This window comes from Corylus avellana, chromosome 3 (genome assembly GCF_965113065.1).
Source record: "Corylus avellana chromosome 3, dhCorAvel1.hap1.2, whole genome shotgun sequence".
In the NCBI taxonomy this organism is placed as follows: Eukaryota; Viridiplantae; Streptophyta; class Magnoliopsida; order Fagales; family Betulaceae; genus Corylus; species Corylus avellana.
The window spans coordinates 4,101,539-4,235,834 of NC_142492.1; the positions used below are offsets into that span (position 1 = coordinate 4,101,539).

The 134,296-nt window shown below is 34.9% G+C and overlaps 13 protein-coding genes, 3 non-coding genes and 3 pseudogenes across 22 annotated transcripts; 11 read left to right on the forward strand and 8 right to left on the reverse strand.

Annotated features, from left to right (window-relative positions):
- Positions 1-2,935: 2,935 nt before the first annotated feature.
- Positions 2,936-5,525, forward strand: LOC132175450 (uncharacterized). 3 transcript variants are annotated; one of them, XR_015911750.1, is made up of 5 exons: positions 2,936-3,055; positions 3,868-4,111; positions 4,647-4,723; positions 4,889-4,952; positions 5,302-5,525. XR_015911750.1 is itself a non-coding variant. In XM_088514804.1 (4 exons), exons 2-3 carry the CDS (start codon positions 3,935-3,937, stop codon positions 4,701-4,703), a joined length of 234 nt encoding a protein of 77 aa, XP_088370930.1. In that variant the 5' UTR covers positions 2,938-3,055; positions 3,868-3,934; the 3' UTR covers positions 4,704-4,723; positions 5,302-5,525. The 3 variants fall into 3 exon arrangements, 2 of the variants coding, with proteins under 2 accessions (XP_088370930.1, XP_088370931.1); XM_088514804.1 differs by lacking the exon at positions 4,889-4,952 and having other exon boundaries at positions 2,938-3,055; XM_088514805.1 differs by lacking the exon at positions 4,889-4,952 and having other exon boundaries at positions 2,938-3,055; positions 3,871-4,111.
- A 792-nt stretch (positions 5,526-6,317) lies between these two features.
- On the forward strand, positions 6,318-15,176 carry LOC132176211 (uncharacterized). Its single transcript, XR_015911657.1, has 7 exons — positions 6,318-6,644; positions 7,624-7,930; positions 8,327-8,405; positions 10,202-10,544; positions 12,112-12,435; positions 13,436-13,705; positions 14,401-15,176. It is a non-coding gene; the product is annotated as an uncharacterized LOC132176211 (transcript).
- A 1,162-nt stretch (positions 15,177-16,338) lies between these two features.
- Positions 16,339-21,680, forward strand: LOC132175463 (putative disease resistance protein At4g27220). The gene is made up of 2 exons (XM_059587416.2): positions 16,339-16,555; positions 18,520-21,680. Exon 2 carries the CDS (start codon positions 18,522-18,524, stop codon positions 21,477-21,479), a length of 2,958 nt encoding a protein of 985 aa, XP_059443399.2. The 5' UTR covers positions 16,339-16,555; positions 18,520-18,521; the 3' UTR covers positions 21,480-21,680.
- A 2,815-nt stretch (positions 21,681-24,495) lies between these two features.
- Positions 24,496-24,963, forward strand: LOC132174501 (SKP1-like protein 11 pseudogene; annotated as a pseudogene).
- Positions 24,964-28,206: 3,243 nt separating this feature from the next.
- On the forward strand, positions 28,207-28,697 carry LOC132174500 (SKP1-like protein 1 pseudogene; annotated as a pseudogene).
- Positions 28,698-29,986: 1,289 nt separating this feature from the next.
- LOC148586704 (uncharacterized) lies at positions 29,987-31,823 on the forward strand. The gene is made up of 2 exons (XM_059588939.2): positions 29,987-30,275; positions 31,303-31,823. Exons 1-2 carry the CDS (start codon positions 30,125-30,127, stop codon positions 31,596-31,598), a joined length of 447 nt encoding a protein of 148 aa, XP_059444922.2. The 5' UTR covers positions 29,987-30,124; the 3' UTR covers positions 31,599-31,823.
- A 93-nt stretch (positions 31,824-31,916) lies between these two features.
- Positions 31,917-34,563, forward strand: LOC132176670 (uncharacterized). The gene is made up of 4 exons (XM_059588940.2): positions 31,917-32,638; positions 32,954-33,030; positions 33,665-33,754; positions 34,312-34,563. The coding sequence occupies exons 1-4, from the start codon at positions 32,515-32,517 to the stop codon at positions 34,342-34,344; spliced, it is 324 nt and encodes a 107-aa protein (XP_059444923.2). The 5' UTR covers positions 31,917-32,514; the 3' UTR covers positions 34,345-34,563.
- Positions 34,564-35,667: 1,104 nt separating this feature from the next.
- LOC132176707 (uncharacterized) lies at positions 35,668-39,234 on the reverse strand. Of its 4 annotated transcripts, none has more exons than XM_059588990.2 (7): positions 38,746-39,234; positions 38,088-38,165; positions 37,118-37,152; positions 36,943-36,998; positions 36,316-36,411; positions 36,029-36,110; positions 35,668-35,880 (listed from the first exon to the last, which is right to left on the reverse strand). In XM_059588990.2, the coding sequence occupies exons 1-6, from the start codon at positions 39,154-39,156 to the stop codon at positions 36,052-36,054; spliced, it is 735 nt and encodes a 244-aa protein (XP_059444973.2). In that variant the 5' UTR covers positions 39,157-39,234; the 3' UTR covers positions 35,668-35,880; positions 36,029-36,051. The 4 variants fall into 4 exon arrangements, with proteins under 4 accessions (XP_059444973.2, XP_059444971.2, XP_059444972.2 ...); XM_059588988.2 differs by having other exon boundaries at positions 35,668-35,907; XM_059588989.2 differs by having other exon boundaries at positions 35,668-35,911.
- Positions 39,235-42,383: 3,149 nt separating this feature from the next.
- LOC132175940 (uncharacterized) lies at positions 42,384-45,167 on the reverse strand (annotated as a pseudogene). The gene is made up of 4 exons (XR_015911754.1): positions 44,917-45,167; positions 43,636-43,926; positions 43,405-43,511; positions 42,384-42,489 (listed from the first exon to the last, which is right to left on the reverse strand). The product of XR_015911754.1 is annotated as an uncharacterized LOC132175940 (transcript).
- A 122-nt stretch (positions 45,168-45,289) lies between these two features.
- Positions 45,290-45,362, forward strand: TRNAF-GAA (transfer RNA phenylalanine (anticodon GAA)). Its single transcript has one exon. It is a non-coding gene; the product is annotated as a tRNA-Phe (tRNA).
- Positions 45,363-46,442: 1,080 nt separating this feature from the next.
- On the reverse strand, positions 46,443-54,074 carry LOC132174869 (uncharacterized). Its single transcript, XM_059586595.2, has 12 exons — positions 53,862-54,074; positions 53,003-53,116; positions 50,866-50,976; positions 50,727-50,789; positions 50,494-50,607; positions 50,269-50,418; positions 49,693-49,770; positions 49,404-49,625; positions 49,234-49,320; positions 48,788-48,907; positions 47,607-47,699; positions 46,443-47,133 (listed from the first exon to the last, which is right to left on the reverse strand). Exons 1-12 carry the CDS (start codon positions 54,015-54,017, stop codon positions 47,074-47,076), a joined length of 1,368 nt encoding a protein of 455 aa, XP_059442578.2. The 5' UTR covers positions 54,018-54,074; the 3' UTR covers positions 46,443-47,073.
- A 3,685-nt stretch (positions 54,075-57,759) lies between these two features.
- Positions 57,760-61,108, reverse strand: LDL2 (LSD1-like2). Its single transcript, XM_059588294.2, has 3 exons — positions 60,991-61,108; positions 58,994-60,781; positions 57,760-58,853 (listed from the first exon to the last, which is right to left on the reverse strand). The coding sequence occupies exons 2-3, from the start codon at positions 60,525-60,527 to the stop codon at positions 58,135-58,137; spliced, it is 2,253 nt and encodes a 750-aa protein (XP_059444277.2). The 5' UTR covers positions 60,528-60,781; positions 60,991-61,108; the 3' UTR covers positions 57,760-58,134.
- Positions 61,109-67,074: 5,966 nt separating this feature from the next.
- On the forward strand, positions 67,075-67,784 carry LOC132176050 (uncharacterized). Its single transcript, XM_059588162.2, has 2 exons — positions 67,075-67,330; positions 67,456-67,784. Exons 1-2 carry the CDS (start codon positions 67,225-67,227, stop codon positions 67,626-67,628), a joined length of 279 nt encoding a protein of 92 aa, XP_059444145.2. The 5' UTR covers positions 67,075-67,224; the 3' UTR covers positions 67,629-67,784.
- A 7,310-nt stretch (positions 67,785-75,094) lies between these two features.
- On the reverse strand, positions 75,095-81,505 carry RUS1 (root UVB sensitive-like protein (Protein of unknown function, DUF647)). The gene is made up of 7 exons (XM_059586785.2): positions 81,226-81,505; positions 79,088-80,505; positions 78,934-78,990; positions 78,484-78,682; positions 77,784-77,899; positions 75,987-76,163; positions 75,095-75,612 (listed from the first exon to the last, which is right to left on the reverse strand). Exons 2-7 carry the CDS (start codon positions 80,150-80,152, stop codon positions 75,328-75,330), a joined length of 1,899 nt encoding a protein of 632 aa, XP_059442768.2. The 5' UTR covers positions 80,153-80,505; positions 81,226-81,505; the 3' UTR covers positions 75,095-75,327.
- Positions 81,506-88,859: 7,354 nt separating this feature from the next.
- On the forward strand, positions 88,860-89,984 carry LOC132174496 (uncharacterized). Its single transcript, XM_059586145.2, has 2 exons — positions 88,860-89,100; positions 89,185-89,984. The coding sequence occupies exons 1-2, from the start codon at positions 88,860-88,862 to the stop codon at positions 89,982-89,984; spliced, it is 1,041 nt and encodes a 346-aa protein (XP_059442128.2).
- Positions 89,985-92,871: 2,887 nt separating this feature from the next.
- On the forward strand, positions 92,872-94,702 carry LOC132173394 (Late embryogenesis abundant (LEA) protein-like protein). The gene is made up of 2 exons (XM_059584891.2): positions 92,872-93,103; positions 93,912-94,702. The coding sequence occupies exons 1-2, from the start codon at positions 92,872-92,874 to the stop codon at positions 94,700-94,702; spliced, it is 1,023 nt and encodes a 340-aa protein (XP_059440874.2).
- Positions 94,703-96,971: 2,269 nt separating this feature from the next.
- On the reverse strand, positions 96,972-98,468 carry LOC132176136 (uncharacterized). Its single transcript, XR_015911766.1, has 3 exons — positions 98,404-98,468; positions 97,823-97,890; positions 96,972-96,987 (listed from the first exon to the last, which is right to left on the reverse strand). It is a non-coding gene; the product is annotated as an uncharacterized LOC132176136 (transcript).
- A 971-nt stretch (positions 98,469-99,439) lies between these two features.
- On the reverse strand, positions 99,440-103,057 carry THE1 (protein kinase family protein). The gene has a single exon (XM_059586316.2). The coding sequence runs from the start codon at positions 102,346-102,348 to the stop codon at positions 99,817-99,819; it is 2,532 nt and encodes an 843-aa protein (XP_059442299.2). The 5' UTR covers positions 102,349-103,057; the 3' UTR covers positions 99,440-99,816.
- Positions 103,058-115,622: 12,565 nt separating this feature from the next.
- On the reverse strand, positions 115,623-116,232 carry LOC148586705 (uncharacterized). Its single transcript, XM_088514846.1, has one exon. It carries the CDS (start codon positions 115,928-115,930, stop codon positions 115,724-115,726), a length of 207 nt encoding a protein of 68 aa, XP_088370972.1. The 5' UTR covers positions 115,931-116,232; the 3' UTR covers positions 115,623-115,723.
- Positions 116,233-134,296: the final 18,064 nt, after the last annotated feature.

Sequence of the window (134,296 nt, forward strand, 5' to 3'; positions counted from 1 at the left end):
TAAACATAAGCTCCAAACTCATCTTAAATACTACTCCTTCTCATATATATGATAGCTTGGGCACTTAATAAATATTTAATATTGGTTTTTGAAATTAAAGATTTAAAAAATTCTAAAAAATTTTCATCACCTACTAGAGCTAATTATCACACAAACTACATCTTAATTTGGGAGAATCAAGATTTAATAATATTTGTAAGAATAGAAACGCTTTTCTGCATTCTAACGCCTATTTTGCCTACATTTTTATTGAGTTGGCATGCTTCATTTATCTTTAATTAAATAAATAAATAAATCAATGGCCGATAAAACATGCTGATTTAGCGAAAATGTAGACGAGATAGATTCTAAAAATGCAAAACTGCATTTCTGTTTGTAAGAAATATAGCAATTATTATTATTATTATTTTAAAAGGTAAAATGGCAAATTTGAATTGCTGTTGAGCAGGAGCTTTACAGCAGAATAGGTCATAGGCTCATTAGTTTGATGGATGAAAACAATAAAAAGTGGAGGAATTATAGTGGGAATCTATCTATCCACTTAATAAGAAGTGGATGGCAAAAAGGTATTGGGGGTGCCCATGTGATGTCCACATGGCTTGATAGTTCATCCTCTTGTTCGTATCTTCGGCCAAGCATATATCAAAGATTTTTTTTTTTTTTTTTTCTTTGAGAGTAAGATTTAATGGGTATAAGTCTCACGTTGAAAATATGTTACGCGTGTGAGTAGTTAATATTTTTTTTAAAGTGATTACATACACATTCCTGTTATAGAAATCTCAATGTCTGATTACCGTAAACTATATTGGTTACCATTGATGTCCTAGTGCGGCTCTCAGCTGGTATGTGCTATTATAGTCACGCTCAAATAAAATAATTACAATTAGTCTTTCTTGCCTACCATTTTAATTAGAAATATATATAAATAGTTGAGCCTTAAATACCAACATACCATATTATGATCTCTCAGAATCTCTAACAAGTGTATTAGAGTCCATGGTGGAGTATCGTATGCTGCGGTGGGCTGAGTGGTCTAGATATAGACAAGAGCAAACTAGAGTCCATGGAGTAGGGACAAAATTGCATGACATGGGCAAACTCATATAACACACAAGTGTGCCATTTGAATAGTTTTCTAATGTGTACGTCAATCTCTCTACAGTAGTGATAATAGAGACACCGGCGTGAGTGAATAGTCACCCACGCCGGTTTATTTTATAATATTAAATTTTTTAATATTACTGTTCATAGATTTTTTTTAATAATATTTGATATTATAATAAACCGGCGTGAGTGACTATTCACTCACGCCGGCGTCTCTATTATCACTACTGATCTCACTAATAAGTTGTATGAGAGTTAATGATAGTGTGTAGTATGGTACATTGGCTTGTGCACAGACAAGGATCCTTGGCATAGGCACAAATGAGAGTTCTTGGAATATGGACAAAGGTATATGATATGAGCAACCTTAATTTTTTTTTTTTTTTTCGACATGTCCACGCAAGGAAAGGGGGAGAAGGGGTTCAAACTAGTGACCTCCGCTTCATGAGACGTGGTTCACAGCCGATTGAGCTACTTCTTAGGGACAATAAACTTAAAACTTATGCTTTTGAGTTAAGTAAAATTTTACCTTACTATATATTAGGCTCCCACCGAAAAACTTTTGGACGGTATCAATATATATGTATAACAATACAAAAAAGCAGAGGAAGCAATCAAGAGAGAACCCCACTACTTGTAAATCACTTGTGTTGAGAAGTCTTCATCATTCGATTATTATTTATGTATTCTCTTCGTTGTTTGTTTTTATCATACACTAAAATAAAAAATAAAATAAAAAAGACTTTGCTAATCAAGTTTATATCATTGGTTTGACAGCATCATTGGGGCTAATCATATATTCTATACAAGCAAAGCAATGCTGTACAACTTGATTCTCCTTTCCAAATTTCACACGTCTTTCAACTAACACGACTAGACAACCTTTTTTCTTTTCGTTTTGAAAACATATATATTGTCCTATTGTCTTGTTTTTTATTTTGAAAGGGTCCTATTGTCTCGTTATTTAGTCAAAAGAGAAACGCTAGCAACATATTGTCCTATTGTCTTGAATTATTGCTAGTTAATTCAATTATATAATGACCAATTACCATGCAGTTATGAGTCGCTGTGGAAGGTGAAATACTAAATTCAGCTCACCCTCCAGTTTCAATTGCAAGTCTTCAAATTGAGGTACAATTAAGTTGATCATATCAAATCATGTGTCATATTTTCTCTTGTATATTCGTCTAATTCCTTTTCTATTGTATTTTATATATATATATAGATGGAGCCATAAATTATTATGGACAAGGGTCACGAGCCAAAATATTTTGCTGTTAGGGGCCAATACCTGAGTACCTTATAAATTTTATATGTTGTTTTCCACGTAATAATCTCATGAACGTGTCACGTGTGCTTCAACTTCAATTAAGCTAATTTTAATATTCGTTAGTTTTCATGTAGGATTTTTATAAAAATGTGCTTCAACTTCAAGTAAAGTGGTGTTTGGGTCAGCTGTTTGTTGGGCTGGTAAGAGTGTGAGCTTCCATTTCACATATCAATCAATTTTTATTATTATTTAAATAAAAAAAATTCACAACAAAACCTTTTACCAATCGGCCCTTGATTTTAAAAATGAAATATGCTACGCTTATAAATAAATGTTACAAAAAAACTTTTATAACATGATGTGGCACAATATGATTGGGTTTCTCAAAAGTTAAATTTATTTTATTTCCAATCATATTGTGCTACTTCATGTTGTAAAATTTTTTTGTAAAATTTGTTTGTAACCGTAGTATTCCTCTTAAAAAATAGAGCAAAAGATTTGACCAAGCAAGACGCTGCGTTTTGTTCCGTAATACTTGTGAAAAATGAAAACGGGGGAGTTTTAAGAGAAACCGCGAAGGTGGCTGGTGCCTGATGGCGTTGGACTGCTTCTGTTTGTCTAGAGCTCTCTAATCGTCTCCTCCAAATATTCGTTGTCGTAGGGCTTTCGACGTCGCGACTTGTATGTTTCTCTTTCTCCCTCTCACTTTGTTTCTTCGTAGAGTTATTCGCCTAACTCCATCTTTTTATGGCATTCAATACTCTGTTTGGTGTCCAAGAATTTCGAGGAAGAGTGACGAAATTGAAAATTTTTGAATCACTTTTTGCGGAACAAGAAAATTCCAACTCAATTCTAATAAACCCGATGCCACTATCGTTTGAGGAAAATTTTTATATAAATTTTTATCTGTTTTTTCTTTATTTTCCATTGTTTTCGCACCAACCAAACCGTGGATTAGGGTTTACATGTCTCTAGAGTTTTAAGGAATGAATTGATTTTATTGTTGGTTTTACTGGCTTATTTAGAGTAACTTTGAAGGCAATATTTGATGGGAAAGTCTACTCGAGGCTTTGCCTTCAGGTGGAACAAGTTTATTTCTAGTGGATGTATCTGCATACCAAGGCTCTGCACACTCCATTTTGAGAATATTGATATACCAAGGCTTTGCTTGTAGAGAGCATTGGAGGACTGTGTCAAGCATTTGATGCTTGTGTTATTTGCAGACATTACGCGCACATCTCATTTGTGTTGTTAATATCACACTTAGTTGTCAAATCTGCTAGCTTTAATTCAAAATCAATGGTACAAATGAGAGTTTTGTTGAAGAGATGTTCAAATATAGTTTTCCTTTATGGATGCGGATGATGCGCTTTTTAGTTTCTTTATTTATTGTGGTCATACTTGGTCAAATTTTGCACTTTGTTCTGCCTTGTTTGTTTGTTTAAGTTGGGTGTACTCTCAACTGTGGTAAGTTGTTTTGTTGTACTGTTTAGTAGGTCTAGTCGAGAAGTGGATTAGTGAGATCATTTTAGGGGCAGCGTTGCTCTTTACCAGAAGACCATGGACAGTAGAGTTAGCACTCAGCCTAAAACCCAACAGAAGCAAACTGGGTATGAAGAGAAGAAGGCTGCAGTTGATGAAGAAATGAATAGAATGAAGCGACTTCCTGTGAACAGCACTTATGCTACTCATCGCTTGCGGGTCCTAAATAAAATATTGCAACTTATGTCCATTCAGGTTTGTGACATTGGACCTACATTTGTCATCTAAATCATACATTATAATTATTGCCACAGATGTTAGGTACTAAAACTGCTGCTACTTATTGTGTGGATATGGATTGAAGTACATAAGTCCAAAAGGATGTCTTTGGACAAGCGAGTGCAGCCTGACTCATGTTTTGTTATTGCTCGAATGGTAATTAAGATTCAGTTACCTAAAATAAAGATAATTACGAGTCTGGAAAAAGGAAATATTTTAGGAAAAAATAGGGACGTCGTGATCCATTATTGTTATTGACCTGTATGTCAATTTCTTTCCACATATAGAAATGTGGAAAGAGGGTAGATGCACCTTTTAGGTCTTTAAAGACCGTAGGACTATGAGTGATTTTGGGTTTCTACCATACAATTTTAGTGTTACATGACCATTTGTTTGATGAAATATAAGTTTGCTTAATATACATTTTCAACTTCTGTGTATGGTATTATTATTATTTTTTTGTTTGAATATAAAGCTACATGTTATATGTATCTATGCCTTTTTATGTCAGAGAACTGCAGCACAGGATGCGGAGTTGGAGTTGCTTTTCGCTGGGCTGTCTCTGTGAACCAACCTGTGTAGGCACTGGTTAGTTTCAGTTGAATTGATCTTTTGGAATAAGTTTAAGTTTGTATTTTCCTTTGCATTATATATGATTTCTGTACCTATTAGTGTCCAGCATCTAGCAATTTTAACTTGCTTTGCAAAAGAGACCTCTCTTAGACTAACAATCTTGTTGCACTTGTCTATAAGGTGCGAGCCTTTGCCCGTTAAAAATGATTCTCTTGGACTCATGTCTTCATGGGGCTTGTCCAAGGTAGAGAACAGTTGCTCATTGTCAAATTTACGTTGTTTCATTTCTGGGAAACACGATATGTTTTATAGAGAGAAATTTTATATTTCATTTTCCAGTTGGGATGGATAAAGGTTTATACTGGCTGCCTCCACCTTGATGGAGTGGCTATGTAGCAGCACTAATGAAAGAAATTTAAATTCAATGATAGTTGTTTTCAGTGAATAAGTTGTGCCGTGTACATTTCAGTCATACTTCATCTTTTTGATGCAAAATCTGGTGAAAATACTTGGTCTTCGCTGAAATATTTGTAAAACATTGCTTTTGCAGATATAGTGACTGTGATTGATCTGATTTGTGGTTTTTATTGCAGAATGTCAGATCTTGGATTCTCTATACCTGGAAAAAAACCGTGGTGTATGCCTTTTAAACAATTTACGGAAGGTGGTGCATGTCTGGCACGCTGATGTTGGTGTTTGTGTATATCTTTTGTAGCTATGCCTGAGGACGTGCTCTGCACGTATGTATGGGTTGATAATACGGGAACAAGTATGCTAATATATTACACCTTTTTGCCTTTTTCATTTGAACAATTTACTCACTTGCGCACGATTAAATCTTTTTTCATGAGTAAAAATAAATTGATCGTTTTAAACCGTTCGATTAAATTTTAGTGAGGTGGTTGGTTTTAGACCGCAAATGGGAGAGATGTACATTTGAGGTGAGTCGCCAGACTCGCTACCAAAGACTCAAATGTGCCAATTCAGAAAATCTTACACAAATTCATGGATTATTGTGTATAAATGAATGGTATATACCATATTTTTATCTCATAATTATTTTATGGTGTTGATGTGGTAATTTTAATTAATTATTAATTTTTGTTTAAGAAAGACTATTATAAGGATTGATTGGTACCATCACATTAACATTGCAAAATAATTATAAGATAAAAATGTATTTTTTAAAGTTGCTCTCTTATGAATGAGTTTAACAATTTAATTTAGGAAAATACTAGGTATTCTTCAAGTGTTCTTCTGGTATTCTTTCATTTGCGATGTGACTTTTAAAATTACTGTTAAATTTGAGATTATTATTATTGATTTTTAATTTATTAATGATTTTAAAAATTATATCATAGTTGTGTGGACATAAAAAAAAAAATACTAAAAGAACACCTAATATTTTTCTAAAATTTATTTTATGCATTATATTTTGAAAATAATTTGGAACGTCTGCCGCGCTGAACTGACCGTAAGTCACCGTACGGTTGTTATTGTCTCGGTCATTGGTCAATGGTCAATGATTGTGGGTCCATTGGACAAAGGTCTCGGCACCTAATCCCTCAAAGCATGAGCGTATATTGTAAAAAAAACCAGAAGTTGCCATCTTGCCTTGCTTTTCCAATATTTGAGAGAGATCAAAAGAGAGAGAGAGAGAGAGAAATGGGGGTTTGGGATTACATTTGTTCAACAGGTGACTCACTGAAACGGAACACACCTGATCTGACGGCCGTTAAGGGTTGGTGCTCGAGCTCTTATGGTTCCGGCTTGGCTGCCGTTACCATGATCGACAACGTTAGGATCAAGGCCACCCAGACGCTGAGCCAGCACATGTCGGACGAGGAAACCATGTCCAAGTTCCGCCTGGTCGCAGCCGATTTGGCCAAAAACGCTGCCGTTTATGGCTGCCAGGAGGGTCTCAAGATCATCCCAGGTCTGTTACTCCACCTCTTTTGGATTGGGCGTTAAATTGCTTTTTTCTCCACTATTTCTCTGGAGAACGGGAAGCTTAATTAAAGGAACTAGCTGTAGATTTATGATCACCCTACTTTTTTGAAAAAAAAAAAAAAAAATACGAGACCATATACATATTAAAAGGGACAAAAATTCTATTTTAATAGACGATGCCAACTCGTAGAATAATTTATTTAAATAAAAGGTGATTTGATGGAATTAAATTTTGAACTCAGTATTTTTAGCTATGATACAATGTTAAACTAATACATATTTTAAAAACTTAAGCTTATAAAAAGAAATAAATTTAATTACTTAATTATTACTTTAACAAGTTTAGTGGATAGTTTATACAAAATCATCTCCAAAGTCTTGGCGAATAGGCTAAATTAAATCGGTTTTGGAGAAGATTATTTTAAGGGAAAAATACATTTTAGCCACTGAACTATATATCTACTTATTTGCACTTTGACTTTCAATGTTTAAAAAGCGACACTTGACCCCCCAAACTTTCAAATTGTTGCAATTCAACCATTTTGGCTTTTTTTTTTAAAAAAAAAAAAAAAACTAAGGGTAATTTTTAAATTTTAAATTTTTATTTTTTAACTTAGGATGGGGACATTTTGGAAAAAAGAAAAAGTCAGAATGGTCGAATTGTAACAATTTGAAAGTTAATGGGATCAAGTGTCACTTTTTAAATATTGAAGGTCAAAGTACAAATAGGTAGACAGTTTAGGGGGGACAGAATATATTTTTCCTTTATTTTAAATTCATGGGAGGGAGACAATTTTGGACTCAGTTTTAGTTGATAATGGGTGCTTAGATAGTCGGATTAGATATGGAGATAATGTCCTATGCAAATATGGAACTCTAAAATGTCTTAAAAATGCATTGATGATGGAATATTTTGGTAGCTTAATTGGTTTTCACTTCTCTTGTACTTTCTGCTGTATTTGCAGGGGGAACATTGGTTTATGAGACTGTCTCGCGATCAATTCGTGGTGAAAAGAAGTTTGAGCGTAATTGTGAAGTGGAGATGAAGGCATTGCAAGCCAGGGTAGCCAAACTGGAGGAAGAAGTCATTAAGAAGAAGTCTGAAGGTGATCTTGAGAGAGCAGATCAGAAGCATCATCAGCCTTGCGCAGATTTGAAGTCAAACGCTTATAAGAAACCTGAAGATGTGATAAGAGCTTTTATGAAGAAGGAATTCATATTCTTGGATGATCTGATGGTTCCTGAGGTTGGAAGAACTAGGAAGAACCCTAAGTAGATATTTAGATAACGTGGGTGGAGTGATGAAATGGTCAATTACTAGCAAGCCATGAGATTTCCTGGTATATATATGTTTCGTGTGTCTGACATTTTTCTATGTTGTGTAATGATATGGCATGTAATTATGGAGCAATTCAAGATGAACAGAAGGTAGTCAGGAAAGGAGGGCATTTGAAAAGGAGAAATATTATGAGTATTAAATATAGGAAAATATCAAAATAATTAATTTAGAAAAATGTTACTAGTACCAATGAATAAACTTTTTTTTTGAAAACTCATAAGATTTCATTGAATCATCATAGAGTGAGAGCAAATTGCTCCACCCTAATAATATCAGCAATACAATCGGGCGGTATTCCTATCCATGTTTTCGTTATTTCTTGACTGGAGGCTAATTTGGCTAGCCTATGGGCTGCCTTATTTGTCTCACGTCTGCCATGCCCCATTTTCCATTGAGGGAAACCCTGAAGTACAATCCGAATATGCTCCACCAAATGTCCCACTTTGCTCCAAATGGGCTCCGACGCTAGCACCGAGTCCTCAATTAGTTTAGCATCGCCTTCCACGTGTAGGGCCTAAGGCTCCAATTGGCGACAGAAATTGAGCGCCTCTAAAGCCGCCATCGCCTCTGCAACAATTGGGACACAGCAACCCGCTCGACTGATACATTGGGCTGCCTACATCACCCCCAGTGATCTCGAATGACTATAAACTATCACATCATCATTTTAATAAAAGATTTGATATTCATAGCATTTCTCGTACATAAAACAATAGTAATAACATATCAATATGAAGAAATGGTTTCTCTTTTCTTATATTAAAAAATTCCTTCTCCTTTTTAGAAAAGATAAATGTTGCAATTTTTTATAATGTTCTCCTTGTATTTTCTTTGATCTTACGTGGATATTGTTTTTTGAAAGAAATATGAGAGAGTGGAGTAAATTTTTTTTTTTTTCTTCTTCTGTATCTTTATAAAACAATAGTCATGTAAGATGAGATGGTAGCATTACTCGAAAAGAGAATATCACTTTTATAAATATAACGCCCCTCGGGCAAATCGTGCTATTAATCCCCTGCATTTTCAGCTCCACACGTGCTTGGCTCTTACCCCCTTCAAGAGTCGAGACCCATCAAGTCTTTAAGACGCTCCTAATCCTCCCCATCTATTTGAAATTGGCATATATGCTCATAATCAAGAAATAATTAGCAGAGTTAAATGGTTCTAACTGAAATTGTTTCTTTGCTCCAATCTCCGCCCTACTCAATGTTTTTATGGATTCGGCAGGATCCGAGAAGAGCGACCCAAATGAAATTCGATGGGCATATTTCGTGGATGTCTTTCCAAAGCTATGGAGTATGTGGATTTTTTTTTCTTTTTTCAATGATTTAAAAACGAACAATTTAATTTTTTAAGTTAAGTTTTATATGTTTATATTTAATATATTTATATTTTTTTTTTAAGAGCGACATATATCATTATTTTATTGGTGCTGATGTGACATATTAATAGAATCCGTCAAGTGTTTAGACGAAATTTGAGTGTATAGACTAAATTATTATTTTAACTTACCCCAAAGTGAATTATTTTTATACCACAATGAGCGAATCATTTAGGTCAACTATATAAATTGATTTTACATTTATCCCTATTTTTATTTCATAATGTTAACGTCACAGTTTCAGCTTTAACCAACTTTTAAATATATTTTTTTTAACAAGGCCATTTTAAGACTCGATCGAAACTATCGTATTAACATTACAAAATAATTATCAAATATATATATATATATAACAATTTTATTTTTTTATGGACATAATTCTTCTTCAAACTGAGTTGGAGAAACTTCTTTCAACTCAGTATATAAAAATGACATGTATTTTTTTTTTTTTGATATGTCCACACAAGAGGTGGATGAGGGATTCGAACTAGTGACCTCTGTTTCATAAGACGTGTTTTTTTTTAATAACATGTGAACTGCATATGTTTTTTAATAGCAGAGATAAAATTGGAATAAATAATATATTAAAAACTCATGCACATCTCACATATTATTAAAAAAATGACACATGTTATTTTTAATATATTATTTATTCCTACTATTAATAAACACGTACATCTCACGTGTTTATGTATCATTTTTATAGACCGAGTTGAAGGAAGTTTCTTAAACCAGTTTGTAAGAAAACTCGTCCTTTTTTTATTTTTATTATGCATTATATTTTGAAAATAATTCGGAACGTCCAATCTTTCTTTTGGACGAGTCGGCACCTTTTCCAAAGCATGGGAATACATCCCTCGCATGTACGTATATCACCGTTGCCGATCCCTTGCTTTTCCTTTCGAGAGAGATCAGAGTGAGAGAGAGAGAGAGGGAGATGGGGATTTGGGGTTTCATTTGCTCAACAGGTGACTCACTTAAGGGCGGGTGCTCGAGCGCTTATGGTTTGGGCTCGGCTGCCGTTACCAAGATCAACAACGGTAGGATCAACGCCACCCAGAAGCTGTCGGACGAGGAAACCCGGGCCAAGATTGCCCCGATTGCAGTCGATCTGGCCAAAAACGCCGCCATTTATGTCTGCCAGGATGGTCTCAAGAGCATCCCAGGTCCTATTACTCGCATTTCACACTCCACCTCTTTTGTTTTCTTCTAAACTCACCAATGTTTACAAGTATTATTATTTTATCTTGGGAATAATCAGAGCATTGCTTTACGGATTGGCCATTAAATTGCATTTTTCTCCACTATATATTTCTCTGGAGAACGTAGGGGAAAGGAACAAGTTGTTGATTTTATTAGCACCCTATGCGTATAATTTTCACTGTACAAAATTTGCTCTTAAACTCAACAAGATTTATTTATTTTTTTGGTGGTGTGACTTTTCAACCCTCAATTTACTCATGCCCCATGTTTTTAGTTCTTACTTAATCTTCTCAAATTACCACCCTAATGACAATTTACTCCCAAATTATCAATTGCGACAATGTATTATCCAAACTACTAAAACAATGATAATGTACCCAAAATTTTAACAAAATGATAAAATTATCCTTACTAAAATAAAAATAAAAATACTAAAATTTAATTTAATTTTTTTTTCAAAATTTTTAGGATATTTTTGTCTTATTGAAAATTTTATAAGGGTAATTTCGTCATTTTGTTAGTATTGAGGTACATTCTCATTGTTTTGGTAGTTTGGAGGATAAATTGTCGTAATTGATAGTTTGAGGGGTATATTGTTAATGGGGCGGTAGTTTCACAGGGTTATGTGAACTTTACCCATCTTTCTTTATTTTCTCTTTAAGAAAAATTTATATAGTGTGATAGTGTAATTTGGGCCGTGGCAGATATAAAGGGGGCTGCCTCTACAAACTCTTCAAAAAAAAAAAAAAAAATTCTACCCAATTAGTTTTTTTTATTTTTTTGAAAAAGTCTAAATACTCCCTTAAACTACCATCCGGCAACGTTCTTCTAAAACTATCAAAATATTGTCAATATTTTTCCCAATGATAAAATTAACCTTAGTAAAATAAAAACAAAAAAAATACTAAATCTTCTAAAAAAGACTTAAAAGCTAAAAATAAAAAAATAAAATTCAAGGGAAATTTATTTTTATTGGAAGAAAATTAAAAAAAATTCGATTTCTTTTATAAAAATTGAAAATTTTAGTTTCTTGAGCTGCAGGTTTTCATTACAATCAATATTTTGATGCATGTACTTTAATCTTTCATTAAGTTCATTATTGGGTTATGGAGCTCACTTTCAATCTGTTTGGTATTAGTTGGGTTGTTGGTGAATTGGGGAGGTCCGGTGGGGCGTGGTAACATTTTGGAAGTTTGGATGTTGGCTTTATTGTGTTTAATGTGATGTATTTGGAGAGAGCGAAGTGCTTAGATTGAGCTTTGAAGATATAGAGACTTCGATGGAAGAGTGGAAAATGATTCTGTTTAACGTACGTACGTTTTATACATGTGGACATCAGTGCATCATAGCATTTTTTTTTCTTCCTCTTTCTAGTTTTTTCTTGGACTTTGTTTGACTTTTTCTCTCGATTTGAAGGTTTCTCTTTAATATTTTTTGTGGGCTAGGTTTGTGCTCTTCCGTGCTTTTAATATCGTTATTGGTTTCCCCTTCTTGTACAATGGTCATTATTGGTTTGTAGTGTATGTGCAGGTGGAACATTGATTAATGAGACTGTCTGGCGATCATTTGGTGGTGAAAAGAAGTTTGAGAGTCATGGAGTAGTGGAGATGAAGACATTGCAAGCCAGGGTAGCCAAACTGGAGGAAGAAGCCATTAAGAAGAAGTCTGAAGGTGATCTTGAGAGAGCAGAGAAGCATCATCAGCCTTTTGCAGATTTGAAGTCAAACGCTTATAAGAAACCTGAAGATGTGATAAGAGTTTTCATGATGAAGGAATTCATGGGCAGGCAGTTCTTGGATGATCTGATGGTTCCTGACTATCCTGAGGTTAGAGGAACTAGGAAGAACCGTAAGTAGATATATATTTATATAACATGGGTGGAGACGGAGTGATGATGAAATGGTTACTAGCTAGCCATGAGATTTCCTGGTATATATATGTTTCGTATGTCTGACATTTTCCTATGTTGTGTAATGATATGGCATGTAATATATTATGGAGCCCATAACAACCATCAAAAGGGATGCCCGCATCTCACTGTGTAATCATCGTATGGCATGTAATCGTTACTAATATCCATGTATGCATGCATGTAATCGTTTCTATGCTACTGAACTTTAGTTTTTCAGTGGATTTATAATCAATAATTAGGCCATAATGCTAAGGGTCCGATATATTGCGATTTCAATAAGTGCAATTTAAAAAATTTGCGCTTTTTTCAAGTAAACACCTCGTAGCCTGTTTATAGAAATTGCAAATTTTATTTTTTTTCGTATTTTAAATTAAGTACTTTTTAAATTGCAATGTTAACGTCTTATGTTTTGCGATATATTTTAAAAAAGCAGATTATTCTAACGAAATCGCAATTCGAAACACACCCTAAAATAGCTAGCAGATAAAATTTTTAAACTTTTGTCACATTGCAACATATTCTAGAGCACTAATTTCCAATTGTATAATAATATGTACATTTTCGAATGTGTATGGAACTAAAAAATCTTCTATACAGCTAGCTCATCTATGCATTATTTTAATACAAATTATTTGTCTCTCATCTCTTTGCCCTTCACTGAGAATTATATTGAAAGTTTGTTAAAAAGTTGAGAATATATAGGAACTTAAAGAAAGAATTTTTAATTGATACGAAAAAGATAATAAAAGTTATTATAAAATGTATTTAAATAGGAAAATAAAAAGTAACTTTAATTCTTTAAAATTAAAAGAAAACTCTTTTTTTTTTTTTTTTTTTTTTTTTTGTAAGGAAATTAAAAGAAAACTGGAGAACCGCCGGTCCACCCCTACGTATATCGTATAAGAAAACCAAGAGTTGCCATCTTGCTTTTCCATTTGAGAGATAGAGTAAAGTTTTTTTTCCCCAAGCAGCTTTTCCTTTTGGGAGAGATCAGAGAGAGAGAGATGGGGATTTGGGACTGGTGCTCGAGCTCTTATGGTTTTGGCTTGGCTGCTGTTACCACGATCAACAACGTTAGGATGAACGCCACCCAGACGCTATTCCAGTCACTGTCGGACGAGGAAACCCAGTCCAGGTTCGCCCAGGAAGCAGCCGATTTGGCCAAAACCGCCGCCGTTTATGGCTGCGAGGAGGTTCTCAAGTTCATCCCAGGTCTTTTGTTTGTCTTCTACTTTTGGTTTGAGTACAATCAATATTTGGATGCAATATAATCTTTCATTAACTTCATTATTTAGTTCACACTTCACACAGTGCACTAAGGGTTTGTTTGTTGCGTGTTTGAGGAGCAAAAAGTACGTTCAAAGAAAAAGGTATCAATTTGATAAAAAAAAAAAACTTAAAAAACTTAAAAAATACCCAAATGCACTTTTGGCAAAAATTTAAATAAAATTTTTGCCAAAAAAAAACGTTTTTTAACTTAAAATCTGTATTTCTTAAACCCAATCCAAACATACTCTGCCCTACTTGTTATGGAAAGGCCTAGCTAACCATTTTGAAGGTTTCTCCTTTTCAATTCTTTCTTATCTGAATCGATAGATGCATCCTGTGTACCCTGGTAATGTCGTTTGCAAATCTGAAACTCTAGAATGTTTAAGACCCTCTTGTGCTTCACACAATTTTGATTTTTAGACTACAGTTTTAAGTCTTAAATCTAAAATTTTGCCAAACTCGAAACTGGGTTTTGGAAAATTGATTCTATTTTTTAAGACCCGTTTGGTTCGGCTTAACAAATCTACATTTAATGGAATACAAAGTCTTCAAAATGCACTGATGATTAATCTCTTGCTAGGTTTTCCCTTCGCTTCTTTTAGAATAGTCATTAATATTGGTTTCTACTATATTTGCAGGTGGAACATTGATTTATAAGATTGTCTCGCGATCAATCTGTGGTAAAAAGAACTCATCAAAAAAACCCAGGCGGAAACGTAGGCAGAGAGCTCAAGCCAAGATGGAGGAAAGTGATGATGACAAGTCTGAAGATCTTGAGAGAGTAGAGAAGGATGACCCTTGTGCAGATTTGAAGACACAAAGTGCAATCTACTTGAAATCAAAATTGTGATAAGAGTTTTCATGATGAAGGAATTCATGGGCAGGCAATTCTTGGATGATTTGATGGTGTTCCTGATCAGGTTAGAAGAACCCTGAGTAGATAAGATGGGTGGAGTGATGAATCGTTACAAGCCATGAGATTTCTTGGTATATGTTTCATGTGTCTTGCACTTTTCTATGTTGTGTAATCATATGGCGTGGAAGGGAAAAAAACAGAGCGCTGTGTAAATTGGCTTTAGGGGCAACTGTGTATTAAATATGGAAGCATCGAAATGTATTAAATTTTGTAATAGGGTAAATTTTGTAGACCAAATCTTACGGCTTATTTGTTAGGAGATTAGTACAATAATCATGGAGAAGGGCAAAGGAAAATTCAATTATACCGATAAAAATGTCAAAATTTGTAAGAATCAGGGCATACCTTTAAGTATCTTGGTTTAGAATGGGTGATGGCTTCTACTTGAGCTCTCTTTTTGTTGGGTGTTAGAATAGTTTTAACTTGTGATTTATTTTGTAGGAGACCGTTTGTTTTGGGTCTGGTTTTCTTTTGTTTGTTGTAAATAATTGATTTCTAGCTTGGTGTTTTGTTTTATGTTGGAATGAAAATTTTATTCATCCAATTTTTTTTTTTTAAAAAAATATATATATGTAAAGGAACTAAGCATTGAGTATATATATATATATATATATATATCTTAAGCTAAAAAAAAAAAAAAAAATTCATAATTTTTATCTTTATTTATCACTTTGAAGTTAATGTAGTTTTTAAATTATCATTAAATCAAAATTCAATGATAATATATATATATATATATATATATTTTTTTTATGTGTACTTGTACAAAGAATGCCCATCCCCAATTTTCTTCTTTTCAACTCAAAAGACTCCGAAGTATCGGGTTGGGCTATGTTTGCGACTCCAAAAAAACCTCAAACTATTCATATCAAATTCAATTCTAATATTTTTACCTTTTGCATCACATTAATCATATTTTACTATTATTTAAATAAAAAAATTACTACAAAATATATATATATATATATATATATATTTTTTTTTTTTCATATCAAATAAATCTATTACAATTTTAGTCCACTTTCTCCTTCAAGTCAATTGGCAAAATTTCATTCTTATATTTTCTAAAATTAATGTGATATGACGGGTTTCAAGAAACTCCTATGTATAAAGTGGTTCAATTTGTGTACTACACAAACTAATAAAATGTTCAGAGATTTTCTTTTATTGAAATGGTTGAATAAAAGGATGAAAGACTAAAGATTAAGGGACACGTCATTTTATTAAATTAGTTTAAATGAATTATTTACAAACTAATTTGTAATAAATTTTTGTCCTAAGTTATTGGTATATTTCTGGACACTAATTTTGTGGGTTTGAAAAAAAAAAAATTGTCTTTTGCACTCCACCGGTTCCGATAAGAATGCTTTAACTATGATTTGACTTAATGAACATACAAGTTTGACTAACTTCAATGCCTCGTGATTTGACTAAACAACATAATAGATTGTGCTAAGGCCTTGTTTGGTTGCACTTTTGTTTTTTGTTTTTTTTTTTTAATTTTTTTTATTATATACTCTAGCAAGATGGATGGTCTGGCCACAAAATCATAACCTAAAAATTTACCCTTTTTTTTATTTTTGGTATTGTTGTCTTAATTTACAGGCCCACGAAAGAAAATATGGATTGCAAGAGTGCAGTATCCAAGATGGAAGGGGGATTGTCAATGCAAATTTGTTGGACATTGAGACTTGACTTGGTCAAACAACATGACTTGACCAATTTCCAAGACTCCACTTGGTATCTAAAAGCTTCCTACTCTCTGAGCTTTCAACTTTACTGTGTATAACTCATTCTTGGCTCTGGAATTTCATTTCACCACTGAAGAGAAAGATAGAGAGTAGAGAGTTGTTTGCTGCACTGAATCATCCAATCAAGTGAGTTATATACCTGCTTCTCCAGTTTTATTACATTGAATTATGTATTTAATTCTTCTGGGTTTTTTTTTTTTCTACTTCATGTTGGGAAAATACCCATGAGATTGCTCTGGTCTACTTTGGTTTTAGTTTGTAATTTATGAAGTTTTGGTTATTCTTCAAGGTGGCATAAATACTATGATTAACAAATATCAATTTCTAAGGCTTATTTGTTTTTAGTTGTTTTCCTTTTCTAAAGGGCTCATATCTGATTACACTTTTCTTTCCCCCCACAAATTCTGCACCTTATTGGAAGCTACCTTTCACCAAGACATCTCTTGTATACACTAAGCTATTTTGAAAGGAGATATGATGGTCTCTGGAATTTCTTTTTCATTTCTGTTTGATATTTGCTTTTCTTCTTTCTACTGGCTAAGAGAAAAAGAAAAGAAACGTTTCTGTTCTGGTCTTTTAGAGTTAATGCCTCAAGAAACAACTAACAAGTATGATAATTAATGGCACACCAAAATTTCTCTGGTATCAACGTTGCTTTTGTTTTTTTACTTTATATGTTCACTTCCTTAGTTTTGTTTCTTTGGATGAATTGTTCGCTTCTTTACTTGAATCATTTTGAATGGTACTCAAATTAAGGAATATTGGTTGAGAAATATTGTTGTAATTGAAGTTCAAGACGGATCAAATCTTTGCTGGAATAAGAGAAATGATAGAATTCATTCTTTTTCAACCATTTTCATAGTGAATGGATGAATCCACCATTGAATTTGTGTGGAGTTTACTTGAGTCCAAAAATCTAATGGTTAATCTATTGAATTTGTAGAAAGAGATGGTTTAAAGATGGTAGTGTAAAATGCATGATTGTACCATTATTAGGGGATCCCTTTTTTTTTTTTTTTTTTTAATAATAATATCAGTACAACAGTTAGGTCATTATAGCATCCTTTGTGTCGTGTATGACTCGACTTTTCTGTTCTTTTTTTTCCTTCTTCTTTGGGATCCTACATTTATTTTTGTCACAGCACTTTGTTAATTGATATGGTTAAAGATCCTTGATAACGAAATAGCCTGTCAAGACAAGTATTCCATTCCCTCAATATGATGGAATTTTGGTTTTGAGAAATTCCATTTAATTGTCTTTTTCTGTTCTAATTCATGCTCAGTATGACTAATACTTATTCTTCTTTTTCTGTTCTAATTCATGCTCAGTATGACTAATACTTATTCTATAAGGACCTAGAGAAAGCGCTAGTAACATTTGCATTATCAAATTGTGAGGTGGTTATTTGATAACTCATCCACTCAAATCCCTAACATCCTCGTTAGGGCCCACGTTATGCAGTGTCTTATCATCATATGGTGTTATTAGGTTGATCTTATACCATTTGTAACAATTTAAGGAAAATGCTAGTTACATCTGCGCTTTTCACTTCAAAATGACTAATTAAAGTTACAACTGGAACTCCCTACAATTACTTATAAATCTCAATCTCATCTAATAAGGGACCTATGTGAGACTTAGCACTTATGAGTGGCTTAATAATCCACCCACTTAATGTGGTCAATTCCTTTTCTCAATGTGGACTAACTTTCTGGGGTGTCACATATTCTGCTCCGTTTTGATTGTGAGGGTGGGAATTTGTTTTTCATGTGATTCTTTTTTATCAGATATCTAACTATATTAGACCAACATTTGTGCTGTGCGTGATGCTAGGTTCTCTAGAAATTTGGTTGTACTGCATCTTGCCGTTTAATGGCTCTGCAATCAACTTAGCAAAAAATATTGCTCTCTTTTCCTTTTGCTTAACATGTTGATGTCTCTCTCCCTCTCTCCCTCTCTTGCTCTTTGTTTGGCTTATGGAACATTTCTCATGGAAATAATGTGTAGCAGTTCACAAAAAATTTCTTTTGGATTGATTTCATTCCAAGTCGAGCATAAAACACTCAATTTCATGCCTTTTTGATATTAGGTATGGATATCTTTGGACCAATAGTTGTCATTGGGGAACAGTTAAGCTATTGCTATGGCCTTGCTGAAAAGATGCAAAAGCTGAAAAGAAAATTAGAAAACCTAAGCAGCAGGGAAGCTGATGTAAATCAAGAACTGGAATATGCTGAGTCACTGTCTTTAAAGAAACGAAGGCAACATGTTGTAAATTGGTTGACAAATGTTGAAATAATAAAGAGAGATGTTCAGAGCTTGGAGCAAGCACTGGCAGAGAGGAGACTACTCGGACGTGTTCAGTTGGGGAAACGAGTGGAAGAGTTGAGTGGAGAAGTGACACAACTTGTGGAACAAGGAAGATTTCCTGAAGGGATCACATTCGAAGCACATGAGACCAAAGGAGATGCCTTGCTGACAACAAAGCTATTGGGTCATATGTTTCAAGCAAATATGGAAAAGATTTGGGCATGCTTAATGCAGGAAGAGGTCTTAATCATTGGTGTTTACGGGATGGGTGGAGTGGGGAAAACAACCCTAGTGACTCATATCCATAACAAACTTTTAGAAGATCCAAACACTTTTGATCATGTTTTTTGGATTACAGTATCACAAGATTTTAGCATTCATAAATTACAGAATGATATTGCAAAAATGGTGGATCTAGACCTTTCAAATGTGGATGATGAAAAGAAAAGGGCTGCAAAATTGGCACAGGCTTTGCTGAGAAGAAAACAATCTGTACTTATTTTAGATGATGTATGGAATCATTTTCTCTTAGAGAAGGTGGGGATTCCTCTCAGAGCAAATGGGTGTAAATTAATTCTGACCACAAGATCATTAGATTTGTGTCGAAGGATGAGTTGCCAAGTGAAAATCAAAGTGGAGCCCCTTTCAGAGGAAGAGGCTTGGAACTTATTTTCGGAGAAACTCGGGCATGAAATTGCGTCGACTCGTGAACTAAAAGATATCACAAGATCTGTTGCAAAAGAATGTGCAGGTTTGCCACTTGCAATAGTTGTAATGGCTGGAAGCATGAGGGGAGTAGATGACATCAGTGAGTGGAGGAATGCATTGGAAATTTTGAAAGAATCGAAAGTGGGACAAGATGACATGGAAACTGAAGTTTTCCAAGTGCTAAGATTTAGCTATTGGAGTTTGAATGATTCAAAAGTGCAACAATGTTTCCTATACTGCTCGCTATATCCTGAAGATTATAAAATCAAAAGAGAGGAGTTGATAGAGCGGTTTATTGATGAAGGATTGATTGACAAATTGAAGAGCAGGCAGGCGCAGATTGACAGGGGTCACACTATATTGAACAAACTTGAAAATTCCTGCTTACTTGAAGGTATTATAGACTACCTCCCATATGAGAAGAAGTTCTTAAAGATGCATGATTTGATTAGGGACATGGCAGTCCAAATTGTGAATGTGAGTCCTCGATTCATGGTGGAAGCTGGAATGCGATTGAAGGATTTACCAGATGAAGAAAATTGGACAGAGGATCTTGAGAAAGTTTCTTTGATGCATAACAAAATATCAGAAATTCCTTCTAGTGCATCCCCAAGGTGTCCTAGAATTTCAACCATGATGCTCCAATATAATGGTTTAAGAAGGATACCGGATTCTTTTTTTGAGCATATGTGTGCGCTTGAGGTTCTTGATCTGTCATACAATGCCATGGAACATTTGCCGAATTCAATCTCCAACTTGGAGAACCTTAGGGCACTATTGCTTACAGAATGTGATCAATTGAATCATGTCCCTTCATTAGCAAAGCTAACTGCTTTGAGGAGGTTGGATCTTGGGCATACAGGAATTACAGAAGTTCCTAATGGTATGGAAATGTTGGTCAACCTGAGATACCTTGATCTCTTTGCACACAATCTAAAGATGATACCTGTTGGGACTTTAGCCAAACTCTCTCATCTGCAGTATCTTGTAGTTTACCGGTCATCCGCGACGTCAAAGGTGGTTGGAGAGGAGGTAGCAAGCTTGAGAAAATTGGAAACATTACATGGACAATTCTACGAAGTCCACAACTTCAATGCATATAGCAAATCTTTGCAAGAAGGAGGAGGACCAAGCAATTACCTACTTCAAGTGGGATCAGACGATCCGGATTTTACGCCGAATGAAAGTGATATGTTTGAAAAATGTGTGATCTTGAAAAGTTGCAATATAAGCAGAGGAGGAGAAGACTCCCTTGTTCTCCCAAACGATATAGAGTACCTTTATATTCAAGAGTGCAATGATGTAAGAAGTTTGTGTGATATTAAATCATTGAAAACTGCAACAAACTTGAAGGCCTCTGTGATTAGGAAGTGTAAAGGAGTAGAGCAAGTGCTTTCTTCTTCTTCTTTGTCATCCTCATGCATTCTCCCTCTTCAAAGCCTTGAATCATTGCGCCTTTCATTTTTGCAGAACTTGAGTGACATTATTACATGCGATGGATCTTTCTCAAGATCAAAATCTCCACCACCAGGCATCTTATCCTGTCTCAAAGAATTTAGAATATATAAATGTCCAAACATAAAGAAGCTTTTCACACCAGGGTTGCTGAAGTGCCTCCACAACCTGGAAGAGATCTATGTAGAAGATTGTCGGCATCTGGTGGAAATAGTGGCGGCAGAAGCCGATGAAGATGAAGTGGAAGAATATAAGGAAAAGGGTATTGGTACACTCATATTCACTCTCCCCAAATTAAGGTTTTTGCAATTATGGGACCTGCCGGAGCTGAAGAGCATATGTGCTAGTAATGCAGAACTAGTTTGTGATTCTCTGCAAGACATAATACTACGTTATTGTCGGAAGCTAAAGAGGATCCCTCTGTCTCTGCCCTGGATTGATGGTCAACCATCTCCTCCTCCTTCCCTTCAAATAATAAAAGCGTTTCCCAAAGAATGGTGGGAATCACTGGAATGGGACCATCCCCATGCTAAGAATGTTCTTCAACCCTTTTGTCATTTTACACGATATGTGTAACAACACCATGTTGAGAACTTCTTTCTTCCATCACTTTTTATGCTTTTTTTTCTTTTCTTTTTTCGTCAAAATTCCTTCTTTTTTCCTTAGATTTCTAGACCTAATCAAACCTAGTTTACTGCTTATAACCCCATCATCATGAGACTAATTCTGCCTTAGCTTGTTTAATGTGGCCGAGTGAATTCATTGATAGATGTTTTAACTCTATTGTCATTCTTAAAGGAAAAGTACCCCCTCAAACTACAATTCAATTGACAATATATCTCCCTAACCTTTAAATTGGGACAATGTCTTCCTCAAATGACAAAAAAAATTGTCAATATCCTTTCAAAGCCAGCAAAAAGACAAAAATGACTAATTTTTTTTTAAGACAAAAATAACTCACCGTAAGGCCCTTATAGGCAAAGATAAGTCATGTGAAAGATGATTATGAACTGTGAATAAATTATGGGACTCCCTTCAAGTGATTCAAGCGTTAAGAAACATGAGTCCAAATTAAAGCCCTTATGGGCAGTTTATAGAGGATGCACGAAGTATATTTTATACACGAGGTGGAGTTAGATGAGAAATCATGTCAATAGAGAAACTAATTCCGCAGCACATAGTCTAGCAAAATTTGCCCTATCAAGCTCACAGGATAGGGTTTGGATGAAGGATTGCCCTTCTTGTATTGCACCTATTGTTTCTTTAGAGCCTAATGCTCTGCTTCTTTAGAGTTTCATACTCTGGTTTAATGAAATGGAAGAAAGTTTTTTTCTCCAAAATATATATATATATTAAATTGTACATTTCATTAAGGCAATTTTTTTTTTGGTCTTAAAATTGCAGCATGTTGTCCTTGGATTTTGCCTTGAACTACTTTCTAAATATACTATTTTTCATGGTGGGATAATTACGGTGATAACAATTATCAAGCATAATTCAATCAAACTCTCCACGCTGTTTTTCAACATAATTAACCTTCTTAATTTTCTATTATTATGCGGATTTTATATTCTTTAGGATAAATGCATATTAACACTTTTTTTTTTTTTGTTTGACATGTCCACACAAGATGGAGAGGAGGAATTCGAATTAGTAACCTCCGCTTCATAAGGCGTAACCTACAGCCAATTGAGCTACCCCTTAGAGACGCATATTAACTTTTGGGAAAACAATGATCCCCTTTTCTTTTGCCAAGAGACATATTTTAATTATAAGTTACTTAACTAACTAATGGAAAGCCACCCCCTTTTTCGCCAAAAGTCAAAGAGCTCTTCATTAAAATAAAAAATTTCCAATTCATATAAAAATGTTTTCGCAAAAATAAAATATATTTATTTCAATATTTTCCAAAAACTCATGTATAAGAAATGGATAATTCCCTGCTATAAATCATCGAATTATCTTCAACAATCAGATAAGAAAATCCAAGAGAGTAGGCCAGTAGGGAAAAGCATGGGTGGGATTAGCTTTTGGAGACTTTTGTTGACGATAATGATGTTGCTTATGCTCTTTCTAATTGTATTAAATGCCAATAATAATGTTTTATCTCCCTCTCCTGTTCTGACTAGCCTCCTCTCTAGCCCTGATGAGAAAGAAATCATATTGGATATTGGCTGTTTTTGGTCGTTTGCTCCTCGTTGTTTAGTATTTCGAAGTTATAAGGTATACCCAGAACCCAAGCATAATTTATACAAGAATTGTATAAATATAGTGAAGGATATGTGTGGCAATAATATTGATCAACCCTGAGATATTAATTAATTATCATTTTATACTTAATTGTACAACTTACTAGAGCAATAAGTTTGGATCTAATAAAAAGATCGTTATCAATCAATCATTTGTATTATTTCCCTACGAACAGCTAAGAAGCATATTATTGTTTACATGTATTTACGAATAATGTATAAAAAAAAGGTTATATTACTAAATTTTTTGTATAATTCTAGTGATAATTAGTTAATTTACAGGTTTAACTTTTATAGTGACAGCACCAATGTGACCAATCAAATCTGAAACCATCCTTCTAGCCATTGGTGTGAGATAGATTTTATAATTTTACAAATATCAATGAAAATAAAAGAACTACTATTTATTTCATCAACTTGGTTGTAAAAACTTGGATATATTGTAAAAAAAAAAAAAAAAAAAGTAATATTGTTAGATCGATATTATATTTTTATCCTACAATTGTCTAATAATGTTGACGTGACTGTCAACCAACCATTTGATTAATCATTGTTAAATAATAAAATAAAATAAAAAGATCCAACAATTGCTCGGGAGTGACATTTCAGCATTATTGGACAATTGTAAGATAAAAATAGTATCTAATTTGTCACATTTTTTTTTTGTTAGTTCTGAGGTTTTCTTATCATAAGATTTTTGGGCAAAGTTTTCTTCCAAACTTGGTTGGAGGAATTTCCTTCAACCTGATATTTTTAATAGCATGTGAGATACACATGTGTTTTTAATAAAATCTATTTCAACTTTGTTCTTATTATTAAAAAAATGGGTGATGATACAAAATACGCCGGCGTGCATGAACAGTCATGCATGCACACCCGGCTTTTTTTTTTAATAATTATAATAATAAAATATTATATTTTATTATTTTAAAATATCACATCAGCCGGGTGTGCATCACGCCCGGCGTGATGTGTAACATGACCTTAAAAAAATATGTGCATCTCACATGTTTAAGAGACACGTCTCACTTTTATAGTCCAACCCAATTTAGAGAAAAATTTTATCCTTAAAATAATTAATTCAAATATCATAACCCATGTAAATCTCCCCCTATTATTAAGGGTAAAAGTCACCTGACTCACCTACATATTCGAATAGGTATTAGTGTATTACAAAATCAAATCCTTGTTATAAAAAGCGGCAAAAAAAACCCTTCTCCAACAAGAACTAGGAGAGCGCAAAAATATATAAACCCTAGTTCTTCATTATTCCCTGCATCCTATCAACAAATATATATCTTCCAGTTTCTCTAGAGTTTTTCTTTCTTGAATTATCATCGATCATGTCGTCGCCGTCTAAGAGTAGTAGCAATATGGTGAAATTGAAGGCCTCCGATGATAAAACTTTCGAGGTGGAAGAGGCGGTGGCGGTGCAATGCGGAACCCTAAAGAACATGGTTGACGACGGATACGGAAACGACACGATTCCCTTGCCAAACGTGGACGGCAAGATCCTGGGGATGGTGTTGGAGTGGTGCAAGAAGCACGTGGACGACAAAATCACCAAGGATGAACTCAGCAAGTACGAGGACGAGTTTGTCGAGGTTGACCAGGTTGATCTCTATGATCTCCTAATGGCTGCAAACTATCTCCTCATCCAGGGCTTATTGGACCGAGTCTTGAAGAGGGTTGCTGATTTGATTAAAGGAAAACAGCCTGAAGAAATTCGCAAAATCTTTAACATCAAGAACGATTTCACTCCTGAAGAAGAGGAAGAAATCCGCAAGAAAAATGCTTGGGCATTTGCTTGATGTCTTAATTATTAGGGTTTTAATTTGTATCTTTTTTTGCTTTTTCTTTGTTTGTTGATTTCTTAGGGATGAAGTTCTGATGTAGTGATGATCATTATGATATGTTTTCTGGATTTTATGGGGATTGAAATTAAGCACCCGATCATGAATAAAGATTTAGCTTCTTAAATTTTGTATGTTCTTCCAAATCTTCTGGTTTAATGCTTGATTTAATTTAGGATTCTTTATAATTTATATAGTTTTTTTATTTTATTTTTATCATGTATATATAATTCCCTAAATCATTTCCTTGATATTGGATTTTACTTCATTTGGGAGGATTAGAAGTTCTTTAAACAGGAACTAGAATTTTAGGATTGGGAAAAAAAAAAAAAAAAAAGATTTTGGAGGATGGAAAAAATTTATTTTAAAGAGTATATTAATAAGGATTTGTTTGTATTTGAAAAATACAAATCAGCACCATCTAATTTCAATTAGATGGAATTTTAGAATTTCGTAGTAATCTAAGAATTAGGATTTGTAGGTAATAATGTACTATAAAGGCATGGTTTGGACTTGTTATTATTCATTAATCAATAATATATATTTTAGTCAAGTTTATAGATTCCAGATCTCTTTGGATTAAGTATTTAATTCATATTCCTGCACCTTCCACTCCATCATATTGTTTACATATTTTAATTTCTTTTTGGGAGAAGGCATATTAAAGAGATTTTATGATGCCAGATTGGTGGACATAACAAAGTGGATAAAGTTTTCCTCCAACCCAATTTGGAGTTGAGGCCGATGGAGTTGTTTCCTTGTACGTATTTGAAACTATTTGGGCATTGCTTTCGTGTTGTTTGATTACTGGTCATGCAATTTTTTTGCTTCTATTAGGATTTTAGAATAGTCATTGTCCAAAAAAGAAAAAAGAAAAAGCGCTTTATGGTGTGTTTGACGTTGCGATTTTATAGATAAAGAGTGTAATTTTAAATAAAATTATAGAAAATAAACTGTTTCGGATTGTATTTTCAAAAAATTGCGATTTGAAAACTTAGAAATTTTGCATTTTCAAATCACAGGCAAATATGTGTTTTTTTGAAAATACATAATTTTAAAGGCTAAATTATAATTTTAAAATTCAAATTACAATTTTACCTAATACTTAACTGCGCTTTTAAAAATTACGTTGGCAAAAAAATTAGAGTAATGCTACAAGTCCATCTTGTGTCATTCCAAGAATGATGTGGCTCTTAAAATTACTATTGAGCTTATAATTTATCATTATTTAATTTTGATCAAATGATAATTTTAAGAGACACATCATTCTTAGAGAAATACAAGAGTAATATAAGAGGGACTTATAAAATTACTCAAAATTGTCTTGACTTTTTTGGTGTCGGAAAATCAGGGGTCAGGAAAAAGCAATAGCAATATTTTTTTAGCGGCACCAACTACTCCGTCTACTCTGTTCCAAAAATTTGACGTAGAGAATTAATTGATAAGAAAATAAATCAATTTAGTGAAATAAGGCCCAGCGTCGTGGCAACCACCGACAACCACCCAATTTAGCCCACAGCTGGAAACCGTATGATCTGGTGGTCCTCCACCATCAGCCCCCATCCGTGACAGTCTTCCGCCGTCTCCGATCATATTGCAACATATATAGTATATCCCTTTTGTATGTCAAGTAACATAGTTTTATGGCATTGAATAGTTTTGTACTTAAGTTTTGGGTCGAAAAATTAAATATTTTTCCAAGAAAACAAGTAAATATGCACATGCCCAAACATGGTGGACTCCAGAGAGACATGCTATTCTTATGTTCGGACGCCACCATGTAAAATCAGAATCAACTTTCTCTTTTAAGGCTGATTTTGATCACAATTCTTTGGAAGACTTTATATTGCATGATTTTCTAGAATTCTCGTAAGGGATAAGAGAGCCTCGTGAGTTGTGAGCTAAGCATTAGAGGTGAATAGATTAACCGTTTACCACCTATCGACTGCGATTGCCACCGAATTGTCACTGATTGACAACCAACTTCTAATGATCGGTAGGCGAAATAAAAATACGATTTTGACATTGGTTCGGTTCAGTAGGAAGTAGTAATTTTTTTTTTAACTAACTTAACCGATTTTTTAAGTGAATTTTATATATTTGGTAACTTATCTTATTGTGTTTGGTTGTCATTTTGGTCTACCTTCTATAAATTTACTTTTTTCTTTTCATTTATAAAACATATTTTTTACTGATTCAATAGTTATAAGGAAATTGATAAATTTTAACATAAAACTTGTAACAAACAATTAACCTATCACTTATTAACCAAAAAAGTTGAAACTATTCATTATTGGTATGAAGTCGATCAATTAATCAACTTAACCGACTTTTACGAATCAATAAGCAAAAATGTCTCCACCAACATTGACCGAACCAATACCCACCGGTACCCTACTAAGCACTACTGAGATTGAGCGTTCCAAACACCGGATTAGGTTCAAAAGAGAGATGTTTCGGCAAAGTAAAGTAATAATCGTGGTGATCCCTTTTCCCTTTCCCTCATCTGAATTTTTTCTTCTTTTTTTTTTTTTTTTTTTTTTTTAAAAAAAAAAAAAAGTAATGATCAGTGTTAGCAAATTGGGCCCATACGTACTTATCTTCTACTTGCACGTAGAAGGCGTACGTGGTGCCAGGTGTTTGGCTTCAGTTCTGTTGGTGGTTAGAGTCGTTAGACTTTAGATATACATATGCGCGCATATAGCACGATGCCACGCCCGCCCTCATGCGCCGTAAGGTCGTTGACGGGGTCCATCGGTCAACAAACGATCGAGACGTACGGTTTCAGCGTCGAAACCATAGCTGGAGTGGACAGGTGTGAGTGATCTATCGGCTCTTGGAAACAGAATGCTGAGTTGGCATATTGACAACAAGTGTTATAAGTCTTCTTAGAATTCTCCTAGAGTTCTTGTAAATGTGAAATGACTTTTAAAATCACCAATAAATTAAAAATTAATAAATTATATCTCAAATTTAACGATAATTTTAGAAGTCACATCACAATTAAGATGACTTTAAAATAGCTTTTATTAGGATTACTTTATGAGAACCCTAAAAAAAACTTAATAGGGAAGAAACAAAAACCTTCTCCAACAAGGATTAGGAAGGCCTTTCTAGATTCGAAAATCGAAATCTTACGTTTATATATATATATATATATACACCGAACTTTACTTCTCCTGTTCTCCAGTACCCCACCAAACATTATCAATATCGAACATCATGTCCTCGTCGAAGAAGAGCAGAATTGTGAAGTTGAAGTCCTCGGACGACAAAACATTCGAGGTGGAAGAGGCGGTGGCGGTGCAGTTTGAAACCATCAAGAGCATGATCGATTACGCGTGCGCTAATGACTGCACCATTCCGTTGCCGAATGTGAACGCCAAGACCCTAGCCATGGTCGTAGAGTGGTGCAAGAAGCACGCCGACAAGCACGATCAATTAATGGAAGTTGACGTTGATGAGGCGCCGGCGGCCGTTCTCTACGATCTTCTCGTGGCTGCAACCTATCTCCGTGTCGAGGGTTTGATCCACCCAGTATCCCAGAGGATATCGAAGATGATGATCGATATTGGAAAGCAACCGGAGGAGGAGGAGGATTTACGCAAAATAATCAACATCAAAAGTGATTTTCCTCCGCAAGTAGAGGAAGAACTCCGCAAGCTAAGAAGAATGCTTGGGCCTTTGAGTGATGTCCTAGTCTTTTTTGTTTCCTCTGGGTTATTGCAATGACAAATCCATTAAGATTTAGTGTCAATATGTTTGTGTCAGAGTATACATATTCTGATATAAATTAATTGTCTTTTTTGTTGTTCTGATATATATTTGGCTTGTATAGTTTGATTTTATTTTGTAATTAATTTTTTTTATTAATTTTTAGATTGTATTTTCTATTTCAATTAGTCTTATTCAATTATATATACCTAAACATTTAGGGGTGGGTACGTAAAATATCTGATTGTCGTCTACTAACAGCCGGTCGGTAGTCGGAATAAAAAAAAATATTTTGACGTCGGTTTTATTCGGTAGGCGATAGAATTTTATTTAAAAATAAAATTCATGTTGGCGCATCAAAATAGGCTTGGCCTAATATAAAAGGTTCATGATTATCTGACTTAACCGAAATAGTCAAAATTTATTTTTGTTGGTTTGAAGTCGGTTAATTAACTTAACCGACTTTTTAGGTTCAGTAAGTGAAAATACTTCTATCATCACCGATTTAATCAATACCAACCCTATAATATGTTACAACACATGCATAGTTGTACATAGTTCAATTCAAGTTTTATATTCTCTAGTTTATTTTAACAATTACGAATTATAAATGTGTTGTGTCGAGGGATGGATTGTGAAGCTGTGTATTTTTAATCTCATATAGGTTGCAGATTAAGTTATTTTCAAGAAGTTTTTAATCGTGATTTTGATTAGCCTTTTGTGTTATAAACTTATAACATATATATTGGTAACACCTCCTTGATTAATACTATTATTAGGCAATTGAACCAATTAACACACATTCTTCATTCCGATATTTTTTGTTGTCCTATTCCAACCTCCTCACATTAGCAAAACTAATTACTGTGGATCTCGATCTCATATTATATAACCCGTTTGAAGGAACAATATAGGAAAAATTATACCTGCGTTCGGGAATTGATACCCAATTTACAATTATCTCGTCAAATTTTAAAAGTGATAAATTGATCATTTTAATTACTAAGCACTTTCAATATATTTCATCTAATAGCATTTTTCCGTTAACTTTTGTATGAAAAACACGACTTAATACTTCTACATCAAGTAAAAAATAAAAAAGAAAAATAAAAAAAGAATACCATAAATGCCAAAAGACTCAAAGATCCACAGTACTAGTAGTGACTCGTGAGTTTTCCACAAAGACCACAAGTATATACCCGCGGGCAGTTCGGTCATGGGCCTCTATTACAAATCCGATATCGGTCAATAAATACGTAAGACCGAAAAGATAAACATAGAAAAGAATATCAGGAAGAGGAAGAGGACACCCAACTTACGCATACAAACAAAGGATACTCGATTTGCTCCCCGCTACGCTCCGTGTGGGAGTCGGAACGATCCCGGTCAAATTGCTGCTACGAAAATGGCCGATGCCGTTAGAGTTGACAGAGATGCTATGCGGAAAGAGCACGTGACCGACCCTGACCGCCGCGACAAGATTAGCCGGATCCTCACGAGCATCGGCAAGTTCGCCGTTGACTCCGCCGTTCAGGAGTCTCTCAAAGCCGATACTGGTTGGTCCCTTCTCCAATATGTGAATTTTTGTGGGGGTTTTGTTTGTTTGGTCCTCAAATTTTGGCAACACATACAATTTTTATTGAGTTCCCCTGAATTGGGTATGAGTAGTTTGAATTTGGGCTGGCTTTGGCAGTTAATTGTGGCGTGTAATTAGTGTTAAAAATAGTTGTGATTTTAGAACTTTTAGTGGGTCTTTTTTATTTTGGCCGAGTCCTTGTAAAAGTGTGAAAATTTGAGCTCCAGCTTTTTAAGTGTTTCATCCTTTGCCCCATAAACTTGTTTAGAGATGCATATTATTTGCTGTTTACCCTAAAAGCTTAAGAAGACAGGAAATGGTGAACTTAATTATTTACTTTAATATTATTCAATTATAATTTATGTTAATAATTCTATGAATTCTTTGTATTAACCCCTTCTTTGGCATACATACCTTGTCTCGAAAACAATATAGGATGAGGCTGGGAGGAAAATATGACAAATGTTTCCGAAAATTGTAAGATTGTTTACAGAGTGTAAGGTTTATGTGGTGAAACCCAATCAGCTGGAATGAGTTTTTGTTGAGCTTGAGTAGATGTTATTTCTTTTTTGGTCTAATACATCTTCTTAGCATGGGTTTGTGGGATCACCTTTAGAGAGTATATAATGGAGACCAACATCTGTTGATTAAAGAACAGATAGTCATCTTTCATTCACTGCATTTTTAGTTTTTAACATTAGTAAGGACATAAATTTGTTAGAATATTAATTAAATGAGCAAAGGTCCTGAGTTTGAACTTCGTCTTCATCAATTCACCTTCATTTCGGTTAAATATTTCACATGTTGGGTCTCGGGTTCCAATTATTTCAAGATAGTTTGAGTCCACACGTGAGGAGAAGTGTTAGAATGTTAAGTAAATGATTAAATCAATCATTTTTTATAAACTTAAGTTTTTGAGATAAATGGTAATTTAACAAAATTGACATATGCCATTACTTCTGTTTCCCATTTTTCAAATTATCTCTTCTCACATTAAAGAATTGCAGGTAGGAAGAAAGTGCATAAGATTGTGGAGGAAGGATTCATGCATCAATGCCCTACGCCCTGTTTAAATGACAAGAAGAAACCGGAAGATCTTAAACTAGCAATGGAGGAGCTGCAAGGAAAGGAGTTAATTCAGGAAGACATGAATAAAGTAGAGCAAGGAAATAAGATATCAGCCAAGTCTGTCAATGGATCAGAGGATCCAGAGCCTCTGAAGAAGCTTCCAAATGAAGACAACAAGGAATCAGATCTTCTGAAAACGGATAAGAAAAGAGTTTTTCTTCGTTCCCGGCTATAAATTAATGGGGTTGAGTTTGGTGTCCTTGATGCCTCACATATCATGTGACTGACATCAAAATAGCATGTTGAGGATTTGTATATGGATTCTATGTCTATCATGCGCTCGTTTTTCTACCCCAATGTCATCTGTATGTAGAAGTCTGAAAAACTATAGTATATGTTCTTTTTTTGCACATAATTTCCACCACGATTTCTCCTTATTATATGCGATGGGATTTGAATTTATAGCATCTACTTCATAATCAGAAGGGCTGACTGAAAAAGGAAATTCCAAATTTCATTTTATTGAAAGGTTTAAGATTTTATTATTCTTTGGGGCCTGGAGGATTGACAATGGCCTAAGGCTTTATGGATGTTTGATGTAAAATCTTTCTATAACGTCCGTGTACCTCAAGAGAGTGCCTATTTTCCTTGGAAGAGTATTTGGTTTCATTAAGGGTGGTGTTTTGTTTTTTGGTCTTTTTGCGCTAAGACAATTGTCCTTAAAAGATCTAACTATGAATAACCTTAAAAAATAGTGTCGTTGTGGTTCATTGATGTTGTATGCATGTGTAAAAGGAGTGGAAAGAGTATGAATTATCTTCTTTTTCATTGGAGACTGCAGATGCTTGGTCGAGTGCTAACTATCTTTAGTAGTTCCGGGTTATGCCTAGAAGAGAAGTTTGACCTTTTCGCTTGTTGGAGTCTCAGAGTACAGGACGTTGTCGTTTGAAGATGCTACAACCCATAAAAGAGATTCCATAAAAAGTTGAGGGCAATCTCAGTCTTTTGACTATTACACACTCGCCATTTCTTTCAACTTCCACGCACAAACACCTACACACACTGAAACTCGCGCTTATTTCTTTCACCTTCCACGTACAAACTCTCTCTCTCTCTCTCTCTCTCGGAGTGTTCAAGAGCACCGAACATCTATGGCAGTGTGGACAGCCGCGGCTCGCCAAGCCGCCAATCTCTCTCGGCTCTCCTCCCCGAAAACAGCTTCCACCGCTCAAGCCGCTTCCCTTATCCATCGGCGTGGTCTCGCCGGAGGAGGCGGTACAATGACCTGCCTTTTCTTTCTTTCTTTCTTGCTTTCTTTATGCCATGTTTGGTTGCTGACAAAAATTCAGGAAAATAAAAGAAAGTAACTTTTTTTTTTTAGTATAAGTTCATAATTTATGTATTTCATTTGTGTTATGCGTTATGTTTCGTTGCTCTGGTTGTTTGTTTGAGGATTTTCATTTGGGCTTTCTGAGTTATTGAATTTGATGCATATGGGTATTCAACTATCAGATTGCCTGGTGTAAAAAGGTAGAATTAATTTGTTTTTATTTTTTGTTATATTCTTGGCAATATTTACTTTGGGCATAGTTGCATATCATCATGGAACTCCAAAGGTGAATTTTTGGCAGGATCCAATGCACCCATCTAGATGGAAAAAAGAACAAGTAAATCCTTTTGATTTTTTTTTTTTTTTTGGCAGAGGCTTTATCTTAATATGAGACTGATATTGGACCATTGATATCAAAAATTATGGATTACTTGTTCATGGTGCTGTAGAAATGTCTCATATCTTATGTATGACACTAGACACTTAATTGTGCTTCTTTGGAAAAGAAAACGCAATAAGAAATAATGCCATTATATATTGTAATGGTTGGTTATATGACCCTCTCATATATTTTGACTTTTCTCAACTATATTGGGAAAGCCTTATGAGATAACTGAGAGCCACTTTGATGTCCTGGAACAAATTAGTGATGCTCAGGAGTCTAATGCATTTAGGGATGTAGTGAGGGAGGGAGCGATGGCCTAAATCCTTTTAGCCTCCAAGCAAAGAAAGCTGACTTTACGAATGTAATAATAATGCCATAATGGGTGTATGACTTTGAGTTTGTGATCAGGGGAGATTATGGTGTGAAGGGAAATATATTTAAACCATGAATTGAATTTTCCTAGGGAGGAGGAGGAAGCTAAATTAGATTAATGGATCATTTGAATATGCTTCAATAATTCATACATAGAACAAAGTTTGTGTTGTTTTGTCAAGTTGGTTGAAGAACTGCTTTTTGTCTTTTGCAGTTTGTGATTGTGTCTTTAACTGGATGTGGATTACTTTTCTATGGAGGTTACGAGTTCTTCATTAAAGGCAAAAACGACAAGAGGGAAGAGGTTCTTTGCTCTGTCTTTTGATTTATAATCTTTGTTTGTTGCTGATAAGTGGTATGATCTTGCTTATCAAATCATCCGTTCTCATCAAACTTTTGAGTTATGAAGCAATGAACGGAGCTATCCTAAATTTGTTACAGTGGTTTCTCATACTTTATTAGGCTAGTTTGGTGGCTTTTCTCAACTTCTTCATTTTGTCCGGGGATTTTCATGATTGAACTTTTAGTTTACCAGTAATACTAAATTTCCAGTCAGGCAAGAGAAATCGTTTATCTTCCTCGATGTTTTGTAGCATTCTAAGCCACCCATTTCAGGGTCTCCTTAGATTTCTGCACTGGGGTCAGGCACTCTCAAGTCTCAATTTGTTTTTTCTATGTTGATTTTATTTATCAATTGAGTGTTCCTAATACAACAGATCTCTGCCTAAAATTTCTATGCATTACATGTGTAGCCAGGACAATCTAGAGCTGAAAACCTGGCCATGTAAAAAGATTGCTGTTTAGGCAGAAGCAATCTCTAGTGGATAATTTTATGCTTTTTTCTTTTTTCTTTTTGTGCAGAAAGTTGGAGAACAATCAGGTCCATCACACTAGCTTTTCTGAGGGAGTTCTACCTGCAAATAAAATCTTCACTTGGCTTATGATATGTAGAATGAGGATGTTCGTCTTTGTGTTCTCTGGATGAGGATGTTTTTCTGTGTAATTATACCGCTAGTTTTCGCCTTCTTTGATTGTACATAAACTTCAAAATAATGCGTTGTGAATACTAGACCTTTATTTCGTTCTAAAACACCCCTTCTTATGTTCTAACTATCAGTGGGCAAAAGAAATTTTTAGATTTATTTATGCCTTCTCAAACCTTCATATCCATATAAAGGGGATTTGCTGTAGAACTTTGGAAGAGAATTGGCATAGCCACTCTGTTTGGTATTTGATGCCCATCCTGATCCACCTATGAAGCAAAAAGTTAATTAAAACCCACCTAAGTTTTTAGTGTGCAACTTCAAAACGTAAGTTATTTTATGAAAAACGTAATAAAATTGGTTTGACTTTTAAAATCGTAATTTGGCCTTTAAAATTATGTGTTTTTTAAAATGCACTTCATTGAATGCAATCTGAAAATAGATTTTTTTTAATAAAAATGTATTTTTTTTATAATTTGAATTAAAATTGCATTTTGGTCTGTAAATCAGTGCTAAATGCACTGTTCATTCTTAGACAATGAAGCCTAAAACTTCTGTGCATTGGCCTCTAAGAATTTGCCGCGGATGTTCAGCAAGGAAGGATAAAGGTTGACACAATAATAGACCATGGGTGAGAGAGAGAGAGAGAGGCTATCGAGGATAGGGTTAGGGTTCCATGGAAGCTTAGGTTAGGTTTGTCAGAACTCTTTAAGGGATCTAGATCCACTGAAATTCTTAAGAAAATTTCAGTTTTTAGAATTTCAGATCTAGGCCGTCTATTTTCCATCTAAAGGTCATTGTTCTATCACGTGTCCTACGTGACAGAACAATGACCATTTGATGAAAAATGAACGGCTTGAATTCGAAATTTCAGAAACTAAAATTCCCTAAAAATTTCAATAAATCCTGATCCACTGTTATAAGCGCTTGTTAGGCTTTCTTACTAATATCTAGGGATTTATCACCTACCGGATTATCCTTTGTACAATAAGCTTAAAATGACCACAACCAAGAAAATGCTCTTCTTTGCAACAAATGACTTGTAGCAGTTTTGTTTTTGTTTTTGTTTTTTGTTTTTTTTTTTCTCCTGAAAACAACTAGCATATATTTTACAGAACTACTTACAACACAGCTTTTTAACTGATTTTTCCAAGCGTGTATTTCAATGGGAGAACATTTTTCTGATGCAAGATATCAGCAGATTCCATGCACATTATCAAACAAGCTCAAAAAATACACAGGTACACAAGACCAAACTTTTTTCTTTTCCAACAAATGGTATACAAAAATATAATACAAGAGACATCACTGTCAAAACTTATATTACAGCTGCAATGCCACTTTCCTCTCTAGCAATACGGGTCCTGTTCATCAAGTGTGTCTCCAGTTCAGTATGATATATATACCACCTTCAGAGGCTCAGGCATTGAACTTCTGAGGGATGTATCTTGAAGGCACAAGGGAAAAATGTTCACTGGCTTAAAAAGAAAAATAATAAAGAAAAAAAAAAAATCATTTTTTAGACCAGACAAAAGCCTAGAATATATCGAGTGCTTTCACGAACGCTGCCTAGATTATCATCTTTAACTGCATACCAGGCTATAATGGTTGTGTAGTTTCAGTCTGCATCTTTTACTTCTGCTTCAACATCAACAACTGCCATAGAAGAATCTTTTCCTGGAAAAGGAGCAACAAGTTGAGGAATATAAATAACTTGTTTCAACAACAACTTGCAGGAGATAAAAAGGGATGGGGATGATTACAAATCAAGAACACAGGTTCCAATAACCATACAATGCAGGAATAAAGTATAACATATAGACTTGTACACATCACAGATATGACTTAAAGAGAAGGAAGCAACAAGTCTTGTGGAAACTACCTTTTTTGGAACGGGAAAAGTCATTGAAAGCCTGCCCAAATGTTGTCGATTGATTGGAGAACTTCACGGAGTCGCTTACAAATTCATTGCCCACCACTGAAATTTGAGGATGTCTTAAAACATTAGAGAAATACAGACATATATATTCTCTGAGTTATTAGAACAAAATTATGTAAGTCTATGCTACACATAATTAGATATTGGTAACATAAAACAGAAAATATATGTTATATTAAAAAAATAGATAAAAAATAACAACAGAGGATCCCAACTAAGTTTGTCAAAGCTGCAACTACGAACAAAAGGACGACTTTGAGATCAAACAGTACTTTGTCATCAACAATCACAGACCTCTATGAAAATAAAGCAAAAATATTAGTTTCTGTTGAAAAATAACATCATTACGAAAAATGTCAAAACAAATAGCCTCACAGAAAAATTCTAAAATAAAAAAGATTCCACTTGAAAACTCTATAGCGTTGCTAAAGATAAGAAGTTCAATGACTACAACTAAGGACTAACAAAGTGAATGCCATACTATAATTGCCCATGGTCTAACACAGGAACAAATTAATTGGAGAATCTTCATGAACTTCAATAACTAGATAACCAAATAGTTAGCATTACCAGAAAAAGGTTGGGTGCAGAAGGGGCACAGCTGCAAATCATCATTTAGAGAAGATCTGCAACAGATAACATTGTACAAGTCAGACAACTCATAATACAAAGTGATCTACAATAATAGAAAAACCATGTCTACACTAGTTAGATTGACATCATAAAAGGTCTCAATGGCTCTTACTTGAAAACTTGAAAATCATTTCCACAGTTTGGGCACTGCAAATACAACATATATAAAAGGGCAAAATCAATCAAAGAAGTCATGACACAGCAGAAGTGAGTAATTACTCCTTCACATTCTAAAAGTACCCATAGGAAGTACTAGATGACAAGTCAAGAACAGTTACCAAAATGTTAGAACATATAAATTTAAGTTTCTCATGTACTTTGCAAATAGGTCATTCTTCTAACACAATTTCCTGATATGGGAAAGAATGGTTTGAGCATCAAACATTTGGTTCATGCCAGCTCACATGCATGGTGAAACAAAATTAACTGACACTGCAGCCTGTCTACCCAGCAAGACCAGTCATTTAGTAAAGTCTATCATCTAGGAATCAGAAATCATGACCATCTCTGTTTGCCCCTGTTTTGTGCGGTTGTGTGCGTGGTGTAGTTGCTGGGCATGAAATTTGCAGGTTGTGGGTGGCATGTACTTGCTGGTGGAATTATCTGAGAAGATTTTCTGGTTATGCCACACTATAGAGCCTTTGAATAAACAGTCAAACCTCCACTTCTTTAGTGTCTATAATGAGTAGGAGCCCCCAGTGCAGTGTAAACTTGTATAGTCTATGACTCATGCCGATGAATTGCCACATAATGAATCAACTCCCTAACTTTAACACAAGTACTATACTATTAAACTACATTCTAATGTCAATGATAAATTTTCACAAAGCTCAACTATAGTTGCAAGAAATTATTAGTGATATCCTCAGTAATTGAACCAATGTTACAAGTTACAGGTTTATAAAGTAAAATATTGCATAATTGGAAGTCTAGGGTAAGAAGTTGAATTTGTCAGAAAATGCAATGAAGTAACAATCTTGAGTTACAATTTTAGTAAGCAAATATAAATGGTTTATACATCCCATAAATAGCGAGATGAAGAACCAAACATTTTCAATAAAAGCAGCAGCAAGAAGCCTTACAGTGCCTTGAATCATATCTCGTCCAGCCCACCAAAGAAAAGCACCCAACCCAACGATCGGTATAAGCACTGCAAAGAGCTGTAGTGAAAACGCATCAATCAATCAAATTGAACCACATATACCAATGTGCGCCTCACAACGTAATTATGCCATTACATACATATCAGCAGAGATTTTTTTTTTCTACAGAAAAATGAAATGTAAAAACCCCAGACCTTTGAAAGGCTTCCCAATATAAAGTCGCAGATAATAACATACTAACAAAAAGGGATCAAAAACAGGATATCTGTTGCCTAAGCAAACCAGTTTCGCTCAAATCCCAAATGTACATGAAAGTTTCTAATTTGTAGCAGAGAAATATAAGACCAGAAGCATCCATGACATAATTCCATGAGCTAGGTAGAGCACGAAGATTTATAATAATTCTCAAACAATTGCAAAAAGAACAGTAAATTGACCAAAGACCAGCAACAGAATCAGGATATAGAGCAAACCCCGACAATACAGGATGTAACACTAAAATGACCAAATGGAATTCTCAAGTACCTTCATAAATTAGTTGAATTAAACTTACACATACAAAAATAAGTGTGTGTGTGTGTAGAGAGAGAGAGAGAGAGAGAGAGGGGGGGGGGGGGTGTGGGGGGGAAAGCAATACCCAAATGGAAACAATTGCATCCAGAAGCCAACCAAGCTGCCCAGTCATTGAAAGATATGTCAACCCAATAGCCAGAGCAAGATTTCCCAGAATTCTAGCAGTGGCACCATCATCTCTCCCACCACCTCCACCATTAAAACCAAACCCCTGATTAAATTTCACCAAAACCACCCTTCTCTTCTTCTTCCACCTCTCCTCCTCCAATAAAATCACACCCTCACGCCTACTCCCACCCAAGAAAGACCACCTCTCCCCAAAAGCCCTCACTTTGAACCCGTTGTGATGAAAAGAAGTTAACTTTGTTCTTGGTAGGGAGTAAATGCTAGTGGGTTTTTTGTATTTCTTATGACCCTGCAAAGATTCAAGCTTAAAGGCTGAGATGTTAACAAAGTTTTGCAGAAGTGAAGTCATGGCAAATATGAAAGCTGCACAAATCTATAACACTAGTTTTGGATAGTCTACTGGGGATTTCATGGTGGCTTAATCAAACAACAACAGATTATTATTATTATTATTATTATCTTGGGTTGTCTTTATAGTTTCCAACTTTTTAGTCTCACTTTCTCTCTCGAGATATGCATTGGTATTATCCTCTGGGATAGGTACCACGTGTGAGTGAAGTGAACACTGATTTTGGACCATTTGTTGGCTCTCTTTTAAACTAGCATAACACCTGCAAATTTTATTTTATTTTTAAATATAAAATCAGTTTACGTGATTTTTATGATAATTTTTTTTTTTTTAAAAAAAAAAACTTAATAGAGTAATAATGGATTTGATTAGTCTTTTTGGTGGGTATCCTTAATTCTGTAAAAATACGTTTACTTGGGGGTTTATTTTATATTTACCCTAAAAACAATATATCACTAAAAAACGTTTCCTATATATAGCCTTAACAATTATTATGCACTTAATCTATTATTTCGCTTATCATATTGTAAATTATTTCATCATACCGTTAATCTAGTAATATTATATTTTGTTTCACTGCTATTAGAAAGCTCTAAATGTTAAAAAAAAAAAAAAAAAAAAAAGACTTATTCATGATATGCCAAAGAAATATAAAATAAAATGGTCGTTTGATAGGTGAAGGAAAAAGTGTGGGTAAAAAAAAAAAAAAAACATCTATTCAGATTTATGATAGGATAAATAAATAAATAAAATTGTTGGTACACAAAGGAAAAGAAAATTGTCTGTTAAGATTTATGTCTTCACGTATGATAAAAGTTCAATCATTCCCTAATAAAAAGAAGGGTTAAATATTATTTCAATATTTGTAGTTTGTACTAAAATTAAATAATTAATTGAGTTTTTAAAAATATCACAAATGATACTTATGGTAAGCAAATAAATCCACTTAATCGTATCAAAAAAAAAAAAAAACCCACTTAATACCTCTATCAAGATTAACGGAACACCACGTCACTTTTACACGTGGGCACCACGTGGCGTGGTACCTGAGTTTTTGGGTGCCACGTCATTTTTGTAAAAAAAAATCCAAAAAAAAAAGAAAAAGAAAAGAAGACGTATGCTGGGTGGCCGAACGACTCCCAGGCCAAAAAGGGTGGTCGGCCACCCCAGCGTGTCTTTTTTTTTTTTTTTGGATTTAAAAAAAAAAAAAGACGTGGTACCGAAAAACTCAGGTACCATACCACATGACATCCACATGTAAAGATGACGTGGTGTTCTGTTAAAAAACTTAACGGAATCTTGACAGAGGTACCAAATAGGTTTATTAGCTTACCACAAGTACTATTTGTGATATTTTTAAAAACCTAGATAGCTATTTAATTTTGCTGCAAATCACATGTACTAAAATAGTATTTAACCCTAAAAAGAAATGGAAGAACATTGCTTGATACCTAAATGGACAAAATAAAAAAGAAGTTAAAATATGTATATTCAAAATCAGGTGTAAACAAGAAAAAAATAAATAAATCACTGTATTGATTTGTGTCTAGGCTGATTTTTCTCAGGCTATGTGGCATGATCCTAAAGGCTAACTCAAACTGAATCAAGATTTTTTTTTTTTTTCGCTAAATTCATTAAAAAGAGCTCATAAGATCTCATTCAACAATCGTCATATTTTTATTGGGCTTGATGCCCACAGGGGAATGCAGGCCAAAGACGGGCTCCAACCCATGAGTCATCTTAAGTCAAAACAGCACCAATGCAGGTGCAAATATGATAACATAAAAAAAAGATTCACATGAATTGCATCAAGATAAAGATTTTTCGCAATAACCCACTTACGTAAGGCTTATTTAAAGTTTCCAACCCACATGATGAGTTGTTTGATGTAGAAAAAAGGAAAATTATGGTTTGAAAGGCATGGATGTGGTCAAACGAGCTCCATCACTAGACAGTGGTCATACGGTGTGTGGTTAGGAACAATGAATGGGTCATTCAAATTCTGACACAAAGGCGATATGCACCAAGTTAAATGGTTAGATCTCAGCTAAGATTTTATGATCACTATCTTAGATATTTCAATCATTATTACATATTGTGAGTGTAAATTACTTGAGCAAGCTTTCTTTATTAAAAGCAAAATTATTGTCTAAAAAGCAGGAGTCTTTTTCCCTCATTTTCTTTTGAAATGTTCACCCACGATTGCCTTTTGCCCAAGGTGAAAAGGTAATGTTTCATCATTCTTTTCCTCCTTTTCTTTTGAATTTCACTCTCCTATAAGAGAACAACACAACCCAACGTGAGAGGAACATAATACATTCACCATAGGACAAAAATCACAAAGGGGAGAAAATATCTTTATTTATTTATTTTATAAGTACATTGCAAGACAACAAACTACATGAAACAAACAGAAGGGGAGGATCCTTTCCACTAGCTAGGGGAGAAGAAAGGAAAGGGGTGGAGGAAAAGTGAATGTTGCCAGAGTAAGATCTTGCGAGGCCTAACGTGCCACTAAGTGGACACAAAATTTTACACTTCTATTAATATTCCTAACTTCCCAAGAGGAAGCAAAAGGAATAGCATCTGAGGAATCAAAGATAATGGGAGAGATCATGGAGAAAATATCTTACTCCTTCAAATTAGTTATGGAAACTTTATTTCCTTCTCCTTCCAAGTTAAAAATAGAGAGGGAACACATGTTAATCCAATTTGGTGCTTGCAATTTAGGACGACCCTCATGACTCATGAGTAAACAGTAAACACTTCAAACCGCACCATGGGAGATTGAAGCAGCAGGGTCCATTTATGTGGTAATTAGGTTCAAAAAATTGACCAAATTAGTAGTAGCAACAAAAGCATTATCAGATTGATTAAATACAGAGAGAAAACAGAAACTAGGGCAGAAAACCACATTTGCCTAAATCACATGAACATAATTACTCTATATCTAAATTTGTACAATTGATAGATATCAATTCAAGTTCTCCGTCTCACCCACGGACAAGGAATAAGGATCCACTTCATTTCAAATGAAATGAATAATATCTATTTTATAGTCGGAATTTAGAATTAGTACATTTAACGGTGTAAATGATTTCAATGATGGTAAGTTTTTTAAAATCACTCTTTCTTCTTGTTGAATTTCACAGCCAATATAGCATCATCTCTGTATGGTTCAACACTGTATGCATATAGCTGAAAAGCAGAAAAGAAAACCATCTCCACACACACCAATACATTTTGGAGGGCTTCCTCAATATGCTCGACATCTACCCAGATATGATGAGATTGGATTATTCCCAATGCTACAAGAATCTCAAGTACAACACCCTGCAAAATCCACCCAAGAAGCCGCTTGGTCAACAAATAAAATCATTTCTGTTCTCAAATAACACTTGTACACCATGTCAGCAACATTGCTCTCGTTCAACCAAGTACAAGTCCGCTTGTTTCCAACAAGCGGAGTCCAAATGATCAAAACAAACACATAAAAGATTTAACTATCAATTTTAATTAGGGAAAACTATATTTACCCCCTTCAAACTTACACCTAAATTGCAATATCCCCCAAAACTTTAAAAAATTGCAATTGACTTCCCAAGCTACTTAGCCATTTGACTTAGCCCCCCATCCATTAGAATTTTCTATTAAATCCGATAGAAAATGGGTAAAATATCCGTTATGCTCTATCATTTCTGTGGCAATACACTTATGCTCTTATATTGTGGTTCAAACGAGCAGTGCAGGGCTGCATTTGGTAGATACTATGAGTAAAAACTCAAATATATATCTGACCTTACCCAGGTTAACAAAATGGTTGTCAGACATTGGCTAGCTTACTCTGCTATTTGTAAAAGATAGTAAGCATTTGAATAGCTGGTGGATCCCTGGCATAACAACTGAACCAGCTGACTGATGTGCAATTAACTTCGAGTTCTTTAATCATAAAAGAAATGTTTAATACAGATAAAGAAACATACAAACTTCTATCTTACTGGTTAACACGAAAAGGTCATTAGCTGAGCTATCAGCAACTTTATCACAAAAAGGGGGAAACAATTACCCAATTAATGTCAATATCATAAGGGCATAGCAGAATTAGTGCCAAATATCATATATTCATTGGTTTCTAGATATTTGTTGGTTGCTCTGATTAGCCATCTATTGATGCCATCATGGATGCAACTTAAACATTCTAGTTTACAAATAGATAAGCATTTTTTTTTATGACGGTTAGTGACTCACCTGAAAAGAATGGTGAACTCCCTTCCTTTGATTTCATCAGGCACTATGTTTTTGCTTATGGATATGTTCAAGTAGCTGTACATCAAAGCCAAGAACTTAGCTATCATCTGCATGTAACAAAATGAGAAACTTAGCAGCAATGCATTGAATCACTAATACCAACAAGTATTCAGTTCCTATGTCACCCACAAAGGAATAACTTCAATTTTCACCGTATATCAAAAATCTTACCAGAGCCTCGTAACATTCCTTAATCTGAGTCCAAGAACATAAAGAATGCCTTGCTCCCCTGAAAATCTAGCAAACCAACAAAGGAGTCAATAGCATATATGGGGGCCATAAGTGTGATAATTATGATGGCTTTCTTCTTCCAACAGAACATATGTTCTGAGATAAGCATAAGCTGTACGGCAAAATGCATGGTAAGCATCACACAGATGGTGGATCCGAGCAGGGTGAGTTGTCCAGGATTCATTGTAATTATATATGTCGTTAACCACAGAGGCAATATAGAAATAGGATCTGCAGAAGGAACCCAAAGGTAGTTTAGGGTATATGAGCTACATTGAATCCAATACTCTAATAAGACAAAGTCTACAAATCTAATATCATGTATAACAGTATAAGCCTTTAGAGAACAGCAAATTTTACTCATCAAAATGGATTATAATAAAGATAAACGAAGCATTAGCAAAGAGGATATGCCGATTCTTCATGCTGACAAAGCATCCTAAAAATTCCAGCTAAAAAGTTTCATTAATCACACAGTTAGCTGGTGACTGATAATGGTTTCATTATTTAATTTACAAAACTCATTGGTGTATATTCTTCACACAATCATCTTGATCAACAATCTTCTAGCAATTAAGGGCATACAACATGATAGAACACCATCCTAATACATAAATACATTCCTAAAGATTCTCCCTTGATCTTTACAACCAGATTCTAAGTACACTCACTTTCCATTAATTATTGCTCCAAATAAAAGATCGAAACGGAGTTCAGTGAACCCTTTAATTCACACATTGACTAATGGATACAGAGGAAACTTTATTAGCTTATTTTATCAACAATTTAAAGCAACAGCCAATACGAATAGCAGGAATTTAGCAAAAATCAGTCACTCTTATCGAGTGAGATACTTCATATACAGTCACAATTTTATTTTTTATTTTTTATTTTTTATTTTTTATATCTAATTATGGCAACAATGTAAGGTCATTAGTCAACAACTGAGCTTCAATGCAACTATATTTATGATATATAATTGTCCTTGTCACATTTTACTTGAAAAATCCTAACAAAAGTCATAATCTTCATACATTCAGTTCCATTACTTTCTCTCCGTTTTCTCAGCAACCAAACAGAAAACTAGGAAACAAAGCTTACCGAGAGAAGAAGAAGAAAAAACAATCAATATATTGAATTGCAAAAAAAAAAAAAAAGAATCAAAATTTTCATACAAAATCAAGATTGACATAATACTAGGAATCAAGCTGTGCACAATACTCTTTCAGTTTTATCCTTACAGAGGTTGGACTAATGCTTTGTCTGGTTGCTTGGAAACAGGAAGGATTTGAGTAAGAACCAAAGTTTTACTTTTTCTTTTCCTGCGGTTTCTTAGTAAACAAACAGAGCAAAGAATCGAAGGAAAAGATCACTTAACGCAGGTTTCTTGTCTGAAATAAGTACTTTGCGAGACGACAATGCTGAATTGGATGATGAGAAAGATTTGTAGTGGTCGCTTTCTCTTGGGAACCTTTTTGGCTTTTTGCATTTGATTTCGTCGTAATCGGCGCAGTCGTCGAAATGGTAGAATTCGACGGTTGAAGAAGAGAGATGCTTACGTACTTTAATCTTGATTGCTAACAATTACCAGCAAGCGGGGATAGCTCAGTTGGGAGAGCGTCAGACTGAAGATCTGAAGGTCGCGTGTTCGATCCACGCTCACCGCATTAATTTTTTTTTTTTTTGGACAAGTTTTCTTTTGTATTTTTTTTTTTTTTCAAAAAAAAAAAAAAAAAGATTTAAATACTAATTTGATCCTTTTGGTTTACCACTTTATCAAAAGGTTCACTAAGTTTTCAAAATCTGCTTGGTTTTCACTTCTATCAAAATGTTTCTTCTACCTATTCATTATCAGACAAACTAAGAGAAATTTAGTTAGGTGTATAAAAAGCCAAATAAAACTTATAAAACATTACATATTATCATATTAGTCTATTCTTTCTTTGGCAATCAATCTCCCACTTTTGCAGAGGTGGTTCGTAGAAGACCCCCACCCTAGGGTCATGGTCACAGGAGTGACCGGTGAGAGAGTCCCTCACAATCCCTCATCTTTCTCTTTGGGTGAGTTGTGGGGACTCCCCTACCTTCCCTATAAGTTTTTAATTGGCATTCTAAAAAACTATAAACCTTAGGATTGCAATAAGTTAGAGTTTAAGTGATATACTAAGTTTTAATAAAGTTGTCCCCAATGAATAGCTCAATCAGCTAAAGACCACGCTTCATGAAACATAAGTCACTAGTTCGAATCCCTATCATCTTTTCCTTTGTGAACATGTTAAAAAAAGTTTTAATAGGATTTGGCTTGGGTTCAGTTTTAATTAGAATTAGATTCGTTGAGATTGAGATACATGTTCCTTTTGTTCATAGTCTTGATAGGGTTTGGCTTGAGTCCAGTTTTGAGTTAAAATTAGATCCATTAGGATTATGCTTGATAAACCTAGCATAATATAACTTAAAAATTCAAACTTGGATTTTTTAATCTCCTTGAGGCTACCCCTGGGGCTCAACACGTCCAATATTTGTTTGGTGTGTGTGGAATGGGAGGACTACATATGCTGAGGGACTAATTAGATTGAAATCCTAAATACCTCACCGTAAAAAAATAAAAAATAAAAAACTTTAGAGTTGAAATTGATTTATTACATTTAACGGTATATATGATATCATGTCATTTTAAACAATGTGACAACATACTCATCATATAATAATATATACACAGTTAAATCTATAAAATCTAATATAAACCCTTAAATAAATCACCTCAATTTCAATTGAAATAGATATAATCCTAAATGCTTTAATGTTATTAAAGCGACAGCCATTAAATACATGCCCCACAAACAATGCAACAACGAAGAAATTTTTTTTCGATCATTCTCTGGGTTTATAATCTCACTGGGATCTTGTAATTCCACTCAAGCGACCTGATTTCTAGTAAACCTTAAAAGAGATCAAAATCGTAACTGTGATTAAACTCATTCATTTCTTCTTCAAACTACACAAGAAGTTGATATAGCAATCTTTGAAGAATCTATCGTGCTGTGTCATGGATGGCCTGAAAATGAAAACCCAGCAACAGCTCCATCGTGCTCATTGTTCGAGAAATACCCATAAAATGGCAGCATATATTCACGTTGCTTATGGAATGGACCATGTATGGCCTTCATGATGGACTCTTTACTTTGTACAATGGATGTTGACAAGAAAGATGCTTATCCCTTGAGCAATTCAGTTCATCCTACCTTTTTGCTTTTCTTTTCTTTTCATCTTTCAGACCATATTTTAAATCATCCCCATCTGCTCTCTAGCAGTTTTTGAATCCCCAGAAGATTATCATTGTGAAAACTTGTGTCCTCATGACCCAAAATTGATTTTGGCTTATATGGATTTGAGAACCTCTCCAAGAACTAGTCCCCATTGGGTCCAATGGGTGCCACCCTGCATTGTAATTGAAGCGAAAAAGGAATTCAGGATACAAGAATTTCATTAAGTAGACCAGCCACTATCATCTTAGGACAAGTTCTGAACGTTAAATCACCATTTATCTAAAAAACTTAAGGTAATAGTAAGAGTTAAATTTTATCATTTAATTAATATTCTAATACTCCTCACATGTGACCTCAAATTTCTTTTTAACAAGTGAAATATTTAATTAAAATAAGAGGTGAATGACGGAAACTAGATTCGAATTCAAGACCTTTAGCTCTGTTATCAAGTTAAATCATTACTTATCTTAAAAATTTAAAATGATAGGAAGAGATAAATTTAACAATTTAATTAATATTCTAATACTAGGTAACTCAATATTTTAAACACTTTAGGTCATATCTCCCCTTTCGTAAAAAACCCAAATATGCAAGCACATAAGAAACATCAACTGGAAAAGGAGACCACATGAAAGAAGCTCGCACCTGGCAGTATACAGCAAATGGCTCTCTTAGTGGTCCATCACATGAGAGCTCACTGGTACTCCCATCAATGAAGGTTCCATCGGCAAAGATCACCTGAAAAACAACAAATACTGATCTGAGTCAGGTTACAATAAAAAGGTTTAATAAACATCATTGCATATTTGAGGAAGTCTTAAAATCTAAATCATCTTCAATTGTAACTTGTTAATGTGAGAATTGGCACCATTTTACGTATATATTTTGCATAAGAAATATACATAGACAAGTCACTAAGAACAAATTTTCTTGAGAGTCTAAACATTATGTAATAATTCAAAAGTTAGGGCTTGCAATCATTCCCTTGACTAATGTTTGCATAGAACCGCAAGTGCAAACCATCATATACACCATGTTACGGAAGTAACCTAGTGATAAAGTAGACATTATATTAGAGTAGACTTATATTTAATATGAATTAGATTTCATTTAAGATTAATTTAGATTAGTTTTGTTATCAGTATTTTGCATCTATTTGTATTTCAATTACCTAGTTATTTATTTTAGAGTTAGTATTGTATTAGTTATCTTTGTAGGGGTATATCTCCAAGTGAGTGTAGGAGTTCTACTCCAAGTCTAAGTGGATGTAATGTTCCTATTTAAAGGATGATATTTTAATAAAAAGAAATTAAAAAATTAATCCCAAACCTTATGTTTGAAAAAGGGTTTTGAAGTTTTCTTAAAATCTAAAAGGTTTAGGTTTCCTCATAACCTAAATTCTATCCTCTTACGTATTCACGTAACACACCACCCATCAGCCCACAAATATGTGACTAGGATAACTATTTCATTCTGCATGAATAACATTAGGGTCCCTCCTTTATATGAATTACAATGAAAGCACTTGATGGCAATAGAAGTTTAAAAGGAGTTTTATGAAATGTAACATAATCCTCCTGTGCACATTATAGAACCCAGTATGTTATAGAGATAGCTCTTTGACACACTAAAGCTGCAACGGCGATCTTGCAAGATAGGCAATGAGATCTTGAATACTGTCCTAGAAAAATTTATGATTTATTGTAAAAAAAATATCTAACAATTGAGAAGATCAGATAAGTCTTATAATATAAAGCTTCGATTCAAATATTGAAATTCTTGTATCCCCAAGACATTTATGCAATTGAAAGTAAAAGTTAAAATACCTCTGATGCATATCCAGGAGTTGTACCAGCGACTGGTTTAGTATACGAGCCAACTGGGGAGCTTCTCTGAACAGCCTCGCAAAAGGCAAGAAGACGCTCACGGCTCCCAAGCTGCACAGCCTGAAAATTATTACAGGGTGATTAACCTCTTATATCTTGTTTCTTATTTTATATTGTTCCAAGTATAATTATCAACAGGCTAATCAGAACTGTCGACCCAACAACATTATCAACTAAGATTAATTAAAAGAGTTGGGATCTGTTTTCAAAGTGGAGTTCATCAGTAAATGAAGTAACTTGTTGCTGGGTGCATGTGGATCAACTTTCACCCAAGCCAACCATGATCATTAGTTAAGGCACAGGTGGACCTTATGTTATCAGCTAATCACATTTTAATTCTGAAGGGTCATTCAGGAAGGAAATAACACGAGTACACTAAGACAAACCTGCACTACATCATGGCGTTGGACACGAGGAAGTGGCTGCACCTTATACCCTTTAGATGCCATAACTTCAGCAATCAGAAAGGTTCCCTTTATTACAAAAGACAAATGACATTTACAGCCACGTAGAAGTAACAAAAATATGTGAAATCAAAACATGAAGAAACCAGAACCTTGATTGCCTCGCCAACCATTTGAGGTGAAAGGAATAACCCCTGGAAAAAAGCTCGCATAATATCACCAGTAGTGGAGCCACAATCAACCCCAAGCCCTGGTGCAGAGAGGCGAGCAGCAGCTGCTTTTACCCATCTTTCCTTCCCTGCAACATATCCACCGCATGGTGCGATGGTTCCACCAGGATTTTTTATCAAACTCCCTGCAATCAAATCTGCACCCTGTCCAGCCATTGACAATATCACATTACCCTTCTAAAGAACCAAGTATGCAGAATATGTCACATACCACCAATGGAGGTTCAATGCTTTCCACAAATTCACCATAGCAATTATCCACCATGACCAAGCAATTAGGATTCTGCATCTGTATATGTAAATGCCAGGGGTCATTAACACATTGAAAATTTGAAGGGTGCAGAAGTTACAGGACAAATTGAAGCAACTGTTAATAATAAAGTGCATATTTTAAGCAATAATACTTTACGAATCCTTAAAAAAAAAAGCTACAGATTATGTCCAAGTAACTCCTATCTTTAGGGATGCGGGGGATGAGGTGTCATAGTTTCTCCTAAACTTTAAATGCTCAAGTGCCAAACAATAAAGTAGAACATATCATTGGGTCAAAACCCATTAAAACACAATTTCAAATTAACACCAACTTAATTTGTAGGTTTCAGTTGAAGCCACGTCCAATCAAGTTTCGTCCATTTCTGCCAGGGGAAATTATAAAGGCAAGGGGAAGATAGACATGCTAAATCTCAAACCATGACAGGTTTCATTGTTGCATAGAAGCCAGTTTTACTGACAGACTCCCAATATATTACAGTTCAAATCATTTTTATTGCACATTCCGAAGGGTTACCTTAATCATCTCGATTGCCCTGCCTATCTCATTTACACTTAAGCTACGACGCCATGAATAACCACATGACCTCTGTATGAGTGCACATCTTGTTTGAGTTTTCACAGCACCCACAAGTGCGTCCCAGTTAAGTCCACCATCCTCAGCAAGCTGAAATTACAATGAGATAAGTTGACAAATCACAACCAGAAATCCGCTAGTGTTGCTTTTCTATTAGTAACATACTGGAACTTCTCGGTAGTTCACTCCAAAATCTTTCAGGGACCCCAGTCCATGGGAGTCCCTCTTTCCGATAACTTCCTCTAACGTATCATAGGGAGCACCAGCAACTGCCAAAAGCTGACAATGATCTTAGTCCAAACCATATCCCACTTACAAGCTGGGCAGAGAGCATTATTTATTAGAGATATGAGTTGTAATAGAGATTGAAGTGCAGATAAGGTCAAATAATAGCTCACCTCATCCTCTGGCCTTAAAAAAGCGAACAAAGCACAGGTGATCGCATGAGTACCTGAAAAAAACTGATAGTAGAGGAGCGGAGGCTTAAAAATGAATTAAAATACAACTAGTTAAAGATAAGAACAACGTGTCGCAAACCTGTGAACGAACTATAGCAGATTCAGCTCCAACAATTTCTGCAAAAGCTTGATCAAGTGCTTCACGCCCCCCAGCTTCGTCATGGCCATAGCCAGTGCATCCGCCAAAGTGCTGAGTAAATCATGAACAAATTTACTCTCTGGAAATAAGTACTGAAGACGACAACTGCTTTACTTAAAAGAGATGTTTGAAAAGAGAAATGTAGTTCCAATAGTTTTTAATTATCAGAGTTAGAACATGAATGCAAAAGATGATAGTTACAAATATTAGTGGGAAAAGAAAAATTAAAACAAGAAAAATTTATGAGCGAGACAATCTAATCCATAGAATTAAAGTGGTAATACATTGAAATTTCGTCACATGCAATTAATTTATTTCAAACTGGAAACACACTGTCTTTCTAATTTTATCTAGCTTCAGCAGCAGATCTTACCCAGCAAATGTTCCCTTGCTAGAGAAAAAAGACACAAGCACATGCAAGTTGGCACATACAAGTTAGAAATTGCTTTTATTTTTTTTCCTAGTCTCTCCATTCACCAAACTCAGCAGTTTTAATTTGGCTAGATCTCAGTTAGTACACCAAAGGCTTACCTTATAACTGTCTTGTGACTCCATTTGTTTCCAGTTTGTCAAACTCGTAATGATTGGGTATCATCTTTCGTCCCACTTTAATTCAAGGACTAAAAGTCTGCTTCTATGTCTTATTCTGTGTAAATTTTTCAATCAAAGCGGGAGAGTTTTTCGATATGTTGAGGAATAATCTCACATTACCTGTGAACAAGATCTTAGGCATCTTTATAAGGAATTGACAACCCTTTCTTATAAAACCGGTTTTATAAGATGAGTTAGGCCCACGAATTTCTTCATAGTATCAAAGCCTACCACAGGACGAATGGCGCTCAGACTACTTACCCCGTAACAAGGACCAGGAAAAATATTGGCCTGCACGTGAAAGAGGGTATTGAGGTATAATTCCACATTGCCTGTGGACAAGATCTTTGGCATGTTTATAAGGAATGGGTAACCCTCTCTTATTGAACTGGTTTTATAAGATGAGTTAGGTCCACAAATTTTTTCACAATAATGGAAATATTCTTGCTCATGATGCTTGGGTATGGAATTCTAGTGACAAGCTTACTAGGCTTATGGTTGTCTTCTAAAAAGTTTTTGCTTGTATCATGATTAAATCCCCAAACAGCTTGGCCTCATAGAGCAGACAGGTGAAACAGAGGGATTTTTTGAGAAGTGTACGGACTTAAAGCTTTTGTGAATCCTACATTTAAATACTGTAGGTTTCATACTTGCAGGATCGTTAATAACTAATGCTAAAAAAACAAATAAAACTTCCGAACTCAAAATCAAATTTGTTCGTCTCACAAGGAATGCCAATCTTGTTTTTGAGCATAACCACATAATGGCTCCAGCTTGAGCAAGGCCTTGCAATTTGTCATTCTTGTCGTGGATTGTGAAGGTTAGCAGCATATTGCCAAAATAAAATAATTCCTTGTGCAATTTTTCTGGAGAAAAAAAACAATACACAAGCAAATTTGCTATGTAATTGGAAGCTAGTAAGATAGAAAGAGTATTAAGTAACTTTTGAGAGCTTATACCATCTAACTGAGATGTCAGAATGATTCAGAGTTGCCTATCAAGAAGAATGTGACTGTAATTTATGGCAATAAACAACTTAGGTAGATCTAACCTACATGTACTAAGCTTTGTTCAGTCCACATTAAGCACTTGTGCTTTGATGAAGCTAGAGCTTAATCCCAAGTTCAACCAACCCTGAACTTGTACATGCAAACTTGATACACCACTAATCATGATGCAAATAGGATATCCCAGAACACAAACCCTTAGTTTCTTTTTTGTTCGTGTGTGCATTCACATATACAATGGCATAAGATGCAAAAATATCAGCATCTAATAAATATGCAGGAAATCACAGTGCTTTGCCACAGTGGGAAATGTATGAGAAGCCTTAAGACCAAAGCGTGTTACATGACACCACATTGACAGCCAAGTACATATGTCATATCAATTTGAATATTATACCTGAATGAAGTACAAATTTACGTGAGATCCAACTCTAGTCGTATCAATTTGCACATTATACCTAAATGAAGTACAAACTTACATGAGATCCAACTCGAGCATTCTGGAAAGCTTTTAGAACGCGTGTGGTGTTGCATGCCACCAAATTATCCACAGCTCTGAACTCTGAATACAAAGAGTCGACTGCTTTCACAACCTGCATTGCAGAAAATGAAACCACTTGAGGTATTAGCACCAAGCATCAAGCTTTCAGCACTAAAAAAAACAAACAGCAGGCTCCATATTTTTCGGCAACCAGAAATGTTTAAATGACTATATCAATCTAGAAGACGTGTTTAAGGATTCTAGCAAGAAAGAACATGGACTCCATTCAGTTGCTAAGAAATATATAAAAAAGACGCGAAAAGGAAACTCAAAATGTAAGGTGTGAAGTTTGTTTTGGATCCCACAGGATTAAAAAAGCCACCAGAGCAAAACCAAACAATTGTAGTTGACCCCATTTGAAAGGAACATTATGTTTTGTCCGGTCCAATATGTTAAGACAAGATAAATAGAATCAAGAAATCGGTATCCTCTATTTTCTGCTTTTTCTAAGCAACCAAACAATACGTTGAACGAATTCTTTCCTCCTCCAACTCCACATACGCAGAAAAAGAAAAAAAAAGGTTCTTTTTTTCTTCGTTTCCTACATTTTCTCAGCAACCAAACATAAAACTATGCAGAATACAACATTGGGTTTGGAGAGAGTGAACACAACAGCAAAAAGAAAACTACGGTATATTTGTATGATTTCTTGGGAAATTAGCAAGAGAAAACTGAGGTAATGTACCATAGGCTTAAAGTTCGGTTTCCCATGCTTCGTCAGCAACCAAACAGAGCATTAAGCAAATTAAAGTTCTGGGTTTTTGCAAGAAACACGAATGGGAAGTACGTAGTTTTACCTCTGGAACAAAGGGAGGGTCCTGATAATGATGATGATGATGATGAGTACTGAAGGAGACTGAGCCTCGAGAGCTTGAACGAACGGTAGCTATGGGTCTTGAAGCTCGAAGAGAGCGAGTAGGATAAGCAGGGGAGGCGCATGATAAGACCCACATCTTCAAGCAAATTGAAAGGAATATGTTCACTACAATCAGAGCGTTGGTAGTGTGGGCCGTTCGTGCTTGTGCCACCAGCATTTGGTGTTAAACATTTATAGAGTAAAAGCTATTGAAAGTAGACCCATAAACAATGGGCTCATAGGGGAATCCATCTAGGAGGTTCTTTTTTTTTTTTTTTTTTCTTTAAAAAAAAGTAATTATTAAAAGAACAAAAAAATATGTTCTAAAAAAAACTAAAAAGGGCATTTGAAAAGTGCCTTTTAGCTCAAATTTAGATAAAACTTTACATGTCTTCAGTTATTGGGAGATGAAAAATTCAACATTTCATTATAAAAAAATGGAAACACAATAAACAATGCATCGTCTAAATAGTAGTTAAAACGATTCAAATGAAACACGTTCAAACACCATTAAAATGAGGACTATGTTCGAACGGTACACAGAACAGGAACCCAATTGACTCTAGGTCTAAATTGCATACGGTGTATGGAGATGTAATGACAATTGTAATTCTTTCTAACATTACCCTTTGGTCATTCAAGCTTTAAAAGAAAAGAAAAAAAAAAAAAAAAAAAAAAAAAAAAGGAAATGATATTGTTTTCAACTTGATTTTATTATATATATATATATATATTTGTTACATTCCGCTTAAAATACAATAGACTTTTTTTTATACATGTTGGCATAGACTAATTTTTAATTTAAAAAACAAAAAGAAAGAAACATTTTAGAATCTTTTTATTGTCCATGTAGTAACACAAAAGGTTAATAAGACATTTGTTCTTAATTTTTTTTTTTTAATTGGCTCAAATCTAATAACCCTTTGAAGTATCCCACAGTTGATGGCCCGTTGACAGTTTGATGTAGTATTATTGTAATCCAAGCTTCAAAGGAATGACTTTTGCTATAAATGCTTCATTTTTCCATTGTATTTAGCACAAAGAAGAAGAAGTATGGCTAAAATTAGAATATTCGTTTTTATCTTTGTCATCATCTTCATCTCTACCCTTCCGGCGAACGGAAGTTAGTAGTTTTAATTTTCTTTATTTTGCCTATATTTTGCATCTAGTATAACTTTTAACTACGAATTTGTCGAGCAAAAAAATAATTTGTATAATTATCGGGCATATTATGTAAAGTTTTTTCTAATTATTTTCATAATATTGATTAAATTATTTAATCAAATACTCCCGATAAGTTTAATTTGGATAAATAGTGATTTAACACAGTATAAGAACAAATGTCATAACTTCAAATCCTAACTCTATCATTTACCTGATTTCAATTAATTATTGCATGTGTTTTTTTTTTTTTTTTTTTGGCTTGAATTATTGCACTTGTTAGGCAAGTGTTAAAATACAAATTAAATTATTTAAAGAAACGTTTCCTATCAACTAATTAAGCTTTAAGCTTTTGGGGCAACATGTGAATTAACATGGTATATATATTTGACATGTCTGCATAAAAGGGGGAGAAGGATTGGAACTAGTAACCTCTGTTTTATGAGGCGTGGTCTCAGCTACCTATTGGGGATATATGAGTAGAGATATTGAGTTTAAACTTTGTCTCCATAATTCAACATGATTTTATAACTCATAATGTCACTTCAATAGCAAGAGAATATTGAGCAAATAAAGTTCTCTCTTTCCCTCTCTCTGTTTAATTGGTTTCAAAACTTTCTTCTATTGCAAGGTGCAGAGACATTTATGGAAGAAAGCAAACATTTCAAGGGAGTATGTTCGGGGCTGTTGTCGACGATTTGTAAAATTGCTTGCAGATTGGAGCTCGCAAAAACTGGAGTATGCCACCGCAAGAAGTGTTGCTGCCTTTACGTGCGTCACAAACCCTAGAGGCCAATGGGATATAATCTACAATAATTGTTGTCTTACTAAAATAAACTGTGAATGTGGTTGAGGTTGGGATTACATGATTGAAACAAATAAAGAAGGAAAAATTATACTTTACCCTCTCAAAGTTTCACTCGATTTGTAATTTGACTTTCAATATTTCAAAATTTGCAATGTACCCCAATAAAGTATCAAAAAATTACAATATGACCCATCTGTTAATAATTTCTGTTTTCTCTTACGAAAATGATCAAAAATACCTAATTGCACATATATATATAAAACCAAAAAACAGAAATAAAAAAAAAATAAAAAAATAAAAAATAAAAAGAAAAGAAAAGAAGAAGAAGGTGTGGCTCTATGCTCATTTGGGGGTCTCTAGCCACCCCCAAACCCAAGGCCCATGAGGGGTGGCCGACCACCCCCAAGGAGCCAAATGAGGGTGCCCGAAACCACCCCCAAATGGCCAAAGCCACCCCCAAATGGCTGGATTGGGGGTGGTCATAGCTAACTCCAATTTTATTTATTTATTTATTTATTTTAAAACTTTGGTTTATTTAATTGAGGGCAATTTTAGAATTTCTTAAAATATATGGGGGCAATTTTGAAAATTTTAGATTGAAAAATGCACGTGCCTTGTACTTGCACAATTTTCCGTCAAATTGGACTGAAATGGTTAACGGAGTGATTTTTGATATTTTGTTAGAGTACATTGCAAATTTTTAAATATTAGAAATTAAATTACAAATGAGATAAAACTTTAGGGAGTTAAATTGTAATTTTCTCAATAAATAAATAAGTTGTGTAGTTTAAAGTTGTTTGTAACAATAGCTTATGAGAATTACTCAATAATATAATAAGCAGTGATGTTTCTTAGAAATCTAGAAAACTTATGTAGCATTTTGCTATTGATCTACTCTTTAAAATTTGTTGTAACCTCCGATCCTTAAACCTTAGCTCTCGACGAGAAAACAAACACTAATGAAAAAACTCATGACTAACCCAACAAGGACGCCTTATCATATTTTCAGCGACGATACGGCATCCTTGTTGATACATTTGGTTTTAATTTTTGATAAATTTAGATTTATTTTTTATTTTTTATTTTTATATCATTGCCAATTACCAATGGTTCAAAAAAATTAGGGAGAAAGCAAAAGTTGATGCATTCTTTCTTAAGCCTAAATCCGAAGCAATCCCGTAGAGATGAAATAATAAAGTTAATCTTATTTAATGCTTATATATAAGGGTTAAATACCTAATTCTCCCGTAGGATTTCAGCACTTTATTTTTTGTCCCTTAAAATTTCATTTGAATCATAGGAGATACTTGTGGTTTTAATAAAGACGGAGATGGTTCCTCCGTTAAAATTTCGTCCAAAACTTAACGAAACACTATGTCAGCACTAATCAAATGCCCCCATATATCATGTAATTAATTTTTTGATTTAAAAAAAAAAAAAAAAAATTAAAAAGATTAAAAAAATAAGATTAATGCATCTTATGTACATCCACATTTTCTTCTCCCAGCAGTGGAGCATGCTACTAGAGTGATACTCACAATATCCACAGTTTAAGTATCTCAACATACTCCAAAATATATATATATATATATATATAGACAAAAGGTTGAAAAAATTTCGGCACAATGGCACAGATGGTCCACTATTAGGATCGATCGTATAATGTTTTGATCTGTTAATGAAGAACCAATGCTGAGCCATGAAGAACTGAGAAGAAATAAGATCTGGTTCGTTATTCTGAACTTTGTGTTACTAATTCTAAACATCATGAGGGTGTGAGAAAATCTGATGTATCATAGTTCCATAATCTACAACCAAAATTAACAAAGGGGAGAAAAAAAAAAAGAAAAAAGAAAGATTAACAAAAGACTGGTGTATGCATGCAGAATTCATTAACAGAGCCAAAAGGGCTGCTCAACATACAAGATTTTTACATGACACAACTAACTTTGTCTCCAACTAAGATCCTTTGAACTATCTGGTTAGCTACCAAGTTTATCAATGTCAGACTTGAAAATGTTGTTTCAAAAGAGAATGGGAGGCTTCTCCAGTCAAACCTCAGGAAATTGATTTCTCTTGAAGTCAATGAATGAGCTACTTGATTAGATTACATATAGAGATGTGTGCACCTGTTGAGCAGAAGGCAAGCTGACTTTCTAACATCGCTTTAGTGAAGTAACTGTATGCATGAAAAGAGTCCAGGCTGGTAAGCAGGCTACCTGAAGTTAATGCACTAAGAGCATCTCTACATGTTCTGGGGTCCAGCAGACATGCGATTCCTGCCCCTGCCTCTTCTTGCACTAGCAATTATAGCTGACAGGGAGTTACCTACATTTCCTAAGGCACTAGATCCCATAAGCTTTAATCCAAGATTTTTTATTACATATGAGAGTCTACTTTCATCCCCTTGGGTCACCTGTTGCAGCTCCTGTGCCTGTTCACGAGATATAACTGTGTACAGTGGCAATGGCAGGTTTGAGGAATTTAGGCAGCTGGACCCTGATTTGTCGTTATAACTGTGTTCCCTACTCCCCAAAGTAATTTTCATAATCCCCATTGATCTTGGATCTTCTGTTGAAGGATCAAATATAAACGAAAAGTTTCCTAACACTAGATCAGGCTTCTTGAAAAGATCTAAAAGTACATCATTGCTTGGTCCAACATTTCTCTGAGTGAATTTCTTCGCACTATTTTGGCGAAACCTGGTGGCTCGGTAAATGCATGAAGCTTCTCTTAAGCCACTTAAGAATGCACCATGCATGGTGGCTGGATATTGTCTATTTGTGGCCTCGCCAGCAAAAAACAGCCGATTTCCCAAACTTTCAGCAAGTTCATCATAATCACTACCAGATGAGCGTACTCTAACATGAGAGTATGAACCATAGGAAAGGGGATCGCTGCCCCATCTTGTACATATTGTTTGTATTGGATTAGGTACATCAATACCTTTAGGACCAAATATGCCTGTAACAAGAGACGTAAGACAGTGAACAAGAAGCTAGACTGAATCAAAGCTTAGTAAATGAAGACAACCTAAGGTTTTAAGACACAAACGTGAAAAACAATAAATGTCACAGATGTTGTCATTTCAAGAAATATCATACCTCTTAGAATGCTTAGAACACAATGAAGCAACGCAGATGGATCTGTGGATTCAAATATTTGTGCAGCTTGTCCAGCCACCAATGCAACAAGTACTGAACCCCCAGAAACAGTATGATAACTGTAAAAGAGAAAATACTCCCCACGTTTATCGCTATGTTCACTTAGACATCCAAATGTGTCCAGGTCTTCCCCCCAGAAAACATGTGGAAAGACCATTGCAACTTTATTTAGCAGCCCAAACCCCAGCCTCTCAATAGCTGCCAGCTTTCTCTGGGGCAACTCTGGTTCAAATCTGATAGTCTTTTTCTTTAGAACTCCAAGTGGTACAGTGCACAGGGCCATATCTGCTTGAAATATTTGGTCCCCGGCTATCACCTCAATGCCGTCGTTTCCATATTTAATTGTGTTGACAGTCTTTCCATAGAGTATAGGAACTCCTTCACACAACGCTTTTATCAATCTCGAATTACCTCCAGCAAGAAAGCAGTGGTCCCCACCCATTTCATAAGGATCATCCTGATCCCAGTAGGCAGCCGACAGATCTGAAAGACATCCTGCATTAGCATATTCCAAATTTGCAAGATGCCAATCAAGAAGTTGCCTTTCGTTACTACTTTTACCCACAGCATACAATTGCCTGAGTGTCTCCAAAACTGAACCCAGAGAAATATCATTTGCAAATCCACCCATAATTTGCCTCAGTTCGGTAACTTTATCAAGCAACTTATTAAAGATGAATTCAACCTTGGAATCAATTTCCTTATCAATGGGTGCCCCATCTGGCTTGTACAGAGGGCAGTTATCTCTGACCTTATGAAGTGGTATAGAAAGTTGCCTAGCCATAACTCCGAGAGGATTAGCATGGATACCAGTAATGACACTACCACCAAGGTCCACAGCAGCAAATTTACCCTCCCGCCCCATCCTTTGAGTATAAACTCTTCCACCAGGTCGATTCCTGCCTTCAAGAACAAGCACCTTGAAACCAAATGACAACAGCTGCCTTGCTGCTGCTAACCCAGCAAGTCCTGCACCAACAATTATCACAGACCCTTCGGTTGACTCCCCTGGCATCTGAGACATAAACGAGGGAGAAACCCCAAAATTGATATAACCATTATACAAAAGAAATTCATATGCTGAACATATCAAATGTTCATACTCGTTGCTCACGGTTTCTTTAATCTGTCCTTTAGTAAGCCATATGCGCACATTATCCCTCCACCTCGCTAGTATATGATTCCTCACAACAATATAATCATTTTGCTCCTTTCCCCCCAATTCTCTCACCACCCCAGCCTGAATCTCCTCCTCAAGCAGTGCGTCGATCGGGAACCCAAGGGACAGCGCTATCATAGCCTCAGTTTCTGTTTCTTTCTCCAAATCCTCTCTCGTTCTATTCCTCTTCTTAAAAGCACCACCCAAATGCTTCTCTATGAGCTCATCCATCAAATTCTCATCATAATTCCGCATACCCACTTTCTTTCTCAATGACCGCTTCAAAAGCGACCCACCCGAATCTGGGGTCTCCATTATCCACCCCCAGTTCACTAACCAACTGTTTAACCCAAATCAACTAGTTGAGCTTAAAACTCATCAAGAACATAGCCACAAATTTCTCTTGAATACTACCCATATATCATTCCGAGCAAAATAACCTAAAACCAAAAACCCATTTTCAATCCACACAAATTCTCTTCATATAATTGTCCATCTTAGCCAAAAGCAGACCAACTAAATAGCAAATTCAAATAGAGTAAGCATTTTCTTCAAAGCCCGTTATTTACCTAACCAAAGCAACGAGTCAAAACCAATAAAACCCGATTTCCTTTCACTCACGCTGAAACTATAACTACGCTAAATTTTATCAGATTACATACAAATGGAGCTAAAATGTTTGGGTTCATTGCCAGAATCTAGTTAAAAAATTGAGCCTAAAATGACTAGAAGTTTGTGCAAGAACTTCTTGAAGAAATGATAGAGAAGTGTGACTCACCATGTTGGTCCGGCTTCACTCGCAGACCGGCGATTTGGTGAGCGGTTGAGTGGAGATAGGGTTTTCTCTGGTGCGATCTCGAAGGGACACAGTGAATTACAAATTGGATTGGAGGGAAGTGACGAGGTTAGTGGGCTTCAGTCCAGAAAATTAAATGGCATATGGGCTAGAAAACTAGCCCATTCTCAAAACACACCGTCGTTTACCCCATTACAATCTATACTTTAAAGAAAAAGACCAAAGATTTTTTTTTTTTTTTTAATAAAATAAAGATAAGGGAAGCTAATTAAATGCTACCCAAAATCCTGGTTTTCTCTTCGGCAGCATTTGAGCTTCCCTTGGCTTAAGAAATACTAAAGGAGTCTACTACATATGAACATTTAAGAGTTTTTCATACATTTAGAAAAAATAATAAAATTTAAAGAGTTTGCTGCTAGTACTCTTACAAGTTTCATTGCCGTTTAGGTCAAGGCAACACTTGTTCACAAATTTACACCCATAAATTAAAAAAGTTATTACTATATCCATTGAAATCAACATTTTCAATCTTATACTATTTGAGATCTATCAATAAGTTAACTTATAACAATAATTTTCCAAAGAATAAATGCCAAAATTTTAAATGCACTGCTGCTACTTCTCTTCCTAGTTTTAATGAGAGAAACTCTCAATCTTTTCTTTTGTGAAAATCTTACATCTCTTAGGCTCCGTCTCTTTCGCCGTAAAATGATTTACGGAAAATGTTTTATGTATTTACGGGTGTTTGGCGCAAAGTAAAATAATAATCAACAGAAAATATTTTCCCTTTGACCAAAAATTCTTCTTTAATTTTAGGAAAATGGTTAACGGTTTTCAAAACCGTAAACCATTTTCCGACTTCGAGCATCTCATTCTAGAATCGACGAACCATGCCAAGACTCGCCTAGGACCTGCTCTGGACTTGCCCGAGACTTGATCGGGACCTGACCTGGACCAACTCAAAACCTCGAAGTGACCCGCCCGGGACTTGCCAGGGACCAGCCCGGGCTCCCATGGGGAGCAGGTCTTGGGCAAGTTCCGGTGAGGTCCCAATCAAGTCTCGGGTGGGTCCTAGGCGGGTCATGGTGGGGTCCTGGGCGGGTTCCAAGAAGGTCCGGTCAGGTTCTGGTCAAATCCCGGGTAGGTCCCAGTCAGGTCCCGGGCGGGTCACGAGCCGGGTCCCAGTCAAGTCTCAGCGGGGTCCTGAGCAGGTCCAGGGAGGGTCCTAGTCAAGTTTGGGGCGGGTCTTGAGCAGGCCCAGTCAAGTCCTGGTCAGGTCTCGGGCGAGTCCTGGTTAAGTCCCGGGCAGCTCTCGGCAAGGTCTTGGGCAGCTCCCAAGCGGGTCCTAGTCAAGTACAGGGCGGGTCCTGGTCAAGTCCCAGGCGGGTATTTTTATATTTTATTTTTTAAATTATTGTATATTAATATTTTTATGTTGTGAATATAAAAAATATTTGTGATTTTCCGTGCACGAGCCAAACGCCAGAAAATGTTTTCATCGTAAAATACTTTCCTGTAAAATGACTTCCCTGAAAATATTTTATGACGGAAAATATTTTACGCCGAAACAAATGGAGCCTTAGTGAGAACCAAAGCCTCTTTGGTGAGTGCCTCTGAGGGAGGAGGTATATATATTTTAAATTTCCAATTTTTTTTTTTAATTTTTAGTTTTAGTTAATTTAAAAAAAAAATTAAAAATTTAATTAGTAAGAGTATTTTTGACATTATCACCGATATTGACAATTTTTGGTAATTTGGAGGGGGGACATTGTTAGTTGGGTAGTAATTTAAGGGGGATATGTAGACTTTTCCCAAAATTTTATTTGTTAACACTATTTGTTTCAACGTAAAATATGTTTTTCTATTTTCTAGGGTACGGTACGACTGAAAATTGTAGTCAAACTGAAAACATTTTCAGTTGAGTAGAAAAACTTCTTTTATTTTCATAAAATAGTCTCTCATTTTTATATTTTTTTTAACATTGTAAACTATTTTTTGAGTTTAAACTTCTCGTTCTTGCACATACTAGATATAATAGTTCATTCATCGTTGCTGCCAGAGTTTGCCAGAATCCGTCATTGGAGTTCACCGGAATCCACCATGGATGTTTGCTGGAAGTTGCTAACTATTTTCTTACGTCAAAACAAACTGAGTCTAGCTAAGATAGTGATGTAAAGTTCATAAATTGAGTAATGTTGCACATATTCCCACTTTCCTATACCCATTTCTCTACACTTAGATGTAGCTTTTAAAACTACTGTTGAATACACTTATAGATGACTTTTAAAATTACCATTAAATTGATATTAAAAGCTACCTATAAGTATGAAAAAATAATGTACAAAAGTGAAAGTAAGTGTAGGGTTATTCTCATAAATTACCAAGGTCACACGGTGACCTTTAGTCCTGGGCCCTGGCCACGTCCTTAAGCAAAAATTTCCTGCAATATACTGGGTAGTGGAAGGATGTCAATTAAATAAGCACTTTTAATTGATTAACATGCATGAACATACTTTAAACTTAAGTTATGTTTGTTTCGACATCAAATATTTTCGATTGAAAAATATTTTCAACTAATACAACATTTTATGAAGAAAAAAAAAATGGTTATGTTATGTTTTTTGTTTGCAACACTGAAAATGGTTCAAAGACTCTTTTTATTTTGGTGTTTGGCTCATATGAAAAATCATCAAATATATATATATATATACCGTATGAGGAACTGTAAAGAAGAAAGAGAGAGACACAGTGAAAATGAGTTGCAAGGAATTAAGATAGTGTGTACAAATAAAAGGCTTAAGAATCAGATGTAAGATTGAGATCCAGTGCAACTATGTGCCTACATTACTTGTAATTTGAGTAAATAACTTTGAAATGGTCATTATGGAGTTCACTAGTATGACACATGTTCAGACAAGTTGGCTTCTTAAAGAGTCTCTCACAATTACCCGTTCAAAAGTGTAAAATAGCAACGAAAATTGGTTTATTCCCCGTTATATATATCTTGGTTAAAGTGAAGAGAGTAATTAATGGGGAGGTTGGGGTTAATCTGAACCGTAAATTTGTTGTGAAACGAAGATAAACCTGTTGGTTATGTTTTGTAATGGAATGGAAAAGGAAGTGGAATGATACTGTAGTAGATTTGATTGATAAGAGAAAAAAAAGTAAAATATATTTTGCATAAAAAAGTAACAAAATTTATTTTGTAGTAATTTTTTTATTTGATTAATAATAAAAAGTAATTAATATGATGTAAAAAATAAAAATATTAAAATTAATTTTAAAAATAATTTTTTCAGTTTTTGAGCCAGATCCGATCCCGACCTTTCCCAAACACAGCTGTTAATTCACGAGTAGGCATAAAGCATTTAATAAAGATAGAGACAATAAAATGATGTAAGGTGGGACGTAATCATGCAAAGAATCAAGCAAACAAAGAGTATCACTCGTGAGAAAAATGAAATAATTACAGACAAAACATGGTCCCCTGTAGTTTAAGGTCAAACTTTGGGGAAAGTTTCCTATGTTTTTTTTTTTTATGTGTCCCAATGACGCAAGGAGGGACGTATGCAAGATGAGTATTTCAAGTATAATAAATCTATTTTAAAGTTTATTTCGATTTTAGGATCCACGAAGAGAAAAAGAAAGGCCTAGAAAGTAGGTTGATCCATTTCACAACTTTAATATTGTTTTCGTTTCTCATATGTTGAAAAACCCGAGGAAGTAAACGACTAGTCAGTAAAGAAGGAAAAAAAGCTCATCAATGGATGTGTCATGAAGTAGATAAATAATTGATGGAGAGAATTTATTATATCTTTTATTACAGGTTGTTTTTTTTTTAATTGACGTATTTATCACTAAATAATTAAAATTTATTGTTTAATTTTTTTAATCTTTAAGATATTATCATGTGAAATGAGTTTATTATAAAGAGATTGTAGTAAAGACTCTGTGTAGTACTTCAAACATTTTTCAATAATAACTAACAAGAAGGAATCTATCGAGGGTTGATAAATGTTTATTTTTCTCTCAATTGGTTCTCTTCCATCAAACTTGCAATTGAATTTGTGGTACCCAATTTGAGTTGCAAAAGTTGGACGGGAGAGGACCAATGGCATGTTTCATCGAGGGTTTTTCAATTAACACTTTCATTTATCATTTTTAAGTCTCACAAATTCATAGTATATAGATTTGTTGGAGTTGAACGGAGAAAGACCAATAGCATGTCTCATCGAGGGTTATACAATTAACACCTTCATTTATCAGTTTCGTATTTTGAGTTACTATAAAGTAGCTAGCACTTTTAACCTGCATATATAAGAAATAATTTATTGGAATACTATAAGATATATACCAATCTTTGTGCATGTGGGTGCAAGTGAACACATGTTGCACTATTGTCTCATAAGAAAGATGATCAGGATAAGTACAAAGCTTTCAAGACAAAATATCAAATATATATACATACCTACTGTTGATTTGCAAATCAATTTGGTACCAGATTTGATAGAAAAGCGACAAGTCATGAAGATATAAAAGGCATGTGAGATAGGCAAAGTGTCAAAGGTATCTCTCCCAACTTCTTTGTGGCTACAACGGTGCACATTTGCTTCGCCTGAAATGAAAGCCCAATTACAAGAAACCAGCATGCATACATAGGCGTCATGCATGGCATGTGATCATTGATGGTTTTGATTAAATAGTTTTATCATGACACATAAATTAACATCATCGGTCCTATAACACCGCCACGTTCCCATGCCAACTATCCTGTCGCCTTGTGGAGCAGCCATAAGACTTCCACCCATTCACGGATATCGATCATCAAGTGGTGAGAAAATTCGGTGAGGCATTATTAATTTATGGCTTTTCCGAAGAGATAGGTCAGTGGAGTGAAGCATCATTCAGGGAGGCGCTATTCAAAATGATAGGTTGATATTATATGTAAAAGAATTATTTATCATCTGATTATATATAGTCATATTCCTCTTTCGGAGGCCGTAAAGATTATTAAACTTTGGCTATAACCTAAAGCCATTAAGATCAGAGGAGGGAGGGGGACTGGGGTAGGCTATGATTCCCAAAAATAAGGAAAATAAAAAATTATAACTAAAAATAAAAAATAAAAAAAAAGTAAAGTTTTAAGTTTAGTCATCTCGGCTCTCTCCCAAAAACACTTTGGCCTTATTTTTAGATTTTTTGGACACATCTAATAAAAACTTTATTTTTAATTTTTTTGAGCCATACCCATTAAGTTTTTTTTTTTTTTTTTTGGTCCTTACTTTCAAATGCTCACTTTTTTTAGCCCTTACGGTAGTCCTTATTTCATAAAAAACAACCAAAATATATATATATTTTTTTAATAAAAAAAAATTCTAAAGAACTGAAAAAAAAAAAGAAAAAAAAAAAAAAGAAAATTGACTAGCCCTCCCATAAAATTTCCTGACTCCATCCCTGATTGAGATGGTAATTATAAAATAGAGCTAGCTAGCTCGAATATTTGCTTAGAAGTTGGTGAAAATTGCACTATATTACTATGAATACAGCTATATATAAATACAAAGAAGGAATTTGCTAAATTATATATATATAATTTAGCAAATTCCTTCTTTGTATCTATTTATAAGTATGTCAAAATAATAATTTTTATTTTTTAATTTTTTATTCAACTTAAGTTTTTGGGATAATTAATGATTTTCAAATCTTGACTGCCCCTAGTTTTTGGGGTTAATAGTCCCTTAAATTTTTTTTAAAAACTCAAAAAAAAAATTAAACATTTTATGTTTTTTTTTTTTTTTCTTTTTTTCTTTTTTGTCCTCTAAAAGCTGGTACATCTTGGCGCACCCATCAGCCGGGCAAAACTAGAATTTTCATTGTTGGGGATGAATTCTTTTTTTAAAAAAAAAAAAACTAAGGGGGGTAAATACTTGATTTTAAAAGAATTATTAATGCATTTAAAAAAAAAAAAAAAATTAAAGACCATTTTGAGACTTTAGCCCCTCAAGCCTCTTAGTAGTTCTGCCTCTGCCTCATAGTATCGTAAAAAACAAGCAAACTTTTGCTGCTACCCCCTCTCTCTCTCTCTCTCTCTCTCCAGACTTGTCTATAAATAGGGAGAGCGGGAGTAACTCATCCATAATTCACTAAGACACAGAATCTTCTTAGAGTGTGTTTTTCTACTACATTGTCTCCAATCCTCTTCATTGTTGAGGAAAAATGGCTTCATCCAAGACTTTTCTTCTCCTTGGTCTTGTCTTTGCTGTTGTGTTTCTCATCTCCTCCAGTGTCTCTGCTCGTGAGCTTGCCGAGTCCGCTCAAACCCGTGAGTTTTCTTACATCATTTTCATGTGTTTCATAGGATTTATTTATTTAACCACTTAGTTATGTTTTTTAAATTACCCATGTTGTGATTTAATTAACTTCTTGATAAACTCATGATTTTTATAGAGGAAAATGTCCAAACTGAAGCTGTGGAGGAGGCCAAATATGGTGACCACAAGCACGGCCATGGACATGGTCATGGTCATCACGGCCATGGACATCGCCATGGACATGGACATGGGCATCATGGTCCCCCAGGACACGGTGCTGCTGACGAGACAGAAACCGACGAAAATTAGACAAATCCTTGGTCCTATGCCTATCTATCTATGTTACTTTTGTATGCCAATAAATAAGGTCGCACTGGTTGTGTTGTGCAGCTTTATTATGAGCTTTATCTTTCTACTACTTTTTCATGTGTAATGTTATGCCTTTTTATGTATCACAATTAATGTGCTTGAAGGTGTGAAATCCCCACTATGGTGTCAGGATCATTTCTCTGCCTTTCATATTTTAATGATTCAAGAAATCATATATTATATTATATATAAAAGTCGAAGCCTTCAAGAGAATATACATATACATCTGAATTGCAATAAACCATAATCTAAAATGCTGACAAATGTCGTCTCTTTAATTAAGTTAAACATCATTTTAATTTTTTGAAAAGAGTGACGCTTTAGAGGCCTTAAAAATTGTGACAAATTGCATGTTCAAATAAAACAACACTTGCCCATTGTAACTTGTAAGAGTTGAAAACATAGGTAACTAATAAATAATACTCTTCTCGTGTTCTCGTGGTGTTCTCTTAATCTTAAGTGGATTATTTTCTAAAAATGTAAAAAAAATAAAATAAAATAAATAATATCCACCTAGAATAAAATAAAATAAATAATATCCACCTAGAACTAGGAGGACACCAAAGAACATCAAAAGAGCATTTAACATTGAAAAATGCTAAGTACTCTCCTAGTGTTCTCCTTGCATCCCCTAGTCCTAGGTGGATATTATTTTATAAAAACCAAGTGAGTGAAATAGGAGCAATTGTCTTTTTGTTTTTTTTTTTTTTTTTTATAAAATAATATCCACCTAGGACTATGAGGACACAAGGAGAACATTAGCTAGGAGAGCACCTAGCATTTCCCTAAATAAATATGGGAAATGCTAGGTGCTCTCTGGGTGTCTTCGCATTCTAGATAGATATTATTTTATAAAAAACCAAGTGAGAAAAATGAGGACTACTTTCAAAAATAATATCTACTTAAGACCAAAATAACATCAGAAGAACACCAAAAAAGTACCTAGCATTTCCCAATAAATATTCCTTTTAAAAGGAAAATTATCTACAATATTATATATCATATATGTTATCTTATATAATATATATAATTAGTAGATTATCATATAGTATATATGAGTATAAACAAATCAAGCTCTCAACGTCTCCCTAGTTTTTCCTCTCCGGTGAGTTCCTTTAGGAGGAAGGGTCCATCCCTCCTCGGAATCCCTAGCCTCCCCCCTCCCCCCTTCTTTTAGCTTTTATGCACTTGTTTTTTCTGTTTTTGGTCCTCATCACCGGTTTTAGCAGCGGCCACACGCTCCACCTTGTTGATTCGCCGCCTCATCCGGTTGTCGCATTTTCCTTTGTTCTAGTCGCCTTGGGGGTTTTAGATCTGGTATGATCTAAGCTAGATTTGTTCATTTTGCGCTTGCCAGGCCAACGCCGCGCCTCTCCCCCGCCTTCTCCAGCCTCTCCGCCACCTATCGCCACCCTCCTCCTGGCAACACTACCACCACGCGCCAGTGCGTGGCCTACACGCGCCGACATGGGAGCTTCACTCTCTTGTGCATGCTCCACACATGTGATTGTTGCTTTGCTTCCACCGATGCTGCTGTCGGCTGGTTTTGTATTTTTTCTGTATTTTATTTTATTTTATTTTATATTTTTTTTTGCAGTTTCTTCGTAACTTGTTTGAATAAGGATTGTACAAACCCTTGGGTTGTGGATATGAACAGTTTCTTGACTTTCAGGTTAAGGAGGATGAGTTTCGGCATTGGGTTTTCTGCTCCCACGGCCAAGGAATATGAGCTACCTATGCATTGAGTTGAGTCTGTCTGGAACAGGTCTGTTGTTACAACTGAAGATTAGGCCAAATAAATGAACCCAGAAAAATTTCTAAACTGACGTGGTAAGGGTTTTTAAATTAAAAAAAAATACAATTTTCTTTCTCTTGTCTGTCACTCACGGTCTACCACGTCAGTTTAGAAATTTTTCTGAGTTCATTTGTTTGACTCCCTAACGCTTCTCATACTGCATTGGTCGAGAATCACATTGAATCTAGACAATGGTGTACTCTTAACTAAGTTAGATGATATCTTTTCTGCAGAGTTCTTATTATCATAACTTAGAGGTTAAGAGATAAGCGGCAATTTATTATTGCTCAGTATGAGTTACCTAAATAGCAATAACAATGAGAATCATTCTCACCTAGTTATAGTAATTAATGTTCACTCGTTGCTGAGGGATATTTCTTGCGGATTAGTTTTTCATTGCATTCTATATATTGTACGAGGTTTATATGTTCCATATTATATTATTTGTTTGCAAAATTTATATGCCCTAATCTTTTTCTTGTTTATTTTTAGATTGAAAATGTCGTCATCTTTTAACTTTCTTGGTACTATGGCTGTAATCGAGTCAAGCTTTAGGAATTCAAGACTGGCTCGTTCACGAAGTTGCTTATTCGATCCGAACTCAAGTTTGAGCAGAGCTCGAGTTCGAGCCGAGTTATGAAATATGTGTTCAAGCTCAGCTCGTTTAAAGTTCGGACAAGCTCGAGCTAGAGTTTGAGTTCGTTGAGAATGCTATTTGAGCCGAGCCAAGCTCGTACTAAGCTACTAAATTTTTTAATGTATGATCAAGCAGAGTTCAAACCCGAATTTTAAAATAATCTCTAGACATTTTTATATATATATGAATGAGCTAACGGGTCGGGCAAACGAACCGGTCGAACTTTAAACGAGCTAAACTCGCGAGCCCTTATTGAGTTTTTTCAAACAAGTCAGGTATGTATCATTTACTAATCGATCGGGTTTCTACAATAACGAGTAGGCTTGTACATTATCGAGCTCAAGTTCGAGTCAAGTTAAACCGAGCGGGTTATCGAACTGACTGGTTTATTTACAGCCCTACTTGGTGCTATTCTAAATCAAAACAAATTGACTCGACCAAATTATGAGAATTGAAAGCCTAATTTGACTAATGGACGTCAAGCTGGCCATTATGAATGGTCATCTTGATGACATCTATATGATGCAGACATATAGTTTTTTAGTCGAGAGCATATGGTATGCATGTTGCGTAAGTCAATTTATGGAATGAAATAGGCATCCAGTTCATGGAACATCATATTTGATCAAGCAATCAAATCGTTTGGTTTTGATCAAAATCCTTACAAGCCATGTGTTTATAAAAGGTGTCAAGATAAAATTGTCACATTCTTAGTACCATATATTGATGATATCTTACTCATTGGGAATGAAGTGGGAATATTATTAATAGTCAAGATACATCTGGTTGTCTAACTAATTTGATATGAAGGACTAGGGAGAAGCAAGCTACATCCTAGGATTAAGCTTTGGCAAGATCAGAGAAATATGATGTTAGGCTTTGGGTTTTAACTTTGTAAAAGTTGGTTGTAATGAGTTTTATCACCGAATTACCAAATGAGAAGTTTGTTAATAAGTTTTATGTTTGACTAATTCAGTGTTCAAAACAATTTGGTGCAAGACAAATTTTGATATGCTAAGTTTTTAACTTATGATAATTTTTAACTCGTAATTTTTATTGAAGAATCTAGACACTAGTTAGAAGTACTCGTTCTCAACTCGTCCGAACGAACTACATAAAAAAAAAAAAAAAAAAAAAAAAAAAAGGTGGTACTAAGCCACTCGTTCGCTTGCTTGCTCATGGTAGGTCCAAACGAGTGACTTAATAGGAGCTTTCGAGACACTTGGTTGGTATGCTAGTTTGCATCAAGCCCGAATGAGTTACTGAAGAAGACTCTAGAGAAACTCGGTTGGAACTAGAACAGTATCTGTCCGAACGAGTATGTTTCACTAGAATTCAAGATTACTTTAGAGAAGCTCAGTTGGAAAGCGTTCGAATGAGGTGAAGATCACAAAGAAGCAAAGAAGTTCGATTGGAAGCTCGATCATATCACATCCAAACAAGGTGAAGACTAGAGAAGCTCGATTAGTGCTCGTTCAAATGTATCCAAAAGGAATCCATGAAAACCTAGCAGCATCTGAACGACCTAGCTTACTCGTCCAAACGCCACCTTTAAAAGTTTTATTTTCAGTGTTTTAACTGTATTGAAACACTGAGTATATCCCAGAGTCTATAAAAACACCATATATAGTGCACGTACGGTCCTTTATAGATCGACCTGGAGGCCATTATTTTGTAGCTAAAAGAGATAGTTGCCTTCAATTGTCTATTTCTCTTGGAGTTCATAGAAAATCACACGTTTTGAAACCTTCATGGTCATTGGAATTTCATGTTGTAGAGGAGACTAAATAGAAGATTGGTTAGAGTTCTGAAGATACCGAGGTAAAATAAAAATGTGTCGTTTGTTGGGTACAAGTAAGGTGTTTAATGCAAATGTTTTGTGAGTATGAATTGATTATACATACAATTGCTCCTCTATAGTGAATTGTTTTCTTGTGATTGGCTGCCCTGTAATTGTTGCACTTTTAAAGCCAAATTTGTTGTGTTTGATTTGTTTATTGCTTAATTTGCTGGTTGCAACTTTTTTTTATTTTTTTATTTTTAATTGTTGTATTTGCTAGAATACACCTATTCACCCCACTCTTGCGAAAATCAGTGAACCTCATGAAGAGACATGGTTTTAACCAGAATTAAATTTGATAATTAGAAGCCGCCAATCACACCAACAATCGTCATTCATACATTATTCTTCACTTGACTCGAACGTTTCACTTCAAATTAGCACCTTAAATAGAAGGAAAAAAAACCGATGACCCTCATCAAGAGACATGATTTTAACCAAACAGAAGGCAACAAATGTACTAAATCTAACCATCCATAAGTAGTTCTTTATTTGAATTAAAAAAGTAATAATTAAAAACGAAGTATATATGCAGAAAATAATTAAGGGAAGGTATATGTGAAAATAATTAAGGGAAGCTATATACATTATTCTTTAGAACCTATAAATTATGGGTTTGTGGTAAACTTTCAAAAACAGAGATGAGGAGAATTGTGCTTGTGAAGATATTGATTATTATTATTGTTGCAGTTGGAGTGCATGCCAATAATCTTTTCCCCCGCTCTCCTTCTCCATCCCCACTTTCGGGTCAAGAAGACTTGGTTAAACAATTTGATCTACAATGTTATGCGAAGTTGGCTCGTCGGTGTCGGATCTTCCTCGGATCTAGTTTCAAGTTCAAGTGGTTCGAAGGTTGTCTGGATGCAGTAAAGATTCAATGCGCCGAGCCCTTCCTGTCTCAGAAGTTACCCATGCATGCACGATTACTTGCTACTGATCCCATCATACATACTCTCTCTGTCTGGTATACTTCGATCCTAGTTCCTACCCATACTCTTTTCTTTCTCTCTTTCACATACAAAACTACTCAACGATTGGTACAAGTATGTATATTCCCAAACCTGTATTCTCTCTCTCTCTCTCTCTCTCACTCTCTCTCTCATACACATACATACATACATGAGCACACAATCACATACATGTATCATGTATCTATATGCCCAAACCTATGTATATACATATAATATAGGGGTAATTACCTTTTCTCTCCATCAACTACAACACATTGTCAATTTCTTCCATGAACTGCCAACCTTACTGCCCGACCCTATCATACTATCATTTTCTTCCAAAACCCTTCATTCGATCAGTCAAACTTGTTAAAAACTTTGCAATGACATAAATACCCTAACTTTATAAACAAAAATTACATATAATACCCTTACATATACAATTACATTGGTTGAATTTGTAGACTGGCTATCTTTTTTATTAACTTACAGATTCGAGACTCAAAAGAGTATTATTTCCACACGAATTTATGTGTTACATAATTAATTAAATGAATATATGCCTTTATTTTCTAAACATTCCTTCATTTTTTTGAAATAATCAGAGAGAATTTCAAGCCAGTATAAATAGATTAGTGAATTTTAATAATAATGGTTTCAATTACTATTCTTCTTAAGATCGCTCTTAATGTTGCAGGTATGGAAAACGTGGGAGATGACGTGAAAACTCGCTGCAACAATTGGAAAAGAATTATTAGGGAAGGCTCATTAGTATTTAATCTACTTATAGGGAGAAATAAAAAATTACTTTGTGCTAAAACTCTCTCTTTGTACTAGGGAATGTGCTCTATATGTATCGACAAGATTGAAGGATAAAAGTAATGACATACTTAAAGGACTTTGTACTTAATGTGCTCTATATTTTTTTAAAGCCTTTTCTACTTCTTTTTTAAAAGAAAAAAACAAAATTTGACGTAATTGCTTATACGGCAAGGAAGGTGTATCTGAATACACGTGTCATGTTTTCATTAGCATGGTATGGACAATGTGATCAGCAACAAGTTTTCTATTACAGCTCAATTTGTTTTTGCGTAAAATGATTTTTTAAAAATGTTTTTTAAAAAATGTTTTTCGTATTTTTAAATGTTTGGTGCGACAAAAAATAATAATCAAACGAAAAATATTTTTCGGTTTGATTGAAAACGTCTCTTTAATTTTCGAAAAATAATTTCCATTTTTGAAAACCAAAAACCATTTTCCGAGTTTGAACATTTCATTTTCAAATCGGCAGACCAAACTAGGATGTCATCAGGACCTCGCTAGGACTGGGATGCCTGGACACCCACCGAGACCCTGCCAAGACTCGGTCGAGACCCCACTAGGACCCAATGAGACCTACCGAGACCTCACTAAGACTCAATTGGGACCCCGCTAGGACTCGATGAGACCTACCGAGACCTCACTAAGGGCCTGTTTGAGATTGCATTTGAGGGACATAAAAGTGTTTTTAGCACTCAAAATGTCCGTTTGAAAATAAAAATAAAATAAAATAAAATAAAAAACTCGATTTGGTAAAAAAATTAAAAACACTTTTAAGGGTAAAAAAAGCCTAAAAATGACCAAAACGCACTTTTGGCAAATGCTTAAAAATAAAACTTTTGCCCAAAAACTCTTTTTAACTTAAAAGCTCTATTTCTCAAACGCAATCTCAAATAGGCAATAAGACTCAACCGAGACCCCGCTGAAACCCGACAAGGCCCCGCCAAAACCCGACCAAGACCTAACTGGGACACCGTCGAGAACTGGTTAGGACATCGTCAAGATCTACAAGGACCCATACTGGACTCGCAGGACTTGACCAAGCCACCGCAAAAAGCTAGTCGAGACATTTTCATAATTTAAAGTTTAATATGATTCAATGAAATATATATAAAATATATTTTTTTTTAAAAAAAAAAATGATTTTTTGTACGCGCCAAACATCGAAAAATGTTTTCCAATAAATTATTTTCAAGAAAATATTTTACGTCGAAACAAATTGAGCCTGAATGAAATTTTGACAAAAAAAAACACTTATTTGTAGCTTGAGTAAACCTCATAATTTTAATTGTCAAAATTACAAACTAAAGTAAACCATGAGTGACAACTCTTCATTTTTTTTTATTTTTTATTTTTTTTGTCCTTCTATTCGAGTGACAACTCTGCCTTGTTTCCTTGTCGCATCAAGTGATTTCAAGGCTTTGCAAAAAATTTGCTGAGAACCTGTACAGTGTAAACTTTGCAGCCAAAAATGAGTCGAGTCCAGGAGTCCAAAATGGCCTGATATATACGAATTTCTTTTCCCATTTTCTTGCACTCTTAAAAGTTTGTCCAAGTAATTGAAGAGGCCATGTGGCAATCATCATCCACCAGTCATATCAAGAGGCAATCGAAGAGGCCACATGCTCCAAGCGAATCCTGTTTGGCAAAGGTCGTGCAATAAGCCCATCCATGACCCAACCCACTGAATCCCCATCACTTTTAACATGGTTGAATTCCCTCTGCACATACTCTAGAGATATTTGCAGCCTCCCCCCATTCCTGCACTCATTAGAAGCACTTCTTTCTTCCAATCCCACATTTTTCTCCAACCAGTACAAATAGTTGACTTGGAAGAGTGCCTTTAGCATGTCATGGGGAGAAGAACTTTCTTTAAGCACCACCTGAGCCCAAGAAGAAAAAGTATAATTAGTTTGTCATCTTTTTTTTTTTCTTTCTTTCTTTCTTTCTTAAACAATTAAAAGAAAGAAACAAAGAGTTTACAAAGAATATATTGAGTTCTCATGATGGCATCATCTATTGTCATTCCAAAATCTGTCCATATCAGATTTATTCTTCGGTTTTACCACTTCAGAATTGTCACTTGAATTTTGTTAAACCTCTATACAAGCAAATAAATCCCACCTATTTTAAGAGAAATCTGGAAGTCTACTCATTTCAATTCTAGAAATGTCTGTGTCACGACCAGTGGACAAGAAAGTAGGAGAAAGAAATTAAAGAAATGGAGATTTGAAAATCAAGGGGACTGTTGACTTACACAGAATTTTCCTTTGTGCTCAGCCAAAATGTAGCCTTCATTTCTATACAGATTCAAAAGTGCAAGGAAATCCTCCTTGTTGTGGACAATATCACTGAGCTTAGATCCTAGCTGCAGTCGACTTTCAATTTCAGAAGCTGCATCCTTTGCGTCAGAAGTAAGGACATGTGGTTGTGCCTAAAAAGAGGGGAATCAACAAACCACAATGTGCAAAAATCAGACCAAGCAGAAACTACTGCAAACATTTTGATATATCCTCCCAGCCTTACACTGCCTAATTAATCAAAGATTAAAATTTTCTGAAAATCAGAAGCCCAAATCCTAAATCAAAGGTACCATATACTGCACAAATCCCAATGATAAAGAAGGTAACTTTATGGACAGAAATAATCCCTTTCGCATGGATAATTTCCCAGTTGTAAATGTTTTATTATGGAGTGGTTAATCACAACTTGTGCACAGCCCATAGGCCACTCTCCAACCTACCTTCAACCTGTAAGAAGATTCAAGGACTTGACCCAGCAGCAGCAAGAATGGATGTCATATTCTTCTTCTTTAATCCAAATATCATTAAAAGCATAAATGGCACCTAGGTACACAAGTATATAAGAGTAACAGCTCGCTAGGAGAAAAGAGAACAAGTAAATCATGAAAACTAAGCAGCAAAGGAGATATAAATGCAGCTGTCCAAAGATAAAGAGTATGGAAGAAAAAAGACTTAAACTACACCAACATCTTATCGCGATCCTCAAAACTTATAATTATTTCTTTTCCTCCAAAGACACCATAGAAAGAAAGAAAGCACCAACTTTCATACAGCAGCACTCTGAGTGCTACCAACAAGCAAACAACTCAACTACTCGTCTAGGCATAAGACAAAGCGACTGAAAAAATAAAAAATAAAAAATAAATAAATTTCACAAGGCACAAGCAACCTTACAATGGAGAAGAAGATGGTCAATAGACTCTCCATTCCTCTTACACATACAACACCTATAAACCGCAGTAACATGCCACTTTCTAAGATTGTCCATGGTAAGGGACTTTTCTATGGCCGCCGACCAAGCAGAAAAACTACTCTCAAAGGAACCTTAGATCACAAAATACTCTTCCAAGGAAAAAGAATGCCATTATTACAAACAAGGGCACTGTTGAAGGATCTAATATCGAACAACCCTCTTTTGGAGGGGGCCCACCAAAGCTTGTCTTCACATTCTTGTCTCACTTTAACTAAATACAACAAATTGAAAAACAAGGCAAAGACATTCACCTTCCAATCATGAACCGATCTAACAAAGCTTACGTTCCATTAATTGGAGCCTCCAAAAGCTCAAGTGAGCCACTACGAAAGCATTTTTCGTGCAAGCAATACCCCATAAATCTAGAAAGCTTTCCTTTAGGGACTTGTCCCCACACCAAAGATCATGCCAGAATCTAACCTTGGAGTCATCTCCCATCTCAAATCTACTATAACTTAAAAACTTCAAACGCTAGAAACATGCAAACTTTATGGATAACCTAAAAAATAACCAAGATTTCTACCTAATAATTACAGTAATTTCAAACGCATCAGGCGTATTAAATACCCAGACAGCATGTATCAACAACATAAGAAAAAAAGGAAAAGCTTTCACATGTAAAGTTCTAACGCATATATAGCGCTTGTTATCTCACACAAGATTCAGCATGGCACAATTAACCCGTCCATAAGTCAGTAAAATTTCTCACAACATTTCTATTTTACCTAAGGCAGAGGAATCATTAGCCACATTAGAAGAAAGCAGAATTGTTACTCACTTTGTATGAGGAATTTACATTAAGAAATGGTAGAGCTGGGAAAAGTGGTTCCTCATCATTGACTTCTTTGACTGGAGGTGCTTGGCCGCTAAGGAGATATTCGCTAAACACCAAACCTGATAAGAGAATTAAAGACAACTTTTCCATTATACAATGAACTAGTTACCAAATAATAATCACGGTGATAATGTCCATAAGAACTAACAAAATTACTCCTCTACATGAATAATGGCAATGAAACTATCAGTTTGTTATGTGGGAAACTTTTAATCACTTCAATGAACTCATGCTGAATAGTAAACTGGTGTTGGCAGTTGATATCAACGATGCAATAGTAGCAAACATCTTTGAGGTCTTCAATGGTCACACGACATAGTAACAAAATGAACAAGTTCAAGAAGGGAAGTCATGGGGAGGGAGTAGAAAGGCCCATATGTAAGGTTGTAATTTCCCACATGCTCCTGTTCGAAATCTATTACAGAACTTTTTTTCTTCCATTTTGCACTATTGTAAATCCACTATGCGTCTAAAATCAAATCAGTTCTGGTTTCATAGGGGTCAATTATGTGAACATCATAGTTAGTATATCACCCACAATAAACTAATTCAGTGCAAATACAGTGGTGAGAATATCTAGTTACAACAATTTCATCATATAAAACATTTAGAGAGAGAGAGGGAGTGAAGAGAAAGAAATTACTTGCACGATAAGGATTTAAAGTCCTTAGTTGAATGGATTGATATGACTTCAGATTGCAGAACATGTGAATCCAAGTCACCACACTAAAAGAAGCTAGGGCAAGAGATGTGGAGGAGCCAATGGAATTAGCCAATGCTATACCAAGCATGATACCGATAGACTTGCTCACCATTCCTTGAGCTTCACCCTTCGCAATTACCTACAACGAATAACTCCCTTCAGAAAATATATATGATAGGCTAATGTGAAAGCACATTAAAGTCATGTGCTAGTGCCGGCAAAAGGACATGCCATTGGTATAGCAAATTCGATTCCACGATAGGGAAAAGAAGTTACAGGCTTTCCATGCATCCTTAAAGCCAGTTAAATTTAAGAATTTTTTTTTCTGTTTGATGAATAATTAAATCTAAGAAATTGAAACATAAACAAGGAAAAGATGTTATATTTCACCTCAGCAAAGTTCCTCTGTGCAGCAAAACCAGCATAGAAACAACTCCTGGTAGAGGCCTATGGAATAATAAGTTTCACTATGAGTCAAATCAATGAACAAGGTAATTATTACGAGTCACTGTGAGAAAAGACAACAATATGCGTGCATAGTTACCTGTATAAGTGCAGCAGCCGAGCGTCCTGCTCCAGCAGTAGCACCAATGAAAACAAAAAGATGTGGAAAAGAAGGGGTTAACATCTCCAATCCAAAGGCAGTGTTTTCCAAAAGATCAGCAAACAACCTCCATCCTTTGGGATGGACATCAAAATGCCGCCCATACTTGGAGAGCATAATTTTGCTGAGATACCCAATTCCATCCTTGAGTACCCAGTTGACAGCTGCAGCGGTAGGAATAGCTCCTTTCCCCAATCCAACGGCATAGAGCAAGGCCTGCGTGGCAAGGACACCACTGATTTGGCTGGCAATACCTTGGACTCCTCTCCACAGAGAGTATTCCAAGTAATCGCTAGTTACACTGTGGGGAAAACCATCCGGTAGCATCAAACCCATGAAGAGATCTCTGCACCGCAACCACAACTTCTCTGGGATGAAGGTTCGAGTACTACCAGTACCAGTACCAGGTTGTTCAATGACGAATACATCTTTAAAACAATCAGCAATAAGCTTGGTCCACTTGCCTCCCCTCACTTCCCAAACAGACAATGACTCCAATGACTCTGATTCTTCCAGAGAGGTAGAAGCACTACTAGTAGTAGTAGTAGTTCTTGCAAGAGCAGATTTGGCCAATTGCAAGTGGCAGAAGCAGAATAACATGGAGGAACAAAATAACAAGAATACAAGAAAGGGGTTATGAGGACCAGAAGAATCATCATTCCACCACCAAGAACCCTCAGAATCGAAAGGGTTATCCCAACCACCATTGTTGTTGTTGTTGTCACCGCCACTGCTGCCACCAACCAGCGGCAGAGGAAGGAACAGAGAATGAAAAGGTAAAGGGTCTCCACTGATTTTTTCCAAATTATGAATTTGTTGGTTTTTACAAGGCAGCCCATGAACACGAGCCATGGTGGTAGTGCTGGCAAGGAATGGGAATAGGGATGGCCTGCGACTAAGTGGCAATAGACATGTAGAGACAAATGGCCATTTCTCTGAAGGAGTGATTGTAGGAGGAGACACCAAACTTCCCGAAAGGCATGAGGCCCTAAAAACGCAGCCCATCTCTCTCTATATCGTCCTAAGTAGGAATAATGACTTCGTCAAATTATATTTGAAACTAATATATGAATATTTTGCAGACTCCTCTCTAAAACGCTCTCTCTCTCTTCTCGTCGAACCAGGTTCGTCGAGAATTTTCACCCTAGCCATGGCGCATGTTGGCGCCACTCGCTAGGGACTGATGAGCTTTTTTTATGGAGCGCCACTTTTACATTGAAGCTAAATCTTTCTGCCTTTCAGCGAAGGATGGGTATCCTGATTTTCGTCTGGAGGAAAAAAGGAAAGGGTTCGTAGGGGCTATTTGTGCGAGTCATCCAGCATCTTCTTGGTTGGTGGATTCGTTGGAGGCGGCGTGTCTGCAGTGGCGGATCCGGGAATTCATTCATGCAGGGGCGTGAATAAAATAATAAATATAATGATAAATTTTATTTTGTTGTTCTCTTTATATTTTTTATAATTTTTATTATATATTATATTTATATATTATAATATTATAATGAACTGGTACTTTTTCTTTTTTTTCTTCTTTTTCTAATCACTGGTACTTAAATACAATGAGGAATTGAATGTAATTAACCCATCTAATTAGCAATCCTAGTGTTCACATACCAAAGACCCTAATTTAATTCATACTATACATATTAGGGTTTAGGGTTTATGTCCATACTATGAACAATATTGAAATTGAAGCTTTCAACCCATTAATGTAACAACCCAGAGCTTAAATCATGCATAAAAATCCACTACACACAAAAGCCCTAAGTTAATTTTAGGAATTTAGATTCTTACTAAAATTCTCCAAAATTCGGACCTAATCAAAAATTCCCCAAATCAATATGATTTCAAACTTGAAATTCAAAGGGTAGAACAAAAACTCAAAGAGAAACTAGAGATTTCAACAATATAAAGATAAGAAATTTATGAAATGTGTTAAACTAGGAACAAATAGAAACAAAAAACTGCAAGAAGTCTGTTGCTTTCCGAAATCAGAAAGATAATCAGCATAATCAGCAAGATAACCAGGATTCTATTCCCCAAAACAAGAGAAAAACCAGATAATAAGAGCGAAAAATTACCGGTGGTGGCGTTTGGCCGGATTTTTGAGCTGGTGACTTGCCGGTTTTTGGATGGTGGGTGTCGCTGGTCGTTGTGACGGCGGGATAGAGGTCTGCCGGATTTCGGCTGGTGACGTGACCGGTTTTGGATGGTCGGCTTAACCGTGGTGGCGGTGGCGTTCGGTGGCGGCAGTGCTTGGAGGTTGGCGGCGGCTGAAGATGAGGGGAGGGAGGGAGCAACGTGGGAGATGAGGAGAGGGAAACGTTTCGGGGATTTGGGGGAAAAAATGAAAAATTTGAAATCGTAACCTTTTTTTTATTTTTTTTTATTTTTTAGACCTTCACGCTGTGACAATGGTTTTTTACTGGGCCAAAAAAAAAAAATTAAGAATAGGCTGGGCTTTTTTAAAAAAATTGGTTGGGCTAAATTTTCTAAAAATAAATTGAATTTTTTTTTTTTTTCAAAAAAACTTATGCGGGCATGGCTATACCGATATCCACCCTTGCGTGTTTGTCTCCGGCGAAGGAGGAGTTCGCCAAGGCTTACCAGGAGGATGGGAAGGCACTGATGGTTCATAGAGGGGGGGCGGGAAGGTTCTTGCATGTGGGCATCTATGTTGAAGGTGGACGTAAAGGTGTCATATGGATCCCAGAAGGCCGCAATGGGCGAGGATGGCAGCTGTTTGCAAGTGAGTTGCGTCCGTTGATTGCAACAAAAGAGAAAGGGTTAGATTATGAGGCTCCTATGGCACCCTATTCGGTGGGTTTGTTTACTGGGAGGTCGTTTGCGAATGTGATACGTGCGGCGTCAGGCGTAGAGGTGAGGACAGCTCCGAAGCTCCTGTCCTCTTGCCTCCTCGATGTACTACCTTATTCGGATGGCTTTGGGAATGTTAGCTGTGGTGTTGAGACGCGTATAGCGGTGGACTGCTATGAGTTGGAGATGCCGGTGTCGATAATCCCACATAGATTGCCGAAGAGGAAGAAGACTGGTGACTCATTGGCAGCCGCTACAGCTGGGTTGAGAAGGAATAAGATGAAGGGCTTTTTTGTCAATTGGTGGGTAAAGAAGTATCTAGGGTTTTCTCATGTGCAATGGGTCCAGATTCTTGACGGGTTGCATGCAGGCCTGCTGGAAGGTAAGCAGGTGAAGCCCACTGGAAATTGGCGTAACGTCGATGGTATGGGGGCCATGGGTGTGGATTTGGATCTGGATCCGAGTTTGGGTATGGATCCTGTTTCGGGTATGAATCCGGTTTTGGGTATGGATCCAGTTTCAGGCATGGATCCGGTATTGAGTATGGATCTGGTTTGGATATGGATCCGGGTTTAGATCTGGATCCGGAACCAGATTTGATTCTGGATTTGGTCTCGCAGGTGTCATCCCCGACGAGCGTGGAGTGTCCATCATTTTCAGATGTGCAGGAGGTCTCTAGTGGGTCCTCCGACGTGCCTGAGACTCCGACTGCAGAGCCGATGCTAGCTGTGTCGGTCCTTACTCTCGCTGGTGATGTCCCCAAAGCCCTTACAGCGGTGCTAACGCATGCGATGGTTTGTCCGGCTAGTTCCCCGAGCTTGGTGACTATGGACTTTGGTCAGAAACCTTCTTCAGTGACTCTTGTGGCAGTTTCTGTTTCTCTGGCGAGGCTTTGGCACAGAATGAGGGATGAGGCTACTATTCCTCCGATGGTGGCTACTGTTCCTATCAAACAATTCTCTTTTCCTTCGGCAATTTCTGCGGCAGTTTCTGTTTCTTTGGCGAGGCTTCTATGCATGAAACAATTCTCTTTTCCTCCGGTATTAGAGGATGCTCCTATAATTTCTGCACCTGCCAAAGTTTTGATAGATAAACAATCCTTTGTTTCCAAGTTCACTCCGGGGTATTCGCGGAGAGCAAAGGAAAAAGAAGCTAAACAACTGCATAAGAAAAAGGTGCTACTCGGGTGAAGGGCGAGACGAAGTTCGCGATGAAATCTTGTGGAGGGAATGAGGAAAGTCTTTTGATTGCCATCGATGAGGAGGGAGCTCAAGACTTTTATGCTCCAAAGGTCAAGGGAAAGAGGGAGCTCAAGAATTTGGAATGTTTCCTTAACTTTGAGGCTAAGGAGGGTGGCTCGAGTAGGGTTAGGGATGTGGGGTGATTCTGTGGTGTTGTTGGGTTCTGTGGGTTAGCCTTTGTGTAGGGTGTTTCTTATGGGTGTTTGTTGGGTGGTTCTTTGTGGGTCTCTTGTAGGTGCTCATTGGGAGCTTAAGGCTTTTCTGGGTGTCTCTAGGCGCTCTCTTTATATGCTTCTTGTGTATTAGGGTTGCGCCACATTGGCATTTTGATATATACAACAATTACTATTAAAAAAAAAATGAATATTTTGCAAAGTTATGGCAACCATTGATGCAGTTCAAGTTGAAGACACCGCAAGCACAAGAAATTCTATAATATATGAGGGTTGGGGAATTGCAAAAGGCATACTGGACAATGTTAAAAAAACACCACTATAAGTAACATTGAATGGTATAAAATAGGGAAAACTTCACTTTGGCCTCCTGAACTTCCATTCGATTTTTCAAACCCCAATGAACTTCCAAATCTCTCATTTTAGACCCCTGAACTTTCAATTACTCTCAATGTGGACCCCTCCGTCAGATTTTAAACATTACATAACGTTTATACCCCTGACTTTTGTATAAAATTTTAACTTCCAAAACGTTGTTTTATTTTTGAAAAAAATGAAAATCAAGGACACTTTGGTCTTTTTTTTTTGTATTTTTAATGGCTAAAATTAACGAAAGGGATCTAATTGAGAGTAATTGAAAATTCAGGGGTCCAAAATATATGAGAGATTTGAAAGTTTAGGGAAAGTTGTAAAATCGGGTGAAAGTTCAGAGGGTCAAAGTGAAGTTTCTCCTATAAAATAATTAATCATTGTAAGTTTTGTATGGCATGAAGATTATGAGCGATTTTTTTCCTCACTATGAAAATAGCACTCCAAAGTACTAACAGGAAAACAATGTAGTTAGTCAACCTTAGGGGTCATACGATTTTAAAAAGCTACCATTTTTATGGGAATCACTGATTTTTACATTACAAATAGCAATGATAGTTGTTGAAAGAGCATACCCAACTAGGAAAATTGGCGCAACAAATTTATCTCGCAGTGGGTTTTGCCAGTCGGATTAGAGTAGATAACTACTACACGCATTTCATGCTAATTTTGTTCTCAGCTAAACAATATTTAACTGAAGAAAGAAACAAAGAGAATTCATAAAACTCAAACGTTATTAACTGGTGTACATAATCAATCAATTGAAATAATTAATTACTCTAACAATGTTTTTGCTAAGAGTAGAAACAAGTGGAGGAGCAACCACCCAAAAAAAGTAGATTCATTTGCCACACAAAAGAAAGCGGACCAAATAGTAGAGCCCACCCAAATTAAATATTTTTACCTTTTAGCTGAGGAGAAGGAAGATGAGTTGCTGAAGTAGTCTGCCGCCGACAACCCTCGACTCCCGGAGGCCAACCCCCGACTCCCAGAGGGCTGGGGCTATTTGGTTGCTCTTCGTTCCACCGCCAATCCCTTTTACTTTCAAACGATGTACTCAAACACAATGTACAATTTTCTTCTTTTTGGAGGTATAAAACGACGGTCGTATTACGCAGTCAAATCAAAACGTTTCGTTGAACGTCCTAAGAAGTATGCCTTGTCGTATAGGTCTTTAGACTTGCCGGTATTGATATGAGGGGGGTGAAAATGATGCTCTCTATTTTAAAGAAAATTGAGAAGAACTGGATAGGCAAAACAAGTGGGTAAAATAGTCTTAAAATTGAAAAGACCATTTTACCCTCTTATATTGTACTAAGCGATTCCTCTTAAAAACCAAAAACAAAGTGGACATTTGCCAAGGCCACGCCTTGGGTTTGGACTAACACATGACCAATTGTGGATGGGTCTAGTGAGTGGTGACCCATGGTCAGTCGTTGGTCTGGTTTTTTTTTTTTTGTTGTTTTTAGTTTGTATTTTTATAAATTTTCATGTCCGACAACGTCAACTCCGGATAGACAACCCCACGACCCGCTATAGTACCCAAAACCAACCCCTCGTCTGTATCTTCAACAATGATGTGTGGAGAACCCACCAACAATAAATATGGATCCGAAGAAAGACACTGATGGGATTCAGGACCGAATCTGGACCTAAACCCAGGTCTAGGCCGATTTCCGGATCAATAACCGGATCCGAAACATGACCCATGCCAGGATCGGAAATAGGATCCAAAACCGGATCCACAACACTATCCAAACCCGGCTCCCCCAAAATATCAACACTACGCCGCTTTACCATCAGCTTTGGGCTTCAATTGCATACCATCCAGCAGATCCAGTAAACAGTTCCACACGAAAAAACCCTAGGAACTTCTTCACCCAGCAATTGACGAAAAAACCCTTCATCTTTTTCCTCCTCAACGTTGATACTGTTGCCGCCAGCAAAACACCATTCTTCTTCTTCTTCTTCTTCGGCAAGATCTGCTGGTCCAAGGTCGCCGGCTTCTCCAAATCATAGCAGCCCACCGCTATACACAGCTCATCTCCGCTGCTTCCCTTCACAAGGCCGACCGAGACCTAGAACACGTCGAGAAGGCACAAGGACAAACACTTCACCTCAACACCTAACGCCATTCGTAACACATCCACAAACGTCCGCCTAGAAGAAAACCCCACCAAAGAGGAGACCTTAGGATCCAACGATACTAAAGGGTACAAGTTAAGTTTCCTCTACCTTTAAAGTTAACCAAAATATATATATATATATATTTTAGAAGTAGAAAAAGCAAAAAGTGCTGCATCGGGGTGGTGCGACCACCCCCAATACCAATCGATAGTGGCCACAACCAACCCTCATGGCTCATGGGTAATCTCAACCACACTTGATGGCACATAAGGGGTAAACGTGACCACCCCAAATGGTATCAGGGGTAGTCCAACAACCTCAACGAATGGGTGGCCAATTAGGGGCAGACCCACTTGGATGCGTGGGAGGTCGAGTGTCCCTCCAAAAGTTTCAAATTTTTCCTTAAAATATGTTATTTTTATAAATTTGTCCCTCCAAAATAATGTTTTTGCCTCCCCTCAAAAATTTTCTTTTAATTTTATTCCCTCTTTTTTTATGAAGAACAGAAAATACCCTTCAATTTGTTTCCTCAAAATGCAGTTTTTTTTTTTATTTGTTTATTTATTATTATTTTTATTTTTTGGTGGTGGGAATTGTCACTTTCAGCTCTAGACATGCACCTCTTTATAGACTGCAATTGACTGATTGGAAATACAACATTTTACCCTTCTTCTTTTTTTTTAATTTTTTTATACCACTGCCGTGCTATTACATGAGTATACTTTTGTAATACAACCAAGACAATGAAATCTTCGATATAATTGTGTTTAGGAACAAATCCTTGGCTGATGTGTCTACTTCTAAATCCCAAAAATATTTGAGAGGTCCAATATCTTTTGTAGCGGCCCAATAATTATGCCTAATATAATCATATGGAGAGCTACTAATCTAGTTTCTCAAACTTAATTACAACCACACTTCTAGTAAAACACTAGAACACAAAGCAAACAGAACTTAAAAAAAATTAAAACTCTCACCACTCTCTTCATTCTCTCTTTTGCAATTTTTTTTTGTTTTTCTTAATTAGCTTGAATCTACACGCCTCTCTGATTCACCATTCTAAAGCACTCATTAACCTTATAGAAAATTTTAAAATGCCCCCAAAATATATGTTTTTATGAGATAACTCTTCTAAATTTAATTTTTTTTTCCTCGTCCCCCTTATCTAAAAGTTTAGTTCCACCGCGTTACCCTGGCACCAATGGCTTATATATATATATATATATATATATATATATATATATATATTACATTGGTCAACTTGTAAGAATTCAATATATATTAAATGCTAATTAACAATAACATTAGCAGCGGAAATAGTTTAATATATATGTACCTCCGGCCATTGCTTTGCTTAAGTGACTTGAAGAACAACTCCACAGCAACTAAACTAAAAAATTAAAAATATTGAGAGGTTCTTCTGACCTATGCTTACCAGTGAGTGCCAATTGATGGAATACACATGTCTTATTTATAGGTAGGTCAGGGGACCCTCAATTAGAGCTGTTACCTTAATTATTCCTCCCATCAAGGAATAAAAATCAAATCAATACAGCTAATTGATTCCACAAAAATAAAATCTTTAATGAAATCAAATACTCGTTCCACAAGAATTAAATCAGTGCTTTAATTCAGAATATTTGATTGGAATCAAATACTTGTTCCACAAGAATTAAATCAGTAATTTAATTCAGAATATTTGATTTACACAATAAGCTTTAATTGGAATAAATTATTGAACACCGCAATTTTATAATTACAATAATATATGTGACATAAGGGACATACTTTAAATGAAATTTCTTACACAACTTTCTTGCAAGCTAGAGGATTGATTTTACTTGCTTTATGGGGCAAATTAATTACCTCAAATCCTCCCCTCTCCTGCTTTGATTAGAAAATAATAATAATAATAATTACCACAAACCCTACGTGCGATGAACCTAGCTTTATCAACAAGCCTTGTTCCATGCACGTCCAAGACCAACATTTTCCCACAAACTTTCTTGCGAGCTAGAGGATTGATTTTACTTGCTTTATGGGGCAAATTAATTACCTCAAACCCTCCCCCTCTCCTGCTTTGATTAGAAAATAATAATAATAATAATTACTTCAAACCCTACGTGCGATGAACCTAGCTTTATCAACAAGCCTTGTTCCACGTCCAAGACCAACATTTTCCCACAACTCTCCCACATTCTGCTTCGTTTGCGGTACATTCATTCATGCAGCGACGACACTACGCAATCTCAAGCAAGAACATCCTTTTTAGTTTACGAAAAACTCAAGTTAAGAAAGAATTTAAAAAAAAAAAACACGCACACATACAAAATTTTCGGGTGTTTATAGAAAGTATTGTCACAAGATTACATCTTAATTAAGAATTGTACGCATTCCATAATCTACTAAAAAAGATAACCAAATCTCAAATATTTGATTACTGAGAAACAATTATAAAAAATATTCTATATATTCTCACAAACCCGTGAAGCACATTATTCCCATTGACTTGTATTCATTTATATTATATTAATGCAAGCAAAGTAATTAGTGGGTTTCCATATATGCAGAAATGCCATTGCCACCGGTATATGTGCCGGTGTTTGCGTGCTTGCGTGCGCGCACGTATGGCATGCTTTTCAGCTCTCTAGCTAAAAGTCTAAACAAAAATGTCATACGCGCTTAAACACCACTGAAAGTCAAACTGCTTGGTCGTGGATCGAGTTTTAGATCAGATTTAGAAGCCCCAAAGCATTAATTAAGCATTGACTCAGATTTTAAATTCCGTACAGCATTTACTTGAAGCATCTGATCACATAGCCCATATTCCCGGCCCCTACAACTTGAGATTAAACAAAAGAAATCCCACCTGTTGAAATCTATAAGAAGAGCCAGAGAGAAGAGAGGAGGATCAATCGCTAGTGCTACAGTACTACTACACTACTAGACAGCTAGCTAGCAATCCTTGCATTGAAGATCAGCAGAGTGATGGAGATGAGGTGGAATGGGTTATTCATGATCATTGTGCTACTCTTTGTATCTAGTGCTGCACATGCCAAAACAGAAAAAATCAAAGTAGAAACAAAGACCTGTCCCACTCGAAGGAGCCCATGCTTTTACAAGAAGATGAAGTGCCCAGCTGAATGCCCAACATCATATCCAAAAGACCCCAAAGCTAAAGTTTGCTACATCAACTGTTATTCACCCATATGCAAAGCAGAGTGCAAAAGTACGTAATTAACACTATCATCATCATATCATTTTTCACTTCAATTCATATTTATTTAAATTAATCATCACAAATTTTATATAGAACGCAAACCAAACTGCAATGCTCCCGGAGCAGGATGCCAAGATCCCCGCTTCATTGGTGGAGACGGCGTCGTTTTCTACTTCCACGGCAAGAGCAACGAGCATTTCACCCTAGTTTCCGATCTCAACCTCCAAATCAACGCCCGCTTCATTGGCCTCCGCCCGGCCGGCCGAACCAGAGACTACACATGGATTCAAGCCCTCGGCGTTCTCTTTGACTCCAACACTTTCTCCCTCGAGGCCGCCACGGCGGCGACATGGGATGATGAAGTTGACCATTTGAAATTCTCTTACAATGGGAATGAGTTAACCGTACCACAAGGCCATCTCTCTGTATGGAGAAGCCCTGAAAACGACGTCAGAGTGGAGAGAACATCGGAAAAGAATAGCGTCACTGTCATTTTCCCGGAAGTGGCGGAGATATTAGTCAATGTCGTGCCTGTAACACAGGAAGATGACAGAATCCACAACTACCAGATTCCTTCAGACGACTGCTTTGCTCACTTGGAGGTTCAATTCAGATTCTACGGCTTGTCCTCCAAAGTTGAAGGAGTGCTTGGGCGGACTTACCAACCGGATTTCGAGAATCCGGTGAAGCCAGGGGTGGCAATGCCGGTTGTCGGAGGTGAGGACAAGTACAGAACCACATCACTTCTCTCATCGGATTGCAAATCTTGTGTTTTCTCTCCGGCTGAAGTTTCGGACCAGGAGGAGTCGGAGGACTCGTCGGTGATGCAGCATGGCATGCTAGACTGCACCGGTGGAGCTACCGGTGGAAATGGAATCGTTTGCAGGAAATGAGTCTCAAAATTTGGCGCATCTTTAAACAATAAAATTAAGGTTTATGTTTCTTCAATTGCATGAGTGGCGAGGTTTTTAGCTCTCTCAATTTAGTAGATTGTTTTACAACTATTGTGATAGTAAAAATCATCTAAGTTGCATTACAGTCTATTAAATAGCATTATTCTTTTCTATTTATTTTGACGCATTATTTTGAATTTATGGTCACACGTTATGAGTGTGTGTGACCTTTTTCTTTTGTTTGCTTCCTTCCATGTAAAAGTATGCAGTCTTCAAAGTAATTTGAATGCATTTTCTTTCAGAATAAAATTACTTCAAAAAGAATGAAAATTCATGTGTGCTTATTAAGAAGCTACATAGAGATAAAGAAATGCTAGATGTCTTGATGTTCTTATGATGTTACGTGCATGGATATTGTTTTCTAGAAAAACAAAAGAAAAAAAAAAATTTCTAATAAGAAAAAAAAAAACTTATTTCATTAGTCCCTCAGCTCATATTTTTTTTTTTAGAAAACAATATTCACGTAGGATCAGGAGAACACTAGGAGGAAATGTATCATGTCTCTTAGAGATAACATATATATTAAAGTCAAAATAGCAGCGAGAAAAGGCATATATAAGAAGCTTTAGAGCGAGATCTGATCAATGGATCTAGTCTTGAAGATGGAAAATTATCATAACCTTGATATTAATTCAACCTTGCCAGCATGCAAGGAGACAATTTTCTTTTAACCAATCTTAAACATAGGAATTCAAGAACTTATATGTTTCCTAAATAGGCTAAATTCACTTAAGTGTATAGTTTTATTACGTCCTAACTAGTAAACAAATGTATCTTGGTTGGTGCATGTACAGAATCCAAACCTGCGAGGATTCGGACAGTAGCTGATCATGCGAAGAATAAAAAAAAAAGGGAAAGAAATAGAAATTAAACCCCCTTCCAACGCCCCTCCTTTTCTTTTTGTTCTTTTTTTTTTTTCTTTTTTTTCATCCATGGTAGAAAGAGAAGAGACGATTGAAGAATAATATAAAGAGAAATTATTGGTGTTAATAATTTGCCCATATTTTGTATTGACTTACCCAACGCATACTTACAAGTTTTGCTAGCTAGTTACATATATGAACTTATTTTAAAATATTGAGAAGCATATATATATATATATATATATATATATATATACATCATTGATCAACGAGATATAGAATTCATCAATCAGTGTACATCTGTCCAATTAAGTTGTCAAACGCAAACTAATCAAATTAAAGTACTAGAATGTCTTATAACTTATATATATGTGTTGCCTTACTCGGCCGGCAAGCCCAAGAACAACACTACAGACACGAAATTATAACCTTAAACATCTCAGATTGCGAATATTCCAGCAACCAAAGGAATTGAAGCCTTTAATTTCTACCATTGAAAGTCGTCCTGCGAGTTGCAGAGTTCTTATATCAGAAAAGAAGCCGCCCACAAAGCATTGACCAAGATGTAAATTCCCGCAAAGCATTTAAATATGCAACTTGGCCCATGTTCCCCACTCCAACTTGAGCTAAAAAATTAAAAAAAAAAAGAAAAAAAAGAAAAAGAGATTTCTTGGAGGAGAAGATACGTGTTGCCCTAAAAACAAATAGATATCAGAATACTTCAAGCCGCATCGCAAGGTTGGTTTCCTTTAGATGATATTAATTTGTCCCCATTAAATCTGTGTAATTGGTGTGTAATATTAGTTCAGCAAATTCATTTTCTAGATATAATGAAGTCTTTATCTTTGTTCATTTTGCTTCTGTAACCGACTTGTGCAGCCTCTTAAGAGGACCGAGTCACTTGTTTAACTTATTTCCTATCTTTTATAATTATTTTCGCATTGTTTTAATTTGTTTTGGGTCTATTGTTTGGAAGTCCACATCTTTTTCGTTTTTAGGATCCTCCATTTCTTCCTTTCAGATCAGGAATAGAAATAATCATTTTCTGTAACTATTTCCTTATTTATTTATTTATTTATTTAAAAAAAAAATTACATAGATTACGATATAAATCAGGGCTTTTGTGCCCTCTAATAGAAAATAGGCACATCAATATGAAATACCAAAACTAATTAACAGTACTCGTGAGTCCTAAATTTCTTGCTTTTTCTTTGTCTAATTTCTCTCTTTAGAAATGTGAAAGTCGGTAAGCGGTGCTGGAGCATCAGGGCCAATGGCATTCAGCGGAGAAACGGGGGTTATTGTTCGGCAGCGGAGGAGGGGGGAGGCGGCGGCGTTTGATTCTCTTGAATGGGGGAATAGAGGATTTTGTCGGTGGGTCGAATTGTTGAAGAGATTAGTTTAAGATTTGGTATTTTCATGTACTGTACGTTTTGAAGGGGTGCTAAAACAGCATCATTCTTGTCAATTATGAATTAACGGACACCATTAATAATGTCATCTAATTCTGACTGTTAAATTGTACCATTAATAACTAATCTTAATCATTAGATTGCACTTGATTTAATCTTACGATCTATATTATTTGATCGTCAGATCATAAAATCACAGCCGTTCAAAAACTCAACGAGTCTACTCTTGTTCCTCCTTTCTCCCATACTTCATGCTAATCGTACAAGTGCACGTGGTATCGCTTCAAATCAATCTCGAGGAGTGAATTTGCATTAACAAATGTTTCCCTTTTCTTTCATTTAATACATCTCACAACTTTCGATAAAAACTAACAAAGCCCAAAATATATAATTTATTATTGATTTTAATAATCTTAATTTATAACAATACTTAATATTATTAAGATAATTCCAACAACATCCCACTTGTTAAATTCTATAAGAAGAGAGGATGATGAGTTGTACAACACCATCAATCCCTACATTGTTCTGGCATTGAAGAAGATGAGAGCTATGGAGATGATGTCAGGCAGGAATGGCTTATTCATCATTCTGCTTCTCTTTGTATCTGCTGCTGTACAAACCTACGGAGAAACAAAGACCTGTCTCAGCAGAAGGAGCCCATGCTTTCTCAAAAAGATGGAGTGCCCAGCTGAATGCCCAACAACAACATCACCAAAAGACCCCAAAGCTAAAGTTTGCTATATCAACTGTGATTCACCCATATGCAAAGCACAGTGCAAGAGTAAGACCATCATCGTATTTCACTACATATTTATCAGGTTAATTATATACTCATTGTCCTTCTTTTAAGTAGTAATTAGCAATTATGGATTGGTGTGTCGGGTTCAGGTCGATCGACCCGTCAACTTGTTAATAGGCAACTCTAACAAGACCTATTTAGTTAAATAGGCTATACTCTTTAATCCTTACAAGCACATGACCTGTTTAATAAATAGCATGTGTTGGGTGGATCCAGATACGATCCAAACACTAAAAAAAAGTTTTACCCTCAATCCCTCATATTTTGAAACCAAATAAAATATAAAATTATTACTCACAATTTTTCCTTTCTTTGAAATCAAATAAAAGATAAAAGGAAAAATTTCACTTTATATCTCTAAATTTTCTCGCGTTTTGAGAACACCATCACAAAATTTAAAAACTCTCAATTTACACCTCTAAACTTTCAATTTCAATCAATTGACTCCATCCGTTAGTTTTAACCGTTAACTTCTACCGAAAATGCCTAAAAAGACCAAATAATGACCTTTTGATTTTTTTTTTAATTTTTAATTTGAAATGAAAGGTAAATTAAATTTGAAAATTTATAAAAAAAGTTAGGGTATAAACATTGTTATTTTACTTTTTTTAACGTTTAAAATCTGACAGAGATGGTAAATTGATTAAAATTGAAAATTCATAGTTTAAATTGTAAATTGAGAGTTTTTAAAATTTAGGAAGTATTCTCAAAACGCACAATAGTTGATGGTCTAAAGTGAAGTTTTCTCGGATAAAATTATTACTCAATTTTTCTTTTATGATTATCATAGGACGCAAACCAAACTGCAATGCCCCCGGAGCAGGATGCTATGATCCCCGCTTCATTGGTGGAGACGGCATCGTTTTCTACTTCCACGGCAAGAGCAACGAGCATTTCACCTTAGTTTCCGATCTCAACCTCCAAATCAACGCCCGCTTCATTGGCCTTCGCCCAGCCGGCCGAACCAGAGACTATACATGGATTCAAGCCCTCGGCGTTCTCTTTGACTCCAACACTTTCTCACTCGAGGCCGCCACGTCGGCGACATGGGATGACGAAGTTGACTATTTGAAATTCTCTTACAATGGGAATGAGATAACCATACCACAAGGCCATCTCTCCGTATGGAGAAGCCCTGAAAACGACGTCAGAGTGGAGAGAACATCGGACAAGAACAGCGTCATCGTCATTCTCCCGGAGGTGGCAGAGATATCAGTCAATGTCGTGCCGGTGACAAAGGAAGACGACAGAATCCACAACTACAAGATTCCTTCAGATGATTGTTTTACTCACTTGGAGGTTCAGTTCAGATTCTACGACCTATCCTCCAAAGTTGAAGGAGTGCTTGGGAGGTCTTACCAGCCGGATTTCCAAAATCCGGCAAAGCCAGGGGTGGCAATGCCGGTCGTCGGAGGTGAGGATAGGTACAGAACCACATCACTTCTCTCATCGGATTGCAGATCTTGTGTTTTCTCTCCGGCCGGAATTTCGAACCAAAAGGACTCATTGGTGATGGAATATAGCATGCTAGATTGCACCGGTGGAGCCACAAGTGGAAATGGAATAGTTTGCAGGAAGTAAGTGTGAAATTTGGTTACATATTCGAATAAGAGTAATGCTCTAAGACTATAGTTTTTTTATTTTACAATTATTTCACCAACTGATAGTTTCAACCAATTTCAAGAGTTTTATTTTATTTTATTTTTTTAACCATGACTAATTCAAAGATTAGTTATGACACTTAATATCTCAGGACTTTCTAGCATTACTCTTTTAAACAATATGTTTATTTTCTTCAATGAGTAGTGTTAAAAATCACACATCTATTTTATTGTGCTGAAATGCATGAAAGGTCTATAAACAAGTTTAAATTCTTATTATTTGTTGTGAGCTTGATATATTATTAGGAATAATTAAACTATCTATCAAAAAAAAAAAAAATAATAATTAAACTATTGTTTTTTAAAAATAAATTATTTTATTATTGTACAAACTACGGATAGATCCAACATCAAATTATTCCCCTTTTTTTCTTTTTTTTTTTAAGTCCACATTATATATTCGGAATTTATGTTCACATGGCGTGACCCTTAATTTTCTTTCATTTGCTTCCTTCCACATAAAATTAGAATTTGAATGCATTTTCTTTCCAAAACAAAATTACTTCAAAGAGAATAAAAATCTGGATGTAAAATCATGTATGCTCTCATTAATTAAGATGCTATATTAAATTCAAATAGCAACGAAAAAAAAATAAAAACAGCAGAACCTTTAGAGACCTCGTTCTCCTTTTAGCATTACTCTTTGATCCAAACAGTTAATTAAGATTTGAAAATCTACATCACAGTTTAAGTCATGTACTTGAAGAAGAAAAAAATTCACTATCGACTTTTTCAAACCATCTGGTCTATTTTTGCTATCAACTTTTACTATTCAATTTTAATATATTTGTTATTCTCTCTCCAAAATCTGTATTTTTCTGAACGGTCATATTTTTAAAACTGTCCCTTTCTCACCGGTCAGATTTTAAAATATTTGACTTTTCCTAACACAATATTTTTCAAATGAGCCATGATTCAGAGCACGCGAGTGCTCAAAACGCCAAGGCATCAAATTTTTTTTTTAATATTTTAATTAAAAAAAAAAAAAAAAAGATTTACCGGCGTGCTATTTATCTTCACCCTTTTCAAATGGTTATATTTTTAAAATTTTGCCTTTTCCTAACAATCATTTTTAAAAAAATATTAGTCTTTTCCAGAGTTCATATGCTTCAAATATAAATAAGATTATTTCCTCTCAAATTTTCATTCACCTCAACCCAAGTTTTTTTTTCAATTCAATTTTTTTTTTTTTTCTCTTATTTCCTTTTAGAACTCGCTATTTTTTTTTTTTTTCCTGCAAAATGCTTCTTAATGACTCTGATAGTGAGTTAGAGATAATTATTGGCCCTATGGAAGAAGAAATATCAACATCACATTGTTGTGCTACTTACCCAACATCGTAAATGCATTAGACGTAATCATTTGCAAGGCCACAAACTTGTTCTTGACAATCTTGCTAAATCACTAGTTTATCCTCCTAGAGTATTTTCGAATGAGGCTTTTGATAAGGCGTTCCCATTTTTTCTGTATTCATCGTCCAAAGAAAAGATAATGCTAGAAGACTTGGTTTATCTTCCCTTCAAAAGATTACTACAGCATACAGATTAGCTTATAGAGTTCATTCATAGCCATCATCACATTAGAATCCAAAAAACTCATTTTATAGGGGTGAAAATGTAGCAAAATAAACAATGATCGAAGGCCTGAAGAAGCTACTATCAAAATAAAGTTACATGCAAACAACAAAAAATGGTGACTAGTTGCTTGACTCTAGCTTCTCAAGGATATCCATTTGGCGTTGACCCCAATATTTTTGTTGTATTTGCGACATTCCACTTGTATCAATCTTCATTATTCTCTCATCCCGATCCAATCGTTGCAATCGAAGCTTTTCTCTTTCCATATTCATTTTCTCCTCCTCAATACGAAGTATACGTTCATGGTCCAACTGGTCCAAGCGAAACTTTTCCCTTTTCATATTCATTTTTTCCTCCTCAATACGAATTATCTCTTTTCCTTGAACACGCACTTCCTCAAGAATTTCCATTTTCTTCCTCAAGAATACCACAACATCTTCATAGGAACTCTCTTTTCTCTTTCGTTTTGTCTTTTCGGCTTTCTTGTTTGTTGGTTTCTCAAAGTCTACATTGTTATCATGCAAGGCATCGTCCCTCCCAGCTTGATTTATCGAATCTGACGTATGAGGAGTGAGACTAGAAGATGTTGTCATAGATGATCTTCTTTTCTGTTTTCCTTGGGGGCATGCTGCAACCATTTTGGTACTTTTCAGTATAACAAAACAGTAAGTTATGCTTCAGGAGTTACTTCTCTATTGGTCTTTATTAATGATGGTATGTTATTCAAAACAAAGTTATTGCTCAAAATGGTATCGGTGCATTGGGATTGATCCAGTCCTAAGTATTTCATTCTCGCCCATGGTATCCATACTCACAAACTCTCGTGACTGCAACCAGAAATTATAGAGACCATAGCCATCTGCCTAGAAATGTGAATCACAACAAATCGTTTAAAAGTGAACTAACAAATTTACGCCCACATTGCAAAAGGAGTGGCATCATTGCAATCACCAGGAGCATGTCTCCTTGATTTGAAGTAAGAAATACCGTCTCAACATTCCCTTAAAACTCTAATAAGGAACGAGGGAACTTTTACAAGAGCCATTTCAAAAGTTGAGCTACAAATTCTAATGTTCTTGTAAGAACTGAGAATATGGAATTTTAGATGTCACTACTCATGATGCAACACAAACAAGCCTCTATTAGCAATATTCTATTTTTACTGTTTCGGAAAATGAATAAATGTCACTACTCTTATTGCCAAAATTAATCATGACTAAATGATATTTAGAAAAATTCTCAACCTTTGAATAAAATAGAAACTTTTGGCGATTGATCTCAATAAAATGCTACCTGTCTAAATTATAATCCAGAGATTATTAAAAAAATTAAAAAAAAGGAAGTAAATGAATGTATGCCAATAGGATCAAAACCAAAATTGAGTATTGATGAAGCATAACATAAAGTAGTGCTTAAGCAAATGAAAATCCACTTAGTGAAAACCAATCAAAATCTACTCAAACCTCTGTGCAATTCAAAAACCCAGCTTTCTCCGAGAAATATCGTCAAACAGGTAGTGTGCAGCTTGAGCCTTAAGACCAAAATGAAAGATGCAGCACAAAAACATATATGAATTCTGTGAAAAATGGAGAGAAAGAGAAATGACTCTAATAGTCTATATAACTGAGGATTCTCTTTCACACCTTTCAATATCATTACCAGATAAGACGAAGAATCGAGAAGAAGAGAACACTCTAAATTTGTTCGATTTCATTTTCTGCTGTAGCTATATACGGTTTAATCTATACTTGGGTGTTTCTCTTTTTCAATCGATTTTCACCGACCCAGTTGATTATGATCTTCTGGGTCTTCTTTGTTTTGGAAAATTAAGCCTCTGATGTGGTGAAATTCCTGGAATTTCAATGAAAAACTCAGACTTAAGCGTTTGTTTGGTGAAAAATGGGAGTGTGACTCTCTGTGAAACCGTATATAGCGACATCACACAACAATTTCCCGTAAATTATGCTCAAATGTACAACTAAAATGACTCTAATTTTGTCAAATTTGCCTTGCACAGATGGAGAGAAAGGCAAGTCGTTGTTACCTCAAACAATCTCGAACTCACTGTCAAAGTCGCGGGAGCGGTCGGTGGAGGAGCGGGCGACGGAGCTAAGGCGGCCTGACATGGAGTAGCGGTGGTGAGGTGCTTGACGGCCTTCTTTGTGTAAAGGACGAAATGAGAAAATCGGTTTAAAAAAAGTGTGGTTGATCTTCAAACTCGTCTCTCTTATGGAAAGAAATTTGCTATAAATTGATTTTTAGTTAATTTAATAAAATAACTATTAAACTGATTTTGTTTCTTACAATAAGGCATCTGTCTCATACCGCATATCATATTTTTTTTAAATATATATGAGAAATGTTAGGCCTTTTTTTAATTTCTATTGGTGATTTTAAAAACAAAATCACAATTAAGAGAATATCAAAAAAATAAGTAGAGAACACTTAACAATAGAATAATTGAACCACCCTTAATGGTTAAATCACCCGTTAGGAGGTGGCTCCCAACTTTTTTTATAAAGTTTTTTTAAACCAATGTGGTGCTAATATGGATTAAAAGTAGTAATGCCACTATCAAGTATTAAAAGCAGCTGAATAGGACACATTAAGAGGCAAATGGGGGCAGGCGTTGCTTTTTTAGAGATGTTGATGTGTTTTTCGTTAAAATTATTGGCGAAGATGGGGAAAAGTGTCATCTTCATATTTAAGTTCAAAGACAGGTATTATCAACGACACTTATGAAAATGAAAATGAGCAATATTGAGAATTTGTCGAGCACTGTATCATCGAGGCATTTGCATGGAGGTAATTTTTAAGCCAATTTTATTGCAGGGCTAGCCAAAATAACCATTGGCTAGCCCAATGAGAATGCATGCTCCAGGTGCTTTGATTTCACACCACGAGTGCTTGAACTTTCCAGATAGGTTACACGCCATTTTAGAAATAAGAAGCTCCTGGAAATCTTATTTCCCCCTGTAATGAGTCCCTGGTAAGTGCAGGACTCAAATGGTAGAGCTGCAAATTAGAAACATGAAGTAAACGAGCTTTAATAAAACATGGCAAGTCAATTTGACAAGAGAGATCAAAACCCTTATTTTTCTTTACTCATTTTTGTGAACATCAAAGTCATAAATGCAAATACAATTTATATAAACTTGTGTGAAAAAGAAACCCATATAGATTTATACCAATACAACAATACACTTTTTATGGTACCTAACATGCAATTTCTGATGGATCAATCAGTACCCACCACTCAACTATATTACAAGCTAAATAAATTATAAATTATGGAAGAAAAATTGAGGTAAAAAGAAACAATGAAACTAGGAAGTAAGCTTCAATCATTCACTCAGGGTCTTTTTCAAGTACTCTCCTCGCCAAGATGACCATTTGCCAATACCTTTCACAGGACATCTGGTGGACAAGATCAGAATAAATGGAAGTCTTTTACTTCTCATCTTCCACGAGGATTTACTAACTGAGAGAATACAGCACTTGTGGCAGCATCTTCTCCATCATCATCTGTACCGGAGTTCACCCCGTCAACCATACTTACGCTGTTATCAAATGGTTCAAGTGGGGTCAATGGGATTCCTGGAATGTGGTTTGTGCTGTTATCTTCAGGTTCCATGAGTGCAGATGAGGTCTCCTCAAGCTGAAGTGCGTATTCAAGATTCCACAAGACATCTCCCATTGATGGCCTGTCCACCCCATGCTCGGCCAGGCACTTCTCAGCCGTCTCCCCAAACTTCTTTAGAGAAGCCGGATTCACCTTCCCGACCAGATTTGGGTCCATGATATGATCCAGCATGCCCTTCTTTTGCCAGCTCATCGCCCATTCTGCTATGTTGACTTGCTCTCTAGGGAGTACAGGGTTTAAAGCCGGCCTTGTGCAGAGAACTTCCATTAGAACTACTCCGAATGAATACACATCTGATTTTTCTGTAAGCTGTTGCCTTCTAAAGTATTCAGGGTCAAGGTAACCAAAACTTCCTTTAACTGCTGTACTCACATGGGTCTGATCTATAGCTGGACCTGTTTTTGAGAGGCCAAAATCAGCAACTTTGGCCACAAAGTTCTCGTCCAAGAGAATGTTGGTTGTCTTCACGTCTCGGTGAATTATGCTTTGAGCTGCACCAGTGTGGAGATAATGGAGCCCCCTTGCAGCACCAATGCAAATTTCAAGCCGTTGCTTCCATGGTAGAGATGGAAGATCTGTTCCGTACAAATGGCTTCTGAGGGGTCCATTAGCCATGTATTCATAGACCAGAATCATTTCTGACCTTTCATCACAATAGCCAATAAGAGACACAAGGTGGCGATGGCGGAGCTTGGATAACATCTCAATCTCGGTTCGGAATTCAGCAATACCCTGTTCAGATCTGGGGTTTCCTCTCTTAACAGCTACTTTTGTCCCATCCTCTAGGGTTCCCTTGTAAACCCTCCCAAAGCCACCTACCCCAAGAAGTAGACGCTCATCAAACTTGTTCGTTGCATCCAGGATTTCTTGGAACATGAAGAGCCGACCAAGACTGGTGGAAGATAATGAAATGCAGCTAGCTGTTGCACTCTTTTGGGAAGTTGTGGACATCTTTGTCATGGTCTGAGAATTTCCATATAAGGGCAAAGGAAGCCATGGATGCCCTTGTTGAGGAGTCTTGGACTTGTGGGCCACCAGGCAACAACAACACAAAACAATTAGTGCCATGACAGCTACAGCTCCTACGATAGAACCAACTATGATACCTATACTGATCTTCTTTGAGGGTGAACTAGGAAGGAAACTCTCAACAGACAAAAGGCCATCCAAGCTCCCAGCTTTATTGCTGATTTTCATAATCTCCAGCCCATTCATAATTGCATTTCTGGTATCAGCCATAATATCCGGACCAACACTAACAGTCAAAGTATTTGAACCCGCCGAGGAGTTGGAAACAAAGTCTCTATAGTATGGAATATTCAAGTCAGTAGTAAGGGAAGATAGATCAAGACTCCCAAGAGCAATATCGGAATTTATGAAGAGATTGAAAACTAGACTGTTTAGAGACTTGCTCACAATATCACAGAAATGCACCCGAACAAGATACATAAAGCTTGGATCAACAGAGAAGACCCAAGTTATGTTGAAGTTCACAATGGCTACATTAGGATCCTCCATCATTTCAGCAGTGGCATACACCAAATTCGGTGCTACTTCAGGGGTGACACCAGCTGGATATTTTATGTTTGAAGGGCTGACTGAGACATTCGCTGCAGAACTGTTCACATGGAGGTACTTCACATCATTCTCCCAAGTCCTTCCAAGGGTATCATTTTGAGCTGTGAGCAGAGGACCGCCCATATTTAGCCGGTAAACGGTTTCAAGGGCAAGTTCAGACAGACCACTAACAGTAGAAGATGGATTTACAGCCAATGCCTGGTCAGGGAGCACCAAATCTGGGATAGAGACAACTTCAATTGCATTGATAAATGCAAATGAATTGTTGGAAGGAATGAAAGTGAGGGTCAAGGTATCTGAAGTCACATTGATTGCGTATTCCTTAAACATATAAGAACCATTGTAGTTCTTGAATGTGAAGTTGTTCAAGAGCACAATATTATCAGTGATGATGGACATTGAGGCAGAGTTCAAGTTTTGGCCTGATTTTGGAAGAGGGTAAAAGTAGAGGCGGACCCAATGCCGGCCTTCTTGCTCAATTTTAAATTTATAAGAACCCATGCCCACGAAAATTCGAGCAGATTGGTAGATGGGGGATGGAACACTAGAATTGGAACTAGAAACACTAGAATTGCCAGTTTTTAGGACAAGTGAAGAATGGTCGGAATCAGGAACAAAAGTTCGATCTTGGAAGGTGAAACTTTTTGAAGAACCGCAAGCAATTAAGTAGTTGTCAACAGGAGTGAATGAGGCACATGATCCATGACCCATAAACAGAACAATAGCCAGAATCAGAGGCACCAACTTCACTGCTTTCATCTTCACCATTTCTAAGATCTCAGATCCTAAAAGCCTAATAAACCAAAAGGACGCCTATCTCGTACAACCAAATTCAAAACTTATAAGACAACCTATCTTCCAATCCACTAAGATCTGAGAAAACCCAATTCCCAAATACCTCAAATATACCGCAAATAAAGCTATACAGTCCCAAATGCTACAAACCCAGCTTCAGCAGGTCCAGATCTATCTAACTCAATGTATAACCAAGGGACCCTCTATGACAAGGAACAAATGAAGTATTGATATATGTTAACGATACAAAATGATACAAAAACACAAGCTTTGCTCAAACATAGACCAAGCTCAAATAAGCCAGAAGCTCTCTGGTAGATATAAACAGACAAATTTAGACCATTACCTCATTCAGAGAGCAGAATGCAAAGCATCAATAAAGAATAAAATGGGTATGGAGCGAAGAGAATAACCCAGCGGATATTACAGGAATCCCACCATGAATGCCCATCAAGCGGAGCTTTTTAGTGAGCTGCCAACACCTTTTCCAGGCTGTAGATTAGACTGTCATTTGCAGTAAGAAGAGGACCCCACAAGAAGAAGAAGAAGAAGCAAAAGGATATGGAACTTCAAGCTCACAACAGTCCCATAAAACCAGCTGTTTTCTAAGGATTTTGTAGTTTGATTTTGATACTCAGAATCTCTGGAAAGATTGGAATAATATAACAGAAAACGCCACGAAAGTTACTACTGTGCTTTATTATTTTATTATTTTGTTAAAGACTTACAAATATTTAAAAGAATTTCCCTTTTCTCTTTTCGAGGCTAGCAACAATATAAGAAGAGAAAGAAAAGAATACAATTGTATATAGTATACCTGTTTCCGGCTCAGATTGCTTCGCTGGGGCCAAACATCACTGGGACCCGCTTCTACGCGGCTTTGAGAACTGGTAGGCATAGGAGGTGGAGTTGACGGCGTGAATTGACGGAGTTCGGTGCTTGTAGCGACTGTTTGGTGCCCTAGTTTAAAAGCCATTCAATGGCGTTACTCGCTTGTGGATTTTTGCTTAAACTATATATATATATATATATATATATATATAGTTTTTTGTAGTTTAAACTCAATTCGTTGGAGTTCGTCTCGCCACGATCAGAAGCTGTGACCGCTACCAGAGTTCACTTAGAACAATCAAAAGCTGCTGGAGTTTGCCAAACCAGTCAAAGATTTTCGGAAGTTGCTCACCATTTTCCAATATCACTCATTTTCTATACAAGTTAAACTTCAAAAATTATTTTACATATCCTAAGGAAATATTAGAAACACATAATAAACTCGTTTTTTTAAGGTTTTTTGTTTTTTTCAAACGAGCAAAAAAAAATATATTAACATACAATTCAAAACACTAATTGACATATTTATTCCTATTTTCTCAAAATGCAAACAAAAACATTTGGGAATTTCTTATGAAAACCTTACACAAATAGTTCTTGAAGATGACTGACCAATAAATTGTTTCAGTATTCTCAAATTCTTCAATTTCTTGGGGTAATAAGAAATAATTCTTTATGGACTCAAAATTATTTTATCACACTTACAAAAAAAAAAAATTATTTTATCACATCTCTTGCTGCCTCCTCATTTCCCCTCCCCCCTACTCCCCTCTTCTTTCCTCTCCCTCTCCTTCTTGTTTTTTTTCTTTCTTTATTTCAATTTTTTTTTTTTTTTTGGTTTTTTCAACTAGTCTAATTGCTCCGGCCATCCCTTTACTTAAGTTGTGCTGCCTTCGTCTGCCCTCCATCGCGCTGCGCCGCTCTTCGCCCTCCCGAAATTCGTTGAGTTTTAGATCTAGTTTTTCAAATATAGATTTAATTTCTTCAACCAGTTTCGCTTAGCCACGCGCTGGCCCACCGTGCTCCCCGGCTCCTCAGCTACCCATCAGCATAAAACAACTCCATCTCTTCCACCACGCGCTGACTAGTGCACTTCCCTCCCTCGTCCCGGTTGTTGTAGGTATTTGCTGACTTTTTTTATTTAGTTTTTTTTTTTTTTTAAATAAGGGTTTGACTTATCCTTAATTATATCTATTTTTATGAGCGATCTTTGGAATGAATGTTTTTATCTTGGCCTTTGAGTCAAGGAATATTTCGGTGTGAGGGTTTTACTCCCATGACCGAAAAAATAAAAGTTGAGAATATGGGCTACTTATTCATTAAATTGAGTCTGCATGGAACAGATATATTTTATAACTAAAATTTAGACATGGATTAGCGAATGTTTAAGTCAGAGATATGACTTGATTGTAAAAATTTTATGTTTGTCTCTATGACGTTGCAACCTCATAGATTTGGATATAATTTATCAGAGCTTTATGCTCTCTGATATAAGAGCTTTATGCTTTTGATATTTTTTCAATAAATGAATATGAATGATTTTTATATTTTTTCAATGAATGAATATGAATGATTCCCTAAAAATTGTGTAGTGCTACTTTGCATTTTTATTTTTTTTCCTATTTGTATTATTGGATATCAATGAACCAATGTTTTGTTGATGTGGTAGACAGCCAATTATTTTTTCCTATTTGCATTATTCTCATTTTTTTTTTCTTATTTCCTTGAGCTAACTACCACATCAGGCATGGGTACTATGCGATCGGATGCAACTTGTGAAGTATAAGATTGAATTGGTCGCAACTTTATGGCCAAGTTACTAAGGAGACAACCTATAGGTTAGATTAAAAATATCTTGATACTATATATGAATATCGTGTTAAATTATTAAATACCAATAAATCAGTAAAGCCGCTTAAAGAGGAAGAGTTATCGTCAAATCAATATTGATAGAGTAGGTCGTCGTGGACGTCGACTACAAAGCGTGTCAGTATGTTACAATTCTAAATGTCCCACATTACTTAAATACAATCTTAAATATGTTTATATAAATTATTGGACACCTCCTCCTTGCAAATCAATTGTTAGGGATGAGTCATACTTGAAATTTTTATCAAAAGCTATGACTTTAATTGTTAAAGCTTTTTCATTCTCTCATTTGTTTTCTGTTTTTAAAACAAAAAATTATCAAACAACTCAAAACACAATTTTTTTTTTTTTTTTTTTTTTTTTTTTTTTGTACTAGAAAGGCAAGCGCGGTAGACAAAATTATAGTTATTCTACCTAGACATGACTATAGCAACACATACCCACTAAGAGCCACACAGAATGGGTTTAAACAATGATAATTGTAGGCGTTCTCTCAAGTCCAACTGAATTATAACATGACCTAACTTTATTATGGGTATCAATCTAATACTAATAGAATTAAAGATTTTCATTTTGGAAGTTATACTCTCACTCCTAATACATATCCGAACACTTTAAAATTTTATTTGAGGCCACTAAACCACCATTACCAATAGTAACTCAAAACAAAAAATTAGTATCAACTTTACGTCAAATCAAAATAATTTTTCAAAGAAAAAATATAAAAATACTTTAAAAAAATCTCTGTTTAGATCTGTTTGAAAACTTGGAAACAGCTACATATCTTACTGTAGACAGTACAATCAAATGTATAATAAACCTGACAAGTAAATTAAATGTAAAACGTGAAATAATCCAGTCTTCTTTTGAATTAAAAAAAGTTTTGCTGTGAAATAGGACAACTTTGTAGTAAGGTAGTTCGAGAGTAGTTATTTCCTTGAATCCGCAACTAATTTGGTATTACTCTTCAAAGAGCATTAATTAAAAAATTTAATAACTCGTCTCGATTAGGTTTTTAAAGATAACATGAACTAGTTGGGTTTCAGACTCTCGGTATGCAAGGATAACCTTTTTTTTCTTTGTTCTCTTTCTAGTTAATCTTCACAATTTTTTTGGAAGCTTATTTAAATTTAAGTTTTTAATGGTATTCTTACTCCAGATGGTTTTACCCATCATAATGCGCTGTGGTCTTCAACAGCTGCATTCCCAAGTGACATTTCCATTTATAATCACCTTTCAGTTCATTGAGGTACTAGTGATCTATCCGAATTGGGTATTTTTGAGAAGCTTGTATTTGATTTCTGTTCTTTCCGTCTCTGTAACTTCTTTTATTTGAATGAATGTTGGATTTTTGTTATTTTAATTAGCCACTTCTTAAAAAGCATTAAATATTTTTCTACTTCATTTAAATAATAAAAAATGTAAATTCTTCTAAAATTAATTCAACACTCAAAATCTTCAAGAGGTAACTCAATCGGCTATAAACCACGCCTCATGAATCGGAGGTCACTAGTTCGAATCTCTTTTCCCTTTCCTCATGTGAAACTTGTCAAAATAAAATAAATAAATAATTAAAAAAATTCAACACCCAAAAATATGGAAAATGCAAATTAACCTAGTTTAAAGAAGATGCTAACACAATTGTAACGGCGTTAAGTGGCACGGTTACATGGGCTGAGCAGTGACGGAATCGGTGCGAGATAACCGTTGCAATTGACATCGACATGACCATGTGTATGATATACATTTCCTCCAATCCGCCGCATTCGAGCACATGGACACGACCACGAACGTCCTCATCACTGTCTATTTTAAGGTTTTTTCTAGTTTAGATCAAAATCATCGACTTCTTTTAGTCTCTTAATATTTACTTTTTGAGTAATGAATAATCATAACGCTTAGTTTTCTTTTTCTTTTTTTTTTTCTTTTTTTTTAAGGCACGTAGACTAATATATAAGCTGGATATTTCTAATCAACTAACCCACGATTATGGACATGCAAGAGACAGCACATTCACGGAAACATGGTTGTGGACCAAGACTTTCCTTTGCAATTTGCGGAAGAAATCAACCACCAGAAGATTACTAGGGTCTGGTTTGAAAAATAGAGCTTATAAATTATAAAGTTTTTTTTTTTTTTTTTTTTTTTGGTAACAAAATTTTTATTTTTAAGCTTTTGAGTTTTGGTCATTTTTAAGTTTTTTGGATCTAATGTGTATTTTTTTTTTCAAACAGGCTTTTTGAGTGTTAAACGTACTTTTAGGCCTCTCTAACACACAAATAAACATGCATTAAGATATGAATATAAGACTATATAGGTTAATTTTAATCTTATTCATTTAATTAAATGAGTCATTCATCAATTATAATTCACTAATATATATATATATATATATATATAAAATTGGTCTTTTCACCTTATGCCTAACATGCGGGTCCATGAATTACCCGAGGCGGCTGAGGTATGTTGCTATTTGTACGCGTAAAGCAATTAAGGTTGGGTTTGGTTCCTAAACCTGAAGGGCGGGTACCCTGTAAAATGAGTACATATTCCTTTAGATCGAAAGGGTTCCCCTTTATTATTTGCATATGGTATGGGGCCCGAACCGATTTCCAAATTGGGGCCTAAACCCACCCAAGGCCGACGGCGGTCCCTTCCAGCTCATTCCTCATCATCACCTAACAACTGGTGGACGACCCCACCGTTGACGGACCTCATTTCTTTCATGACAACGCATCCACCATGTAGGGCTTGATTGGTTATGTGATTTAAATAGTACAATTTAAAAAAAAAAAGTGATTTTTAAAATTGTACTTAAACGTTGTTAAAATTGTAGTTTTGTTAGTCACGTCTGCGTTATTACTCCAAAATACTAGTCAATTGAGCTTCTTTAAAATCACTTATAAAAGATAGGTTTCACTTAATAAATAAGTAATGTGGGACTTATCACATATAAGTGTCTTTATAAACCATTAGATTTATATGAACTACTTATTTTTCAAATATGGGACTAGAGTGTTACAAATTTTCCTCTTTAACCCCTAACATCCTTGTGATGGCGAAGTCATGTGGTTATGACAGTACCACTTACAAAACATTGCTAGGTGACTTTAATATCATTTGTAATGATTCAAAAAAAAAAAAAAAAAAAAAAAAAAAAAACTAGTTACATCTGTACTATCACTTTAAAAGGACGAGTCAATTTACTTATAATGTACAGTCTCACAGAGTAAATAAGCAGTGTAAGACTTAACACACATCAATATCTTTATAAACCATAATTTTTCTCTATGGGCTACTCATCTTTTTAATATGAAACCAAAGTGTTATAACCCTTAAACCCCTAATTAAGGTCCTCATCAATGTCACATCATGCGGTGCTGACAGTACCACATAGCATCACTAAGTAGATCTGATACCATTTGTAACAATCCGAAAAAAAATAATAATAATAATAAAAAAAAAAAAAATAGTCACATTTACATTATTACCTTCAAAATATCTAGTCAATTTGGAGCTTCCGTATGTTCACTTATAAAGCATAGCTTCATATAACAAGTAAGTAATGTGAAACTTAGCACTCATAATATTTTTTATAAATCACTTGCTCTATATAAACTACTAATTTTTCTAATATAAAACCGAGGCGTTATTATGTTCATAATCTTACATCCGATGGGTTTGCCCGTGATTTGCTTCCAGAGCACTTCAACAAGTTCAAAGTACAAGTACAACTACTTCTCCAAACTTTAATTACTAACTCCACACGTAATTAAGCTTCCACTTCCATCCACTCACAAAAATAACAGAAATCTCAACTTTTCACAAATTTGGTAGTTTGAATATTAATGTTCTAAGGGTCTGTTTGAGATTGCGTTTAAGATGTCTAAAAGTGCTTTTAACATTTAAAAAGTTCATTTGATGAAAAAAGTATTCGTTTGGTAAAATAATTAAAATTACTAACTCCACACGTAATTAAGCTTTCACTTCCATCCACGCACAAAAATAACCAAAATCTTCTACTTTTCACAAATTTGGTAGTTTGAATATTAATGTTCTAAGGGCCTGTTTGAGATTGCGTTTGAGAGGTCTAAAAGTGATTTTAACACTTAAAAAGTTAATTTGAAGAAAAAGTACTCGTTTGGTAAAAGAATTAAAAGCACTTTTAATATTCCAAAAAGCCTAAAAATGACCAAAAAAACACTTTTGGCAAAAACTTAAAAATGAAGCTTTTGTTTAAAAGCTATTTTTGATTTAAAAGTTATATTTCTCAAACACAATTCCAAACCGGCTCTAAGATTTATAACAGTGTAATCAACTATTAACCAAAGGTCCTCAAAGAGTAGCTTAATTGATTGTAGACCACGCCTCATGAAGTGGAGGTCATTAGTTCGAATCTTCTTTTTCCTTTATCTTGTGTGGACATGTAAAAAAAATAAAAAATAATAATAATAATAAAACTATTAGTCAAAGGGAAAAATAAATAAATAAAAATGAATAATAAGAAGAAAGAAATGATATTAAATTTAATTAGTTTTTAACGTCAACGTTGTGTCGAAAGGGACAAAGGCACCGTCATTCACGTTGAGTCCGTGAATACAGCCGAGCGGCGCGTTCTTGATTGCTTTTCTGGAAAGACAAGCGAGCAAGGAAATCCCTCTGTGTTGTCTTCTCTGGTCTCAAGTCAACCTTTTAAATATATATATTTTATATAGTTACTATTTAAATATTATTTATACTCCCTTCGAAACTTCTTATATATTTCCAAACGAACACGTAAATGACCAATTTGCCCTGCTGCCGTCTCACTTTCTCTCTCTTTCTTCTTTAACAAAGGCCTCTTATTTTCATTTTATTATTTGATAGACTAACCGTTACTATTTTATTTGGAAATGATTATAATAATACATATTCACTTAGAGACTTAGAGTTAGAGTAGCCCATGAGTGATTTAGACAGTGAAAACTACAAATATTTTCTTAGGTCCGATTGAGAACTAGTATGATTCATTCTTTTTAACCATGATAAACCTTTTAAATATTATATCGTATTGATATAAAAGATAAATTTGGAATACTTCTAGACTTCCAGTCAAGGTAGTAAATTGCTAAGCTTGAGTAGAGAAGTATTATGAAACTAAATAAATGAACCTAGAAAATTTTTTAAACTTACGTGACTGATCATAAGTGGCAGACAAGAAAGAAATAATTGCATATTTTTAATTTAAAAACCCTTGGGACATCAATTTGAAAAACTTTCTGAATTCATTTGTTTACCTTTCTAATACTTCTTGCTTGAGTGAACCTTATAGGGCCGAAGAAAGCCTCTAGTAAATTGTAGCTCCTAACTTCAAAGAAACTCTCATAATGCCAATTATGCCATGCCATTAAAGTTTTTTTTATAAACTTGTTTGTAGAAAATTTATCTCCTTTTTGTAATTGAGTTTCTTTCTCTGATATTTTGTGCGTCTGGGGAGTGAGCAAGCTAGCAACTCCGAAAATCCTCATCCTTGAGTGAGGGCCGGGACCGAAAATGGAAAGCGAGACAAAAGGGACACCACGTACGTGTGTGTGGATGCACGACTGTCATGCATTTGCATGCCACGTGGTTGACGTCATCGTTCTGCTCATATCCAACCTTGTATCACACCACTTCCACACTTGCTTTTTTCCAACATTCTTATTTCTTCGTTGACCTTCTGCTTATTATCGGTTAACCAAATTAACCGACAAAAAATATATTTATTCCGATGAATCGAACCAACGTTAATATAAAAATATTTAATCGACTTCTGGCAGTAGGCAATTAATGTTGGTTCGGTCGCAGTTGATAGGCAGTAAACGGTTAATTCGCCCATCTCTATATACAGTTTCAACAAATTATAAATAAATATCCTAACACACAATTTAATCAACATATTTCTTTATGGGCACAAATTTCAACATATTCTAATAAGTGAGAAGTGTCATTCAACGTGTTTAGGTTTCTAAAAAATCAATGTTTGGGTTCTTAGATTAGTAGAATGGCAATAAACGACTGTCAATAATATTAAAGAAAACATGCAAGAGATGACACTTAATACTTACTAGATTAGGTTTGATGAAATTTCCTCCAAACTGGCTTGGAAGAATTTTGAGGAAATTTCTATCATTTCTTTATGCATACAAATTATTTCTTTAATACAACTTTAATTTCCTATGACTAAAAACATGTGGCGTAAAATCTCATTTTACAGTTTTCAATAGAAATTTGATATACCAAATAAAAATATCAAATACAGTTGAGATGAAAATTAAAAACACCATATTTTTATTTCAAATCAATTGCATAAACTTTTTCATTCGTTCTAATCGAGCGCACACCATTTTGGATAACCTCTCTTAATATGAGAAAAAAAACCATTTTGAATTTATGATTTATAGGCTCAAGAACTGAACCATTTTGTAAATATTAGTTAAATAAATAAATTTATAATTTTTTATTTAATTTTTTTTTAAGACATTTGAAATAATTCGAGGGAAATGGTCTTGAATTGGAATCCGTATTTTATCCAATCTGCATAATAGTTGTGAAATTAGGCCTATCAAATAAGTTGGGCCAAGCCCAGATTTGTCCGCATTGAACCTGAAAACCAAAGGTCTTCACTGGAGCCCCGAGCCCGTACTCATTTCGTAAGCTTTCCCCTTATCCATTGGGCTGGAATCACTGGATAAAGCAAATATAAAGCAAATATACAGGTCAGTTCATTTATCGGTGTTTTCCTCATCTTGCTTGGTTGTTGGCAATGCTCCCTTTACAACAAACACTTAATGGTGGTAATTGTCTTTACCGCATGAGGCTTCTAACGAAGCCCTTTTGTCCTTGTATACTGATTTGTACGGCCCTTAGAGAGGCCCGAATCCTTTTTTATTCTGTTGTTTACCGTTTGTTTTCATTATCATCTTTGTATTGCCTTTTTCGTTTGAATCTTATTGTTGGGAAACTCACCCCATTTCATTTGTGTTTGTCCAAGTAACCCTTGTCCCATTATTGAATAAAAAGAAAAAAAAAAAAAAAAAAAAAAGAGATCAGTTCATTTATCTAACTATAACATTTTATGATGTCATGAGACTGGACGCAGTTCATCAAGTACGAAATTGAATGAGTTGTAAATTTGTGGTCGAGTTATAGAAAGGGTGACCTATAGACTTTATTAAAATATCTTAATACTCCCTAGTCAACACCTCAAATATGAGATCAAACACATCCCGTTGAGTATAAGATCGAATGAGTTGCAGCTTTGGTGTCTAGTCATACTTATATGGTTGGATTAAAATATGATCAGTGTGAAATTGATTTTTTTTTTTTATTCTTTGCTATGAATGACGAAATGTTTATAACATATCAAACTAGTTTAAAGCATAATACATTAAGGCTAAGAAGTTAATGTAGCCTTTTCATGCTGGTAATTTAATTAATTAATGATTGAGTTGTCAATTATATTCTTAATTATTTTACTAATTATAAATAATTTTATAAGAACAACTATAATACTCCAAACATTTTCGATCACGACTCATGTTAACCAAAGCACGTAAAGCATGACAGCACACCTTTCACGTAATTGAGCATGTTAAGTTGTTAGCACACTTGCCAAAGACGCTAGCTACACAGCAAGGCGGTTAGTAACCATATTAATTGGGAATTTCGAAATATTCTCTTACTCCTACATATTTGGGCAAGGGGACATGAAGGAGATTGCGATTCACAGCAATTACTTGGTTGAATTGCTAGTAATTTAAATAAATAATGTAAAAAATTGAGAATAATTTCAATCAGGTCGAGGTGGGTGGGAGGTTCGGTGGTGGTTGGTGGGAGTTGGATTCGAATGAATGAAAAAGTCCATAAGATTGATTTAAATTAAAGATACGATATTTTCATCTCTATTGTATTTAGTGTTTTTACCTGATGTGTTAAATTTCTATTGAAGACTGTAAAATAAGGTTTTACACCACATCTTGATAAAAAGGACTCTCTAAGAAATCACATATAAATTAAACCCATTTGCTCAAATAAATTTTGAGATATTTGGCCACTAAGACATGTGGGTCTTATATAAATTCTCTTACATTATTTACTTAAATTGCTAACAGTTCTGACGATGAACTCTCTACTTCTAGCTTTTTTTTTCTAAAATTTTAACAAAAATACACCATTTAACAAATCCTTTATGCAATGTTAAATTTAACTCTTGTCAGTAATGCTCTCTAAGCGTAAAAAATACAAAAGTAAAAATTATTTATTTTTTAATGTTCTTTCTCTTTCATATTTCATCTTTTTCCCTCTCAACTAAATTTTAATATTTAGTGATTTTAAAAAGTAGATAGCTAAATTAACTAAAATAGAGTTTTAGAATTAAATTTAGAAAATTTTAAAGTATTTATATATGCTCTCAAACAAGAAAGTGTGGTTGTTGTCATTACCTCATGGGGTTCCTCACCGTACTCCCTTGTCATTTGCTACTACTGCCTTATGCGGCCCTTGGTGAGGCCCGGATCGTTTTTGGTTCATCTGGGACTATTAATAGATCCATTGCCTACTATTTGTGTTTGTATTTCTTGTAGTAATACTTTAACTGTTTGAGCTTTGTTGTTGGAATTCATCATCTCCCGTCCATTTTGGACTGGAGAGTATCCAATTAATAGTTAGGATCTCTTTAAAGAGATCTTGAGGCCATAAATAAAACATATGTCCCATTAATAAAAAAAAAATGATATATTTTTTTTAAAAAAATTATAAAAAATTAAAGGGTGGCCGGACCACCCCAGTTGGGGCTGGGGGTGGCTTCAGGCATCCCAGACCGCCAGTTTGGGGTGGCTTGGCCCTTGGGGGTGCCAAATCTAAAAAAAAAAAGAAAAAAAAAAAAATTCTTTTAGCCCTTTGGGTTGGTTTTTTTTAGATCTAGGTTTAGGGGGTGGCTGGACTACCCTTAAGGGCCATGGGGTGGTCCGGCCACCCCTGGCTGGCCATTGGGGTGGCTCTCAAGCCACCCCCATCTAAAATGGGGTGGTCTGGCCACCCTCTATAGCCAAGATAAGGTGGCAGCCACCCCTTATTATTTTATTAATTTATTTTTTTTAATCTGAAATTTTTATTTTTTATTTTTGTAGTGGAACATGTGTCCTATTTGTGACTCTAAGATTTCTAAAAAGAAATCTCAGCCATGAATTAGATATTCTCTTGATCGGAGAGGATCCTATTCCTTTGTTGTTGAGCCGCCCACCTCTCTTTTATTGTACGACCTCTTGTAACCCTTTTTCCATATTAAATAAAATAATAATAATAATAATTTGTGGGTCCTTAGATTGAGTAGGGGCAGTGGCGGAGCCACTTTTGAGGCTTTGGGGTGCCGTGCTTTTAATTTTTTTTTTTTTGGGTGCTATTTTTTTATCCAAGTTCCACACGACACCCCCAAAAAAAAGATTTTTTTTTTTTTTTCTCCTACTTATACAAATCACCACTCAGCACCTTCAAAAAAAATATTTTAGCGGCACCCAATTTCGTCCGAATCCGCCACTGAGTGGGGGCATTGTCCCTACAAATTTCTCGGAAAAGAGGGTTTTTTTTTATTTGTACAAGGATTCCCTAAAATGCTCTACAATATATATTTCATTGAGTATACGAACTGTCGGCCACACGTACGGTTAAGACTTCCATTAAAGTCAAACTGCAATTAAGTTCCATTCATTGAAAATCAAAGGTTATATTATTTTCCTAGTACTTGTAAATCCAGCTGGTATTCATTAATTACTACCAGCAGAGAAAGGACTAAACAGTAAACCCAAACACATTGGACATGAGTGTTATTTCTAGAAAAATTTTACGTTCTATTATTATGTATAATATTTATTTAATAAGATTGACGTCGCACTCGACTAACTCTTATATTAATTTAATTAAATAAAAAATTAATGATTAACATGAAATGTCACATCAAATAGTTAAATAATTATATAATTAAATTATAATATCCAGCATTATTTATCTCAAAAATCTTAACAACAGATAAATATAATTTATAAAAAAAAAAACTTTTAATTTAGTATATCAAAATTTATTTATTTACGAAATCATCCTTTTCATTAGATTTTTTCCGTTAAATCTAGTGTACCTTTTGAAGCTTATCTCCCCCTTTCTCCTCCACGCCGCTCTTTTCCCAGCGTAAGCCATTATTCGAACTCATCTTTTTTCTTTCTGTTAACTAAAAGAAAACACAGAGAGTTACAAAAACAGTATTCCAGTTTAACAAAATTGGATCAAAATCTGCAATACGCAACTTATAACATCATCTCAAACACATGAACACAAACAAAACTCCGGCCATATCCTCTGTTTAATTCCCAGGTTGGGAGCTTAACCAAATCGTCTGTCCTCGTCGGTTGTCACAAACATGCAATTCTATGGCCAAACTTATTTTCATATGGAACCCATTCGGATATATGCCACCCTCTTTCAACCCTCGTTGTTTGCAAATAATAATAATTGCTAGCTATGAACATAAAAAAAAGTAATCCAAAACTTAAGTCTGAAATTAAAGTAAAAAGGCAGATTACAAATTTACTATATATATATATATGGTTCCAAAACTCAAGAAGAGAAGGAAGAGAGATCATCTATAGGATTTAAGAATAGCTCCACAGAAAGTACATATGATTGCCTTCCAAGATGTCCAATAAATTGGAACATAGCAAAACCGTGTCAACGTTATCATGTCGCCGACGCTCGCCCCTCCCCGGCACCGGGAACACGTCCCCGCCACCGGCTTGCTGCTCCTCAACCGCCTCTTCTGATCCACCATGAAACAAAAGCAAACCATCGATCCACGATTTGATTGATGATGATCCAACGACCCAAAATAAATATCGAACTAGCTAGCTGGGATGATTTGATCACTTCTTACTACTTCTACCCCTACTGATGCCATGATACGTGTATATATATACACGAAAAGTCCAACCCGTAATATTTGACTATCACCGCGTCTGTCCGTTCGATGGACGACACGTGTGGCGGCCCTGAAGGCCGAATTAAGGACTTGGCTCGACGTTTTATTCATGTCATTGTAGCGGGAAACCTGCTTAAGAGTCATGGTGATGGTGTGGCTCTGGTTGACCGCCACGTGTAGAGCGTGTAAATGAGGTAGATATGGTTCGCTGGGCAAGAGTAAAATGCCAATGATCACTGATAAGTCAGCCTCTTTCTTCTTTTTATTTTTTTATTTTTTTATTTTTTATAACTTTGTTTTTTTTGTGTCCTTTTTTCTGTCTCTCCATAATTGATTGTCCTCTTCGTAAACATTAAAGTGATGCTTTCAGTAGATGTACGGAGAGAAAGTCTAGAAATTACGAAATTTAAGTTATTTTTAGGTATAAATGCTTAAAAAATATTACAGAATGTTACCGTCGGGAAGTGGGTATATTTTGATCGATTCTTGCTCTTTATCTTAGATTGGACTGGTTTAAGCTCGATCTACCGTCCCCCATCAAACCCACGTCGACTCGCACTCTTCCCATTGGCTCTCCGGCTCCATCCATGTCCATCGCCTCCTTGCGTCGCTTTCCGGCAGCCTCGCTCTGAGGCTTGTTTTCTTCTGGCGTCGCTTTCTATTTTTGTGGTTTTTTGGCTTTTGTCTATTTTTTCCTTGTATTTCTTTTCCAGTTTTTTCCTGTTTGTTTCTTGACTTTTTTTTTTTTTTTTTTTTTTTTTTCTTTCTATTTTCTTGTGTTTTTGTTGTTCATGTTTTTGTTGCTTGTAATAAGGCTATGTCCTCTCTCTTGATCTGCTCGATTGATGACCTGTGGGGTACGTATTCATTTTTTGTCCAGATCCTTGGGTTGTGAATGTGAACGGTATCTTGGCTATCGGGTCGAGGAAGATGAGTTTCGGCATGGAAGTTTTCTGCTCTCAGGACTGAGGAATAAAAGCTACCTATGCATTGGATTGAGTCTGTCTGAAGCAGATCTGTTGTTAAAACTAAAGACTAGCTTCGGTTGATATCATTGATAGGTCTTGAATGTTAGATTTATAGTGTATGTATCTTTGATGTCTGTAACCTTGTAGATTCGGCTATGAGTTGCTTCAGAGCTTTTTACTCTGTTTGTGAGAGTTTTTACTTGCGATCTTTTTATCAATGAATGAGTATGGAATGTCAAAAAAAAAAAAAAAAAAAAAAAAATTACAGTTTCTTGATGCAGTTTTTTAATTACATTTTCTTGTTTTATTTGTTCCATAATAAGTATCTTAATTTTAAATTATGTGAAATGATTGGTGTCATAATTTGTCCATATTTCTCTCATATATATATATATATATATATATATATGTTTTTTAAATTTGATATATTAACCATTAGATTTATGAGGTTCGCCTTTGACTTATGTGGGGTCCATATAAGTTTACAAATCTAATGGTTAATTTATAAGATTATATGAGATAAATATTAACAAAATATTGACATCAATCATTTCTCTTAAATAAAATACTTACTAATATTTGATACGAATAGGATTTTTTTTTTTTTTAATTTATAATAATTTTATTGAACAAAACAAAAGTAGTATTAAAATATGTATTTTCATGATTAAAAAATCATTATTATTTTTTTTAATTCTAAAATAAATATGTAAAAATTCTCATAATCTCTTTATTTTTTAAAACCAAATCAATTTTAAAACAACACAAAAAAAATGTAAGAAGTACCTCTTAAAACATTACTTTAATTAATTAAAGACACTGGGGGATTTGTTAAACACCCTCTCAATTCCAACTACTATTCACCTCTTTTTTTTAAAAAAAAAAATTAACATAAAAATATTATCACTTTAAGAATAACCTTTATAAGGTCTTGACACAAATTAACATTTTTGTGCCCTCCAATGAAGGCTTGTCATATCAGTGTAGAACACCTTAAGCAAAATAAACAAAAAACTAGATTTTTAAATTCATATTCTTAAAAATAGAAAACATAAAAAAAACCTATTTTTCACTTTTCCTATTCATCTACCCAAACTTACAATACGCCGCCGTAAGCAATGGCTCCGATCAGCCTAGACAACACCGGCCAGCCCTCATTTTTTTTTTGGTGAAGCCCATGAATGCAGCAAGAAGAAAGCACGAACATTGAAAGAAGCACCAGGTTAGTAAGATGCTCAAGTCCATTGCCAATCGATGAATCATCAGAAAGCAAATATGAGGCAACCAAAAATGGTGACTTTAGAAAGATAACACAAAAAGCAGTGAAATTTTTGTTTTTGCAATATGCTCAGCTCTTGGTGAGAGAGAGAGAGATAACTGGTGTGGAGGAGCGTCATGGGCGGCGTTGTGGCTGTCCGGCATTGCCTGGGTTGGCTGGCATTGTTTGGGCTGATTGGTGTCGTGGCTGGCGACGGCTGGTGGTAGGTTTGGGTATATGAATAGGAAAAGTGAGAAATAGGCTTTTTTAAGTTTTTTACTTTTAACCCAAAGGAGGAATATAAATATAAAAATATAGTGTTTTTGTTTATTTTGCTTAAGGTGTTTCTTGTTGATTTGCTAAGCCCTCATTGAAGAGCACAAATATATTAATTTATGCCAAAACCTTATAGAAGTTATTCTCTATCACTTTTTATATTATATCATTCACTTTTTATATACATTATTTACTTTTTAATACTATTCAAATAAAAAAAATCATTACAAAATAAAACTTTTCCACTTTTTAATACCACTTTTTTATTTTTCTATACCAATTATTACTCTCATTATTATTTTTTTTTTCACAAACTCAAAAGCAATGTTTGGGCATGTTGTGGTGTTTACCGAATAACGCCAAAAAAAAAAAAAAAAAAAAAACTATGGACAGACTCTAGGACACTAGGACAGTAACACTTCTCTGCAAACCTCTTTTGCTTTATGAGGTCATAATTACATGTACTTTCATGTCGGAGACATTACCTAAATATATATGCATTCAAACGATTATTTCTTTCATGCTGGATGGAAAATTCTGGAAGTAAAATGTGGATCGATTCCATGCCCATTATTTGAAAAATTGGAAATTCTTCAATTTTGAATTTGAACGTCTATTTTTATTCAAGAGCTCACACCATGTCACGTATCTAACTTAAATTAAATAATAAAATATTAATTTTTTTTTTTTTAAAGAAAAATTAAAATCAAATAAAAAAAGTAAAATCAAATAATAAAAAATTAGAGAAAAGCTTCCTCTCCTCTCTCTCACATATGGTTTTTTCATTCACACGTGTGTTAATTTAAATATGGGAATGTTTTCAGCTTCCGCTAATTACCCTATGAAGTCTTCTTTATTTTGTAGGCACGCTATTCTCGCACCTTAACCTCTAATCTCAATTCAACGACAAAGATGACTGTTGTGGTAGTCCCAAAAATGCTCTAACAACACGTAACGTAGCTGTCGCACTAGGAAATTAGAGTCCTTGGCTAGTTGGCTTCCATCATAGGTTAGCTATGTTTGCCAACAGCCGGGGCGACACTGTACTTCAGCTATAATGCCAATTGACAGGTAGCAGCAAAAATTAATTTTTTTATATTATTATTATTATTATTATTTTTAAAGCAAAATATTAAAAAAAAAAAAGGAAAAAATAGGAGAAAGATGGGGTGGTTCCAGCCACCCCCTTGGCCAAAAATGGGGTGGTCTTATATTTTTCCTTTTTTTTTTAAAAAAAAAATATATATATATATATATATATATATATTTTGCTTGAAAAAAAAAAAAAATTAATATAAAAAAGTCAATTTTTGTTGCCACCTGTCAGTTGGCACTGTAGCTGGAACAGTGCCGGCCTCGGCTGTTGGCAAACATAGCTGTTAGGTCCGAGATATTTCTGGTGAGACCCAATTAAGGATGCTTCCCAACAAGAATAGAAGAAAAAAAAAATGATGCTTCCCAACAATCAAATTTATTGCAAGAAAACCTGCTGTGATTTGCCAACCATGGACTCTGAATAATCAATCTTCTGGTTAACACCCACGTGTTGTTACCATTCCACTGCTCTCATTTATTTAGCATCAAGAAACATTGCTGTCATTGTGACCCTTTCGTTCATTGCTGGCCAATAGAAGAGTTCCAGGTGATTCCTAAGGGGTATGCAGTTCAACCTGTTGAGGATCACTAGTTCGAATCGTTATCTTCCTCTTCTTATACAATCATGTAAAAAAAAAGAGATTTCATGGCGGAAGAGGGACAATTAATGAGGGAAAGTTTCTTACTTTTTAGGGGAAAATGTTACCAACTTCCATTTGAGCTCTTTTTGGATTGCCAATTAAGTAATATGTTAAGAATATTATGTAAGATAGTGTGGCATGACTCTTACCGAACTTTTTTGGATCGATCAAGTATATGCTGATATGGATTATGTGACAAAATGTAGTAGTTATTGGATCAACCATGATTAAAAGAAAAAAAATAACGTCATATCAACATATTGAGATAAAAACGTAATAAAAATACAGTATCTAGCATTAAAATGGTGGGATCTATTAGTACCAATATTTAATTTGAGGGGTAACATTTGGTAGAGTCGAATTTATTGAGTTTAAAGGAAATTAAAACCTGTAGCTGTAAAGCAACTAAGTAGTAAGTCGAATATAAATCCTCTGAAACTGAAAGTAACATAAGCTTGCATCACAAGCTAAAATAGTTTCCACAAAGTAGTTGATTTCATTGTCTTGTACTTCTCTTATATATATTCGTCGTTTCTGGTAGTGTGAATTCCCACTAGCTACCAGAAAATGTTAAATGGGTGGCCTACGCCCATGCATGATGCATGTGATTCTCGTTTACAAAGAAATAATTTACATTTTTATAGATTAGAAAAAGTTTTTTAAATTCAATTTAGAAAAAAAGAAAAAAGAAAAAGGAAAATTTGTCCCTCCATGTATTGTCAGTATTGATTTAGCTTTATTTGTCACTAAAAAAGAAAAAAGAAAAAAAGAAAAAAAGAAAAAAAAAAGCTTTATTTGTTACTCTTTTTGTTGGTCGTTTGTTTCTCTTATCAAAATAACAATATTAACAAACAATTCAAAACGAAAAATAATTTTTACATGAGAATTTTTTTTTTTTAATTAAATAGGAAAAAGAGTTGCAATAAAAAGATTCTTACCACTACTACTACTGATATGAAAGGAAGAGAGAGTTGGAGAACTAAAAACCAAAAAAGGGACGGGTTCCTCAATTACAAACCCTAAGATGAAATAAAGCAATGTAAAAATATATACAAAGATTAAGAAATTGGTCAACTTGTTAACCCTTTAAATGTACGCCATCCAAATGCCCAAGTTTTATAATAAATATCTATTGTGGATCATAATTTTGGTATAAGCAATCTTTTTGAAACCCATGGTGTTGTGGGTTTTCGGTTGTTGTTTGATTTGGACCCATGAAGTTATAGTACAAGCTTTTAATGAGTTTGTATTGTTGAAAGAGTCTGTATCATCTTTAATGGGGCAGGCTTGCCTTAGTTGAAAAGATGTTTTGAGCAACCAATTAACGCATACCTTGACAAAACTTGATTAAGACAGGCAAATTTCTTCTCCATTAAGTAATAATTAAAATCGGGCAAGCCCAAAGTCGTTAGTAGGTGGAGGTTCAGTAATAAACATGTGCTTCTCTCATCAATAACGCAATTTTTAAAAACGTAAATTTTAAAATATAGTTATTAATTAAAGCCCATCAAATTTTGGGCCTTATGGCCAATGACAGATCACATAGCTATTAATTGAATAGTAGGAAATACAATCCAAGTGGGGCTCTATTAGAATAATTTAGGTCACAGTACTCAAAGTCTAAATTGGAGTAGGAGCCAAGTTCAATTCCAGCTCTCAGGACTCCCAAACCAACTCAAATAAGAAGAATTAGTCCAAGTCTACCTCAACTCTTCTGCCTATAAATAGGCCCCTACACAAGGTACAAAATCATCTAATATCTTCTCATATTCTCTCAAAACTCTCATACTAGAGCTCAATTAGTCCCCATTGAGTAGTTTGATTGAGTAGTTTGAATTATTGTGCGTCGAAGCATAAGAACAGACGCCGGCAGATCTTTTGCATAATAAGTTAATAACAGATGCCGGCAGATCTTTTGACGCTTTTATTCTTTTGTGGCAATTTTGGAGTAAACGACGATGTATTGCAAATTTAGAAGGACCTGAAGAACGCATAGTCCACATTGTGTCGAAAACTGTTTTAACACTATTAAATTTCTCAAAATTTGGATTCATCTCATTCTTAATCATGGTATGCCACATCACTTTGTAAGAACTTTTTTTGCAAAGTATTTGTAAATCTAGCATTCCTAAAAAAAAAGAGGCCATTGAGTTTAACCCATAAAAAAAGAAAGAAAAGAAAGAGTAGACAATGAAAAAATAAGGACAAAGTTTTCTTCAAACTGGGTTAGAGGAATTTCAGTTAATATATTCTATAAAATGGCATGTGTCTTCCACATGTGAGGACCACATTTTTTTTTTTAATTACAATGATAAAGTTTGAATAACTTTTATTCAAAAAACATGTGCTTTTCTTATGAAAAGTAAAAACATAAATTTTAAAATCGCACTTATTGAAATTGCAATCTCAAACGAACCCTTAGGCCCTGTTTGGTTCGCGGATTAGACCCTTGGATTGGACTAGCTAACACTAGGTATAGCTAGTCCTTTGTTTGGTAACACTCTATTCTTGGGAATAGTTATTCCCATGGGATTACTAATCCTATATACACGGGGTTAGCTAAGCCACTCAAAAACGAGTGGCTTAGCTAATCCTTTCCTGTGGGATTAAAATTATCGTGTAAATTGCCCACAAAAACCCCACCCTTCTAGCACCCACATCTCTCAAGGAGACTCTGCAAAACGATCTCTCTTCTCTGCGCAAGCGATCTCTCTCCCCTTCTCTTCTCTTCGATTTCTCTTCTTTGTTTCTTGGTTATTTCATTCTCTCTCTATTTCTTGGATTTTTTTTTTCTCTGTAACGTTTCTCTGTTTTTTTTTTTTTTTTTTTTTTTTTTTTTTTTTCTTCTTTTGATTCTCTGTATCATTTCTCTTTGATTCTGTTTAGTTTTTTTTAAAAAAAAATTAATTTTTATTCTGTTTCTCCATCTCTCTTTCTCTATATTTTCTCAGTTTGATTTTTAATTCAATTATATATATATATATATATATATACTATGTTCAAGCGTACAACCTGTGTTCAAGCGTATATATATATACACACACACACGCTTGAACACAGGTTATTCATACCTGTTCAAGCGTGTGTGTGTATATATATGTACCCAAAACGTTTCTGAGTTTTTTTTTATTTTTCTTCTATTTTTTTATTTCTTTTGATTCTTTGTATTGTTTCTCTTTGATTCTGTTTAGGGTTTATTTTTTTTTTTTATTCTGTTTCTCCATCTCTCTTTCTCAATACTTTCTCAGTGTGATTTTTAATTCAGTTATATATATATATATATATAATTGAATTAAAAATCACACTGATATATATACACACACACTTGAACACAGGTTATTCATACATGTTCAAGCGTGTATATATATATATATATATATATATATATATATATATATAAAATTATATATACATGACATAACGAAAAAAAAAAAAATTATAGTAAAATTGTTTATGTTTCAAAAAAAAAAAATGAAAGTCCTTAATAATATAAATTGTATTTATATTATAAGGGTATTTTAGGAAATAAGATCACAATATAATTCCATTCACCAACATATTGCACTGTACCAAACGAAGGAATAGGATTAGGTAGTCTATTCCAACGTTACAACCAAACAAAGGAATAGGACTAGCTAATCTATTCCCAGTGGTAGCTAATCCCAGTGATAGCTAATCCTTTTCCAATGGACTAAACAATCTGCGAACCAAACGAGGCCTTAGTCTATAAATTAGATGTGAAGCAATCCAATTACCTGACAACCCTAGAAAAACGGAATGATATGATTTAACATGTAAATTGCTTCCAAAAGTAGAGAAGTTATCAAGTACGTGTTTACAAAAATAAATGGGTTAAATACCTTTTTCACATGTGGTTTTTAAATTTTATTAATTTTTACCTAACTTTAATTTGTATCATAGATGGTATCTTACTTATGGCTAAAGCGAAGAAGGTACCTCCATCAATCTTTCCTCCAAAAAGTTAATAGAAATTTACGTCAAACCAATCAAAAACTGTCACGTGGCCATATGCCCCATTAAAATTTAAAATTTTTTATAAAAAAAACTAAAAAAAAAAAAAAAAAACTAAAAGGAGGGGTGTCTAAAGCTAATCATTCTATTCTATCAACTAACATGGCCCATTATTCATCTTGGCCCATTTACTGCACACAACCCAATTACAAAATCCACACCTACTAAACACACCAGCTAGGCAGCTACCATTAGACCCATTACAACTTATTCCATTTAAGTTGCTTAGTGGCTTCTCCTATTAATTTAGTTATTAGATTGGGGAATGAAGTTTGATTAATTCTGCTCTAAGCAGATGTATCAGGGGGTTCTGCTAGCTTTTGCTGCTGTGATAACCAGTTCAGTTTCTGATAATGAGGAGTTCCTTTTAAGTTTCAATTGATAATCTTCTCCATATAATATTTGAGAGTGTGCATGTGTATAATTCTCTTGATGTCACCATGGGAACAGATTGGAGTGTCCAAGCAACTGTTAGCTGAAGAAGATGTCCAAACTCTTTCCAAGGCTGATTCAGCAGATTTGTTGGCAGCTGCATGTGGTGAACACTGTGAATGAATGCTTGGCTGAAGCACCCTTGTATGGTCTTCAGAGACCAGACAAAGTACTTGGAACTTCACACTGTTCATGGCACATTAGGGTTTAGTTGAAATTTGGAACCGGGACTTTACTAGAGAGCATGGAGAAGAAGTATAAAGTGTAAATATAAGGGAGCAATCCTATTGAAAGTTTTATTTTAACTATATAAATAGAGAAGTAGAAATTTGTGAGTGAAAGCACACAATAAAGCAGCCTAAGAGCCTGTTTGGGATTGTGTTTGAAAAATAGATCGTTTAAGTCAAAAAGAGCTTTTGCCAAAAGTGCGTTTTGGTAATTTTAAGACTTTTTGGACCATTAAAAGTGTTTTTAATCTTTTTACTAAACGAGTATTTTTTTTTCTTCAAACAGACTTTTTGAGTGTTAAAAATATTTTTAAGCCATTCAAACGCAATTTCAAACATGCTCTAAGTTGCAGTTTGCTTACTAGTTAGAGGAGGGGTTGTCCTTTAGTTTCTGGTATTACAACAATTTGCAAAATTAATTGCAGAGAATAACTTATATTATTATAGAGGGGTTTTGGTTTTGATGTTATCTATGCAAGTCATTGGAAGTGAGATATTATAGGAACAGGATAAGTTGTTGACAGAACATCATATACTTTTGCATGGCTTTGATCTTAGTTAATGGAGTGGTGCTTTAATGGATGCATTTGAATATGTATATATATATATATATATATATATATGCTAAATACTTCAAGCTAAAGCTTGCCAATGTTCTTTGGAGCAAATGGCTTCTATCCTCCCCATAACTATAAGGGGTGGAGGTGAGATCATGGGTCCAAGCCTGTAAAGGTGCTTGGCTGTGTTATATTTTGATCCTCATAGAATGCTTTTCACAACCTAATTGCAGAAAGCATTGCATAATTGCTTGCTCTGGGGCCACACTGCATGGGAAAATTCATTGGAGCTGTTTATGCTTAGCTGGGGTTCCTCAAATTTTATGAGACAACCCCTGGAAGGATTCCAAAATTGATATTCTTTACTTCTGTTTATTTGAATCAATTATAGAAAAGAACAGAAATTGCTTTGAAGTGCTCCTTCTTTTTCATAAAACCAAACAAAGCTCAAGTTCTCTGCAACTTATTTTATGACCATGTGCTTTTTTGTTGTCAACATCATGGAGGCAAGAAACAATGCTGAACAAAATGGTTTTCAGTCCTCATAATCCAACCTTCTTCTCCCCACCCCCAAAATGCTTCTGAAACTTTTATGGCAATCTCCTGGGAGTCTGTAATTAGTCTTTTATAGTTCAGGTTGATTTTTTTTTTTTTTCACATTTGATGGCTCCAAAATTGAAGATTATCTCAAAAGGAAAGATCAGGTTAACTAAAAGTAAAGAAGAATCTGTTTCTCACCAATTTGGTGTCAATCTGTGAACTCTGTCCAAGTTGGTTTGAGTTATGGTCATCATTTCTCCAAAAATTTACTTTATTCCATTGGTTGTTTCTTGAATTAACTGCCAAAAATTCCATCCCCATTATGCAGAAGAAGCAGCTAAGACCATCTAAGTGGCCCATATACCTTCAATTTGTCATAATCTTTTTTCACTAATCAATAAAATCTAACAAAATGGAACACAAAATTCGAAAAGAGCTGACAAAGATTCTGATTAATATATCTAAACAAGATAGCAATGATATACTAAGAGAAACCCAGAAAACAAAAGCAAAAAATGAATAGAGTTCAAAGAAAAATGAGATAATAAGTAATGTGAAGATTTTACACTAAGAGAAACCCACGTGGACATTTTCCATAATCTTTTTTCACTAATAGCTTCAACTTTTCATAATCTTTTTTCACTAATCAATAAAATTTAACAAAATGGAACACAAAATTCAAAAAGAGCAGGCAAAATAACGTGACAGAAAAACAGAAAAACGGATGAATAAGTAATGTGAAAGAGTTGACAATAACTTGAGAGGATTAAATTAATTAATTACATAACTTCGACAGATAAACAGGCAATTACCTTCTATAATGATAGCAAGTGCAGTACACGAGAGGAGCAAAGTCAAAGGTTAAGATTGACTAAAGCGAGGGAAGAACAATAATTACTTTTCTCAAGTGTACATATTACTCATCAGTTTCCTCGTAAGTTCCTCATGGGAAACCACATTTGTTGGTCGCTGGAGATTTCAATCCCCTTCCGTACATTTTGGTGAATGATCATCAACAAGTACATGTCCATGGCTTTATGGCATTGCGACAAAAATCCACATATATTGTTCCAAGTCAATGAAGAAAACAAAGAACAAGGTACACGCGCTCATACATTGTTGACAAAAAAAAAAAAAAAAAGTAAAAATATCAACAAATTAAAAAAAAAAAAAAAAAAAGGGGCCAGGCCATGTCAAAGGTAACGCTGGACCTATGACATCATGGTTCATATAAAATAATTATAAGATAAAAATATATGATTAATTTCTAGCATTATGTATAGATAGTCTGAAGGGGAAAGGCTCAACTTGAGGATTGTGGCATGTAGACTGGGTTGGGCTGTTACCATTTATCACGTTTGTCTTTGACAGCAAAGCAAGAATTGATAATTGAAGAGGGAGAAGTAATGGGTTGCTCCAATATGCCATAACAAATGTCAAAAGTACAGAGTGCCTACTTGCATAACACAGTTGATCTACGTTGTATTTGGCCTATCCCACTGTCTGCCTTTTTGGGAACTGTGAACTTTTTATGCACCTAATTTGGCTGCATCTTCCATGCATATCCTGAGTTATCCTATATTTTTTACAAGAAATGCTACGATTGTTTTTTTGTGTTCTATTTTGATATTACTTTTTTTTAAAAAAAATATAGATAACCAATAGATAAGTTTTTATTTTTATTTTTTAAAAAATAATATTCACGTAGAGAATACTAAAGAACACCCAAAAAAAAAAAAAAACATATCATTTCTCATGGTCGAATAAAATCATCTTTATATCCGAAATGAGAAGGAGGTAAACATGGTCTACAATTTTTGGACATATATTATGTACCCACAACATGAACTAGCAAAAGAGAAACAAAGGAAGCTCTGCAACTTGGGCCCAAAAAGGCACGAAAAATATCATTAAATAAAAGTTATGCAGAAGATAAACATATATTTTAGAAGGAGAACAATTGCCCTAGGACTCTCCAAAGTCCAACCATATCTTATCAAATACATAATAATTAATAATAATAATAATATAACCCAAAACTTCATCAGTGCATCTCCAGCCGAATTTGACCTTTTCCCTCCTATTTTTTTACTGAGAACTACTACAACATCATGGCCAGCTGTCAGTCAATTAATTTAATATTAATTTTAGGTGATAATAAAATCATATAAAATTTCTCAGTACACAAACTTGTAAGAACATAGTTTTTTTTTTTAAACCGGCGTTGAAAGAACTTTCTTTCATTCAGTCTATTAAAATATCATGTGTCCTTTAAGTACATACCTTTTTTTAATTACTGGAGGAAATTTATTAAAAAAGCATGTGAGAATTAAAAAAAAATACACTTCCTCACATGCTGATTTAATAACACATGATAATTTTATGAGAAATGATTCTTTGCATTCTGGCATCCCATCTCGCATACATACATCTCCTCCAAGTTGACGTGTTTTATCTGCTCTTAAATTTTATTTTTTTTCTCCTTTTTAATTAATGATCGATAGAGCATGATAACTCAATAAAGATATACTCAAGATGAGTGTTAGAATGCCAAAAAAAATATTTTTATTGGATATTTGAATGAAAATCTTTGACAAACTTTCTAATATCTCCAAATATAGAAAGCCATTAATTAAGATGATTAGTGGGTTTGGTAGCTTTCGAAGAAGCAAGCCATGCACTATCAAAGTTCACCCATCAAGACATGATCTCTTGTTAGGCAGGAGTTGAAAATTTTGCTTCACTCTCCAATCAAAAGCTGCCGTCAAGAAATATATGGAAATAAAAGTAGAATATTTTCACTATGGGTTCGCATCAGACGGCAGAGAGAGCGACGTACGGCAACTACTGGCATTGACGTAATTTTTTCCTTGACGATGAGTTGGATCCAATTGAGCACTGTTAAGAATAAATGGTTGGTCCCTATCCACATCTTTAAATATTAAGGTTGAAATATTAAGCCTAAAATTAGGCTTGGGTTTCAATTTTCAAATCTCTATACTTTTTAAAAATAAAAAATAAATTAATAAAACAACCCTTCAAAGATTTATATGATAACTATTTTATTCCTTTGCCAGAAATTGTTAATGTGACACATTAATAGTATATGTGGCATGTAAAATGACCACGTGACATATGTCATACCAGAGATTAATACACAATTTTTTTCTTTTATAATGCATGAGCACAATAGATTTCCAGTTTTGCACTCCACATGAGTACGTAGTTTAAAGAATTCATTTCCGACAAGACAAAGGTTTTTATCACCGAGTAGAACGCAACATATTCATATATTATTGAACCGTTGAAGGACATGTTCATGAAGTATTTAAATAAAATGCAGCACAAGACAATGCTCTTACCCCAAGGCCGGGATCGGAGGATACTGCTAATTGGTGATTTGCTTATTATCCTAGGATAATATTGTCTTAATTAACTTAAGACAATCTGAAAATGTCATAAGATCCAATTCAAGTATTGCTTGGAAAGGAATCCTCGATTCCTCTGAGAATTGTATTTTTTATTTTTTGGGATCGTGGGTCTTAAAAAAATAGAAGTGAACATGCTCTTTATTATTATTAATTGGAGATTATACATTTATTTATTGTATTTTACAGTTTTAATGGCATATATGGTGAATATATTTTATCGTCATTTAAATTGTACTACATTAATAAAAGAAAAATACTAAATGTTCTTCTAGTGTTCTCTTGGTGTCCTCCCAACTGTGATGTGATTTTTAAAATTATCGTTAAATTTGAAATTATCATTATTATCTTTTAATATATTAGTAATTTTAAAAACCACGTCATAATTAGAAGGACACCAAAAAAATACTAGAAAAAGACTTAAAATTTCCTTTAATAAAAACCGTAAAATAGTAGTGAGAACCTGATCTGAGTTTTCGTTGATAACAATGATGATTGATGAATTTAAAAAAGCTAGTGAGATTTTAAATAAAAAGAGATCACCTGTTGACTCATAGTCTTGCTCGCTTCCCAATGCCAATGGACCAATTTGAACTTAAAAGTTGTAAAAGTAAATCCCCAATTTTGACTTTGATTTTCATCTCCAACGAAGAATTGGTTTATCATATACCCAATTTTAAGTAATGCTATGTTTATTTTGTGTTTTTTTTTTTTTAAAAAAAAAAACAAATATTATTATTGAATTTTGATTAAATAATAATTTTAAAAATTATTTCATTTTTAGAGGGATAAAAAATAACTTTTATAATTACTCACCCTCAATCCAAAATTTTCTATCAAATTCTGACTGAGAAACAAAAACTCTTTTAGTACTTACAAAAAAATCAAGGTAAAAACTATTTTACCTTATTCCCATTTTTCTTTTGGTAAGAAAAGAGATGTCCTTCTTAAACGTTACTCTTTACTTTTCTCCATCAATGAATATATATAGGAATCTTTAATAAGTAATATCAACATAGTCCATTCATAAATGCTGGTCTATTTTGTTGGAATTTTATGGTCCATGCCATTCCATTATTAACAATAATTGCACTAACAATTGATCAAAGTAAGGCCACCTATGCCTGCTAAGTACATATATCTAGTAAATAATTATTGCTAAAGCTTCCTAGGATTGCCTCCAAAGTTGTTCAAATTGACAGTACCAATTTGCACCCACCAAGATGGGGCTAGGTTGAATGGGTAGGAAAAAGTGAGGATCTAGCTAGCTTAGGACGTGTGTTTTTGTTTTTAATTTTACAACTGTCTAGGTTTAATTATAATTTTTCATTAAAAAGAGATCAGTTAAATTTGAACAGTTAAAAAAACCACGTACATGAAATATTTTGTAACTTTTTTTTAACAACACCTAAGCTAAATTCACAAAGTAAAATGACTCACTTTAATAGGTTAAGCTTGTTAAAATATTTGTTCTCTGTCTTTTTGCTTATGTTTTTAAAACAAAAATATTAACAACCAACTCAAAACACCAAACACTCCTAAAACCAAAAAAAAAAAAAAACAAAAAAAACATTTTTTTATATTTATATTACATCGTAACATTTGTTTTTCAAACAAAAAAACAAAAAAACCTCTAAAACACATTAATAAACAAAACCTACGCTTGTTTATGGTTCTCCTAACACTATCGGCAACACCATTGCCTACTATTGGGTCCTTTCGGACCTGATCTAGAATATGTTACCGTTTTTGTATTGCATTTACCTTTTACGCTTTGTTATTGGGGTGTTCACCCCTTTTATTGTCAATTAGTCTTATAACCCGTTTTTCCTTACTTGATTAGAAAAAAACAAAAAAACCCAACCTACAAGTCTTTGCTATATATCCTTTGACCATCTATTTGCCAATATATATATAGTGATCACTATATTTGTTAAAATTTAAGTATTATAAACTAACTAGACTGGCAAATCAAGAACTGTTGTGGCAATCGGTAAGAAAAACCTGTGATTATATCCTTTGAACATGTTGTCTATTTAAGAATATGCGATTCCTAATTTCCTCATAATTAAAATGCTGAAATTAATCCACGTTACGTTCATAATTTTCCTTCAGAAATAATTTTAATCCTTTGTTTGGATCTCCAAAATTGTAATGGAAGGAAAACAAAATTATGTTACACAAGTTTGAGAAAGAAAATATGATCTCTTAAAAAATTCCACGCCTTCATTAATATTTCTTGTCATGATCTCTAAGGACAAAGCAAAGGGTGACCATTCATAGATGCATGTATCCATGTTGTATATATATATATATATATATATGATGTGATTAAACATAATTACTTAATCATTTAAGGCAGTAGTTTAATGATTCAAGAAAATTTTTAAAATTGTTTGGTACATATTAAGGCACGGGTTTGAATGCTATAATAAAAATTTCTATGCTTGCATGATTAGCGTAAATCATTTTAGTTCTTATTAATGTCATGGTGAAATTATATGAGAGTCTTATACTGCGATTTAATCGAATTTAAGAGGTCTGTAACTTTCACCGTCTATACCCGCCACGATCTTTCTCCATGCATAAAGGACCTAGATATACTTTCTCATGAAATCTACGTCATAAGATCCTCATAAAAGAAAAGGTTGAGCTGGTACAAAAGTTTAATAAAATAATAAGCAGATTGAAAGAAGAAGAAGGAAGAAGATGTATTTTTTAAGCTAGTTTTACAGTTGGGTTACGTCGGTGGTGGTGGTATGATGCAAATCGTCAAAAGCGGTCGAGTTCGTGCCTCCCTCAGCCACGGTTGCTTTCTTCTGTCATTCCCGCGTCTCACTCGTTTGGAACCCACTATTGCCTTTCCTTAAAGAACGTGGGTCCTACTTCTTCTTTTTTTTTTTTTTTTTTTGGGTCAAGATATGTGACATGTAAGACTTCTATTAGATACTGTCGTTTAATCCAAGCAAATATCTAATCAGAATTTCATTACAAAAAAAAAAAAAAAAAAAAATCAGAATTTCGTTAGTCTATTGAGGGCTCCATTTGACTAAATTGTCCTTGAAGGACGTTACCAACATGAACCTTGATTTCATGGGTTATTATCTCTTCTCAATCAATAGTTAATTGAAGCAATTGGCAAATATGTTTTCATATACTCTAAAAGGATTGGACAAAATTTAGAGGGATTGGCTCAAGTATTCAAAGCCTTGAATTGGGTGTCATTCATTTGAGTTACGTCCGTGCAGAATAGACCCTTATCTTGTTCAAATCAAATGCGCCTTACACGAGTTTCAAATTTATCCTTCATAAAAAAATTTATCATATTAAAAAATTTTAAAAGTAAATTAATTTTAAAATTTAATCTTAACAATTTATTAAATTATAGCATGCATGCTGCTATAAGCTAGATCTTAAAAATAGAAAGGGAAAAAAATAAAAAATAAAAGGGCGGGACAAGTTACAAGCGTGTTGAGGAAAGAGAGCATCTAAAGATTGTGGCAAGGCACTGAAAATTAAGTAAAAGTGGAGGGTAGTTGGGTCACTTTAAAAATGAATAAAAAATAAATAAAAAAGAAAAGAAAAGAAAGGTGTTCATGCAAATGGCAAGTATGGAAACAGAAGATGCCGGGTGATGGGTGGTGTCAAAAAGTCCACATAATTTAAAGCCTTCAATTACATCAATCCCGAAGGCTTTTAATGTACGGCCTTGATAATCACATACCATGATTGGCGGAGCCTAATGCCTCCAATTCTATTCGACTTTAATAAGCGGTTAGAACTTAGAAGCTTTAGCAAGATCCCCAGACAAGACGGTAGCAAAAATGTTGCCATTTGAAAAAAATCTCCCCCATTTATATATTATATTTTATTTTGATTTGAAAATATATTTTGATGTTATATATATAAATGTAAAAAGTGTTTTTCTTTTTGGTCTAATTAAATTTGTAAGATAATTTTTTACCTATTAAGTCAATAACCCTTTAAAGTTGTAGATGTCTTTTAGGAGTGAAAATGCGGTTAAAATTAGCGGTTAGCCAATAACCGCTAACCACTTAGGCTTTTAAATTTTTATACATTTATATATATAGTAATGTTAGGGACCATTTTTTATTCTTTTAAAGCTGATGTAGCTTTCAAAATTACCATTGGATTAAAATTTAAGTATAATTCATTTAAAATTTAATGGTGATTTTAAAAGCCACATCAACTTTATAATGATAAAATAATGGTTTCTAGCATTACTCATATATATATATATAGGTGGTTAGCAGTTTTTTCAAAACCTAAAACCCTTGACTGTAACCGTTTATGCGGTTAGCGATTTTTCCTAACCACCTTCTAAAGCGGTTAACAGTTAAATGCCCACATTTTCACTCCTAAATTACCTTCTACAAGGAGTTTTTGCCTGCTAAAGATCCAAGTACTTCTTTCCGATTTATTATTAAAGAGGAAGTAGAACAAGTAAAAAGATAGAGACTGAAAAAGAAACATGAGATCTTCTTTGCACTTTACATGAATAGATATGCTCAAAGAAAAATAAATTCGCTACTGCAAATTTTACTATAATTTTTTTATAAATTAATGTGATAATTCATACTTGATGAAATTATTAAGAGTATATAATTGATAACTGAATTGTTAATTAATTAAGTTAAGAGGTCGGATCTTTTGCTTAATTATTTCATCAATTATGAATGGTCATATCAGTTTGTAGCATCCATAGCGGCACTCATGCTTTAAAAAAAAAAAAAACAAAACAAAACAAAACAAAAAAACTACC

What these genes read in the sequence shown, in the direction of transcription:
- THE1 (XM_059586316.2), bottom strand. Translation starts at nt 102,348, where the DNA reads ATGGTGAAGATGAAAGCAGTGAAGTTGGTGCCTCTGATTCTGGCTATT.
- RUS1 (XM_059586785.2), bottom strand. Translation starts at nt 80,152, where the DNA reads ATGGGCTGCGTTTTTAGGGCCTCATGCCTTTCGGGAAGTTTGGTGTCT. An exon ending in ATGTAAATTCCTCATACAAA is followed by an intron (nt 76,164 to 77,783) that starts GTGAGTAACAAT and finishes CCCTCTTTTTAG; the next exon opens with GCACAACCACATGTCCTTAC. An exon ending in AGCACAAAGGAAAATTCTGT is followed by an intron (nt 75,613 to 75,986) that starts GTAAGTCAACAG and finishes TCTTGGGCTCAG; the next exon opens with GTGGTGCTTAAAGAAAGTTC.
- LOC132176707 (XM_059588990.2), bottom strand. Translation starts at nt 39,156, where the DNA reads ATGACTTCACTTCTGCAAAACTTTGTTAACATCTCAGCCTTTAAGCTT. An exon ending in GAGATATGATTCAAGGCACT is followed by an intron (nt 37,153 to 38,087) that starts GTAAGGCTTCTT and finishes TTGTATTTGCAG; the next exon opens with TGCCCAAACTGTGGAAATGA. An exon ending in CTTTTCCCGTTCCAAAAAAG is followed by an intron (nt 36,111 to 36,315) that starts GTAGTTTCCACA and finishes CTCCTTTTCCAG; the next exon opens with GAAAAGATTCTTCTATGGCA.
- LOC132174496 (XM_059586145.2), top strand. Translation starts at nt 88,860, where the DNA reads ATGGAGATGAGGTGGAATGGGTTATTCATGATCATTGTGCTACTCTTT. An exon ending in ATGCAAAGCAGAGTGCAAAA is followed by an intron (nt 89,101 to 89,184) that starts GTACGTAATTAA and finishes AATTTTATATAG; the next exon opens with AACGCAAACCAAACTGCAAT.
- LOC132173394 (XM_059584891.2), top strand. Translation starts at nt 92,872, where the DNA reads ATGGAGATGATGTCAGGCAGGAATGGCTTATTCATCATTCTGCTTCTC. An exon ending in ATGCAAAGCACAGTGCAAGA is followed by an intron (nt 93,104 to 93,911) that starts GTAAGACCATCA and finishes TGATTATCATAG; the next exon opens with GACGCAAACCAAACTGCAAT.
- LOC148586704 (XM_059588939.2), top strand. Translation starts at nt 30,125, where the DNA reads ATGGCCGATGCCGTTAGAGTTGACAGAGATGCTATGCGGAAAGAGCAC. An exon ending in GTCTCTCAAAGCCGATACTG is followed by an intron (nt 30,276 to 31,302) that starts GTTGGTCCCTTC and finishes AAAGAATTGCAG; the next exon opens with GTAGGAAGAAAGTGCATAAG.
- LOC132175463 (XM_059587416.2), top strand. Translation starts at nt 18,522, where the DNA reads ATGGATATCTTTGGACCAATAGTTGTCATTGGGGAACAGTTAAGCTAT.
- LOC132174869 (XM_059586595.2), bottom strand. Translation starts at nt 54,017, where the DNA reads ATGTGGGTCTTATCATGCGCCTCCCCTGCTTATCCTACTCGCTCTCTT. An exon ending in GCATTGAACCTCCATTGGTG is followed by an intron (nt 49,626 to 49,692) that starts GTATGTGACATA and finishes ATGGCTGGACAG; the next exon opens with GGTGCAGATTTGATTGCAGG. An exon ending in CATTTGCTGTATACTGCCAG is followed by an intron (nt 47,134 to 47,606) that starts GTGCGAGCTTCT and finishes ATTACAATGCAG; the next exon opens with GGTGGCACCCATTGGACCCA.
- LOC148586705 (XM_088514846.1), bottom strand. Translation starts at nt 115,930, where the DNA reads ATGGTTTGCTTTTGTTTCATGGTGGATCAGAAGAGGCGGTTGAGGAGC.
- LOC132176670 (XM_059588940.2), top strand. Translation starts at nt 32,515, where the DNA reads ATGGCAGTGTGGACAGCCGCGGCTCGCCAAGCCGCCAATCTCTCTCGG. An exon ending in TGGTCTCGCCGGAGGAGGCG is followed by an intron (nt 32,639 to 32,953) that starts GTACAATGACCT and finishes CTTTGGGCATAG; the next exon opens with TTGCATATCATCATGGAACT. An exon ending in AAAACGACAAGAGGGAAGAG is followed by an intron (nt 33,755 to 34,311) that starts GTTCTTTGCTCT and finishes CTTTTTGTGCAG; the next exon opens with AAAGTTGGAGAACAATCAGG.
- LOC132175450 (XM_088514804.1), top strand. Translation starts at nt 3,935, where the DNA reads ATGGACAGTAGAGTTAGCACTCAGCCTAAAACCCAACAGAAGCAAACT. An exon ending in TGCAACTTATGTCCATTCAG is followed by an intron (nt 4,112 to 4,646) that starts GTTTGTGACATT and finishes TTTTTATGTCAG; the next exon opens with AGAACTGCAGCACAGGATGC.
- LOC132176050 (XM_059588162.2), top strand. Translation starts at nt 67,225, where the DNA reads ATGGCTTCATCCAAGACTTTTCTTCTCCTTGGTCTTGTCTTTGCTGTT. An exon ending in TGCCGAGTCCGCTCAAACCC is followed by an intron (nt 67,331 to 67,455) that starts GTGAGTTTTCTT and finishes TGATTTTTATAG; the next exon opens with AGGAAAATGTCCAAACTGAA.
- LDL2 (XM_059588294.2), bottom strand. Translation starts at nt 60,527, where the DNA reads ATGGAGACCCCAGATTCGGGTGGGTCGCTTTTGAAGCGGTCATTGAGA. An exon ending in TGTTCTAAGCATTCTAAGAG is followed by an intron (nt 58,854 to 58,993) that starts GTATGATATTTC and finishes CTCTTGTTACAG; the next exon opens with GCATATTTGGTCCTAAAGGT.